The sequence below is a fragment of the Schistocerca cancellata genome, chromosome 6 (assembly GCF_023864275.1).
Source record: "Schistocerca cancellata isolate TAMUIC-IGC-003103 chromosome 6, iqSchCanc2.1, whole genome shotgun sequence".
Lineage (NCBI taxonomy): Eukaryota > Metazoa > Arthropoda > Insecta > Orthoptera > Acrididae > Schistocerca > Schistocerca cancellata.
Window position 1 is genome coordinate 120,221,300 of NC_064631.1, and position 144,179 is coordinate 120,365,478.

Here is a 144,179-nt window from a genome sequence, read left to right on the forward strand (position 1 = left end):
TCGCTGCCTTTTTTTGAACAAGCCTCAATTTCCACGCGCAACTGTTCCTTAGTGTCATGACACTGCGCGGCAACAGCTCTAATTTGTTCACTAAGCTGTCTCGAATTGTCGTCTAATTTTTCATTTAACTGTCTGGAATTGTCGTCTAATTTTTCATTCTGTTGTCTGACCTGTTCACTAAGTTGTTTGAGATTTTCGTCATTATTGTCAAGTTTTTCATTTAAGTGTTTGTTATCTTCCCTCTGTTGTTTGGAATTGCTATCAAATTTTTCATTAAACTGCTTAGTCATTTGTAGCAACAATGCCATAATTGGATCCGATTCAAAATTAGCATTTCTATTCTCTGTGCTATTCAATGGTCGATCTGGAATTGTCTCGTTTTGCGTAACCATTTGGTCATTCTGTATTTTACAAAAAGGTTTGCCAGTTAAACATACACTGTCAGTCCCTATTTCGGAATTAAATAAATCCGTCGTACTTTCAGTATCCTGTTCATTTTCATTAGAAAAATTCGTCTGTACATCACTTGAATTCTCCGAACCGGATGCGTTAAGCTGGGCAGCGCTCATTACAATAGAGCGCTCCGCGTCATCAATTGTCGTCAAATTCACAGAGGAGACAATTGAGTTGGCTTGTTCATCATTAAGATACAAGTCATCACTAGTGGTTGGAATGTACTGATTGTTAGTGAACGCAGGATTGTCATCATTACACTGCGTGTCACAATTACTTTTGGTTAAGTTGTTTGAGTCAGTAATTTCATTCACAATACCTCGCGATACACTATTCACACTCTTTCGCGGCATTTTTACAATAGTCATTAATATTCACAAAACAAATAATCACAAATGCAAAAGCAACACACAAATACAACAGAGCAACGCGCACTAAGTACAAAATATATCAGACAAAGACAAAATGTGAGTACAAAACATAGTAGCAAATCAGAAAAATGTATATACAAATTATTTGACAGATAACAAAGTGCACAGGCACTGAAAAAATTCTTTAGCATATTCAGAACAAATAAACAGACTGGCAAAAAATATTATGTTGACAAGTGACATGAGTGCACATGCACTGCAGTTGAGAACATATCAGTAAATGATGAAATGTATATACAATTAGTAACAAATGACATAAGTGCATACGCATTGAAGTATTGAATATACAGAATAGTACAAATCATATTGAAAAATGAGAAAAGTGCACAGGCACTGGAGTTCAGTAGAAAACATATTAACACACAACATAAGTGCACATGCACTGTAGTTCAGAACATATCATTAAAATAAAATACTAAAAAATTGTATATACAATATAAAAGACAAGAGTGCACATACTGTACTTGAGAACAAATCGAAAAAATGTCTTAGGTATTTTTGCAATAAATAAACATAATGGCAAAAATCATATCGACAAGTGACATAACTGTACTCGTACTGGAGTTCAGCGAATCAAAAAAAAATGTATAGTCATGAACATAAATAATGTTAGCAAAAAATTATTTTCACTATGTGACAAGAATTAGGATAGGAAAGGGAAGGATTGCATCATGGTTGTAGCACTTTAGATTGCACACAGCTGTTCTGAAAGTCCATATCTTTCCACAGAAGTACAACACCAAGTGACACAATTTGCAGTTCTTTTCCCATCAGAATCCATCAGTGTAGCCAAGACACTGAACTCTCGTAGTAATATTTCATGTTCTCATTTTGGCAGTACATTAGGTACACCAAACAGTGGAACCATAATAACGTCTTCATCGCTCATGGTGGTGGACAGCATGTCGTGTCAACACCACGCTTTTACAAGACACACCAACGTAGAAGTAGTGCAAACCCAAAGGTAGTGCTCCATGATCACTAGGATAGATAGGACAAATGGACATTGCAGTAATTCAGGGTAGTTGGCTCATGAGGTGAAGGACATTAAGTCACATAATATTGACAATTACAGTTTTCATTTGGGGCATTCATAGCACAGTGTTGAACATTTCTGTACCATGAATGTAGTATTACAGAAAAATGTTCACAAAATTAAATTATTGGCATCATGGGTAATCGTATTACAATAAACAGTGGCAGTCCTTGGACGGTTACAAAGCCTATTTAGTATGACAGAATAATGTTAATTATTGGCACTCAGTGGCCAGCAAGTATTGAATAGTACAGAACATTACACTAATTCTTGGCAGTCAGTGGCCAGCAAGTACTGAATAGTACAAAACATTACACTCATCATTGGCACTCAGTGGCCCAGCAAATATTGAATAGTATAAAACATTGTTCCTCATTCAGTATTATTCAGATCATTAAGAAGTAATAACAATCCATTGAGTCACATTCAGATCATTATGAAGTCATTATTAAAAATCAGCTAATTACAGTCATAGCATTAATAATCATGGGCATTATAAGTAGTCTCATTACAATAAACAGTGGCAGTTATTAGCCAGTTACAAGGCATTATTTTATATATATATATTTTTTGTGTCATTACGAAGTCATTACTGAAGTGACATACTATTCAGAGTTGATCAGTATTATTCAGAATTTTCTCAAACTGGTATCACTATTTGGGACTGGTAATACATTTTTTTGTTAGCAATGCATTGCGTTTGGTAATTATAAGAGAAAGCAAGAAGAGAAAAAGAGAGAAAAAAAATAATTGGTAGTGGGTTGTTCCTGTAAATCAAAAATGTGTAACGTCATTCGTCATGAGTCAGCTGTAGCAAGGTTATGTAACAAGGCAGTATATGTGATCACATTTATAAATGATAAACACAAATGGGTTAAAAAAATGTAAGTGCTAGTACAGGTATAATAAGTAACAGTTTTAGTATGTATCATGAAAAACTTCTCCTGGAAAAAATACAAAATGGATTATTGACCTGAAAGAAGAAACGCACACTATGCTGAAAAGTAGTGAACTTCGAATTAACAAGTAGTGAACTGTGTATAAACATGTTTTCCATAGCTGTCCTTTCCAAAACTTTCCGTCATCCTACTATGCAATATAACACCTGCTGTCAAAAGAAACTGCAACAAATACTTAAATAACTACGTAGCATAAATACATAACTTCAACATTATCCTCATCTGTAAAGAAAAAACTTCATTATTCATAACAGCATTATCCATATTATCATAACTTCATTATTATCATCACCTGTAAAGAAAAACTTCATTATTCATAACAGCATATCCTTCATCATTATTCATCAGTATTCATTATCATCTGCAAAAATATCACTTCATTACTCATTATACAACTATTCCTTATCTCTAGCATATTTCATCACTAAAACTAAGATGTGTAGTTCTGTCTGACAGCCTGCATCAATCACCTTGTATTCTGAAAGAAAAATTAGTTAAGACTGCTATTCTACGATGAGTATAGTATATTCTTGTTAATGCTTGTTAATCCTGATCCATTTACTCTTCCTCATAAAGTTATTGCATCTATCGTCTATTCCGTAGGTGAAATTCCCATTTCTGTTTAATTTATTTCGCTTACACGTTATTTCTCTCTGAAAATGATGAACAAAGATTAATGTCTTGCATTTACATTATATACCCACTAAGTAATTACTGATTAACGGTAACAGAATCAAGCATACAGCATAACGTGACAGAAAACGTAATATGTCAAAAGCATAGACAGTGTTCAAAGGCAAAAAATGTACACGGAATATCACAATGCAGCAGCAAAAAATTAAAGTAGTCACGATGTTGAGATATCACAAAGCAAAATGTCAAAGTCAACTGGTGTTTGCTATATCTTAACTATTTCACAGTGCATATAGACAAACTGGAATACAATCGTACATAAAAAGTGGAAAATGTGCATGCTCTGATGTGTAACGACAAGAAAAGCGACCTGCTAACCTTACCTTGCCGAGCAGGTGAAATAATTGCATTAGTAAATGGCATCATAGCATGTTACATTATAAAGTGATTTCATTCAATAAACGGTTTAATGTTTGAGATATGGTGATTGCCTTTCGATTTTCTGGTTCTCAAAGTTTCGACGTGTACAACATTGGGGTGCGGGATGCTGCGAATCCGATATGGACCTGCGTATAGAAGTTCAAATTTACTGCACTTACCTTTTAATTTGCTGGATAAATAGTGTGTACGTACTAATATTTTCTGTCCAACGTGAAAGTCGCGGCGTGTACAAACCTGTTTTTGCTGTCTTCTCCGGCGCTCTGCGGCACGTTTGATGTTGTTCAGCGCAATGTCAATTATTTCGTGGTGTCGTAAGCGACGAGATGTAGGAAAATTTACAAATTCTTTAATTTTATGTGGTGGTTCAACGTTTTTCAGTATAACAGACGGAGATAGCATAGTGGATTCATTTGGAATGGAATTAATTACATCTTGGAATGAGAGTATGTGTGTATCCCAATCAATATGTCTTTTGTGGCAGTATATTCGGCACAGCTTACCAATTTCTTTCATTAACCGTTCACAGGGGTTCGAAGAAGCGTGGTACTTGGATATATAGATCGGAGAAATGTTTCTGGCTCGTAACATGCGTGTCCATATGCTACTACGAAATTGAGATCCATTGTCAGAAATTACTTTCATCACATGCCCTACATGAAATAGAAAATGTTTTACAAATGCTTTCGAAACAGTTTTAGCAGTAGCTTTGCGTAACGGAGTGAAGGTAACAAATTTTGAAGTGAGCTCAACAGCGACAAAGATGTAGCAAAAACCTCTGTTAGTTCTCGGAATCGGACCAAAAATATCTACTGCGGCCATGTGTCTTAATTTAACAGGTACAATGGGATATAAAGGAGTAATATGTGAAGTGGTGTCTGACTTAGCTTTCTGGCAAATTTTACATGACGCTAAAACTCGTCGTATACGTTTCTCCATGTTGTTAAAATAACAGTTCTGTCTCAATATAAGAAAACATTTTCTTGCTCCGTAATGTGCGTAACTTAAATGAGTGTACCAGATTAATTTGTTAACAAGTTCGTCAGGGATGCATAATAACCAATTGTTGCTGTCAGGGTGAGAGCGGCGAAACAAAATGTCATTGCGTACAGTGTAATGGTTCCTAATCGTAACATTATTCCTATCTTGCCAAAGGTGTTTAATTTCTTTCCACACATTGTCTTTATTTTGTTCTTGTGCTATGCCCTGTAATGACGATGAAATAAAATTTTCAAATGCAACTTGCTGAATGTACATGACACTGAAATTTGTTTTGCAGAAGTTGGTTGCTACGTCTTGCTGATTGTTGCCGAGAGAACGCGATAGTGCGTCTGCTATAACATTTTGCGTACCGGGAATGTGAACTATTGTAAAATTAAATTCCTGTAAATAAAGTTTCCATCTGCTTAATCTGTCGTGCGTGAATTTAGCTGAAAGTAAAAATTGTATCGCTCTGTGGTCTGTGTAAACTGTAGTGTGTCTTCCATAAAGAAAGTGCCGAAATCTCGTAAAAGCCCAAACAACACATAATGTTTCAAGTTCAGTAACGGAATAATTTCGTTCAGCAGGTGATAGAATGCGGCTTGCAAATGCGATGTTTTTAATTACTATCGAACCATCTTCTTCAATTTCCTGGAAAATGTGTACGCCTAAAGCGGTGTTAGAACTGTCGGTAGCAATGGAAAAATTTCTAGTAAGATCTGGGTGCGATAAAAGTGGAGCATTCAACAAAGCGTATTTCAAATAACATTTTCGTGGACAAGATTCTGCGTATCTAAGGTATTGCTTGCGTTACTGAAATATGCAACCTGTACTGTATTTTAATCAAATTCTATCTGACGTGTTACTATTTTCAGGGGGACACTGTGGAATTTTGACTATTTGAACTATTCTGTTATTTCTTCCAGACGTGTTACGCTATAGATGACACCTATTGTCTAGTTCCTTCATGATAATATGTTGTTGCTGAAGTTCTTGCTGCTGAAAAGATCGACTGTTATTAAATGTACACTGAAAATTGTGCTCATTAATTTTACGTCTGTCGTGATAGTCACTTGTATACGTCGCATTGCTATATGGATTGAAATATTGTGTTCTTTGTACGTAGTCATTTCCTCGTGGCTATGCGTTACTATTTGTTGTAGCTGGGACTATACGTGCACGCGGCGAAACATTAAAGCTTGGTTGACCTTGTAGACTGCATTGTTGGTTAGGAATGCTAAGCGGCTGACTTTCATGCTGTTGTGGTGAAAAATGTCTATTGTTACCAAAATGCGTTTACTGTTACTGATAATTTTACACGTACTGATGATTAAATTTTGTCAGTTATTAAAATTACGCTGGTAGTTGTGGAGTGCCTAATAAAAATTGTCACTTTCGGTAAAAACTTGTCTTATCGGGTTTTCTTTACATATTCTTAATTCTAAATAGAGCAATAGTTAAAGAGCGGTTCTGATAGATATAAAGGATAGTAGAAGAGAAGGCAGCAGTGCAGAAAACTAAAGATGAAACAGCACTACTACAGCTCGGGGCCCTATGCTCGCTACGGCACATATTCATTAAAGTGTAATGAATCCCCTGAGGTTGATTACGCACTGCAAATACTTTTCAGCTTTTGCCTTACAGGCAATGCCGGTAAAAATTCAGAAATAAATTGCTGTATCCATACTAATTCAAGTTTTTGCATTACACTAAATGTTGGTAAAAATTTAAGAACAAATTGTCGTATCCAGTTCAAAGCTAGTTTCTGCGTTACAGGTAATAGCGGTGAAAGTACAAAAATAAATCGTCGTATACAGTCCAAATCGTGTATCTGTGCTGTGTCATTATTAAATTCCTTAGTTTTTCTTACGGATAAAAACTGCTCGTAATCAACGTTATCGTCTCTGAATTTGTGAACACGTTCAGGTTTGTGCGAGAATCGGTTTGTCTGTGTCAGTTCGGAATCTACGTTGTGTACTCTCTGTTGATTACCTAAATTACACGCACTGCGTGAGTCTGGCAAATGTTCGAAAAGTGGCGCCTGCTGTGATGTGTTATTAACTGAAATATTTTTAATCTCTGTTACTTCTTGCTGTAAACTTGACAGTTTTCTACGCAACGTGTTGTTAGACGAGTCAATCTCATTAATTGTCTGCTGTAAATTTTGAAATTCAGGTGTTTGGTTAAATGAAATCGGTGCAGTATCGTCTGATTTATTATCATTACTACTTTCAATAGCATCAATACGACTGGCTAATTCATCATATTTTTCAGTCAGTATTTTTGCCTGATCATCGGTTTTAGAATCGGACGCATTAATCTGTTTTTGCAACTTACGCGTAGTTTCGCTCAGTTTTTTAACATCAGCTTTGATGATATCGCAATCCTGCGTTAGTTCTAATTGTTCGAATCTGTCTGTTACTGTTTGAATATCTACTGTGTGTGTATCTGTTTTTGATTTAAGATCAGAAATTTCATTCCGTAATTCCGCGTTCAACTGTTCTATGGTATTAATTTTGTCGGACACTGTAGTAATATTATTGTCTACATACGTCTTCGCTTTCGCGAACATTTTACGTTTGTCTTCTTGTCTTTGTGCAGTGATTGTTTCCATGACCTGACGTTTGACTTTATTTTGATCCTGAATAAATTTGCGGAAACGCGTATTACTGTTTTCTATGTGCTGATTAAAGCGCTCGTTAATCTGAGTGTTCTGCTGTTCGAATTTCGCGTCTATCTTTTCATCCATTGTGCGCGAAAGTTCTGCTGTCATTGCTTTAAACTCGTCGCGTAATTGTGTAGCTTTTTCAGAGCATTGTTTAGCGACTCCGCTAATTTCGTCTCTGAGTGTTTCTGTTGCGGCTGTTTGCATTTCCCTTAATTCTTGCGCAACAGACTTAATCTCTTCGCTATTTTTACGTGAACAAGCCTCAATTTCCACGCGCAACTGTTCCTTAGTGTCATGACACTGCGCGGCAACGGCTCTAATTTGTTCACTAAGCTGTCTGGAATTGTCGTCTAATTTTTCATTTAGCTGTTCGTTCTGTTCCCTAAGTTGTTTAAAATCTTCGCTTTGTTTGTCTAATTTTTCATTCTGTTGTTTGAAATTCTCTTTAAATTGTTTGTTATCTTCGCTATTTTTGTCTAATTTTTCATTAAACTGCTTAGTCATTTGTAGCAACAATGCCATAATTGGATTCGACCCAAAGTCAGCATTTCTATTCTCTCCACTGTTTAGTGGTGTACCTGCAATTGTCTCGTTTTGCGTGACCATTTGGTCATTCTGTAATTTACAAAAAGGATTATCATTCGGATGTACACTGTCAGACACTATTTCGGAATTAAATAAATCCGTCGTACTTTCACTACACTGACCATTTTCATTAGACAAATTTGTCTGTACGTTACTTGAATTTTCCAAATCGGGTGCGTTAAGCTGGGCAGCGCTCATTACTATAGACCGCTCCGCGTCATCAATTGTCGTCAAATTCACAGAGGAGACAATTGAGTTGGCTTGTTCATCATTAAGAAAAAAGTCATCATTAATGGTTGGAGTGCACTGATTGTTAGTGAACGCAGGATTGTCATCATTACACTGCGTGTCACAATTACTTTCGGTTAAGTTGTTTGAGTCAGTAATTTCGTTCACAATACCTCGCGATACACTATTCACAGTCTTTCGCGGCATTTTTACATTAGTCACAAATATTCACAAAACAAATAAGAACAAATGCAAAAACAACACACAAATACAACAGAGCAACGAATTGCCGTTGACCTGTAGAAAGAAAGTCACAAGATTAGTAAAAGCGTAGCGCCAAATCCTAATTATATCTAAGCAAATAAGAGCAGATATCTGACTGTTTTTCGGAAGACTCCCAACGAAATACGATCCTGGCAGGGTCGCCAAGTGTAACCTCCCCACAAAAATTTTTAAAAGAAAATGACAATATTTAATACAAATGGGAGCCAAGTGTAACCTCCCGTAATGAAATTTACTGACAATGACAATTAAACAAAAATTAGCAATCTGACTCACAAATAAAAAATGAAAAACAATTCAGTGGTAATGAAAATCAGTGACAGTGAAAATTCAATTAAACCGAAATATCGGTCTTTGGCCCTGTGCATAAATCAGAATTAAACTCTTACCTCATTGTAACTGCTAGTCACATTTCTGCTCTTATTGTTCCGCACTGCTTGGAGGAACTGCATTGCAAATAATAATATTCCTTTTTTTTTTTGTAATTTAACTGAAATTTGTCTTTAAGGGAAGTGGAATGAATTTTTTTTTGTAAAATGCTTTCAAATCAAAATTATTATTGGGGCGCTTGTTGGAAATTAATTACAATAATTAAACTTTACATTATCTGATGATTACCTTAATTAGCAATGTACCTCATTCAGCATCTTGACCAGTGTTGCCGACAGACCACATCACACAACCGCACTGGGCTGCTACTACTGACCGACTGCTCTGCATGACGACTACTCCATAACTGCTCTCAACGACAACTAACTGAGTACTGCTCTCAACTAGACAGAGCTACAGACTCGCAACGACTGACCGACAGACTGAGAACCGCTCGCAACACTCGCGCGGTCAAACGCATACTCTCTGGTCACAGATGCTACAATGCCTCGCCATCGCTGCTATGTTACATACGTGTTTCATAACCCTCCATTGGGGGGGCAAAAATTTGGCAGCGATGGTGAGTCATTTGGACTTGCCAAGCGCGGCAAAATTTTTCTTTAATTAACAAACTTCTACAACTTACAGTATATTTAGATGTAGTACATGAATTAAATGTTGTGCACACGCACTAAGTACAAAATATATCAGACAAAGACAAAATGTGAGTACAAAACATAGTAGCAAATCAGAAAAATGTATATACAAATTATTTGACAGATAACAAAGTGCACAGGCACTGAAAAAATTCTTTAGCATATTCAGAACAAATAAACAGACTGGCAAAAAATATTTTGTTGACAAGTGACATGAGTGCTCATGCACTGCAGTTGAGAACATATCAGTAAATGATGAAATGTATATACAATTAGTAACAAATGACATAAGTGCATACGCATTGAAGTATTGAATATACAGAATAGTACAAATCATATTGAAAAATGAGAAAAGTGCACAGGCACTGGAGTTCAGTAGAAAACATATTAATACACAACATAAGTGCACATGCACTGTAGTTCAGAACATATCATTAAAATAAAATTCTAAAAAATTGTATATACAATATAAAAGACAAGAGTGCACATACTGTACTTGAGAACAAATCGAAAAAATGTCTTAGGTATTTTTGCAATAAATAAACATAATGGCAAAAATCATATCGACAAGTGACATAAGTGTACTCGCACTGGAGTTCAGCGAATCAAAAAAAATGTATAACCCATGAACATAAATAATGTTAGCAAAAAAATGATTTTCACTGTGTGACAAGAATTAGGATAGGAAAGGGAAGGATTGCATCATGGTTGTAGCACTTTAGATTGCACACAGCTGTTCTGAAAGTCCATATCTTTCCACAGAAGTACAACACCAAGTGACACAATTTGAAGTTCTTTTCCCATCAGAATTCATCAGTGTAGCCAAGACACTGAACTTTCGTAGTAATATTTCATGTTCTCATTTTGGCAGTACATTAGGTACACCAAACAGTGGGATCATAATAACGTCTTCATCGCTCATGGTGGTGGACAGCACGTCGTGTCAACACCACACTTTTACAAGGCACACCAACGTAGAATTAGTGCAAACCCAAAGGTAGTGCTCCATGATCACTAGGATAGACAGGACAAATGGACATTGCAGTAATTCAGGGTAGTTAGCTCATGAGGTGAAGGACATTAAGTCACATAATATTGACAATTACAGTTTTCATTTGGGGCATTCATAGCCCAGTGTTGAACATTTCTGTACCATGAATGTAGTATTACAGAAAAATGTTCACAAAATTAAATTATTGGCATCATGGGTAATCGTATTACAATAAACAGTGGCAGTCCTTGGCCAGTTACAAAGCCTATTTAGTATGACAGAATAATGTTCATCATTGGCACTCAGTGGCCAGCAAGTATTGAATATTACAGAACATTACACTCATTCTTGGCACTCAGTGGCCAGCAAGTACTGAATAGTACAAAACATTACACTCATCATTGGCACTCAGTGGCCCAGCAAATATCGAATAGTATAAAACATTGTTCCTCATTCAGTATTATTCAGATCATTAAGAAGTAATAACAATTCATTGAGTGACATTCAGATCATTACGAAGTCATTATTAAAAATCAGCTAATTACAGTCATAGCATTAATAATCATACACATTATAAGTAGTCTCATTACAATAAACAGTGGCAGTTATTAGCCAGTTACAAAGCATTATTTTATACATTTATTTTTTTTGTATCTTTACGAAGTCATTACTGAAGTGACATACTATTCAGAGTTGATCAGTATTATTCAGAACTTTCTCAAACTGGTATCACTATTTGGGACTGGTAATACATTTTTTTGTTAGCAATGCATTGCGTTTGGTAATTATAAGAGAAAGCCAGAAGAGAAAAAGAGAGAAAAAAATTGGTAGTGGGTTGTTCCTGTAAATGAAAAATGTGTAACGTCATTCGTCATGAGTCAGCTGTAGCAAGGTTATGTAACAAAGCAGTATATGTGATCACATTTGTAAATGATAAACAAATGGGTTAAAAAATGCAAGTACTAGAACAGGTATAATAAGTAACAGGTTTAGTATGTATCATGAAAAACTTCTCCTGGAAAAAATACAAAATGGATTATTGACCTGAAAGAAGAAACGCACACTATGCTGAAAAGTAGTGAACTTCAAATTAACAAGTAGTGAAATGTGTATAAACATGTGTTCCATAGCTGTCCTTTCCAAAACTTTCCGTCATCCTACTAAGCAACAAAATACCTGCTGTCAAAACAAACTGCAACAAATACTTAAATAACTACGTAGCATAAATACATAACTTCAACATTATCCTCATCTGTAAATAAAAAGACTTCATTATTCATCACTTCATTATCATAATTCCATCATTATCATCACCTGTAAAGAAAAACTTCATTATCCATAGTAGCACACTCTTCATCATTATTCATCATCACTCATTATCATCTGCAAAAAATCACTTCATTACTCATTACACAACTATTCCTTATCTCTAACATATTTCATCACTAAAACTAAGATGTGTAGTTCTGTCTGACAGCCTGCATCAATCACCTTGTATTCTGAAAGAAAAAATTAGTTAAGACTGCTATTCTACGATGAGTATAGTATATTCTTGTTAATGCTTGTTAATCCTGATCCATTTACTCTTTCTCATAAAGTTATTGCATCTATCGTCTATTCCGTAGGTGAAATTCCTATTTCTGTTGAATTTATTTCTTACACGCATCATTTCTTTCTGAAATTGATGAATAGAGAATAACGTCTTGCATTTAAATCATATACCCACTAAGTAATTACTGATTAACGGTAATATAATTAAGCATAAAGCATAACATGACAGAAAACGTAATATGTCGAAAGCATAGGCAGTGTTCAAAGGCAAAAATGTACACGGAATATCACAATGCAGCAGCAAAAAAAAAATGTAAAAGTCACGATGTTGAGATGTCATAAGGCCAAAAAAAAAAAAAAAATTGTCAAAGTCGACTGGTGTGTTTTATATCTTAACTATTTCACAGTGCATATAGACAAAACTGGAATACAATCGTACATAAAAAAGTGGAAAATGTGCATGGTCTGATGTGTAACGACAAGAAAAGCGACCTGCTAACCTTACCTTGCCGGGCACTTGCCAAGAAAAAATACGATAATCATCAGTAAGTATTCATGAGAGTATAATTGCATACGTGATCATAAAATTAGTAAATGGCATTATAGCTTGTTAAATCATAAAGTGATTTCATTCAATAAACGGTTTAATGTTTGAGACATGGTGATTGCCTTTCGATTTTCTGGTTCTCAAAGTTTCGACGTGTACAACATTGGGGTGAGGGATGCTGCGAATCCGATATGGACCTGCGTATAGAAGTTCAAATTTACTGCACTTACCTTTTAATTTGCTGGATAAATAGTGTGTACGTACTAATATTTTCTGTCCAACGTGAAAGTCTCGGCGTGTACAAACCTGTTTTTGCTGTCTTCTCCGGCGCTCTGCGGCACGTTTGATGTTGTTCAGCGCAATGTCAATTATTTCGTGGTGTCTTAGTCGACGACAGGTAGGGAAGTTGACTAATTCTTTAATTTTGTTTGGTGGTTCAACGTTTTTCAGTATAACAAACGGAGATAGCATAGTGGATTCATTTGGAATGGAATTAATTACATCTTGGAATGAGAGTATGTATGTATCCCAATCAATATGTCTTTTGTGGCAGTATATTCGGCACAGCTTACCAATTTCTTTCATTAACCGTTCACAGGGGTTCGAAGAAGCGTGGTACTTGGATATATAGATCGGAGAAATGTTTCTGGCTCGTAACATGCGTGTCCATATGCTACTACGAAATTGAGATCCATTGTCAGAAATTACTTTCATCACATGCCCTACATGAAATAGAAAATGTTTTACAAATGCTTTCGAAACAGTTTTAGCAGTAGCTTTGCGTAACGGAGTGAAGGTAACAAATTTTGAAGTGAGCTCAACAGCGACAAAGATGTAGCAAAAACCTCTGTTAGTTCTCGGAATCGGACCAAAAATATCTACTGCGGCCATGTGTCTTAATTTAACAGGTACAATGGGATATAAAGGAGGAATATGTGAAGTGGTGTCTGACTTAGCTTTCTGGCAAATTTTACATGACGCTAAAACTCGTCGTATACGTTTCTCCATGTTGTTAAAATAACAGTTCTGTCTCAATATAAGAAAACATTTTCTTGCTCCGTAATGTGCGTAACTTAAATGAGTGTACCAGATTAATTTGTTAACAAGTTCGTCAGGGATGCATAATAACCAATTGTTGCTGTCAGGGTGAGAGCGGCGAAACAAAATGTCATTGCGTACAGTGTAATGGTTCCTAATCGTAACATTATTCCTATCTTGCCAAAGGTGTTTAATTTCTTTCCACACATTGTCTTTATTTTGTTCTTGTGCTATGCCCTGTAATGACGATGAAATAAAATTTTCAAATGCAACTTGCTGAATGTACATGACACTGAAATTTGTTTTGCAGAAGTTGGTTGCTACGTCTTGCTGATTGTTGCCGAGAGAACGCGATAGTGCGTCTGCTATAACATTTTGCGTACCGGGAATGTGAACTATTGTAAAATTAAATTCCTGTAAATAAAGTTTCCATCTGCTTAATCTGTCGTGCGTGAATTTAGCTGAAAGTAAAAATTGTATCGCTCTGTGGTCTGTGTAAACTATAGTGTGTCTTCCATAAAGAAAGTGCCGAAATCTCGTAAAAGCCCAAACAACACATAATGTTTCAAGTTCAGTAACGGAATAATTTCGTTCAGCAGGTGATAGAATGCGGCTTGCAAATGCGATGTTTTTAATTACTATCGAACCATCTTCTTCAATTTCCTGGAAAATGTGTACGCCTAAAGCGGTGTTAGAACTGTCGGTAGCAATGGAAAAATTTCTAGTAAGATCTGGGTGCGATAAAAGTGGAGCATTCAACAAAGCGTATTTCAAATAACATTTTCGTGGACAAGATTCTGCGTATCTAAGGTATTGCTTGCGTTACTGAAATATGCAACCTGTACTGTATTTTAATCAAATTCTATCTGACGTGTTACTATTTTCAGGGGGACACTGTGGAATTTTGACTATTTGAACTATTCTGTTATTTCTTCCAGACGTGTTACGCTATAGATGACACCTATTGTCTAGTTCCTTCATGATAATATATTGTTGCTGAAGTTCTTGCTGCTGAAAAGATCGACTGTTATTAAATGTACACTGAAAATTGTGCTCATTAATTTTACGTCTGTCGTGATAGTCACTTGTATACGTCGCATTGCTATATGGATTGAAATATTGTGTTCTTTGTACGTAGTCTTTTCCTCGTGGCTATGCGTTACTATTTGTTGTAGCTGGGACTATACGTGCACGCGGCGAAACATTAAAGCTTGGTTGACCTTGTAGACTGCATTGTTGGTTAGGAATGCTAAGCGGCTGACTTTCATGCTGTTGTGGTGAAAAATGTCTATTGTTACCAAAATGCGTTTACTGTTACTGATAATTTTACACGTACTGATGATTAAATTTTGTCAGTTATTAAAATTACGCTGGTAGTTGTGGAGTGCCTAATAAAAATTGTCACTTTCGGTAAAAACTTGTCTTATCGGGTTTTCTTTACATATTCTTAATTCTAAATAGAGCAATAGTTAAAGAGCGGTTCTGATAGATATAAAGGATAGTAGAAGAGAAGGCAGCAGTGCAGAAAACTAAAGATGAAACAGCACTACTACAGCTCGGGGCCCTATGCTCGCTACGGCACATATTCATTAAAGTGTAATGAATCCCCTGAGGTTGATTACGCACTGCAAATACTTTTCAGCTTTTGCCTTACAGGCAATGCCGGTAAAAATTCAGAAATAAATTGCTGTATCCATACTAATTCAAGTTTTTGCATTACACTAAATGTTGGTAAAAATTTAAGAACAAATTGTCGTATCCAGTTCAAAGCTAGTTTCTGCGTTACAGGTAATAGCGGTGAAAGTACAAAAATAAATCGTCGTATACAGTCCAAATCGTGTATCTGTGCTGTGTCATTATTAAATTCCTTAGTTTTTCTTACGGATAAAAACTGCTCGTAATCAACGTTATCGTCTCTGAATTTGTGAACACGTTCAGGTTTGTGCGAGAATCGGTTTGTCTGTGTCAGTTCGGAATCTACGTTGTGTACTCTCTGTTGATTACCTAAATTACACGCACTGCGTGAGTCTGGCAAATGTTCGAAAAGTGGCGCCTGCTGTGATGTGTTATTAACTGAAATATTTTTAATCTCTGTTACTTCTTGCTGTAAACTTGACAGTTTTCTACGCAACGTGTTGTTAGACGAGTCAATCTCATTAATTGTCTGCTGTAAATTTTGAAATTCAGGTGTTTGGTTAAATGAAATCGGTGCAGTATCGTCTGATTTATTATCATTACTACTTTCAATAGCATCAATACGACTGGCTAATTCATCATATTTTTCAGTCAGTATTTTTGCCTGATCATCGGTTTTAGAATCGGACGCATTAATCTGTTTTTGCAACTTACGCGTAGTTTCGCTCAGTTTTTTAACATCAGCTTTGATGATATCGCAATCCTGCGTTAGTTCTAATTGTTCGAATCTGTCTGTTACTGTTTGAATATCTACTGTGTGTGTATCTGTTTTTGATTTAAGATCAGAAATTTCATTCCGTAATTCCGCGTTCAACTGTTCTATGGTATTAATTTTGTCGGACACTGTAGTAATATTATTGTCTACATACGTCTTCGCTTTCGCGAACATTTTACGTTTGTCTTCTTGTCTTTGTGCAGTGATTGTTTCCATGACCTGACGTTTGACTTTATTTTGATCCTGAATAAATTTGCGGAAACGCGTATTACTGTTTTCTATGTGCTGATTAAAGCGCTCGTTAATCTGAGTGTTCTGCTGTTCGAATTTCGCGTCTATCTTTTCATCCATTGTGCGCGAAAGTTCTGCTGTCATTGCTTTAAACTCGTCGCGTAATTGTGTAGCTTTTTCAGAGCATTGTTTAGCGACTCCGCTAATTTCGTCTCTGAGTGTTTCTGTTGCGGCTGTTTGCATTTCCCTTAATTCTTGCGCAACAGACTTAATCTCTTCGCTATTTTTACGTGAACAAGCCTCAATTTCCACGCGCAACTGTTCCTTAGTGTCATGACACTGCGCGGCAACGGCTCTAATTTGTTCACTAAGCTGTCTGGAATTGTCGTCTAATTTTTCATTTAGCTGTTCGTTCTGTTCCCTAAGTTGTTTAAAATCTTCGCTTTGTTTGTCTAATTTTTCATTCTGTTGTTTGAAATTCTCTTTAAATTGTTTGTTATCTTCGCTATTTTTGTCTAATTTTTCATTAAACTGCTTAGTCATTTGTAGCAACAATGCCATAATTGGATTCGACCCAAAGTCAGCATTTCTATTCTCTCCACTGTTTAGTGGTGTACCTGCAATTGTCTCGTTTTGCGTGACCATTTGGTCATTCTGTAATTTACAAAAAGGATTATCATTCGGATGTACACTGTCAGACACTATTTCGGAATTAAATAAATCCGTCGTACTTTCACTACACTGACCATTTTCATTAGACAAATTTGTCTGTACGTTACTTGAATTTTCCAAATCGGGTGCGTTAAGCTGGGCAGCGCTCATTACTATAGACCGCTCCGCGTCATCAATTGTCGTCAAATTCACAGAGGAGACAATTGAGTTGGCTTGTTCATCATTAAGAAAAAAGTCATCATTAATGGTTGGAGTGCACTGATTGTTAGTGAACGCAGGATTGTCATCATTACACTGCGTGTCACAATTACTTTCGGTTAAGTTGTTTGAGTCAGTAATTTCGTTCACAATACCTCGCGATACACTATTCACAGTCTTTCGCGGCATTTTTACAATAGTCACAAATATTCACAAAACAAATAAGAACAAATGCAAAAACAACACACAAATACAACAGAGCAACGAATTGCCGTTGACCTGTAGAAAGAAAGTCACAAGATTAGTAAAAGCGTAGCGCCAAATCCTAATTATATCTAAGCAAATAAGAGCAGATATCTGACTGTTTTTCGGAAGACTCCCAACGAAATACGATCCTGGCAGGGTCGCCAAGTGTAACCTCCCCACAAAAATTTTTAAAAGAAAATGACAATATTTAATACAAATGGGAGCCAAGTGTAACCTCCCGTAATGAAATTTACTGACAATGACAATTAAACAAAAATTAGCAATCTGACTCACAAATAAAAAATGAAAAACAATTCAGTGGTAATGAAAATCAGTGACAGTGAAAATTCAATTAAACCGAAATATCGGTCTTTGGCCCTGTGCATAAATCAGAATTAAACTCTTACCTCATTGTAACTGCTAGTCACATTTCTGCTCTTATTGTTCCGCACTGCTTGGAGGAACTGCATTGCAAATAATAATATTCCTTTTTTTTTTTTGTAATTTAACTGAAATTTGTCTTTAAGGGAAGTGGAATGAATTTTTTTTTGTAAAATGCTTTCAAATCAAAATTATTATTGGGGCGCTTGTTGGAAATTAATTACAATAATTAAACTTTACATTATCTGATGATTACCTTAATTAGCAATGTACCTCATTCAGCATCTTGACCAGTGTTGCCGACAGACCACATCACACAACCGCACTGGGCTGCTACTACTGACCGACTGCTCTGCATGACGACTACTCCATAACTGCTCTCAACGACAACTAACTGAGTACTGCTCTCAACTAGACAGAGCTACAGACTCGCAACGACTGACCGACAGACTGAGAACCGCTCGCAACACTCGCGCGGTCAAACGCATACTCTCTGGTCACAGATGCTACAATGCCTCGCCATCGCTGCTATGTTACATACGTGTTTCAACCTCTCACAGAGTACGTTGAGTTCACGGGTAGTGTATGATCGAGTATTATCCTGTTGGAACAACGCGTCACCTTCCTGTTGGAAGAACAGCAAGCAAACCGTCTTAGAATATTTTGCACATACCGAGTGCTAGTTAGCGTCCCCACCAGAAACGCTAAAGGTGAACAAAACCAGGAAGCCTGGTATAGGGCCTGTCGCTACGTTGCACGCACGAACGACCAGCACTTGCGTGCACACAGAGTATGCTTTCATCGCTGAATACCACGCCGTTCCAACATGCAAGTGAACCTCTGACGGCACCAGTCGAATCGTGCACCTCAATGTTGCGGCGTGAGTGGAAGGCGGGATAAAGGTCCGCATGCCCTTAGTCCCACTGCTAATAACCGGGTCGCAAAAGTTCGCGTTGGTACGTGCTCTTATCTGTGCTGTGGTCACTGAACGATCTGGCGCAGGTGCTTTTACAAAACGACAATCTGGGCGGCCGTCTGTGCTGCGGGGACGTCCAGAACCTCGACTACGGGTGTGAGAATGCTCACGTGACCATAGACAGCGCATCGCTATGCAACTGACGCAGCACGTCCAACTCGTGTGGCAGTTCTCCGAAAGGACCATCCCACCTCTCGGAAGGCCACAATTTGACCCGTTTCCATCTCTCTCAGTTGGCTATTCGAAACACGAGTGCTTTTATGTGACACGATTGCTGGCTTACTATACGCGTTTGAACCACTCTGAGCTTTTAGCTGTGAGCATTCCCTATTGAAAACTAGACACAGATGGCGCGGTCTGCTAGCTGTGCCACTGCATTATCGTTGGCGGACGATGCCGAAATCTCATCAGTACATCTTCTATCCAACAGACGGCAAATGCCCTCATCAGATCAAAATAGATGTCCTCTCTACTAATTTTTCATTTTTTCCGGCAGTATATTTTTGTCGATTTTCCGGACTTTAGAAACCACTGTTGCCTTGATGTGAATGGCTGTATACTTGCGTAGCATTTAACTCTTGTTTTTCAACTTTCTTTTCAGCCTTCCTGCTTCTTGTGTTATTTTCTGGAGTTAATTTGTGTGTGGCAATTTTATGTCCATGTGTCGTCCCTGGTAACTGCGTCTCTTGCTAGTCGATCTGCTTTGACAGGTATAAGTAGGCTAGAGTAGCAAGGGAAAAATTCGGTCATACCTTACCTCTCTGAAAGTGAGCTCACGGGGTCGTGGATGACAGGACACGACTATCAGCGTCAACACGTCAAAATGTAATAGCTTCTGAAGAAATTACAGGCTATTGAGTTGTGTATCCCATGGTATTCCATACCATCAAGAGAGTTGGCCTATACGACTTTTGTTTAGGCAACGTTCGTTCTCGCTGTGTATGGGATGTGACAATCCTAGTGCTGTACTCAGAATCGAGACTCTGCAGAAAATATGACAGAAAACATAGCAACCGTACTCGGTCTCGTTCACTACCTATTTTTTTTACATGTGGTTCATCTGCAGAGGGGGTTGTTAGTGAACGGTTGCATTTGCGCCCCTAGTACTGTATGTTCGCTAGCCTTTGAGCAGCAAAGAATTGAATACGCAACTGTTCATACCACAACTTTGCGAAAATGAGGTACACTATACAGGTTCAGATTGGAACATATTTATTTAAAAAAGAAACGCTTCTGACTTTGTGGCCATGCGTATTAAAGTTCACAAATAAATCCGATCTGGATAAATAATAATCGGTGCAATTCGTACACGTGGTTCATTGTCTCGTACTTACACACTTTCACATTGTTCCTTCACAGTTTATTCACATACACTGGCGTCCATGCTTACATGCCGTGACACTCACGGGAACCGCGTACCTGCGAGTAGCATGTAGCAGGTTGTATGTAGCAGTCAACCTGTAAAAAGATAGATGAGTTAACAAGTACTAATTAGGAATGCTCTCTACCGATTGTCAGGATGTAGAAGTAAGGGGAGAGATCAAATTATTTTTACAGTATGTCGATAATATTTATTTTGGAACCGTCTAATTACAATTGAATGAAACATAAATTTCGGGCACAAAAATTTTGTACTATTCAATAGTAATTAGACGGTCCCAAAATAGAAATTAACATTCTGTAATATTATACGTAGTTGAAGTCGACTGGACCACAAAAGTTGAAAATCACGCTATTATCCTGATGGTCAAAGTGTAAAACCATATTCTGTCCGCATGTAGACAAAGGACATGTAATTATGAAGGGTCGAAAATAGTGCCGGGTGTATTGTACGATACACGGTAGTGCGGTTCACATTACAAGGTATCTGGTTTGGTCTTTCCAGTCTACTGAATTATTTGTATCTCGAGCATAGATCACTTAACATAATGAATCTCGAATCACGACAAACCAAGTACACGAAGAAGCCATAGATATATGGTATGTCAGAACAGATCAAATATGTTTTCATTTACTTATTTACTTCAAATGTTTACATGTCAGGTTCCATGGGACTGTGCAAGCCAGAGTTACTTGGTAACTGAAGGAATCACTAAATAATTTTCGAAACGATGTTCTGAAAATTTAGAAGTGAATGTGATAAAGAGTTAATAAAAGCAGACAGAATACTAAGAGAGCGTATGAATACGTCATTACAGAGAGAACTTAACTTCAGCGAGGAACTTCTCTATAAAACAGGTGTTCACCGCTAGGAAACCTATTAACTTGGATTTAACTATACGAGAGTTTCTCATCACAATATTTGAAAATTAAACCTGCTGGAACGTGTACACGTTTCTGTACAATGCCTATGGAAGTGTTACACTAGTTCATTTCGTTCACGGAATGAATATTGAAGTTTCTCCTGAATGAGTCAGTATTGTCTACAACAAATCCCATGAAAAAATCCACCTGAACAACGACATACACGAAATTTGGTAACTGATACCAAAGCTCAGTATGGCTACCTTTTTCTAAACTAAGAATCTTCTTGGTGAGTCCGAAGATGGTAGCATTAAGATCTTGAATGTGATACTTACAAGGTTACACTCTGATAGTAACATTCCTGCCATTTATTTATTTATTACTTTCCAGTGTTGCAGAGTAGTGTGATATCAGAATTAAATTGGTGGTGTGATAGATTGAGCTTGCGTCATACATTATGTAAAATGTTTATTGAAACTTTTATTAAATTTAACATTAACCCACTTCGACAGGCCAATTCCAACTTACCTGAAATCACAGCACAAAGAAATATAAATTTAAAATAAAGCCAAAGTTACTTAAATCCTCAAACCTTCTCGTATGTCAATTACCTAAGGAAACAGTTTAATAAATAATCCGTCATCAAGACAAGACAGCTTTAGCCGAAATGTTTTCAGTTACTGAAACAGGACTGAAAGTACAGTAAATTCAGAAAAAAACTTATAATGTCAGAAAAAACAAGGTTGACACGTTACACAAAGGTCAAAAATTATTATGTGAAGAAATAATTAATGGTTTAGATATCAATCAGCTGACAAGTAATGGTTAAGTGTGCGGTAGAAACACAATGACCTTTGCTTACGACAGGCCAGCGAGTCTGCTGGTTGTAAAAGATTAAATTGAAACTCAGGCTATACACACGTACAACCATAACCGCCAAAAGCAGCTCTTGATCATACGGTTTTCCCCGATATATTACGCGACATACGGAATAAAGCTAATAGTTAATCAACTGAGTGAAACTCGGATTCAGAAATTAGCAAGCAGAGTTGCCGGTGCCCAAAGAAACACTGTCTGTCGTTGGGCTCCATACAGCTCACTGCCATCCAAGACGATGTACAGTCTTTGAAAACATAAACTTATGGACATACGCCAGACCAGCTGAGGACGTTTATTTACGAGGAACGCCATTAAAACTGTTCTGTTCCTCGTCTCGCTTCGTACTGTCTCTCTCCCCATCCTTTTGCTGGCCCCAGGGAAATACTTTCTTGTAGCGATCTCGTATATCGCAGACGGTGAAAGTATTGCCAACTTAGATCATAGTTTGGAACAGTGCCAACCACGACGCAGCAGTTAAGAGTTCATTTGATCTCAGAAAATCAAGTGATGATGCTACTGACCATCCTATCAGATATAGCACTACACCATCTACATTACAATGCGGGCCTTTAAAAATAACTCTGGAAAGAAACATATTTATGAATCATCTGTATGGTTACTGACAGATCATTCTTGTTGTTGTGGTCTTCAGTTCGAACACTGGTTTGATGCAGTTCACAAAGCTATTCTACAGTATGGAAGCCTGTTCATTTCCCATTTACTACTGTAACTGACAGCCTTCTGAATCTGCTTACTGTATTCATCTCTTGGTCTCCCTCTACAATTCTTAATCCCCTCACTTCCTCCCAGTACTAAATTGGTGGTCTTTCGATATCTCAGACTATGTCTTATCAACCCGTACCTCCTTCTAATTAGGATCTGCCAAAAATATCTTATCTCCCTAGTTCTGTTTAGTACCTCCTCTTCAGATAGTTGATCTATCCAACTAACATTCATCTTTCTTCTGTAGCACCACATCTCAAAGCTTCTGTTCGAATAAAATAGAATAGAATAGAATAAATGATCCTGAAATCTGTGCTCCTCCTCCCATTTTACATGACCCCAGTCCATTGCGAATTGCTTCCCAGTTTCTTGGTATTCAAGGACCACATCTCCTTCCTACTGTCCAGATATGTAGTCAACCATTGATGACCATTTCCCTAATCCATTAATGTTCCCACTCATACAAAGTATTGTGTGGAGCACATAATTAAATGCTTTTGTTAATTCAAAGATAATGCCTACTTCGGGTTTAGGCCTTAGAGTATCTCACAAACAAAATAAAAATTTAATGTTGGAGTTCTTCTTTGGCGCTTGCTAGGAAAACTGGAGTGAAATTCTGTCTTGCGGAAGACACTTCTGTTGTTTACATTTCACCCAAACATCCTTCAGCACATTATTGTCAATTATTTCTAATATTGGTTTGCAGAATATTTCAGAGCACTGAAAAGCAATAGCTCATACTCAACATTTGCAGATGACCTAACAGCACACAGTTACCACCCAACCAGCATAAAAACCAACTTAAAAATTCTTAAAACTAGTAACAGCTTATACCAAATATTAACAGTAGAAGAAAACCCCACGTTCAAATTAAATATCCATATGTAATAAACTACTTAATCAATACACATCACTGTGCAATAAAACCCTCTTTTCCTCCATAAATAACACCCACCCCAAAACTGCATATTTCCAGCCTCTACTCAGTCTATATGACTTCCCCCTTCCCCTTCCTCCCTCCTTCTCTCTCTCTCTCTCTCTCTCTCTCTCTCTCTCTCTCTCTCTCTCTCACACACACACACTCTCTTTCTCTTGCTCTCTCTGTCATTTTTCCCTTGTCCCAGAAATACACACACACACACACACACACACACAACAACACGTAATGGTAGCGAAGACTCTGTGCTTGGCTAATAAATCGTAAAAATGAATGAGAGAGACAAAAGCACCAGAATCAAGCGTGTTACCACGACACAAACAAAGTAAAACACAACAACATCAAAAATGTCAAACAATATGATACAATACCGCTTTCCGCTCGGAAATGCACAGTAAACAGAAAAATAAATAACATTTTGCAGTTTGCGGATGACAAGCTGTAGGCTGCGTGGTAGATCCTAAGCTACTAGTACCCAACAAATGGCTCAAATGGCTCTGAGCACTATGGGACTTAACTTCTGAGGTCATCAGTCCCCTAGAACTTAGAACTACTTAAACCTAACTAACCTAAGGACATCACACACATCCATGCCCGAAGCAGGATTCGAACCTGCGGCCGTAGCGGTCAAGCGGTTCCAAACTGAAGTGCTTAGAACCGCACGGTCACACCGGCCGGCTAGTACCCAACAGCTTCATGTGAATTATGTAAACAAATGCATACATCCACTATATTTCCAAATGTGGTATATAACTAGAAACTTCAGACGCATGGGAAATAAACAACACAGACTGCTTTAACTCAGTGATACATGTCGCAACCGTGTATTGTACATAAAACAATGCAAAATAAATTTCACAATAATAGCTCATTTTAAAATGTAAATATTTTGTACGAAAGTTTCTTCACAGGTTAAAATGTAACAATTCTCCAGAGAAAGTAGACAAATAGGCTCGCTGAAGATAGCACAAAAACTGCTGAAACATTTCTGGGTAAAAACGTGACAACAAAAATGTTTTGTTCAGGTGGGAATTCTTCTCCAGCTCAAATAAAATATTGTATTTCTCGTGCATACTCTTTCCCGAAGCCAACCGCAAGCCTGCAGCAAATTGTATGTAGTGAACTGTGCCTGTACTGTTTCCTACATTGGACACGCGTCGGGTGTTGTCACAGAAACGAAAGAAATAACTACTTAGTTGATTATAAATGCTTTTGGAACAAATTTTTTCACGTTTCTGAAAGTAAACAGCTGCTTGCGAAAGGCAGAAGCTTCATGTTCTAGTTCCTATCGTGATGTTCAGTTGCTACAAGACTCAATATTAGGAGATACGATGTAGTAATAAATTGGTTTTTAAGCTATTACATTTAAGTATTAGTTTTTCCCACCTCGATAAAAGTAGTTTTGGTGTGTATGGGTAAACTAAAAAGATTCCGTTCGAAAGCCTTACAGCCTAGAATCAATAAGCCGTGATCATTGTGGTAATCATCTCTCCTACGCAAGAGATTGAAGATACTCGTTTGGTAAAACAACTTGTCCTGCCTGAAGAAATCCGTAAATGCCTCCTGCACATCCTCGTCCGACAGGAATCGTCGACCCTTTAAGGCGGTTTTGAATGATACTAAGGTTTGATAATCCCCGCGGCATGGGTAGAGAGATCAGGACTACATGGCGAGTGCTCGATTGTCTCTTACTTTGTCCATAATGGAGGGGCTGGCCTCCTAGATCGACCAGTATCTTGTGTTGAATCGCGACTAACAATGAATTTGGCGCGCCATTGCTAACAGTGGTTTTCGGCAGACACGATGCCCTATACACTGCGTTGTATATGCTCTGAAGCAGCACTCGAGGACGGAAACTTTTTGATCATCCCTTGCAGTTCGGATAAAATTCTCGTAAAAGATCTTTTAACTGCGTTTACATTCAGGAAAGCGTGCCCATGAAAGGAAGCACGTTTCCTGAAACAAAGAAACAAATACTGAAAATGTGTTATAGATATCAGTTCTTCACTTGGCTACATTTCTAAAAGAGAACGCGATTGTATGCAGTTGTGCACACGCCGCACCAATATCGTCGATGTGCGTTGCGAAGAATGCGGGCGGGACGTAATTGTGGAGAGTGATAATGATTGTTTGTTCCAGCGCGTGTGGCCTCGTTTCGCGTTGCGTACATCCGTTCGCACACAGAAAGACAAACGTGTAACACAGTGGACAGAAAGAGAGAGAGAGAGACTAAAACGCGCTTCCGAAATGGTACAGAAAGCAAATCTCACGCCAAAAACAGCAAAACAGAAAAAGCTAAAATAAAAAACTGAAAAAGTCACCCGGTCGAGGTAGCGGAGCGAACGTGCCTGACGGGGGAAGGGTGCTGTTCCGCGCGCAGCGGTATCTCGCCCTCCCATCCTTCCCGCCACCAGGCACGGGGGTTCCCCCATTCGTGGAACGAGCCCTCTGCACCCACACACAGCGCACAATCCTTTCCCACCCCACCACCCGCACCAGACTCCCCACCCCCTCCCCCCACCAGACTGCCGCGCTGACCCTCGCAGGAACGCCGGAGCCCGCTCCGCAGCCAGCAGCAGTATTAGCCCGACTCAAAACTCGCGCCTGGCGCCGCGTTACTATGTAATGCAATTACCGCGGGATCCGCTTCTGCACCGCCCCAGGAACACGGCTGGCCGCGGCGCCCAAACATGGGCACATACCAGCCGGGGTGCAGCCACGGGCCACTGCGCTCGTATCCGGAACCCCGATGCCGTTGCCGCTGCTGCCGCCGCCGCTCTGTATCGGATTGCCAGAGGTCGCGTTTGCTGGTGGCCGTTTACTGATACGATATCTCGCGGCAGTTATTTTTATCTTTTAATTGGATATTTGGCGAGAATATGTCGTGCAGGTTCGCAAACAGAAAAAAGTAAGGTCCCACACCTAACTGTCCCGCACTCCGACATTTCTTTTATGTTGGCAGTTGCAAATGTATACTACTTGCCATTAAAATTGCTACATCAAGAAGAAATGCAGATGATAAACGGGTATTCATTCGACAAATATATTATACTAGAACTGACATGTGATTACATTTTCACGCAATTTGGGTGCTTAGATCCTGAGAAATCAGTACCCAGAACAACCACCTCTGGTCGTAATAACGGCCTTGATACGCCTGGGCATTGAGTCAAACAGAGCTTGGATGGCTTCTACAGGCACAGCTGCCCATGCAGCTTCAAGACGATACCACAGTTCATCAAGAGTAGAGACTGGCGTATTGTGACGAGCCAGTTGCTCGACCACCATTGACCAGATGTTTCCAGTTCTACATCTACATCTACATCCATACTCCGCAAGCCACCTGACGGTGTGTGGCGGAGGGTACCTTCAGTACCTCTATCGGTTCTCCCTTCTATTCCAGTCTCGTATTGTTCGTGGAAAGAAGGATTGTCGGTATGCCTCTGTGTGGGCTCTAATCTCTCTGATTTTATCCTCATGGTCTCTTCGCGAGATATACGTAGGAGGGAGCAATATACTGCTTGACTCTTCGGTGAAGGTATGTTCTCGAAACTTTGACAAAAGCCCATACCGAGCTACTGAGCGTCTCTCCTGCAGAGTCTTCCACTGGAGTTTATCTATCATCTCCGTAACGCTTTCGCGATTACTAAATGATCCTGTAACGAAGCGCGCTGCTCTCCGTTGGATCTTCTCTATGTCTTGTATCAACCCTATCTGGTACGGATCCCACACTGCTGAGCAGTATTCAAGCAGTGGGCGAACAAGCGTACTGTAACCTACTTCCTTTGTTTTCGGATTGCATTTCCTTAGGATTCTTCCAATGAATCTCAGTCTGGCATCTGCTTTACCGACAATCAACATTATATGATCATTCCATTTTAAATCACTCCTAATGCGTACTCCCAGATAATTTATGGTATTAACTGCTTCCAGTTGCTGACCTGCTATTTTGTAGCTAAATGATAAAGGATCTATCTTTCTGTGTATTCGCAGCACATTACACTTGTCTACACTGAGATTCAGTTGCCATTCCCTGCACCATGCGTCAATTCGCTGCAGATCCTCCTGCATTTCAGTACAATTTTCCATTGTTACAACCTCTCGATACACCACAGCATCATCTGCAAAAAGCCTCAGTGAACTTCCGATGTCATCCACCAGGTCATTTATGTATATTGTGAATAGCAACGGTCCTATGACACTCCCCTGCGGCACACCTGAAATTACTCTTACTTCGGAAGACTTCTCTCCATTGAGAATAACATGCTGCGTCCTGTTATCTAGGAACTCCTCAATCCAATCACACAATTGGTCTGTTAGTCCATATGCTCTTGCTTTGTTCAATAAACGACTGTGGGGAACTGTATCGAACGCCTTGCGGAAGTCAAGAAACACGGCATCTACCTGTGAACCCGTGTCTATGGCCCTCTGAGTCTCGTGGACGAATAGCGCGAGCTGGGTTTCACATGACCGTCTTTTTCGAAACCCATGCTGATTCCTACAGAGTAGATTTCTAGTCTCCAGAAAAGTCATTATACTCGAACACAATACGTGTTCCAAAATTCTACAACTGATCGACGTTAGAGATATAGGTCTATAGTTGGCGAGATATCTGGAGAATGTGCTGGCCAGGGCAGCAGTGGAACATTTTCTTTATCCAGAGAGGCCCGTACAGGATCTGCAACATGCAGTCGTGCATTATCCTGCTGAAATGTAGGCATTCGCGGGGATCCAATGAAGTGTAGAGCCACAGGTCGTAACACATCTGAAATGTAACGTCCACTGTTCAAAGTGCCGTCAATGCGAACAAGAGGTGACCGAGTCGTGTAACTAATGGCACCCCACACTATCACGCCGGGTGATGCGGCAGTATCGCGATGATGAATACACACACGCTTTCAATGTTCGTTCACCGCGATGTCGCCAAACACGGATGTGACCATAATTATGCTGTAAACAGAACCTGGATTCATCCGAAAAAATGCCATTCGTGCATCCAGGTTCGTCGTTGAGTACACCGTCGCATGCGCTCCTGTCTGTGATGCTGCGTCAAGGGTAACTGCAGCCCTGGTGTCCGAGCTGATAATCCATACTGCTGCAAACGTCGTCGAACTGTTCGTGCAGATGGTTGTTGTCTTGCAAACGTCCTCATCCGTTGACTCAGGGATCGAGACGTGGCTGCACGATCCGTTACAGCCATGCGGATAAAATGCCTGTCATCTCGGCTGCTAGTGATACAAGGCCGTTGGGTTCCCGCACGGCGCTCCGTATTACCCTCCTGAACCCACCGATTCCATATTCTGCTAACAGTTATTGGATTTCGACCAACGCGAGCAGCAATGACGCGATACGATAAACCGGAGTCGCGATAGGCTACAATCCGACCTTTATCAAAGTCGGAAACGTGATGGTACGCATTTGTCCACCTTACACGACGCATCACAACAACGTTTCACCATGCAACGCCGATCAACTGCTGTTTGTGTGTGAGAAACCGGTTGGTAACTTTCCTCCTGTCAGCACGTCGTAGGTGTCGCCACCGGCGCCAACATTATGTGAATGCTCTGAAAAGCTAATCATCTGCATATCACAGAATCTTCTTCCTGTCGGTTAAATTTGGCATCTGTAGCATGTCACCTTCTTGGTGTAGCAATTTTAATTGCCAGTAGTGTAATATCTTCCTCTAACGTAAGTGATCTAAAATTACTTCTATCATTGCTCTACATTTCTTTGTCAACTACCTCCTTACTTGATTGTTAAAAAATATGTACTGACCAGCTTAGTGCCCGCTGGTTCGCACCTTTTACTGTATGGTCTGCACATATTTTTTATGTTGTTCACAAATTGCTACACCTTCTAAACTTTGCAGGCTTAATAAGGCCATAGAAGTACAGTTGGTTCAAATGGCTCTGAGCACTATGGGACTTAACATCTCAGGTCATCAGTCCCCTAGAACTTAGAAATACTTAACCCTAACTAACCTAAGGACATCACACACATCCATGCCCGAGGCAGGATTCGAACCTGCGACCGTAGCTTTCGCGCGGTTCCAGACTGATCCGCCTAGAACCGCTCGACCACCAACGGCCGGCCTAGAAGCACAGTCTTTTCCGAATTTCAGGTTCAGGCTGCTAGAGTCGAAATCTTTCTTAATCGTGCCTTTTGAGTACTTGTGGTCATATTTCCATATAAACATTTATCCCCTAACACATTTAATTGTAAAGCAATGAACTGGTAGCCAAGATCGCAGTAATTCTCTTAGTTCCATGATTACAGGTTTCGGCGTAACTAAAGCCGCCATCATCTGATTTAGGGAGGACAGAAAACACCATAAAAGGGGGCTTGGATTCCACATATACAGTGTGTTACAAAAAGCTACGGCCAAACTTTCAGGAAATATTCCTCACGCACAAAGAACGAAAATATGTTATGTGGACATGCGTCCGGAAACGCTTACTTTCCATGTTAGAGCTCACTTTATTACTTCTCTTCAAATTACATTAATCATGGAATGGGAACACACAGCAACAGAATGTACCAGCGGGACTTCAAACACTTTGTTACAGGAAATGTTCAAAATGTCCTCCGTTAGCGAGGATACATGCATCCACCCTCCGTCGCATGGAATCCCTGATGCGCTGAAGCAGCCCTGGAGAATGGTGTATTGTATCACAGCCGTCCACAATACGAGCACGAAGAGTCTCTGTATTTGGTACCGGGGTTGCGTAGACAAGAACTTTCAAATGCCCCCATAAATGAAAGTCAAGAGGGTTGAGGTCAGGAGAGTGTGGAGGCCATGGAATTGGTCCGCCTCTACCAATCCATCGGTCACCGAATCTACTGTTGAGAAGCGTACGAACACTTCGACTGAAATGTGCTGGAGCTCCATCGTGCATGAACCACATGTTGTGTCGTACTTGTAAAGGCACATGTTCTAGCAGCACAAGTAGAGTATTCCGTATGAAATCAAGATAACGTGCTCCATTGGGCGCAGGTGGAAGAAGATGGGGCCCAATCAAGACATCACCAACAATGCCTGCCCAAACGTTCACAGAAAATCGGTGTCGATGACGTGATTTCACAATTGCGTGCGGATTCTCGTCAGCCCACACGTGTTGATTGTGAAAATTTACAATTTGATCACGTTGGAATGAAACCTCATCCGTAAAGAGAACATTTGCACTGAAATGAGGATTGACACATTGTTGGATGAACCATTTGCAGAAGTGTACCCGTGGAATCCAATCAGCTGCTGATAGTGCCTTCACACGCTGTACATGGTACGGAAACAACTGGTTCTCCCGTAGCACTCTCCATACAGTGACGTGGTCAACGTTACCTTGTACAGCAGCAACTTTTCTGACGCTGGCATTAGGGTTATCGTCAACTGCACGAAGAATTGCCTCGACCATTGCAGGTGTTCTCGTCGTTATAGGTCTTCCCCAGTCGCGAGTCATAGGCTGGAATGTTTCGTGCTCCCTAAGACGCCGATCAATTGCTTCGAACGTCTTCCTGTCGGGACACCTTCGTTCTGGAAATCTGTCTCGATGCAAACATACCGCGCTACGGCTATTGCCCCGTGCAAATCCATACATCAAATGGGCATCTGCCAACCCCGCATTTGTAAACATTGCACTGACTGCAAAACCACGTTCATGATGAACACTAACCTGTTGATGGTACGTACTGATGTGCATGATGCTAGTACTGTAAAGCAAAGAGTCGCATGTCAACACAAGCACCGAAGTCAACATTACCTTTCTTCAATTGGGCCAACTGGCGGTGAATCGAGGAAGTACAGTACATATTGACGAAACTAAAATGAGCTCTAACATGGAAATGAAGCGCTTCCGGACACATGTCCACATAACATCTTTTCTTTATTTGTGTGTGAGGAATGTTTCCTGAAAGATTGGCCGTACCTTTTTGTAACACCCTGTATATCATAGTACAGTTGTGCAGATATCGGACGTTACGTTTCAACACTATTCGACATACAATGGTGTGAAAAACTGAAGGTCGAATGTAACTTTCGCATGATGTGTCACTGCCATGTAACATCGGTATATGAAACTTGGACCACACACAAAAAGAACTGGTATATTTACTGAAGCAGGTAATTGAAATAAATATGTAGTGAAACGAACGGAAATGGCACTTCTATTAAGAGGCATTAAGTACACTAAAATTAGTCCAGCATTAGACTCTCCTGACAAGAAACAAATTACTGAGGATCTTTCTCGTAAAGGATACCCACAGTCAAAGTCAATAACACTAGGGGGTATGTATATGTTTTGGGACAACTCAATGTTGTACTCCGATTACCCTATCCTACACCTACTTTTAGACTATTGACCTGGGTCATAAACGACTATGATGCAATCCAAGATCACAAACAGCCTAAGATTCATAAGACAGTCCAAGTTAATACGACATCAGAAGATTACCCTGTGGCCAAAAATGTTTGGGGTCGTTAGGCATAGGACTCGACACCGGCATGAGTAATTTTCTTAAAGTATGATTATTTTCAACAAATTTCAACACACTTATCGTTGAAACTACTACAACAGCAGCCCTACTTTACATTCCAGCCAATTGCTAAACAGATTTCAGTTATAAGGTTTTGGATTCAAGTCCCATCACGTGAAAATTCACTATTCCTCATTTGAAAGGTAGCTTCTACCACTGCTGGATTAAAATGAAGTCAATTTTGACTCGTATCTCAACTGTAGAGTAATGAGCTATGTGTGTAATATACTACCTGATTATCTGGTATGTATTTATTCCAATAATGTATTACTCAGTTTCCAGCTTCCCTTTCTCTCTGTGTTCTCCGTCCTCTCCCAACCCATCAACTCTACCCCCTCTCTCTGTCTATCTCCTTCTGTCGCTTCTCCATCCATCTCCTCTTATCCCTTCTCCCGGTACAATTCCTCCTCCCCGTTTATCTCCTTCTCGCTCCTATGTGTGTCCCTCCTCTCCCTCCCCTTCGCTGTCTGTACAGCTGTTCCTCCCACACCGAGCGAGGTGGCGCAGTGGTTAGCACACTGGACTCGCATTCAGGAGGACGGAGGACGGTTCAAACCCGCATCCGGCCACCCACATTTTGGTTTTCTGTGATTTCCCTAAATCGCTTCAGGCAATGCCAGGATGTTTCCTTTGAAAGAGGCATGATCGACCTTTCCCATCCTTCCCTAATACGATTGAACCGATGACCTCGCTGTTTGGTCCCCTCCCCCAAATCAACCAACCAACTGATCTTCTCTCCCCCCCCCCCCCTCTCTTTCCATTTTATCACACACATCTCAATAGCAGGTAGGTGATTTTTACCCCAACAGCATTCCTTTCCATTTTATAGAATAGAAATCCACCTCAGGTTTCAATAATGGTCTTATTTATTAAACTTCACATTCAGGTGCCACCAAATAATTATAGCAACATAAATATGGTGGTCGCTCCAGTCAGCCATTGGGTGGGGGGGTCACACCCATGTCAAACAAACATATGAGAGCGTAGGACCAGCAACCGCAGTGCCTGCCAGGAGAGCACTACACATAAGTGACTGGTGCAGCCAGCCCAGGCGCCAGCTGGCCATTGAGGCGGAAGCGGATTTTTATTCTTAAATACACTCCTGGAAATTAAAATAAGAACACCGTGAATTCATTGTCCCAGGAAGGGGAAACTTTATTGACACATTCCTGGGGTCGGATACATCACATGATCACACTGACAGAACCACAGGCACATAGACACAGGCAACAGAGCATGCACAATGTCGGCACTAGTACAGTGTATATCCACCTTTCGCAGCAATGCAGGCTGCTATTCTCCCATGGAGACGATCGTAGAGATGCTGGATGTAGTCCTGTGGAACGGCTTGCCATGCCATTTCCACCTGGCGCCTCAGTTGGACCAGCGTTCCTGCTGGACGTGCAGACCGCCTGAGACGACGCTTCATCCAGTCCCAAACATGCTCAATGGGGGACAGATCCGGAGATCTTGCTGGCCAGGGTAGTTGACTTACACCTTCTAGAGCACGTTGGGTGGCACGGGACACATGCGGACGTGCATTGTCCTGTTGGAACAGCAAGTGCCCTTGCCGGTCTAGGAATGGTAGAACGATGGGTTCGATGACGGTTTGGATGTACCGTGCACTATTCAGTGTCCCCTCGACGATCACCAGTGGTGTACGGCCAGTGTAGGAGATCGCTCCCCACACCATGATGCCGAGGGGTTGGCCTGTCGCGACACCACTGGAGGCGGGCTGCACGATGTTTGGGCGTGAGCGGAAGACGGCCTAACGGTGTGCGGGACCGTAGCCCAGCTTCATGGAGACGGTTGCGAATGGTCCTCGCCGATACGCCAGGAGCAACAGTGTCCCTAATTTGCTGCGAAGTGGCGGTGCGGTCCCCTACGGCACTGCGTAGGATCCTACGGTCTTGGCGTGCATCCGTGTGTCGCTGCGGTCCGGTCCCAGGTCGACGGGCACGTGCACCTTCCGCCGACCACTGGCGACAACATCGATGTACTGTGGAGACCTCACACCCCACGTGTTGAGCAATTCGGCGGTACGTCCACCCGGCCTCCCGCATGCCCACTATACGCCCTCGCTCAAAGTCCGTCAACTGCACATACGGTTCACGTCCACGCTGTCGCGGCATGCTACCAGTGTTAAAGACTGCGATGGAGCTCCGTATGCCACGGCAAACTGGCTGACACTGACGGCGGCGGTGCACAAATGCTGCGCAGCTAGCGCCATTCGACGGCCAACACCGCGGTTCCTGGTGTGTCCGCTGTGCCGTGCGTGTGATCATTGCTTGTACAGCCCTCTCGCAGTGTCCGGAGCAAGTATGGTGGGTCTGACACACCGGTGTCAATGTGTTCTTTTTTCCATTTCCAGGAGTGTATGATCCTCAGTTTCAGATGTACACCTGATCAAGAATTCTTTCCAGTTTGTAACTAATGTGCTTGTCAAATCTGGCTAAAATCGTTCCAGGGGTTTTGGATGAGCTACACTTATCAGCCAGAACATTATGACCTCTTACCCAATTGCCGCTACCTCCACCTTTGGCAAGGGTAACAGCGGCGACGTGTCGTTGGAGAGAAGCAATGGGGCACTGGTAAGACGCTGGAGGGAGATGGCACCACATCTGCACACGTCGAGTAAATGTAGTGGATGTAGTGATGGCTCTCGCATCACAGATCGGATTTACATATGGCGATTGGGGGGCCTAGCACATCAATCAGAACCTGCAACTGTATTCCTCGAACCACTCCATAAAATTCCTGGCCTTACGACATGGCGCGTTCACTAGACGAAAATGCCGTTTTCGTATGGAAAAATGATCGTCATGAATGGGTGCACGTGGTCTGCAAGCAGTGTGTGTTCTCCTAGGCCGTCATGGTGCCTTGCACTAGCTCCACTGGACTCACAGATGCCATTGTAAACATACCGGAACCGCTGCCAGGTTGACTCCGTTCCGCAGTTCAGGTGACAAGGAGCTATTCCCCTGGAAGACGACGGATTCACGCCCTCCCATCGGCATAACGAAGAAAGTATCGGGATTCGACAGCACCAACGTCCAGTGCCGACGGTCACCTGAGCATCTCAGTCGTAGTTGCCAATGTCGTGGTGTTAACGTTGGCACATGCATGGATGGTCGGTTTCAGAGACCCATCGTTAGAAGTGTTCGGTGCACTGTGCATTCAGACACACTAGTTCTGTGCCCAGCATTACCTTCGAGTGTTAGTTCCGCCGCAATTCACCCTATGTTTATAAGTCTGCCCAGCCTAAGACACATGGCATCTGTAATGAGTGGTGGGCGCCTAACCCCATGTCTGGACGTAGTTTCACCTTGGTTTCGCCACGTGTTGAAGACACTCACCACAGCACTCCTCGAACATCCGACAAGTCGTGCAGTTTTCGAAATGCTCGAGCCGAGGTCACAGGTTCTCACAAACTCGGTCCAACTCACATAGATCGCGCACCTTCACAATTCTACACACCGACAGCACGCTCATAGATACTACATGCATCGTAATGATTAGCAGTTGTTTCTCGACAGTGACGTTGCTACCGCTCGCAAATGTTTATATCGATAGTACGTCGTTATCATAATGTTCTGGCTGGTCAGTGTATTTCATCCTAGGTTTCCCTGCGTACCCACATGTCAAATGTATTTAACATACACATAGCATATTTCACAAGTATTTGTGCACATATTTCACTAGCATCCCTACGGAATTTCGCGCTGCAGTTTCGTTCTCACACAGTTCAATGTTTATTACGTCGTATCTCCTGAACTGTGTGCTGTGCGACTATAGAATTTTGCAGGTGCATCCAGTGGTATTTGTGGCTAATGTCTGTGAAATGTGTTAGAGACAGAGTCAGTAGTAAAATAGCAATAAATTACAGTGCTACGCATGATGCGGAAGTTTTGAAGGCATGCTTGTATTTGACGTCATATCTCCTGAATTTTGTGTCGTACGATGTATTTTGGTAGGTAAAAACCACCGGCAGATGAAAGTGTTGTGAACAGAGTTAGTACCGACGAAATAATACATTTAAACGTCTAGCGTAATCAGACGATTTTTTATGCATATCAATATTTATGACTTCATAGCTCCTGAACTATTTGTAGTACCATGACATACTTTTTATGGTACATTCAGTGCTATTATGTGAATATTGTCTGCAAAATATGTCGCGATTACAATTGGTAATAAAGAAGTTATAAATTAAAATGTCATACTTCGTGCGGTAGCTTTACTGTGAATGAACAGCGGAAATGTAATAACCGATAAACATTTTTACTTTCAACATTTTGTGGAGTTCATAAGCGAGGAAAAGTATCTTAAAGGTTTGAAATGATGTATAATATTGGTTACAACTCTCTAAAATCTCTCAGTCTGAAATACTAGACGAGTAACGTAAGGGTTTTTGAGTGTCATGGTTTATTAACTTGTTTTATTTATTTTGTAGTGATATATATCAGTAAATGGAGAAATGTGAATTGGATTCTTTTAGATGCTCTTTATTTTTAGTATATCTTTTTTATTATTTATGAATCAGCGTCAAGCGTCTAAAAGTATGCCACGTAACTACGTACGTAAAAATATTACAAATAGAACTTTTATCTCAGGGATTTATCACAGATGAAAAGCAAGAGATATTAATTATCGAGGAGTCGCGTTGTGAATATTGCATACCACTGTTAATAATTTATTTGCTTAGTATTCTTTCCTTTCAATTCGTCAAAAGCTATTAATAAAACATCGGCCGAGAAGCAGCTTAAATAAATCGCTGAACTGTAGTCCTGGTTGAATTTCTTAGTATTTTTAAAACAGTTGTTATTGCTATATTTGGAATTCATTTGCAGAGTACGTAAATGTCGTACTCGCAGCCACATCTCATGCAGGAATCTATAAAGAAACTTTCATATCACAGATTTGGTTTCGCATTTTTTCGACGATTGAATTGTAGAATGTCTCTTTCTATTAAAATTATTACTGGTAGGAATTACCTTTAAGCCAAGAGTCTTTTAATGACTGACATTCCTAAAGCACATGGTGTAGTGGGTGGGTACACTCTCTTTCACCCCCATCCCTTTGATTAGATAGGTAGGTGGTTTTCTACTCCCAGAACAATGAAAATTACAGACAGTGAGTGATATGTGCACCAATTAAGGTTGGAATGAATGAACGTCATGCGACTAGGGCATCCCGTCGGGTAGACCGTTCGCCGGGTGCAAGTCTTTCGATTAGACGCCACTTCGGCGACTTGTGCAAGTCTTTCGATTAGACGCCACTTCGGCGACTTGCCCGTCGATGGGGATGAAATGATGATGATTAGGACAACACAACACCCAGTCCCTAAGCAGTGAAAATCTCCGACCTAGCCGGGAATCGAACCCGGGCCCTTAGGATTGACATTCAGTCACGCTGACCACTCAGCTACCGGGGTCGGGCAGGGTTGAAATAGGTCAAGTGGTTTAGAAGGTGATAGGGAGCGTACACGTGTACATACACTGAATAGCCAAAACATTATGGCCAGCTGCATAATAGCTTGCTTGTCCCTCTTTGTTACGAAATAAGATACTAATTCTGCGTATCAGGCATTCGACAGTTTGTTTAGAGGTTCTTGGAAGTATGCGGCATTAAATGTCCAAGCACAGGTCATGTAATGCACGTAAATAAGGGACGCTGATCTTCGTACGCGGTGGTAGCACTCGATAGTGACCCAGATGGGTTCCATTGGAGACATGCACGAGACATGGACTGTCTTTTACGAGGAGATGAATGTCACCAACTGAAATGGGGGTGGAGTTCACAGACAAAGTGTTAAACGAAACAATCAGAAACAGATTACCGAATTCCATATTGAGATCTCGTGTTATGTGCACCATTTCCCGATGACACCACACCGAAGGCTACAGAGCTTTGCTTGGAGTTGAGCCAGAGACGACTTGGATAGCGACTAGTGTCGCTTCTGGTCTTGGTGTTCATGCCGTTACCAACGTGTGTCCAGTGATCCAGACAAAAGGCCGCAGGAAGCAGGGATTTTCGAAACTTAAGTTTGTCTTTTGATCGTGGTGTGAGAGCTGATTCAACAATTGTTGCAGGAGGACTGAACAGTTGCCAGTATGCGAAAAGAACAACAAACTCGGCTATCATACCATTTTTACCGGATTACCAAATGGTACTTTCTAGTAAGATATTCCAATTCACCCCATAGTGTGCTTGAGCTATGTTTACAGCCTTGACTGCTCTACCGAGCTCCCTAATTTGTCATTGTCTCAGATGTGAAGGGGCGATGTATGTTAGCCTTACCAGCTCGCACCGATACGGATTTCCCTTCGATCAGTTTCTGTAGTGGTAGACTAGCAACTGATCCAGTGGCACCACATTAGAACACACGACCAGTACGCCTGCGAGCTAACAGAAAGCTCACGGCGCAGACTCCCTCTCATTCTGTTCTGGTGTTTTGCTGCTGCAACTAGAAGAGTTGCCTGCCGAGCGCCGTAGGCCGTATGATCTGCAGACTAACAAGTTGAAGGCAACGCTCTAACCAGAGGGCATTTTGGGAAGACATTTTGTTTTCCTAGAGCTCCAGTTAGTGTTAAACAGAGGTCGAACGGTCTAAGAAACTTGCTGTTTGTAACTTCAGCCCCATGCGCCCACAGCTGTCCGCAAGGACAATAGATTTGGTAAAAGAGTTTTGCACGTTTGCCTTCAGCTTTTCAGTGTTCTACATCCAGTGACTGGTGTTCTGTTAAGACTGAGTTTGGCTAGAATTATTTGGATGCCAATCTCAATCACCTTCCGCAACGATAGTGAGGTGTAATATAGTTTTACTACTGTTTCCAATACTGCTACCAACTTATGAGGCCCTGCCTTTGCATTTGTTTCTGGAGACGACAAAGACCATTGACAATGGATCTGATTAATGTGTTGTGATGATTAGTAGTCTTATTAGAGAATGAGATTTTCACTCTGCAGCGGAGTGTGCGCTGATGTGAAACTTCCTGGATGATTAAAACTGTGTGCCGGACCGAGACTCGAACTCGGGACCTTTGCCTTTCGCGGGCAAGTGCTCTCGGTCCTGCACACAGTTTTAATCTTCCAGGAATCTTCACAATAGTCTTATTAATTTACCAGTTTTGCCTTTATAGTTTCCCGAAGTTCATAGCGTTATTATTATCAGTAAATATTGCTGTGAATTTGAAGGTTAATAACCTTTTCAAGTTTATAAATTTCGCCTCTATATTTTTCTACGATTGATTGTTTTTTTTTCTTATTTTATTAATTATTGGTCTGTACTTCATTGAAGGATGAAATGAAATGAAATGTCTTGTAGCTATGGCCTCCCGTCGGGTAGACCGGTAGCCTGGTGCAAGTCTTTTGAGCTGACACCACTGCGGCGATTCGCGTCTCGATGGGGATGACATGGTAATGATGAAGACAACACAACATCCTGTCTCTGCGGGTAGAAAATCTACGACCCAGCTGGGAATCGAACCCAGGCCTCTTGCATGGCAGTCCATCGCGCTGACCACTCACCTATCAAGGCAGACATTGAAGAATAATAGCCGTTCTAGTGTTTTGCAAATTAATGAGAATGCGTTCAGAGTTCTGATACTTCTGGTGTTAACGTTTTTACGAAATTATCTGCTTCGGAATATTACACTTCGTAAGCTTGTTAATGCTAGGTTTGAATAATTTATCTGAAAGTTATAGTATGGCCAGTTACTGGGTGAACCTATTTAGTGAATCAGGCAGAGTGCACGACCAGTTACGGTGACAGACGCCAGCTCCTGGTTCTGATGCCTGAACTCAAGCTGTTGTAAATTTCGCAAGAGGCAGCTTGATACGAAGTTTACTTTATCTTAAGTCCCTCGGCTATTAGTTTAATGTAGTTTTATCTCTTACTCCCTTTCTGGTTCGTGCAAATAAAGTAACTGTGTTTTTAAACAAATATTGGGTAGGACTGGCAGTGCTCCTACCAACAGTTATTCGCACCGTCCTTGAGCCAGCTATCAACTGTTTCAGGCCTGGTAGTAAGGTCCAGAAGCTAGCAAACGGAGGCTCTTGTTTCCCCGCCACAATGAACATATTAAAGTGTCACTTCTCAATAATTCTTTGGTAAGAAAGACGTTTATTTTGCTCTATAAGTTTTCATTACTCAGTGAGATTTATCAGAAGGATTTTCAATTCCTTGTAACTGTTCCTCAAAACAGCCTCTGGCAACATCTTGATAAGGCAAATTGTGGAACCAAATCTTAATCTGACATAATAATAATAAAGGATGGATCTGATGAAGACTACAAGTAGATTTCTGGGAGACTGTACTTCTTACCTGTTGTGGAATCTGGAAGCAGACGTTTCATGATTTTTATGGCAAATAATTAGAGTGATGCTCTAAGATACTGAAGTTTTAAACCGATGAGATGCTCCCACAACTGTAAATTCAACATTGAGCGAGCCGTAGTAAAGGATGGACGTTCGAAGTTGTGAGACACTGTTATTAAATTAATTTGACAAAAATATTTCTTTAAGGGTCACTGTGATCTTGGAAGACACACCGTGAAATTATTCTGTCGCCTAGTGTGAAGTACATTTATGCGAAAATGGCTCACAGGAACGACACTTTACTAACAGAAGTTGATGTGCGGGAAGCATTGTCAGAAAAACTCAATCGTAAGTGACGTAAGAGACGTACGTGATCAAAGTGATTCCGAAGCTGATGATCTTTCTGCATTTGTGGACAATCTATCTCTTACTGTTAAATATACTTAAATGTGAACGTCTTACATACCTAAATGACCACTTTGTTTCGTCCATGACAAAAATAAAGCCAACAGAAAATAATTGTGAATACCATTACATCGCCCGTATCCAATGGGGTACAAAAAACACAACAGGTAGCCTACACTACATTCCACGTAATCCTTCACACAATAACTAAATTCTGTACGTTTGACGTCCAGGCGTATTTTCCTACCAAGTGGAACATTTAAGAAAGCTAAGTATTGGAAACTGATCGTCTGTGGGATTTCAGGCAGTGATGAGTAAAGTCGTGCAAGGTAAGACAGGTCATAGCAGGAAAACAGCTGTTCATAATACATGAGGCCTACCAGTAGCCTGTAAGATTATTGTCCCTATTTCAACAGTGTTGAAGTAATGGGCGAATCGATTTATAAATAACTCGTTCAAATTGCTCTGAGCACTATGCGACTTAACTTCTGAGGTCATCAGTCGCCTAGAACTTAGAACTAATTAAACTTAATTAACCTAAGGACATCACACACATCCATGCCCGAGGCAGGATTCGAACCTGCGACCGTAGCGGTCACGCGGTTCCAGCCTGAAGCGCCTAGAACCGCACGGCCACAACGGCCGGCTATAAATAAATGGTAACAAGTCAACGTATTTGTGTAAATGTACATTTTATTAAACAAATACCGTCTTCAACTAAATAAACTGATAATAAAGTCTTCAGATTCGGATCAGTTTCAGATTTCATCACTGAAAAGCTTCAATGGCTGTTAGTCTCGAATTCTGGATGTATTAATACTAATATACGTTCAATAAATACATGACAGAAATGAAATACACTATGTTCAGTGTGTGAGCCCAATTTCATGATATAATATTCCATATTCAGGCAATATTCTATATTCAGGCAACGTTTCGTGCGAATAATTGTGGGTAACATCGACCCTAGCGTAAAGTTCTTGTGACTGTTTCAGAGTTGTACTCTAATAGGCTTAAGATCAATTACTTCCGCAGGTCGAGACTGTGTCTCTAACTGAAACGTGGTGAATTTCCATTGTTGTGAGTCTCTTCTGAAAAAGGTCTCATAATGAATGGGTGACACATCATAACTAAGTTGTCGGTGGATATCAGGTCCGAATGGAATGAAAGTTAAGATGGCCAGTTTTTATGTGATATATTTGGCCAGTTTTGTCTTACATCATAAGTAACCAATTTTATCAGTAATCTGGTGTATTTTACTGTAAAGAAAATTTCATGGACTATAACGAGGGAAGAAAAGCATACTTCAATGTATTTTATTTTTGTATGTTTTATAAATGAAATGTAGCCTCGACATTTCATTGTATCCGAAGCTTGTGCTTTATTGAATCCATTGTAACCTCCCCGCAAAAATATTAGTAAATAATAATAATAAATGGAAATGGAGCCAAGTGTAACCTCCCCACAGAATAGTAAAAAGACAATGATAACGAAAATGTGCCAGAAAGTTAACTCGCCACAAAATATCGTTAAGGAATGAAGATTGAACATTAAACCCACAATAATATTAATTAAATAATGAATCATGAACTGAATGTAACATCTGAACAGAAATAATTAAACCTGATAAATTTTATAAGGGCAGCGGCGCTGACCTTCGGCCCTGTATTCAGAATAAAAAAAGCAAAAGATTCTTACTTCAATAAAAAAAACTGCATCTATATTTGCTCTTAATTGTAGATTCTACTACACAGCTTTGTGCAATGCTGGCTTATATTTAATTTTGATTCTTGGAGGAAATGCATAGGAAATATTCTTTAAATTGCAATGAATGTTTGTCTTCAAGAAAAGTTACTTTATAAAAAATTATTATTGGGGCATTTTTTGAACAAATTAACTACAATTAACATACATTATTAGATTTGCGCAATGCTGCTTCATTACCTTCTATATCAATATACATCGTCCCGAACCGTGACCAGAGTTCTTGTAAGGTACACCAACGTAGAATTAGTGCACAAACCATATATAGTCCTCCATGATTAAGAGGATATACAGGACAAACGGATATTGCAGTAATTCCAGGTAATTAGGTCAGATGGTGAAGGACACTAAGTCACATACTAATCTTCATTGAGAATTACACTAGTAGTTGGTGGCACTCATTGCCTAGTTATTGAACATTTCTGTACCATGTATGTAGTATTACAGAATAATGTTCAGTCGTTTTACAGAGAACTTTGGCACTCATTGCCTAATTATAAACCATCAAAAGTCATCATTGTAAACAGGAGCTAATAAATGACATAGTATTACAGAATAATGTTCAGGGGTTGTTTTTACAGAGAATATTGACACTCATTGCCTAATTATAAGCCATCAGATGTCATCATTATAAACAGGAGCTAATAAATGACATAGTATTACAGAATAATGTTCAGGAATTGTTTTTACAGAGAACATTGGCACTCATTGCCTAATCACAAACCATCAGAAGTCATCATTGAAAACAGGAGGTAATAAATGACATAGTATTACAAAATAATGTTCATGAATTGTTTTTACAGAGAACATTGGCACTCATTGCCTAATTATAAATCATCAAAAGTCATTATTGAAAATAGCAGCTAATAAAATACATAGCATTACATAATAATATTCATGAATTGTTTTTACAGAGAATAAACCATCAAAAGTCATCATTGAAAACAGGAGCTAATTAATGACATAGTATTACAGAATAATGTTCAGGAATTGTTTTTACAGAGAATATTGGCACTCAATGACCAGTTACAAAGTATTTTCTTTTTCTTTTTTTTTTTTTTTTTTTTTTTTTTTTTTGCTAGCAATGCATTGCGTTGGGTAATTACTGGAGAATGAAAATATTTGCTTTTGAGTTGTTGCTGCAAATAATGATGTGAAACGTCATTCGTCGTGAGTCAGCTGGAGCAAGATTATGAAACAAGTAGAGTATATGTAATCACATTCATAAATGACATAGGTTTAATGAACAAATGCTTATGGCACATTAATTTCATAAATAATTTCTCCTGCAAAATATACAAAAATGGATTATTAAGATGAAAGAAGAAACGCATATTATGCTGAAAAGTAGTGAACTTCGAATTAACAGTTAGTGAAATGTGTACAAAAAAAATGTGTTCCCTAGCTGTCCTTTCCAAAACCTTCAGTCATCATACTATGCAATATAACACATACTGTCAAAACGAACTGCAACAAATACTAAAATAACTACTTAGCATGAATACATGACTTTCAACATTATCCTCATCTGTAAAGAAAAAACTTCATTATTCATATTATCATAACTCCATTATTATCATCACCTGTAAAGAAAAACTTCATTATCCATATCCTCATCTGCAAAGAAAAACTTTACTATCCATATTATCATATTCTTCATCATTATTCATCACCATTCATCATCATCTGCAAAAAAGTCACTTCATTACTCATTATACAACTATTCCTTATTTTTAGCATATTTCATCACTAAAACTAAGATGTGTAGTTCTGTTTGACAGCCTGCATCAGTCGCCTTGTATTCTGAAAGAAAAAATTAGTTAAGACTGCTATTCTACGATGTGTACAGTATATTCTTGTTAATGCTCGTTAATCCTGATCCATTTACTCTTCCTCATAAGGTTTTTGCATCTTCTTTCGTTCATTCCGAAGGTGAAATTCCCATTTCTGTTTAATTTATTTCTTTTACACGTCATTTCTTTCTGAAATTGATGAACAAAGATTAATGTCTTGCATTTAAATCATATACTCACTAAATAAAAATTGGTGTATAGTAACATAATTGAGCATACAGAATAGCATGACAGAAAACGTAATATGTGAAAAACATACATAGTGTTCAGAGGCAAAAATGTACCCAGTGTATCACAATGTAGCAGCAAAAAAAGGTAAAATAGTAACGATGTAGATATATCATAAGGCAAATGTCAAAGTCAACTGGTGTTTGCTGTATCTTAACTATTTCATAGTGCATACAAACAAAACAGGAAAACAATCGTACAAAAAAAAATGATGACAAGAAATGTGACCGTCTTTGTGTGTTTAGCTTGTATGTTGTGTAGTTAATAGAGGCGAGTATTAAAGACTTTAATGGAGAGAGAATTTAACAAAATTAATATGTCACTAGATAAAATTGCATAATTATTCATAAGATACGTAAGTTTATCTGAAAATATGTGCACGGTCTGATGTGTAACAACAAGAAAAGCGACCTGCTAACCTTACCTTGCCAGGCACTTGCCAAGAAAAAATACGACAATCATCAGTAAGTGTTCATGTGAATATAATTTCATAAGTGGTCATAAAAATTTAGCAAATGGCATTACAGCATGTTAAATCATAAAGTATCTTCATTCAATAAAAGGTTTGATATTCGATAAATGGTGGTTTCCTTAGGATTTTCTGGTTCTCAAAGTTGCGACGTGTACAACATTGGGGTGAGGAATGCTGCGAATCCGATATGGACCTGCGAATAGAAGTTCAAATTTATTGCACCTACCTTTTGCTCTGTTGGATAAACAGTGTGTACGTACTAACATCTTCTGTCCAATGTAAAAGTCACGGCGTGTACAAACCTGTTTTTGCTGTCTTCTCCGGCGCTCTGCGGCACGTTTGATGTTGTTCAGCGCAATGTCAATTATTTTATGGTGTCGTAGTCGGCGAGATGTAGGAAAGTTTACTAATTCTTTAATTTTGTTAGGTGGTTCAACATTTTTCAGTATAGCAGACGGAGATAGCATAGTGGATTCATTTGGTATGGAATTAATTACATCTTGGAATGAGAGTATGTGTGTGTCCCAATCAATATGTCTTTTATGGCAGTATATTCTACACAGTTTACCAATTTCTTCCATTAATCGTTCACAAGGGTTCAAAGAAGCATGGTACCTGGATATATAGTTCGGAGAAATGTTTCTAGCTCGTAACATACGTGTCTATATAGCAGATCGAAACTGTGATCCATTGTTGGAAATTACTTTCAATACATGCCCCACATGAAATAGAAAATGTTTCAAAAATGGCTCTGAGCACTATGGGACTTAACAGCTATGGTCATCAGTCCCCTAGAACTTAGAACTACTTAAACCTAACTAACCTAAGGACATCACAGAACACCCAGGCATCACGAGGCAGAGAAAATCCCCGACCCCGCCGGGAATCGAACCCGGTAACCCGGGCGTGGGGAGCGAGACCGCTACCGCACGATCACGAGCTGCGGCCAGGGAAATGTTTTACAAATGCTTTCGTAACAGTTTTAGCAGTAGCTTTGCGTAACGGAGTGAAGGTAACAAATTTTGAAGTGAGTTCAACAGCGACAAAGATGTAGCAAAAACCTCTATTAGTTCTGGGAATCGGATCAAAAATGTCTACAGCGGCCATATGTCTCATTTTAACAGGTACAATGGGATGTAATGGAGGAATATGTGAAGTTGTGTCCGACTTAGCTTTCTGGCAGATTTTACATGACGCTAAAACTCGTCGTATACGTTTCTCCATGTTGGTAAAATAACAGTTCTGTCTCAGTATAAGAAAACATTTTCTGTCTCCATAATGTGCGTAACTTAAATGAGTATACCAGATTAATTTGTTAACAAGTTCGTCAGGAATGCATAATAACCAATTGTTGCTGTCAGGATGAGAGCGGCGAAACAGAATGTCATTGCGTACAGTGTAATGGTTTTTAATCGTAACATTTATCCTATCTTGCCAAAGGTGTTTAATCTCTTTCCATACGTAGTCTTTACTTTGCTCTTGTGCTATGTCCTGTAATGACGATGAAATGAAATTTTCAAATGCAACTTGTTCAATGTACATGACGCTTAAATTTGCTTTGCAGAAGTTGGTTGCGATGTCTTGCTGATTGTTGCTGAGAGAACGGGATAGTGCGTCTGCTACAATATTTTGTGTTCCGGGAATGTGAACAATTGTGAAATTAAATTCCTGCAAGTAAAGTTTCCATCTGCTTAATCTGTCGTGAGTAAATTTAGCCGAAAGTAAAAATGTAAAGCTCTGTGGTCTGTGTAAACGGTGATATGTCTTCCATAAAGAAAGTGCCGAAATCTCGTGAAAGCCCAAACAACACATAATGTTTCCAGTTCTGTAACAGAATAATTTCGTTCAGCAGGTGACAGAATACGACTTGCAAATGCGATGTTTTTAATTACTGTAGAGCCATCTTCTTCAATTTCCTGAAAAATATGTACGCCTAAATCGGTGTTAGAACTGTCGGTGGCAATGGAAAAATTTCTAGTAATATCTGGGTGCGATAAAAGTGGTGCATTCAACAAATCATGTTTCAAATAACATTTTCGTGAACAAGATTCTGTGTGTCAAAAATATTGCTTACGTTACTGGAAAATGCAACCTGTACTGTATCTAGTCAAATTCTATCAGACGTGTTATTATTTTCAGGACGATGCTGTGGCATTTCGACTATTTGAACTGTTCTATTATTTCTTCCTGACGTATTACGCTCTGGATGATACCTACTGTCTGGTTCATTCATGAGAATTTGTTGTTGCTGATCATTTTGCTGCTGGTAAAACCGACTGTTATTAAACGTATGTTGATAATTGTGCTCATTGTTTTTACGTCTGTCGTGATAGTCATTTCTATACGACGCATTGCGATAGGAATTGTAATACTGTGTTTTCTGTACGCAGTTATTTCCTTGCTGCCGTGCGTTACTATTTGTTGGAGCTGAGACTATACGTGCACGCGGCGAAACATTAAAGCTTGGTTGACCTTGTACACTGCATTGTTGGTTAGGTATGCTGACCGGCTGGCTTTGATGCTGTTGCGGAGAAAAACCTGTATCTTTGCCAAAATGCGTTTGCTATTGCTGATAATTTTACACATACTGATGATTACGATTTTATCTGATATTATAATTACGCTAGTAGTTCTGGAGTGCCTAATGAAAATTGTCACTTTCGGTAAAATTTGTCATATCCAGTTTTCTTTAGTCATTCTTAATTATAGATAGAGCAATAGTTGAAGAGCTGTTGTGATAGATATAAAGGATAGTAGAAGAGAAGGCAGCAGTGCAGAAAACTAAAGATGAAACAGCACTACTACGGCTCGGGGCCCTGTGCACACTGCGGCACATATTCATTAAAGCGTAATGAATCCCCTGAGGTTTATTACGCGCTGCAAATAAATTTTAGCTTCTGCGTTACAGGCAATACCGGTGAAAATTCAAAAACAAATTGCTGTATCCATGCTAATTCTAGTTTATGCATTACAGGTAATGCTGATGAAAGTACAAAAATAAATCGACGTATCCAGTTCAAAACGTGTACCTGTGCTCTGTCATTATTAAATTCCTTAGATTTTCTTACGGATAAAAATTACTCATAATCGTTATCGTCTCTGAATTTGAGAACACGTTCAGGTTTGTGTGAGAATCTGTTTGACTGTGTCATTTAGGATTTCAAGTTGCGTAGCTTTTCAGATTTTAAGTCGCGTAGTCTCTGTAAATTGCTTAACTTACACTGGCTGTGTGAGTGTGACAAATGCTCGCAACGTGGCGTATTCTGTGACGTGTTATTAACTGAAATATTTTTTATTTCTGTCACTTTATTACGTTCGTCAATTTGGTTGTTCTGTTGTTCACATTTACTATCGACTTCCGTGTTCAGAGTGTGTGAAACTTCTGGTGACTTTAAATTAAACTCGTCGCGTATCTGTACTGCGTTTTTAGGACATTGTTCAGTGACTGCATTAATTTCATCTTTAAGTGATTCTGTTGTGCCTACACGTGTACTACTCAATTCTTGTACAACAAATGTAATTTCTTCATTACTGTTCCTAGCATGAGCCTTACTTTCTTCACATGATTGTTCTTTCGTGTCGTGACGTTGCACGGTAACAGCTGTAATCTGTTCACTAACTTGTTTGTTCTGTTCGTTAAGGTTGTCTTGTTTTTCGTTCGTCAGTTTGAAACTTTCATCAATCGTTTCGCTAAGTTGTTTGAAATGGTTTTCGAAACTTTCATTAAGTTGCTTGTAATGGTTGTCGAAACTTTCATTAAGTTGTTTGTAATGGTTATCTAGCATTTCATTCCGCTGTTTGAAACTTTCACTAAGTTGTTCATTAAGTTGTTTGCAATGGTTGTCGAAATTTTCATTGATTTGTAGTAATAATGCGATAACTTGATCCCAGTCAATATTACCTACTCTATTCTCTGTGCTGTTTGATGGCGTACCTGCAATTGTTACGTTTTGTGTATCCATTTGGATATTCTGTGATTCTTGAAAAGGTTTGGGAGATGAATATGCACTGTTGGTCACTAAATCGGAATTAAATAAATCTGACCAACTTTGAGTATCCTGTTCATTTTCGTTAGAAATAATCGTCTGTTCATTACGTAAATTATACAAACCGGGAGTTTCAAGCTGGGCAGCGCTCATTGCAACAGAACGCCCTGCGTCATCAATTGTCGTCAAATTAACAGAGGACGCAATTCAATTCGTTTGTTCATCGTTAAGATAAAAATCATCATTAGTGGCCGGTACGCGCTGATTGTCCGTAAATGGGGGTTGTCATCATTACACTGCATGTCACAAGTACTATCGTTTAAGTTGTTTAAGTCGACTATTTCACTCATTATACCTCGCGATGTACTATTGACAGTTTCTCGCGGCATTTTTACACAAATCAGAATTATTCACAAATGAAACAAAGACAATGCAAAAAGCAACAAACACAAATACAACAAAGAGCAACAAATTGCCGATGATCTGTGGAAGAAAGATTGACAAATTAGAAAATTCGTTGCGCCAAATGCTAATTATATTAAGTAAATAAGAGCAGATATATGACTACTTCTCAGAAGATTCTCAAAGAAATACGATCCTGGTCCGGATGTCGCCAAGTGTAACCTCCCCGCAAAAATATTACTAAATAATAATAATAAATGGAAATGGAAATGGAGCCAAGTGTAACCTCCCCGCAGAAATAGTAAAAAGACAATGATAACGAAAATGTGCCAGAAAGTTAACTCGCCACAAAATATCGTTAAGGAATGAAGATTGAACATTAAACCCACAACAATATTAATTAAATAATGAATCATGAACTGTATGTAACATCTGAACAGAAATAATTAAACCTGATAAATTTTATAAGGGCAGCGGCGCTGACCTTCGGCCCTGTATACAGAACAAAAAAAGCAAAAGATTCTTACCTCAATAAAAGAAACTGCATCTATATCCGCTCTTAATTGTAGATTCTACTACACAGCTTTGTGCAATGCTGGCTTATATTTAATTTTGATTCTTGGAGGAAATGCATAGGAAATATTCTTTAAATTGCAACGAACGTTTGTCTTTAAAAAAAAAGTTACTTTATAAAAAATTATTATTGGGGCATTTTTGAACAAATTAATTACAATTAACAAACATTATTAGATTTTCGCAATGCTGCTTCATTACCTTCTATATCAATATACATCGTCCCAAACCATGACCAGAGTCGCGTGAAGAGCACGCCGCTGACGCATTCCGACGCCCGCTCAGTACAATCGTCCACTCGCTACTACAGTCGACTGATTACTACCTCTCCCGACTCGCTACATATAACAACTGTTCCTGCCGACTCGCTACGTGCTACGGTTCCTGCCGACTCACTACACGCTACTACTGTCGTCTCGCGCGGTCAAGCGCAGACTAGCAACGATAAATAACTCTCTGGTCAGAGATTCTGTCTTGCCTCGCCATCGCTGGTAATGAATACATACGTGTTTCACGGTCTACTTCAACAGTAATTCATAGAATTGTACAGTTATTTTAGACACCTACCGAAAACATTATAAACAATTTCGATGGAATAGTATATATATTTCCTTAGTCCTGTTTGCTATAATAGAGCCTGGTTGATAGATGCATCAAGTATTTGTTCTGAGGCATTGTAATGTTTTGTCAGAATTTGTAGTGCTGCACAGTGAAATAGATTGCTGGCGAGCGTTTTATGTTATTTATATTAGTAAAATTTATACACATACAAAGTATTATATATATCAGAGCTCTGTCTTCATCTCATTTATGAGCACTTAAGTCAATGTGAGAGCTTATTAACAGATACATGTATTATCCCCAATTATATTATAAATAAATATTCCCATCCTATCCTACTAGCCTTTACAATCATACCACTATTTAGTAAGCTGTATGATGTCGACAGATGAAAAGACTTTACGATATTAAGCTTATAAGTTGTATCCTTGGTGTGCACTATCTTTGCTATGTGCACAGGCAGTATGTCAGTGCACTTCTAACAATACCACGACTAGCAAAGTAGATTTGAAATCAGATTAATAAAGTTGCTCGCGCAGCATATGTTCGCTTTATCGGGCAGCAACAAAACTAATGAATGCGGATGGTATCGTCAGAATCGAAATAATGAGGTCACTGTAAATAAGTCATTGATTTGGCACTTATCTTGAATGGATTCCCACGTAGATTTCGACGAAGTCGTTATGAGGAGGAGGAGGAGGAGGAGATTAGTGTTTAACGTCCCGTCGACAACAAGGTCATTAGAGACGGAGCGCAAGCTCGAGTGAGGGAAGGATGGGGAAGTAAATCGGCCGTGCCCTTTCAAAGGAACCATCCCGGCATTTGCCTGAAACTATTTAGGGAAATCACAAGTCGTCATGGCTCATCTTATTGATTCCAGGGTGATTCCACTTTGGCTGCTAGAGAGTCCGGACTGTATTTTAGCAATATTTGAAAACCTAACAAATGCCTTTTTCAGGAAATTCTTAATGATCAAACAATCCCAGATAGGAACAATGGCATGATAGAAATAATTTTTTACTTGGTCTTCACGGTCCACATTTTTAATAAACTTCTTGTAAATTCACATATACTTCTTCTTAATTGTCACATCATCAAGAAAAGAACTTTGTTTCAATCTTCACATATTTAATTTCCACTTTAACCAAACACAAGACTTGAATGTTCTTTTACAAAGCGAAATAACATTATAACTTCTGCAAAGTGAAACAAAGACTGCTCTGTGCGAATTTACACCAAAACGGTTACAAGTAAGTCAATGATTATGACAGCCTCACAGAAATGCATACACACAAGAACCATGTCACTGTAATATATCGATACATCGGAGTACCTATAGATTAATAAAACAAATGTGAATATTGTCCAAAAATATGTCTGTTACTTCGCAGAAAAGTAGTTCGATATTACTGGTATCGAGAACTGGGGTTGGAGTGCCGTAATGGTCACGTAAATAAAGAACCATTATAACCTGAACTTGTATGTGTGATAGATTATCAGAACGATGGTAACATCGACAGTTCGGTATATATTTAACAACATATTACGATGTAATAAGTATTGTACTCATCGGATCCTGTGGGACTCTCATAGTCAAAAGGCTGCATTTTGATGACGACATGTACTCGTGTTCGATAGCCTTATATTCTGACAGAATGTGAGTAATGTACATTTATCTCCAATTTTTATAATTGAGCTGCTTTCTTCATGAAATGTTTGCTTAATTATGTATATACACCCTGTACTTTACTTTTGTATTTTTGTGTTTAGGTAACTTGGCAGTGTTTCTCGAAAATGGCCATAAGGCCGAAATTGCAATAGTAACAATAAATATTTTATACAGTCAACTGCGACTATGATGTCTTTCAAGAAAGTTAAATCGTCCTACATCAGTAATGTGACGAATGTCTCCGCAAAGTTTGATAAATATCAGACTTGCGCTTCATGAGTAGCAATTATCGTTTCCGCCGGTGTTTTCCAAGCCGTACGGAAGGACAGAGGATAGCAGTGTTATACACAGAGTGTACATTCCGGTCTGGCGCGTGTAGGCGCCGCCGCCGACCGCAGCGGGCCACCTGTCGGCGGGCCGAGCCCATCAGCTGACACGCGCCGGTGATGACGGCGGCGGTGGCGCCACCGACGCCTGCGGCCGCTGCGGTCGCCGGCCGAGTGCCGACCCGTGTTCTGCGGACCCGCACTGTAGTGGCGCCACCGCCCCCGCGCCACTAGCTGTAGCGCCAGTAGCTGTAGCGGCAGGCGTCTCGCCGCCAGCCGGAGTCGCCGGCTATAGACATGTCGGGGTGGTGGCCAGCAGCCGCTGCACGTCATCTGTCTAGCGTTTGAGCAGCTACTACATCAGGCGACTGTCCGTGACTCTCCGCCATGACGTGACGGCGTTGGCTTGAGGTCAGGCACGTCCTAAGCTTGTACCGCCAGAGTGTAAGCCTATTTGTTACATCACACGTTAGTGTCCGAGTAGTTTCCTGACCTATGTCAATCCGTGTCTGGTTTCTGGCGTACATACAGGATGAAAAGTATTTAAACCGACAAACTCTGGGAGGTTGTAGTGGACATCAAAACAAATATTTTTTCCTAATGTAATTTTTTCCTATCAGGATGATTCAAACTGGTGGAGGTCGTATGACGCTCTTCAGTTGTTAGAGGCTGTATTACGATCTTCAGTTGTTAGAGGGCGTATTACCTTCTTCAGTTGTAGGCAACTTCTGTCCACCAGTGTAGTAGTGCATTGTCTCTGTTTACTAATGGAGCGATACACCTGGCGTGAGTACAGTGATACGGTTGGTGCGTACTACGGAGCGCACCACAACGGACGAGCTGCACAGCGGCTTTATCAACAACAATATCCTAATCGCCGTATCCCGCATCATACGACCTTTGCTGCTGTGTACCATAGTCTGAGAGAGACCGAGTCATTTAGCAGATTACCTGGACAGGGACGCTGTCGCTCGGTAAGAACGCTGCAATTTGAGGAAGCTGTCTTGCAGCATGTGGAGCGGGATCCTTCAATCAGCACTCGTGCAATTGCACGTAACATGAGTTCGAATCAAACAAATATAAGAACAGTCATTCGAGAAAAATTGTTACGTTCATTTCACTTACAGCGCGTCCACAACCTGGAACCAGTTTATTATCGACGCAGAGCACAGTTTTCCCAGTGGTATCTGGAACAGTGTGAAGTGCATCCTACGTTTCCATCCTCTGTGTTGTCTGCCGATGAAGCAACGTTTGGGCGTGATGGAGTCTTCAACATGCACAATTTCCATGTTGGGAGTGAGGATCATCCACATGCCACAGTTACTAGCGCTCATCAAGAGCGGTTCTTCGTTAATGTGTGGGTTGGTGTTGATCGGGACTGTTTAATTGGGCCATATCTGCTACCTAGGCAATTAAATGGCAGGCACTATTACAATTTTATCGCCAGAGCATTGCCAGAATTGCTGGAAGACGTCCCGCCCCCTACAAGACAAAGCATGCCGTTCCAACATGACGGGGCGCCGGCACATTTCAGTCGTCGTGTGCGTCGATTCCTTGATCGACGGTTCCCAGAAATGTGGATTGGCAGAGGTGTTCCTGTACCATGGCCAGCTCGAAACCTTGTTTACGCAACTCCTGTTGCATCAGAAGAGGATCTGGTTGCCCGGATAGTAGCAGCAGCAGGAACAATTCAGGATACTCCTGGGGTTCTTGCCCGTGTCAGACAGAACATGATCTGACGGTGTAACCTCTGTTTACGTGTCAATGGAGGAATTTTTGAAAATCTACTGTAATAGAAATTGGGTTGTGTTAATGTGTTGTCTCTTGGTCATAAAAAATGGAATAGTGTTTGTTGGTTTAATTAATTTGCCGCCAGAGAAACCTTCCTCCACCGCTTTAAATTCACCTCACAGGAAAAAATCACATTAGGAAAAAATATTTGTTTTGATGTCCCTTACAACCTCCCAGAGTTTGTTTAAATACTTTTCACCCTGTATTTATGTATTCGGCTGGCGTAACGGATATACCTCGCATGAGTAAACTAGAAAGGTTTAACAAGAGGTGTCCCTCGAGCATTATGCAGGGTGAAGTTAAAATGCCGCACTTGGTGGTCGGCATGCGTTTCCTCATCCGAGTTCAAGAGAAGAGTGTATCTAGAATTACCAGCTCCCGCCTATAGGCTATAGAGAAAGATTTAAAAAAAACGAGGCTCTGACAAGGCTGTAACAGCGTGCAGTGTGGTCAACAGCAGGTAGTATGAACTCTGCCCTGTGCCGAAAATGTCACATTAGCTCAATGAAACGAGAAGATGCTGTGGGGAGCAGACATGCAGAATCGCCGCTGCTCGCGCCCTACGAGGTGCATTCAAGTTCTAAGGCCTCCGATTTTTTTTCTCCTGGCTGGAAAGAGATAGAAACATGCGCATTATTTTAAAATGAAGCCGCGTTTGTTGTCAATACGTCCCAGAGATGGCAGCACCGTATGGCAGATGGAATTTTACCGCCAGCGGCGAGAATGAGAACTGCTTTAAATACTTAAAATGGCGACGTTTTCCTTACTTGAACAGCGTGCTATCATTCGTTTTCTGAATTTGCGTGGTGTGAAACCAATTGAAATTCATCCACAGTTGAAGGAGACATGTGGTGATGGAGTTATGGATGTGTCGAAAGTGCGTTCGTGGGTGCGACAGTTTAATGTAGGCAGAACATCGTGTGACAACAAACCGAAACAACCTCGGGCTCGCACAAGCCGGTCTGACGAAATGATCGAGAAAGTGGAGAGAATTGTTTTGGGGGATCGCCGAATGACTGTTGAACAGATCGCCTTCAGAGTTGGCATTTCTGTGGGTTCTGTGCACACAATCCTGCATGACGAACTGAAAATGCGAAAAGTGTCATCCAGGTGGGTGCCACGAATGCTGACGGACGACCACATGTCCGCGTGTGTGGCATGTTGCCTAGCATTGTTAACACGCAACGAGAGCATGAATGGCACTTTCTTTTCGTCGGTTGTGACAATGGATGAGACGTGGATACCATTTTTCAATTCAGAAACAAAGCGCCAGTCAGCTCAATGGAAGCACACAGATTCACTGCCACCAAAAAAATTTCGGGTAACCGCCAGTGCTGAGAAAATGATGGTGTCCATGTTCTGGACAGCGAGGGCGTAATCCTTACCCATTGCTTTCCAAAGAGCACTACGGTAACAGGTGCATCCTACGATAATGTTTTGAAGAACAAATTCCTTCTTGCACTGCAACAAAACGTCCGGGAAGGGCTGCGAGTGTGCTGTTTCACCGAAACAACGCACCCGCACATCGAGCTAACGTTACGCAACAGTTTTTTCGTGATAACAACTTTGAAGTGATTCATCGTGCTCCCTACTCACCTGAACAGGCTCCTAGTGACTTTTGGCTTTTTACAACAATGAAAGACACTCTCCGTGGCCGCACATTCACCAACCGTGCTGCTATTGCCTCAGCGGTTTTCCAGTGGTGAAAACAGACTCCTAAAGAAGCCTTCGCCGCTGCCATGGAATCATGGCGTCGGCGTTGTGAAAAATGCGTACGTCTGCAGGGCGATTACGTCGAGAAGTAACGCCAGTTTCATCGATTTCGGGTGAGTAGTTAATCAGAAAAAAAATCGGAGGCCTTAGAACTTGAATGCACCTCGTACTTCTATTTCTCTCATTTAAAGCATTCAAATTAATGCAGTTTACAACACCACAATGTGGTAACTTATTTCTTTCTTTCATCTGCATCTACATTTATACTCCGCAAGCCACCCAACGGTGTGTGGCGGAGGGCACTTTACGTGCCACTGCCATTACCTCCCTTTCCAGATCCAGTCGCGTATGGATCACGGGAAGAACGAATGCCGGAAAGCCTCCGCGCGCGCTCGACTCTAATTTTACATTAGTGATTTCCTCGGGTGGTATAAGTAGGGGGAAGCAATATATTCGATACCTCATCCAGAAAAGCACGCTTCTCTTGCAGAGTCTGCCACTTGAGTTTGCTAAACATCTCCGTAACGCTATGACGCTTTCCAAATAACCCTGTGACGTAACGCGCCGCTCTTCTTTGGATCTCCTCTGTCAACCCGACCTGGTACGGATCCCACACTGAAGAGCAATACTCAAGTATAGGTTGAACGAGTGTCTTGTAAGCCACCTCCTTTGTTGATGGACTACATTTTCTAAGGACTCTCCCAAAGAATCTCAACCTGGCACCCGCCTTACCAACAACTAGTTTTATATGACCATTCCACTTCAAATCGTTCCGTACTCCTACTCCCACATATTTTACAGAAATTACTGCTTCCAGTGTTTGTTCAGCTATCGTATAATCATACAATAAAGCATCCTTCTTTCTATGTATTCGCAATACACTGCATTTGTCTATGTAAAGGGTCAGTTGCCACTCCCTGCACCAAGTGCCTATCCGCTGCAGATCTTCCTGCATTTCGCTGCAATTTTCTAATGCTGCAACTTCTATGTATAACACAGCATCATCCGCGAAAAGCCGCATGGATTGGTTCAAATGGCTCTGAGCACTATGGGACTCAACTGCTGTGGTCATCAGTCCCCTAGAACTTAGAACTACTTAAACCTAACTAACCTAAGGACATCACACACACCCATGCCCGAGGCAGGATTCGAACCTGCGACCGTAGCAGTCGCGCGGTTCCGGACTGCGCGCCTAGAACCGCGAAACCACCGCGGCCGGCAAGCCGCATGGAACTTTCGACACTATCTACTAGGTCATTTATATATATTGTGAAACTGTTACCTTTATTTAAACATTAACACTTATCATGAACTTATTACAAACATAAATGACCACTTTGTTTCGTCGATGACACAAATAAAATGGATACGGTAATATCGTTTCCTTTTGTTTTCACCAAACCTTGGACAAAAGTCCGAAAACTTACCAGAGGCCGTACTAAAAATCCTGTCTACAAATTCCATTGATATTATTGACTGTGAAGGTCAGTCATATGACAACACAAGCAATATGTCAGGAACCTACATTGGTTTGCAGGCACGCATTAAAGAACGAAATCCAAAATCGCATTTGTGCCTTGTGCAGCACATTCTTTGAATTTAGTCGGCACTAGTGATGCAAACTGTTGTCGGGAAGCATGTTCATCGTTCAATGTGTTGCAAAACCTTTATAATTTTTTCTTTGCTTCTATATAGCGCTGGGATAAACTTCTTTCTTACATGAAACCAGGAAGCAATACGATAAAAAGTTTATCAAAAACACGTTGGTCAGCAAGAGGAGAAGCGTGTGTAAGTCTATATGAAAACTGGGAAGACGTTATCAATACTCTCACACATATTGCCAATAATACGTTTGACATACCACTTGTGCGAAATGGGGCTTCAACGTAATTGAACCAACTTAGCAGACTACAAACAGTACTCATGATGATAGCTTGGAGGGACATACTCCAGAGATTTAATTGTGTAAATCTGAAATTGAAAAGTGTAAATATTGATACTAAAATAGTGCATGAATCATATGAATTAGTTGTAGGATTTATTGCATCTTCTCGTGGCATGTTTGACTATTATGAAAAGATTTCTACTGAGGTTCTGACTAATATAGACTATAAACACACCTATAAAATATTACGAAAACGTAAACTTCATGATGACGAAGAAGCGGAGTCTGATGAAGTTTTTCTGATTGGAAGGGAAAAATTTTGAGTCAAAACATTTCTCCCAGTACTCGACAATTAGTACGCCGAATTAGTGAGGAGGAAGGACAGCTATAGAACACTGTTGGACCCTTTCAAAGTTTTCAGTAACCCCAAGAACAGTTCACCTGACGATATTGCTCAACGTGCAGCAAAACTCCAAGCATCATATGACACAGATTTAGAGCCTTCCTTCCATAGTGGATGTGGATATTTCGGGGAACTTTTACAATCTTCTGAGATTAGTGATATACCAGTCGAAATAAGTAAATTTTTACGAAAAGTGAGGTTACAGTCTGTGTTTCCGAATGTTGACATTGCTCTAAGACTATTTCTATGCATGACACGTAGAAATTATTCAGCACAACGCTCGTTTTCAGCTGTTAAAGAACTGAAATATTTCCTACGTTCTACGTTGTCTGAGGATAGATTGAACGCCTTGTCCATTCTTCACATCGAAGCCGACCCCCTAACTGATTATCATCTGAAATACGAAGATATGATCAACGAGTTTTCTGCCTTCAAAGACAGACGCAAACTTTGTTGACTGGTTAGTTTGTTTATTTATTCATATTAGTTTTAAAAATTTAAGATTATAATGTGATTTTTATTATAATGTAGAGCACATCCACTGGATTTCAAACTACGTATTACCTGTTAGTTTTACAGTTGCCGATGGCAGAACGCGGAACTAAACCTCGTTTACGTGCAGACGTGACCGAAGGCGCCCGACAATGCTAAACAATACCCGAATGACGAAGGCCACTCGGCGCTTTGCAGTCAAGTCATACTTATAATACTGTAGTATATTACAACTGATGTGTATTCTTGGCATCTGTTGAACTGTATAGTTATCCGGGAAACATACGTTATCGGAGAGTCCGTTCAGATTAAACAGTGTTTATATATAACGTAGTTCAGTTCTGTCGATAAATACGTAAAACCTTTGCTAATACCGTTAAAAAGAGCTAAGAGCTATGGCGAGAGTAGTAGCTGCAGTGCGAAACCGTTCAGCTCTTACATGGATAAAAAGGTATTGTGTCCACATATTATGCAGCACCTAGCTACACAGACCCTAATGCTTTACTCGTTAACTATTAGAATATAAAACAAGTTAGATTTTTCCACACTAGTCCCTAAAATTATGTAGCAGAAAATCCAGTTCTGTGTTTGATCGTCTGTATTTAGTTATTAGTTCGTGCACCGAAATATTATTTGATTTTCATTTCTTACGCTTTCCTATACATTCACGTATTAATACTGAACGTGTTTTTTATCTTCTACATATTCAAGTTATCAGATAGTAAAACAACAGTTTAAGTTTTATTTTGAACGCATCTCTGTAAAAGTACGTATTAATTTCTAATGTATGACACGTTCGCTTCAATTTTTAGATCGTAGCACAACTTTCTTATTTTCATTATCAACGGTTCCGTGTAAAAGAACATATTAAAAGTGAATTTGTAACAAAAATTGTTGTCTCTTACACTCTGTGCTGAATGTTTAGGCAATAAAAGAAAAGTAAATTTTCTCGTGTTCGTTTCTGCTATCTTTCGACAGAAGAATGTGTAACACAATGCTGTTTTAAGTTTGTTTTATCCACTGCCGTACACCAAGTACAGTTCAGGAACCACATTCCATTAAGATTGAGCCCGACTAGACCGCTGACGCGTCCTTTAGAACAAGGAAAATCAGAGTTTGGAAACAGCTCACAGCTCTCCCACCCAAAACGGCAGTTTTGAAGTGATCGGGTAGTAGTTATTATTTACAACATGGATTTTTTTGAGAGGGGGTTCATATAATGTGGTGTGCCTAGGGATATAAAATTTTTAAATCCCCCACTGGAGTCTTGGATCCTGATTTTAACAGTTTACCGGACCTAAGATTTACCAATGTCTCTTGGTAAAAATGCGAAATCTATGCATATAATGAGAAATTTTGAACTTTTACCACATCGTGATGGTAAATCTTAGGTTTCACCAGTTAATTCTAGGTTTTACCAATTATCTCACTTTTACAGTAACATGTGTATTCGCAGTACAGTATATTTGTGTATGTCGAAGGACAGTTGCTGGTCTCTACACCAAGCATCGATTCTCCACTGGCCTTCATGCATTTCATTTCACTACAGTTTTGTAGCGTTGTCACTGCCTAATCATACAACAACGGGTCTTTCCGTCTATGTATTCGCAGTACAATACATTAATTATGTTGAGGGGTAATTGCCAGTCCACAGGTCTTCCTGCATTTCACAACAGTCTTGTAGCATCCGCGGAATGCCTCATACAGATTCCCACATCTTCTATAGGGTCTTTTATATTGTATATATCGTGGAAGTTAATGGTCCTCTAACACTCCACTGGGGCAGGCACCTAGTTACTTTTACGTATGAAAACTCGTCTGTGTACTCTTCAGTCCAATCACGTACTTACGTTACCCTACCGCCAGATTTAATTTCATTATCAATTTACATGTTGTGTGCCACTATGGCCCATGTGGTGGCTTTGTTTTCGAAGTTATTTTGCATTATTATTAATATTAATCACAAAGCTCCCAGAGTGCAAGACGCTAAGTAAAGATGGTTCATTTTCCGTTATTCTTTTATTATTGTGCATTGTATTTATTTCTTATTTATGTAATGGGTTTCTCCACTCCCTCTCTCCCACCCACTTAAGCTCCCCCCATTTATGTCCTAGTAACCATATGCTTCATTTATATAATTGATCCACACCTCCCCTTCGCACCCCTTTTCGAATAAATGTTTCTGGTTTTATACATATTCAAATTTTGATGTAGACTGTTATTCCCTGCATTCACGCCAAAAGCATTTGTAAGTTATTGTGTTTCCTTGTATTTAGATTACAGTTATCCGTTTTATTGACCCACTACGCATATACGATGTGCTATATTAGTGGATTGGGTTGTAGTTTACCAATCATGGTTATTTTACATTACATTCAGGCCATCTTTATGTAACAGTTTCTCCACCCACCTTCCCCGAATACATCTGCCTACCTCCCCCCCCCCCACCCCTCCCCACCCCTCCCCACCTCTTCCACCTTCTTCTTTAATTATGATACCGGCTGTTATTCGCCTTATTAGCAGGCACCGTACTCATGAGTTGCTTTGTTCACTCACCTTACAAAGAAATGTCCCACGATAAATCACGTTACCTTACGGTACCCTTATACTATATGACTTCGTTTTTACCTTGAGTCTCCACAGATGCATTACTTCGGATCTTAATACCATATACTGTATCTATGTAACGGATCTCCCATCCCGTTTTTCCGGTTTTGATGCAAGCTGTTGTCCCTATATTCGCACCCACCGAAGTTAGTTGTCCTGCTTTAGCTTATTTGCATTTGTCGTTCTCAGTGCAGTAACCTATTTCGGGTTGTGTCTAATAATCCTGATACACGAACGCCCAGGCAACCCGAGTTTCTTTCTAATTTTCCTATTGTGTGCTAAGTGCAACATAGATTCGGGCAATTCTCATGCCGCATACTCCCGTCTTCAGGTAGTAGGTGTATTACGAACATTTCATCTTATGCCCCTGGAATACAGGCCTTATTCAGGTACCTTGAAAGGTTTCTAATGAGCTCCGACATATAGCCCACTTTATTTCCTAATTCTTCGAGTAGTCAGTCCTTGATTTTCTAATCATCATCATCATCTTGGGCAGTTTCCAGCCACTGGCTGGGTCTGTCGGGAACACAAGCCTCTTCATCGTGTTCTGTCTTTCCACCATTCCCCCTCTTCCACCTTCGTCCAGTTCTCTCCTCTTCTCGTCACACATTCCTTCACTCCCTTCACCCATCTATCTCTTGGTCTTCCTCTGGGCCTCTTCCCCTCCAGTTGCAGATCAAACATCCTCTTAGGAATTCTTCCCTCATCCATTCTCTTCATGTGTCCGTACCACTGCAGTCTTGATTTTTCTATCCTGTCCTGTACTGGTTCCTCCTTTAGTCTTTCCCTCACATACTCATTTCGCAATCTGTCTCGTCTTGTTACACCCAACCTGCTCCTCTGGAACTTCATTTCGCTAGCCTGTATTCTACTTTTGTCGCTTTTGTGCATTACCCATGTCTCACTTCCGTATGCCAATATGGGGACAAAGTAGGTTCGGTATATAATTCCCTTGGATTTCTGTGGCACCTCCTTGCTCCAAATAAGCCCCCTAATGCATTTGTAGAACTGCCCTGCTTTTCTGCACCTTTCATTTATTTCCATTGCGTTTCCCCCCTTACTTTCAATCACGCTTCCCAGGTACTTGAAGTTCTCTACCACTTGTAGTTTTTCCCCTCCACAAGTTATATCCACATTTGGCCTATTCGTCTTCCTTGTTGTGACAATTATTTTACTTTTCTTTGCAGAGAAATGCATTCCATATTGTGCTGCCGTTGCCTCCCATGCATCTAACTGCTCTTGCACCTCCTTCTCGCAATTTCCCCATAACATCAGGTCATCGGCAAAAAGCACTGCTTTCATTTTATGATCTCCAATTGCATCTGACACTTGCTGTAGGATTTCATCCATAACAATAATAAACAATAAAGGCGAAAGTGCACTTCCCTGTCGCAGCCCATTTTCCAGCTTGAACCATGCAGTACATTCCCTCCCCACTTTCACACAACTCTCACTTCCCTCATACATTTTTCTGACTTTTCGTGTTATCTCTTCATCTATCCCTTTTGCGTTCAGCACATCCCAGAGCTTGTCCCTACAGATACTGTCATACGCCTTCTCAATATCTAAAAAGGCCATGATTAAGTCCTTCCCGTACTCATAGTGCCTTTCCTGCAGTTGCCTTACCGCAAATATGAGGTCCGTTGTTGATCTTCCCGGTCTGAAACCATACTGCTCCTCTTGCAGTCTACTTTCAATACTGCTTCTTATTCTCTTCTCCAGGATCTTTTCATAGATTTTTCCACAGTGGCATAGCAGGGTGATTCCTCTGTAGTTCTCACATCTCCTTTTATCCCCTTTCTTGAAGATCGGGACTATAATTCCTTTCTTCCAATCCTCAGGAATTCTGTTCTCCTTCCACACCACCCTCAGCACTCTGTATAGCCACTGGGTTCCTACTTCTCCTGCTGCTCGTATCATATCCACTGTTACTTCGTCCCAACCTGGTGCCTTGCCCCCTTTCATCCTCTTTATGGCTTCTTCCACTTCATTCCAAGTTAGATCATCAATTTCCCCACTATTATCATCGTCTGCTGCCTTAGGCTCTCCATCGCTGTTAGTTACCCGCTTGGCGGCATTCAACAGATCTTCAAAGTACTCCTTCCAAATCTTTTTGAGCTCATGCATTTCCTCCACAACTCTTCCATTATTATCCATGATCCTCAGGCACTCGCTTCTGTCCTTCCTCTTATTTCTTACCATGGTGTAAAGTACTTTTTTGTTCCCTTCACTGTCCTCTTCTAACATTCTTGTCCATTTTTCCATCCACTTCTTCTTCTCCGCCCTTACTATGGTCTGTGCCGCTTTCTTGCTTTCCTTATATTTTACCCTAGCTTCCTCTGTTCGGGTCTGGAACCATTCTCTGAAGGCTTTGTTCTTTCGAAGTACTGCCTCTTTACATATGTTGTTCCACCATGGGGTTTCCTTACTTCTCCTCTTTGTGCTAGTTCTTCCGCACACAATCTCAGCTGCCTCAACTAGGGCCCTCTTAAAATCTCCCCATTCTTCTTCCACTGTTCTCTGATCTTCCTTTGGCAGCTTCTTCCTGATCAGTGTCTGGTACTGGGTCCTCCGTTCATCCTCTTTCAGCATCCATGTCTTCAACCTTTTCTCCTGTATATCTGTTGCCCTCCTATCTTTTTTCTCTCTCAGGGTGGCTACCAACAGCCGATGGTCACTGTCTAAGGCCTCAGATGGAACGACCTTAACATCTGTGAGGCTGCTCATCATCTGCCTATCCACTAGTACATAGTCTACTACTGAAGTTTGGGACCAGTCCCCACTGTACCAAGTTATTTTGTGACTACTTCTCTTCTTGTACCAGGAATTTGCGATCGTCAGCCCATTCCTCTCCCATAAGTCCAACCCCTCGTCCAAGTCGTGGGAGATGGGCAACGGCACAAAGTAGGGGACTGCCTATAGGGGCGATGTACAGCGGGGACTTCGTGTGCCCCAGGACCGCTACGGTAGCTGAGAAGGCTCTATGGGAACCCTGAAACGTGACGGCTAACGGGGCTCTGGTGAAGCTGCGATAGGCCTAGCAAGCCAGTAGTGGATAAATCAACTGCTTTTAAAAAGGGAACATGCCTCGGATCACGGAACGGATCTAAAGGAAACCGACCAAGCAATGGAAAAGGATTACGAGATGGTTTACGACTGGGCACCTTAAACGTAAGGACTCTAACTGGGAAGTTAGAAGAAATTGTAGAAATGATGGAAAGGAGGAAATTGGACATCTTGGGACTTGCTGAGACTAGGTGGAGAGGAGTTGGTGAAAAACCACTAAGTAAAGGATGTAAACTGTACTGGATAGGGAATGAGAGGGGAAGAAATGGAGTGGCAATAGTGGTCAGAGAGGGTCTGCAGGAGGAGGTGGAAGGTATCAATGATCGAATGATAAAAGCCAGAGTACGAGTGAAAGGAAAAAGCCTTGATTTTCTAATATGTCTACAAATTAGTGATGCGATTCCGCTGTACGGCCATTTTGCACTGTTGATGTTTTAAGTACTTAATATGTCAAACCAACATTGATACGCTTATCTTTCTTGGTATATTTTAGATGAACCTTACGACTATAGTTGCCTTGTTTACATATTATGTAACCACCCTCTTTTTTATTGTTTTAACTAATCAGACCCAATTCTACTTTGTGACTGTATATTTCGTACACTCATACGTGTTTCCATTAATGTATATTAATGTGGACTTTCACAATGTAGGAATCATACGTTACTGTACTTCAGTATTGTTGAAGGTTTAGTAATTTGGTCATGCCTACGTGAATCATTTACACCTCATTCCCAACTGAATGACAGTTCTGATACAGATTCATTTCCATTAATTGACCTATGCTCCTTATTTTATCTTCATCCAAGCTTCTTTAGACTTATGACTGGTTTTGTCCTCTGTATTTGCTTAAGTTTTAGGGGATTTACTTTAGCTTGTATACTGTATATGGAAACGTGTTTCATCGTTATTGCTCGTTCCGACAAAGGCCAGCTGTACTTCATACCATTACATTATGTTTGTAATTATGTTACACGCGCGATCATGCCAAGATCAGTGGATATTTATTTGCGTGATGTCATTAACGACATGTTTTTAATTTTGTCGTTTATTCTGCAATATAGTAGTTTCCATTGCTTTAGCTTTGCAAGTATGTACATTACTGGTTCTGTAATGCGTCTGAATTGTCTACAGGGACTCAGTTCGATTTTCAAGTTACATTGTTTGTACAGTGACTGAATTTTTTTATGGGTGACCGCGCGCATAGCAGTACTGACAAGAGTACAACATGATGATTACACCTCAATATGTATATTTCTTGTATTACAGTATTTTACATTACACTTACTAAGGTAGTGTATAGGTCGTTTTTAAACAACAGAATAACTACGTGATACATATTTTAATACAGGTGCAATATTCCTTCTGACGTTGGTTCAAATGGCTCTGAGCACTATGGGACTCAACATCTTAGGTCATAAGTTCCCTAGAACTTAGAACTACTTAAACCTAACTAACCTAAGGACATCACACACACCCATGTCCGAGGCAGGATTCGAACCTGCGACCGTAGCAGTCCCGCGGTTCCGGACTGCAGCGCCAGAACCGCACGGCCACCGCGGCCGGCCCTTCTGATGTCATGCAGTTGTTAATGTATCTGTTTTCATATAAAATTTAGGGTCTCATGATGAGGAAGTGTATCGCCGAAACCGGTGGCCAATAAATTGATAATGAACTATTGGATACCGTAATATTCCTATCGGCTGTGGCCTTCTCCACCTATTTAAAAGGAACGGAAATGCCGAAATGAAATAGTTGGAATGGTATTCGGTACGCTCGTATTTTGTTCACTAGGCGGCAGTGGGAATGGTATCGAATGCCTCCCGGAAGTCAAGGAAATTACAGCTACCCGTATGCCTGTATCTCTGGAGTCATGTAGGTTTCTACGGTGAAGAATTTCGGCCTCCGAAAATGTCATAATGAGCGAGCTTAAAACATGTTGCAAAACTCTACAATTGACCGATGTTAGAGATATTATGCGACTGTTCAAAGAGCCTTCTTGAAGACAAGAATGGACTGTGCTTTTTTTCCAGTCATCAGGATAACATCGCCCTTACTGTGCTGCTAGTACAAATGGGGTGAGTTCTTTTGTATTCTTTATGAATGTACTGGTAGAATCATCTTGTTATCCCGTCAAGTCCAATGGCCTTCCCTCTGTTAATAGATTTCAGTTTCTTTTCTACCACATAGTCACTTAGTTCGATATCAGCCATTTTGTCGTTCGTGCAACGATTTAAAAGAGACGCTACAGTGTGATATTTGTGTCTGAAATAATTTTGGAAAAACGTTTAGCCTCTTCTGTGTCGTCCTCCATTTTAGTGCCATTATTGTTAGAGAGTGTCTGGTTCAAAAATGGTTCAAATGGCTCTGAGTACTATGGGACTTAACTGCTGAGGTCATCAGTCCCCTAGAACTTAGAACTACTTAAACCTAACTAACCTAAGGACATCACACACATCCATGCCCGATGCAGGATTCGAAACTGCGACCGTAACGGTCGCGCGGTTCCAGACTGTAGCGCATAGAACCGCTCGGCCACTCCGGCCTGCTAGAGTGCCTAGACAGACGGCTTCGATGCGTTTAAGGATGTAACATTTGATCAAAATTCTTAGGATTTTCTGTCAAGTCGGTAGACAGAATTTTTCTTTCGAATTCGGTTAACACTACGCGCATGCCTCTCCTTGCGCTAATTTGGACATCGTTTAACTTTTCTTTGGCTGTGACATTTTGGCTACATATAAATTTGCAATGGAGCTCTCTCTGCTTTCGTAGCAGTTTTGTAACAAGGCTTCCGAGCCATGGTGGGTCACTTTCATCTAGAACAGTTGACAAAATATTGATATATCGATATACGATATTTTTTTACACGTGTCGATATCCTGTGTGATATTGCTATTACCGGTATATCGAAATCAAAATCACAATATCGAGTACCAATATTTTTATTGAGTATTATACACTCCTGGAAATTGAAATAAGAACACCGTGAAATTATTGTCCCAGGAAGGGGAAACTTTATTGACACATTCCTGGGGTCAGATACATCACATGATCACACTCACAGAACCACAGGCACATAGACACAGGCAACAGAGCATGCACAATGTCGGCACTAGTACAGTGTATATCCACCTTTCGCAGCAATGCAGGCTGCTATTCTCCCATGGAGACGATCGTAGAGATTCTGGATGAAGTCCTGTGGAACGGCTTGCCATGCCATTTCCACCTGGCGCCCCAGTTGGACCAGCGTTCGTGCTGGACGTGCAGACCGCGTGAGACGACGCTTCATCCAGTCCCAAACATGCTCAATGGGGGACAGATCCGGAGATCTTGCTGGCCAGGGTAGTTGACTTACACCTTCTACAGCACGTTGGGTGGCACGGGATACATGCGGACGTGCATTGTCCTGTTGGAACAGCAAGTTCCCTTGCCGGTCTAGGAATGGTAGAACGATGGGTTCGATAACGGTTTGGATGTACCGTGCACTATTCAGTGTCCCCTCGACGATCACCAGTGGTGTACGGCCAGTGTAGGAGATCGCTCCCCACACCATGATGCCGGGTGTTGGCCCTGTGTGCCTCGGTCGTATGCAGTCCTGATTTTGGCGCTCACCTGCACGGCGCCAAACACGCATACGACCATCATTGGCACCAAGGCAGAAGCGACTGTCATCGCTGAAGACGACACGTCTCCATTCGTCCCTCCATTCACGCCTGTCGCGACACCACTGGAGGCGGGCTGCACGATGTTGGGGCGTGAGCGGAAGACGGCCTAACGGTGTGCGGGACCGTAGCCCAGCTACATGGAGACGGTTGCGAATGGTCCTCGCCGATACCCCAGGAGCAACAGTGTCCCTAATTTGCTGGGAAGTGGCGGTGCGGTCCCCTACGGCACTGCGTAGGATCCTACGGTCTTGGCGTGCATCCGTGCGTCGCTGCGGTCCGGTCCCAGGTCGACGGGCACGTGCACCTTCCGCCGACCACTGGCGACAACATCGATGTACTGTGGAGACCTCCCGCCCCACGTGTTGAGCAATTCGGCGGTACGTCCACCCGGCCTCCCGCATGCCCACTATACGCCCTCGCTCAAAGTCCGTCAACTGCACATACAGTTCACGTCCACGCTGTCGCGGCATGGTATCAGTGTTAAAGACTGCGATGGAGCTCCGTATGCCACGGCAAACTGGCTGACACTGACGGCGGCGGTGCACAAATGCTGCGCAGCTAGAGCCATTCGACGGCCAACACCGCGGTTCCTGGTGTGTCCGCTGTGCCGTGCGTGTGATCATTGCTTGTACAGCCCTTACGCAGTGTCCGGAGCAAGTATGGTGAGTCTGACACACCGGTGTCAATGTGTTCTTTTTTCCATTTCCAGGAGTGTATTATTTTATCAATTTTCGGAAAATATTTGAAGTAGTTCTTTTGTAATTGTAGTAGGACACAATTTTACGTTCACTGTTTGAAGGAGTCTTACTACTTTTTCAGCTTTCATCACGTCCAGTCTTTTTGTTTGACTGTGTGAATCAAGTATACGTGGCCCAAAAGAAGAACACTGATTGCAGAGGTGGGCAGCGATTTTAATGGAGTAACAAGATTTCCATTGCGAAGAAACAGCACACCAGTTGTGTTAAAAAAATATTTTTTCCCATCGACATTCCTCCAAAACAGTTGCTTAAAATGATGAACAAACATGTAAATGACGAGATTGGTCGTTTAGGTCGTCGGAGCCGTGTGGGGGGAAATTCTGACGTAATCGGCGCCACCAACAGTAACTGCAACGTTTAGCTTCCTTACGCAATTGTGACACTAGAGCTCCTATGTCACTGGCGTTGGCAGGGAAAAAAAAAAAACAGGGATGTCGGCATGAAGTGTTCCGGACTAATCCGATATATGACGAATGGAACTATCAGGCACCTTTGCGCCACTTGCAAGCAGTTACCATTTATAGCAAACTTGTTATCGCCAAGCTGAATATGCATTGTTTCCCTTTTAACTTTTGCTCTAAGGAAGATAAGTAGGCTGCTAGCTCGTGGATTTACAGAATATCTAATAATAAATTAATACTTAAATATACTCAGAAACATGTTTACGATGTTCAGCAGACATTTAATAGGTAGGTACTTTTTCCGCCCATATATCTATACTTTTTCTCTATACAAAGAGGGCCTATAATGATATTTTTTTAAAACGTCGACGTATCGGATGCACAGTACTTTTAAAAATATCAACAGTCGTATTCCATCCCTGACATCTTTCCCCGGCACATACGTCAATGTCTGGGATTACACGGGAACGGTGCAACAGCGCATAGTGCTGGTGAGCGTCGGGCCGTTGACGCACAGCTGCTTCGCGCCTGGGAGTAATTCACGGATATATGCAAATATTTTAATATGTTGTTCTGCATGTAAAACTAAAAGATTTAGCTACTTCGCTAATATGAAGCCCTCAAAAACTGTACGAGGTTTAAAGTAAAGCACGATTTCCATTTATTTTCTTTTTACTGATCTGGTCAATCTAATAAAACAAGTCCCAGACGTGTATCCGCAGTAGTTTTCCAGAACATCCAGAGAAGTGAAGAAGTAATTTCGTAAAATTTTTAATGTATGAACTACTTGGCCAAATTTGTTTTTTAAATTCCAGACAATTACATCAAGATTTCAACAGAAGTTACATAGAATCTAATTTTTTAAAAGTTATGGTAACAACGTCAAAGGAAACCGTGTGAATGTATCAGATAATCTGCTTTTATTAATACCATAGCGCATGTGAATTCTTGCATTACTTTCTCGCATTATGAATGTAATAGCCGAAATTAAGAACCACCCTCTGAGACTGAAACGAGCAACAAAATCTGTTGATACACTTTCAACTAAATGCGTTGAACTCGGTGGAGACATTTTTGAACTTTTGCTGATTTATTTATTTCGAAATTTTATGTGCACTGTACAACTTTCTTAATATTGAGCATAATTTTTTCCGGTTTAACATGAAATCACGTGTGCTACAATATTAATAAAAGAAGATTATCTGGCACATTCATACAGTTTCAGCCAAAGTTATTACCATCATTTTGCCAAAAGTAAATTCTCTACAGCTTCTGTTGAAATCTTGGTGTAATTGTCGGGAATTTAAAGAAAACAAAATGGGCCAAGTATTTAATAAATCAGAAATTTCATGAAATTGGTTCTTTGCTTCACTGGATGTTCTGGAAAACTACTGCAGATACACGTCCGGGACACGTTTTATTAGATTCACCAGATGAATAACAACAAAATAAATTGAAATCGTGTTTTACTTTAACCTCGTACAGTTTTACGATGGCTTCATATTAGCGAAGTGACTAAATTTCAAGTAAAATATTTTATGAGCCGCAACTCTGTAGCTAAACATGTGCGGACCTTTGTTTATTTGAACACTTTTCTTTAGATTTCCCTGTAGAATGACGTATTAAAATATTTGTATATCTTTGTGACACTTATAATAATGAAGTCGACACCCCGTACAGTCGAGCAGAGATAGGCTCGCTACACTGTGAGGACGGCAAACGCGCAAGCCTCCCGGCTGCAGTCTTTCTCAAACGATTTGAAAGAAACTGATCCATGAAAAAAATTGAGTCTCCCACGTTTCATAACTCCACTTGTCTTCTTCATACTGAACTGCCTCCTGTTAATGATCAAAGTTATCGCAGTATTTCAAAATTTTGTAACCTACAGCAATAATTTCGAAAAGTTTGCATTGAGAAATAGCGGTCCCTATGAACTTGCCTTTGGTGCAATTTAGGCCATATATTTTTACAAATGAAACCTTAGCCAACATACTGAATTAATCTTTAAACTTGGAAATATATCGCTATCTGCCATCACTCTCGAGAAAAGCGCTTCGTCCCGAACTCGCGCCAGAGCGAAAAAGCAAGAACGAAATACTTGTAAGTTTCTCATTTTTCGTAAATGGCATGAGACATCGAAACAAAATTTCGGCAAATCATATTACGCAAAGTAATTGACTTTACTTCCATAGCTAGCCGATGTTCAAGCAAATACAGGTTTTAGAAAGAAATAATGTCATTTTTAATGGCCATCTATTTTGATCAAACGAGAATTGTTGCATGCTTTGACATTAACAATAGGAATCGCAGCCGTTATAAGTATTTTGGACTCAAGTACCAAAATGTTGTAGGATTGCTTCCTGCCACACCACATGTAAGTACCTTTCTCTCAGTACTATAAATTATTTATAAAACATTCAGAACTTCCTAAATGCAGGCGGTGGTGTTGACAGAAAACACATACACTTCAATACCCAGAATATTCTGGTACAATTGTTTATAGCCATAAAAATTTTAATTTGGAAATTTGTGGTAAGTTCCAATGGGACCAAACAACTGAAGCCATTCGTCTGTATACTTACACACTACTTAATCTAACTTACGCCAAGAACAATACACACACCCCTGGCCGAGGGAGAACTCGAACCTCGGACGGGGGGAACCGCGCGAATCCTGGCAATGCGCCCAAAACCACGCAGCTACCCAGCACGGCCAAAAATTTTATTCCATCACACTATAAGCCGTTCCAGATCGTCAGAAAAAAATCATTATAATCGTCGTTGGAGAATATGGGAAGGAAGAGGAAGGTGGGAGATATTATTCTTACAGTATATTTCGCTTATTTCAAGAAGAGAAGCTTAATATACTACCAGACTATCCACTACTGAATAGAGTGAAGAGCCAAAGCAACTGGTACACCTGCTTAATATCGTGTACGGTCCTCTCGAGCACGCAGAAGTGTCTTAACACGAAGTGGCGTGGATTCAGCTAATGTGTGAAGTGGTACTGGAGGGGACTCACACCATGAATCCAGCAGCCTGTACACAGGAGGACACATCTTGCGCCACTAACAGTGCAATAAGATGGTTCAAATTCCTGTTCCAAGAGCTGGCAAGCCGTCTGGTAGTTCCGTTTGTACACACAATGACTGCAGATGGGGGCAACGTTATTTTACAAACTGCAGTCGTATCTCGGCGACGTCGACGAAGAAATATACGTTGGCATGATAGAAGATGGTGGAGCAGACCTTGGATTTTAAGACGTGACAACGGCGGTCGAGAATTGCACAGCTTATTACACGGTGAACTGAGTTTGAAGGGCAGAGAATCGTACAAATATTTTCTGAGAATGGACGAGGCGGAGTTCTTGAAACTGGTTCGTTTAGTGGGTCCAAAAATAACGAAGAAAACACAGTTATGCGAGACTGTAGCTCAGCTACAAGAAGGTGAATAGGTATCTTTATATAAGCCTAATATTACTAAGTTGGCCGGCCGAAGTGGCCGTGCGGTTAAAGGCGCTGCAGTCTGGAACCGCAAGACCGCTACGGTCGCAGGTTCGAATCCTGCCCCGGGCATGTATGATTGTGATGTCCTTAGGTTAGTTAGGTTTAACTAGTTCTAAGTTCTAGGGGACTAATGACCTCAGCAGTTGAGTCCCATAGTGCTCAGAGCCATTTGAACCATTTTACTAAGTTGCTGTACGTACAGTGCATACTTGTAAGCGGAAACTAATTCCATTATTTTCTTCAGGTTAGGTATACACTGTGGTTCCTAGCTACTGGAGAAAGCTACAGAAGCCAAATGTTTCCATTCAGGCACGATATCCTCAATTATTCCTGAAACTTGTGATGCGAATTACCAGTGCTTGAAGGATTCATATACAAAGGTACGATGATTTTGTTAAACGTCATGAGAACATGACCAAAATAAGTTAATCTGATAACACATTTAAATAAGCTGAAAAGTACAATAAAGGAACCATTTTTGTTCAGATGTGGTACACTCAGCAAGAATCATATTTCGGAGCAGGAGTGTATTCTGGGTGCCTCTGACATAACTTTTTGATGCAAATTCATCATAAATTGCAAACAATTCTTTAAAGTGGCATTCTTAAAAATTTTTAAAAATTCTTTTTTTTTTAATTTTTTTATTTATTTATTTAATTTTTGAGAAGGATGTATCTCTCATCCAACCTTCAGCTATGCCTGTGTCCAGGTATTATCACATATTACTATAGTTTGGAAATTATATTCAAAATGTACTCCCACATTGTAAAAGTTAATGTTAGGAATTGAAGCTAACAATTTATAGGCCAAAACTGTTTCTCCTCTACCTTCGGAATTTTCATACAAAATCAGTACACTTCAAAATTCATCATTTTCAGTTGTTAGGGGAAAATGTGTCTGATACGTAGTGATTCCAGATTGTAAGATCATACTTATTTTTCAGTTCATGTGTATGAAAGTGACACAGACATATTCACATCACATTTTCTGTCCTTCAGATGCCATTAGCAGAAAGTGAATGGAAACATGTTCCAAGACATGTGGAATTTCCCAATTTGTTTTGGTGCTTCAGACGGGAAGCATGCGGAATTCTGACCACCAAGGTGTATGGGATCATATTGCCACAATTACAAAGGAGGCTACAGCATTGTGTTACTAACACTTGTTGATGCACAGTATTAATTCGCAAGTGTGGATGAAGGTTGCAGTGGCAGAATTAGTCATGGAGGGAGTGTTCCAGAGCAGTCAACTCTGTGAAATTCTTAGTGGTGCTGAAAATTTAACGAACGCACCAGGGACTCAAACTGCATTGTCTTTTATAGTTGTAGTCGATGATGCTTTTCCCTTATCAGCGCATATGATAAAGCCATATAAGGGAAATCCCACACTGGAACAGAAAACATTTAATTACCGTTTGAACAGGGCAAGAAGAACTTTTGAAAATGCTTTAGGAATACTGACAAATAGGTTCAGAATTCTCCTTAAGAAAATGGAGCTACCTGTTGAAACTTCAGAGAAAATCTTACTATCTACTTGTGTGCTGCATAATATTTTACTGGAAACATATGGGAAGAGCTATGTTGGACAACTGTAAAAGAAAGAGTACACAAATTACTGTGTTATCATTCCAGGAACATGGCAGCAAAATACTCTAAGGGGGACAGAAAGATTATGTCAACACACGTAAGTTAAAGAAGGTAGGAAAATGAGGGACACACTACAGGAATATTTCAGCGCTAGTGGGTATGCACAGTGGCAGTAAGAATCTGTAAAAATTTCAGTCCTTATACAGTGCCAAATCTTGAAAATATGGATTGTAAATGACGAATGAAAGTTAATATGGTATTCAGGAGAGTGTATGTTACTCATAAGTTAAGTTAGCAGTATTAGCAATAAATTTTGTAATTTGAATTTGCTATAATTACAACCCACATTCAATATTTAGCACTGCATTCATTTCATATTTTGAAGATATTAAGCAATTGCATTTTCATGAAAATAAAGAAATAGATAATCGTATTACTCAAAATAGAGAAGTAAATAGTATTGTTACTCAAAATAAAGAAATAAAGTCTTGTTACTGAAAATAGACAAATAAAAAGTCTTGTTACTCAAAATAACCGAATAAACAGTCTTGTTATTCATTATTGCCCCGTTCTTACTCTTAAACAGTACAAAGTGTGTTAAATATCGCTCTCTTAGCTTTCATCACAATAGCTTTTCTTTTTATTTGCTGTAGAGAAGCAGTCACATATGAACCAAGTACCTCAACACGAGTTGGAGCAATTTTTGGTTTATTTATGCTGGTCAGTATGTTGTCAGCTCTTTTCAAACTAGCATTTTCTTCTTCATTGTAAGCACTCCTTCTGTTTGTCCCCTTGATCATACCTCTTCCACGTGGACTGCTATATGATGATGACGAAGATGCTGTTTGAAATGGCTGGCCACTTTGTGCAACATCACATTCCTCTGTAATTAAGATATTCTCACTTACATCAATGGGTGACTCTGTGATCTCACTGACAGGACAGTCATCCTGAAAAGTAATGATAAAATTGTACACGGCTTGCAGTGTGCGTTTTGTACTTTTTGTGATTGGCTATTTAGGACCAGTAGGAGACACTGTGCAAGATCATGGGCGACGAACTCAGCTTCACAATGTATTTAATTATAAGTTACAAAGAAAAGGAAAATATAGACACTAGTGGGGTTCAAACCCACAATCTTCGAACTGTAAACAAAACGCAGCAGACAACTGAGCTTTTCTTACACATTGCATATTTGTTAGTATAACTTATCTTGTGAAGTTCGCCAAGACAAACCAGTTATCAGCTTAGTTTCTTTCACTTACTGTACTAACTACAGAGGAAGCTGAAGAGACAAAATTACTTAACGTGACGTTACGGTTTTTACTGTCGCGCTTTCCTGTGCGAATTCTGCTCTGCAAGTTCCTTTCCTTGCCTGTGCATGATCTGGCAAAAACATAAGTTTCTTAAAATAGTAACATAAGTTTCTTAAAATAGCAACATAAGTTTCTTAAAATAGTATACCATGGTTTCATAAACGTCAGCAGATCCCATACCACTCTTTCTCGAACTTTTAATTTATTAAGTTCTGACGCAAACTTTTCATCTTCACTACAATTCCAGCAGACGAAATTCTAGCCGGCCGGTGTGGCCGTGCGGTTCTAAGCGCTTAAGTTTGGAACCGCATGACCGCTACGGTCGCAGGTTCGAATCCTGCCTCGGGCATGGATGTGTGTGATGTCCTTAGGTTAGTTAGGTTTAAGTAGTTCTAAGTTCTAGGGGACTGATGACCTCAGTAGTTAAGTCCCAAAGTGCTCAGAGCCGTTTGAACCATTTGAACGAAATTCTAACCTCCTTCAATAAATCAACTATTCTGTCGAGTGAGTGTTTCCTAGCGTGTTTGTTACGGTATGTGGGTGATTTTGTGTCATAAAGATATGTTCCGTATCTGTACGCCTCAGCAAGAATTTCTGTAGCTTCCTTAGATTAGACCACTCCATTGTTTCACGGTGCAATACCGATAGCAAAGACACAAGTACACACTCAGATAGCAGCCATATGGCAAGCAATATAACTTCGTTTGGTTGCATGCCATTTATTAGCAATGCGGTGGCACACAAAGTAACCGTTCAAATTAAGCAATTTACTCGCTACGCCACTTAGGGCGCAAGAAATGTCTCCGTCTGTATAGGGCTTAAGAGTACAGGGGTTCAAGATTTCTCCAGAACAGCGCATTGCAAGGCATCGCAGATATCGTTCATGTCTGGGGAGTTTGGTGGCCAACGGAAGCGTTTAAGCTCAGAAGAGTGTTCCTGGAGCCACTCTGCAGCAATTCTGGGAGTGAGAGGCGTTGCATTGTCCTGCAGGAATTGCCCAAATCAGTCGGAATTCGCAATGTACATAAATGGATGCAGGTGACCAGGAAGGATGCTTACGTACGTGTCACTTGTTAGAGTCGTATCTAGACATATCAGGGGTCCCGTATCACTTCAACTGCACACACACTCCATGCTTTCATGAGGTTGTCTCCATGCCCGTACACGTCCATCTGCTCGATATAAATGGGAACGATAGTCGTCCTACCAGGCAACAAGTTCCAAGTCATCAATAAATCAATGTCGGTGTTGACGGGCCCAGGCGAGGCGTAAAGCTTTGTGTCGTGCAGTCATGTAGGGTACACGAGTGAGTCTTTGGCTGCGAAAGCGCAAATCTACAATGTTTCGTTGAATGGCTCGCTCGCTGACACTTGTCGATGGCCCAACATTTAAACGGCAGCAATCTGAGGAAGGGTTGCACTTCTGTCACGTTGTCTAAGATCCAATGGGACCACACTGCTGAGGTCATCGGTCCCTAACCTTACACACTACTTAATCTTATTTAAACTAATTTACGCAAAGGACAACACACACACACCCATGCCGGAGGGAGGATTCTAGCCTCCGACGGGGAGGAGGCGCGCGAACCGTGACAAGGCGCCTCTGACGACACGGGTGTTTCTGTCACGTTGAACGATTGTGTTCTGCCAGTGTTGGCTCGTTCTTGCAGGATTCTTTTTCCGGCCGCAGCGATGTCGGAAATGTGATGTTCTGCCGGATTCCTGATATTCAACGTACACTCTTGAAATGGTCGTACGGGAAAATCTCCACTTCGTCGCTACCTCGGAGACGCTGTGTCCCATCGCTCGTGTGTCGACTGCAACACCACGTTCAAACTCACTTAAAGCTTGGTAACCTCCCATTGTAGAAGCAGTAACCGACCTGACAACTGCACCAGAAACTTGTCGTCTCATACAGGCATGGTCGATCGCAGCGCCCTATTCTACCTGTTTACGTATCTCTATATTTGAATACGCATACCTATACCAGTTTCTTTAGTGCTTCTGTATACGTCAGTTGCATTGTCTTTTGTGTTTGCTGGATATTAGGCATAAGCATTGTTGACGCATTTTATCAGATAATACAGTAAGTGGGTTCTCGGTACATGGAATGAGAACCGCAACGAATGCTTTTACAGACCACAACGATTAACAGAATGTGCTTTCGGAATAATAAGCCTATTTTGGAAATCAGAAATAGCTGACGATAATGTGAAATGTTTATGTTCTCCACAGCCCTGCCTTCGACCTACAAGCAACCCTGGTGTCAATGGGCAAGGCACAGTAAATATGGAGAGTTCTATGCAAGGCATAATAGAACATGTTTTTAAGGTATTTCTCAGCTACGCTACTTCAGCTTTGTTACCGCCTCCCATTTTAAGACAATGAAAGAAATAAGATATAATGAATTACTTTATCACTTCATTACCTTACTTACTCAATATCAATCATTTGTGATGACAGCTGTGACGGTGGTCCCATTAAGGACGTCAGGTATAAACAGCTGCTGTCAAAGCTTCTGCTGATACCAAAAAGAAAGACAAGTGGCAGCGACGCAGCAACCGAATGCTGCCGGAAACACTCGAACGCACTGGTCGCCGTGCTCAGACACGAACATGCTTGATTCGCTCAGTGTCGCTCTAGCAGCCCTGTTCCGTACCGCCCTGCTTGCAGGCTGACTAGTCACGCGCTCTGACCACAAGTGGTTTGTTTCACCACGCTGCTCTGATCGTGCCGCTCCACCATAACCGCAACCTTAAAGCGTATTGTACAGGGCTTTTGAACTTTTTCCTTTGATACTCACCCTTAGTAGAGCTGGAGATGAAACGTTCGTCCGAACCGTTCAGGTAAACCGAAATCCATTTCTTGCTACACTAGCTAAGCAGTAAGATCTTTTTGCCTTTCTTCATATTAGGCCTTCTATTTACAGTTCTATTCGCTTATACTGTAATGGCCTTAAGATCCCGGTTCTACTGTATTTGAAACGAAAAGTTCGGACCTGTGCGTTACTAGCAGGTCCAAAACTTTATCCTCACGAGTCGGCTCTTTGATTAACTGCTCAAAGTAATTTTCATATAGAGCACTTCGAGTCTATAGCTGATAAGTTAAAATCTGCACCTAACATTGTGGCAGTACCACAATATTTACGCGGAATATTCCCAAAGTTTCCACTCAGCTCTTCCACCCTTACTGTCACTGAGTCAATGAGTCTATAAAAGTAGCCGATGACCGTGTTTGGTCCACAATTAATACTTGTCACCATGACCACTTCTCATTCTCAATCTGTACTAATCTCGCTAGATATTATCGCATTTTTTAAGTTATAAACACGCTTCTACTAGTACTGTGCAAACCCATTTTTGCAATATACTTTTCAACCGGAATTTAGAATTCACGGTCGTGTTATTGCTCTGAGCGTAACATTTAATGTATTTTAATGTGGTGTTCCTCTGACAGTGATGTTTTCGGGTATTTTGTTTAAAATTTCTGATATGTTTTCTTTGTATGCTTGGTTTCCCGCCCCGTGGTCGGTTGGAGCCACCGCCACATTAGTAAAGTGCAGTTTTGTTCCAAAAATGTACAGTAGCTTCACTACAGTTTCGTGTAGCTCAAATTCTAAAATAGTAAAGTTGAATGGAGAATAAGAACTCTGAATCATGAAATGTGCACGTATGAGCTTTGGCGCGAAACTGTGTCAACGCTCTTTAATAGGAGGGTGGGCCAGATCATTTGGTACAAGGTACGAGTAAATTATTATACGGTAGACCGTGAGTGTGACATAGGGAAGAAATAATCTTGTGTGTCAGAATTTCTATTGGTTATCCCAACTTGGCCACGTGTGTCAACTAGTATCAAGGTGATAATTAGTATATGTTTCTTGTGCATCCTCCCCCCCACCCATAACTATTTGATTTGCTTATAATGAAGTGTATTACATAAGATATACGGGTTAAACTCTTTTATCTATGAAACGTTCTGATTTTAATGCCTAATTTTCGCGCCATACGATAGTAAATGTCCTTGCGCCAATACTGTGCAAACCCATTTTTGCAATATACTTTCAAACCGGAATTTAGAATTCACGGTCGTCTTATTGCTCTGAGCGTAACAGAAGTTAACTCATTTAACTCGTTTATCTATGAAACGTTCAGATTTTAATGCCTAATTTTCGCGCCACACGATAGTAAATGTGATGTTGTTTAGGAACGCAGGTTTAACCCACAAATGGCAATCATAATCAAGTGGGCCACTTGCTACCCCTTTTCGGCGCACTTTTTAATGAAATTTTAAATTTTTAGGGATATACTCTTCCGCCCTGACCGAGTTCGCTTGTAGTATCTTTTGCGGAACTTGTCCTGTGTGACCTATGGCAATTAAATATAATATCAATAGAAGGCATGGCTTTAGGTATAATTGTGTGCCTGCACGAAATTACACTGAAGCCAGGTCAGCGCTTCCCTCTCCCTTTCCATAATTACGTGGTGAAAGTAAATCCTGTTGACTAGAGAGACCATTTGTCATGATGTATAATATGAGAGACCCTGATGTTGCACAAGAATAGGCAGTAACTATTCCAATAAATACACTGCTAACTCTTCAAATGCTATAGGTAGTCAATAAATATCAATTAATCTAGATCCTCTACAGATTATTTCGTCACTTTATCATTAATAACTTAAAGAGTTGGTGAAATCTAAAGTATCGAAACCTCCCTCTAAAATGGAGAATAGGACTGATAAAATATGCCTTGCAGATGACAGGCAAACTCACACAAATTAGTCCTACATCAGTCGCTTGCTGCATCAACAAATAAAAACAATTAAAAGCTCTATGCTCCCTATTAAGCCCTGCATAGCTGCCTTCGATAGTGGTTATAAAGATTGCGTTATCCGTTGCCTTCAAATATTTACGGGTAAGTTAAACCCACCAACTAAAAGTTATTGATACCCCAGCAGTAAATCGCAGGGACCTGTAATTTCGTGCAGCACACGTGTTCTGTAAACCAATACTATAGAGGGTAACTTGCAGAAGCAGTTGGACACGATAAGCGACTGTAAACATCCTACCCGGTCGAATTTTACCAGTGCCATCAGTAGGATGGTTACGTAGCGCTATGAGCTCAACAGCTGCCTAAGCATTCATCTCAGACCCCCAACGCCATCGCAGCCCAGGCCAGCAGCCTCAAACCTCGCTATTGTAGCCAACACAGTATCCAGTCGCAGACAGACAGTGACCAATTTCCTCTTCATCCATACACTACAGTTCTTAGCCATCTTTAACCAATTTCTGTCTGAACCACAGGTAATGTAACATTAACGCCAGAAACAGAAATCACTCAACACAAACAATCGGAAACAACTACTGTTTGCTACTACTGAGAATTAAATTTAAGCAACTCTACATAAAAAAGGGAATGTCAGAGTGGCTGACTGATTGACTCACAATTGCCCAGACCAAACAGATAAGAATAGAAACTTGAATTAGGAGAAGGTGTGGCTTTTATAGTGTAGGCGTTGTTTAAGCTGGATTTTTTTTGAAATTCCAGCCCCAAGGGGGCAATAGGGAATGATGGGTTTTTGTTTTTGAAAAATGTCGCTATTGAGGCACATTTTAACACTAGACCTACGAAAATTGGTATTTGGTTTCTTGGTCAGAATAAAGAAATGCGAGCTCCCGTATTTTTGGAAATTTAACCCTATCGGGGTGAAATAGTGCATGAAAGCCTTCTTTGAAACTATGTCGTTATTAAAGAACTACTACAGTATTTTTAAAGCTGCATCTATGGAGAGTGGTATTTGACTTCCTGGTTACAAAAAAAATCGTGTTTCAGTGTTTTTGGAAATTGGATCCCTAAGGAGCTGAAATAGGAAGAGAGTTTTCTTATGAACATATTTTGTTACGAAAGCATTTTTAAAGTTAAATTTATTAAAATTTAAATTTGGTTTCTCAGTTAGAAACCAGAAATACCGGTTTCAGTGATTTAGGAAATTCGTCCCCTATGGTGGGTGAAATGGGGGATGAAGGATTTTATGAAAACATCCCAACATCTTTGTAGCTAAATCTATGAAAATTTGTATTTTGTTCCTCTACTGGAAATAAAACAGATGCATGTCACTGTTTTTGGAAATTAAACTCCTTCGTAGGTGAAATAGTGGGTGGAATGGTTAATGAAAATATTTCATTGCGGAAGCATGTTTAAAGCTAAGCCTTTGGTAACTGATGTTTGGCTTCGCGGATGGAGATGAAAACATACGCGTTTCACAGTTTTTGGAAGTTCAATCCCTAAGGGAGTGAAACAGGGTCACAGTGATTCACTGTCTCATTATCGCCCAGCTCAAACCACTAAGGTTACAGATTTGAAATTTGGAGAGAGCCTGTTCCTATGCCGTAGGCGCATTTTAAGTGGGGATTGTCTGAAATTCCACTCGAATATGGGGAAATAGGGGACGAAAGGCTTTGGAAAATATATCGCTATTAAGAAAATCTGGAAGGCAGAAATACGAAAAGAGGTATTTGGTTTTACAGCCAGAAAATAAAAGAATACCTCTTACAGCAATTTTGGAAATTCAACCAACAAGGGGGTAAAATAGTGGCTGAAAGTGTTTTTGAAAATAAATAATTGCTAAAGACTTACTAAGAGATTTTTAAGGCTACATCTACGACAATTGGTATTTGACTTCTCCGTTAAAAACAAAAAAAAAAAAGTGTTTCAGTGTTTCTGGAGTTCAACTCCTAAGGAAGTGCAATAGGCGATGCTAATATTTTACGAAATATTTCGTTGCATTAAATAAATTTTCAAGTTGAAATGATGAAAACTGCTATTTTACTTCGTGCTTAAATATAAAGAAAAATTTGTTATGGGACGGGAGCTGCTATGGAAATATCTCCACAAGAACACAAAAGGCATGATTAACTAAAACTTTTGACTTCAGCTATCAGAATGTCTATTTGGTCATAACTACATTTAGAAAAGACCATGCTTATAAGACCTTAATTAGCGTGAAATCCTAGAACGTGCTGCAATTTGTGAACAACATAAAAATTCAAATAAATCAAAGCAAAACAATATAAAAAGAACAGTTCAGAAGACCATGCAGTCGATGCATGCGAAGCAGCGTGTGCCAAGCTAGTCACTGTACAAAACTATGTAGACAATCTGTGTACAATCGATACGCTGCTGATGCTCTAACTGCTGTTGCTGGCTCCACTATTCTATGAGTCTTGCGCTCGACTGGTGACTAAAGGTCAGGGTTAATAATTTAGAATATTGGAGCTCGTCGCTTACACTGTAGTTCTCTGAGATGTCAATAGACTTCGGTGTACGGATTAAATAGGGTCTTGTATACATGTAATTCCATAAATATTGACAAATGTCTGCACATCATGTAGCCGCGGCAATTTCAAATCCACCCTACCCACGTGGCAGTGATGGCCGAGCAGCTCGATGGCAGCGACGACGTGTGGAGATCAGAAGAAGCGGACGTGGAGTCTCTGCCCACGCAGGGCATAGGTCCCGAGTGTCCGTCCTGCACACAGTTTTAATCTGCCAGGAAGTTTCATATCAGTACACACTCCACTGGAGAATGAAAGTTTCATTCTGAAATAAATTTATTTTTCATTTATGATATTATATGAGAGATTTCTCAGACTTTATTTCTTATCTAAATTCTCTGCATTACGTATTGAATTACAGCATGCGTATTGGCACTACAGACAAAAAAATCTTTACCTTAAGCGGCACTCTTACGAGTTAAATAAGTACACTACTGGCCATTAAAATTGTTACACCACGAAGATGACGTGCTACAGACGCGAAATTTTACCGACAGGAAGAAGATGCTGTGATATGCAAATGATTACCTTTTCAGGGCATTCACACAAGGTTGGCTCCGGTGGCGGCACCTACAACGTGCTGACATAAGGGAAGTTTCCAACCGATTTCTCATACACAAACAGCAGTTGGCCGGCGTTACCTGGTGAAACGTTGTTGTGATGCCTCATGTAAGAAGGAGAAATGCGTACCATCACGTTTGCGACTTTGATAAAGGTCAGATTGTAGCCTATTGCGATTGCGGTTTATCGTATCGCAACATTGCAGCTCGCGTTGGTCGAGATCCAATGACTGTTAGCAGAATATGGAATCGGTGGGTTCAGGGGGGTAATACGGAACGCCGTGCTGGATTCCAACGGCCTCGTATCACTAGCAGTCGAGATGACAGGCATCTTATCCGCATGGCTGTAACGGATCGCGCAGCCACGTCTCCATCCCTGAGTCAACAGATGCGGACGTTTGCAAGACAACAACCATCTGCATGAGCAGTTCGACGACGTTTGCAGCAGCATGGACTATCAGCTCGGATACCATAGCTGCGGTTACCCTTGACGCTGTATCACAGACAGGAGCGCCTCCGATGGTGTACTCAACGACGAACCTGGGTGCACAAAAGGCAAAACGTCATTTTTTCGGATGAATCCAGGTTCTGGTTACAGTATCATGATGGTCGCATCTGTGTTTGGCGACATCGTGGTGAATGCATCTTGGAAGCGCGTATTCGTCATTCGTATCACCCGGCGTGATAGTATGGGGTGCCATTGGTTACATGTCTCGGTCACCTCTTGTTCGCAATGACGGCACTTTGAACAGTGGACGTTATATTTCAGATGTGTTACGCCCCTTGGCTCTACCCTTCATTCGATCCCTGCGAAACGCTACATGTCAGCAGGATAATGCGCAACCGCATGTTGCAGGTCCTGTACGGGCCTATCTGGATACAGAAAATGTTCGACTGCTGCCCTGGCCAGCGCATTCTCGAGATCTATCACCAATTGAAAACGTCTGGTCAATGGTGGCCGAGCAACTGAGTCGTCACAATACGCCACTCACTACTCTTTTTGAGCTGTGGTATCGTGTTGGAGCTGCATTGGCAGCTAGCTGTACCTGTACACGCCATCAAAGCTCTGTTTGACTCAATGCCCAGGCGTATTAAGGCCGTTATTACAGCCAGAGGTGGTTGTTCTGGGTACTGATTTGTCAGGATCTATGCACCCAAATTACGTGAAAATGTAGTCACATGTGAGTTCTAGTACAATATATTTGTCCAATGAATACCCGTTTATCATCTGCATTTCTTCTTGGTGTAGCAATTTTAATGGCCAGTAGTGTATGTTATACTAAGTCTGGTAGTATAAAAAAAGAGTGACACTCTTTCAACAACTGCGAATCATTTTTCAAAGCTAAAAATATGAAAAAATTATATTAATTTCCATTTCATGTGTCAAACCTATTCGTTGATACTAAATTTATATGACACAAGTGCTCGTACTATAGCTAAAGCAGAATCCTGAAACACAGCTCGTCAGGAATGGGATGGTGCACATTTAATGCACACAGCGATGTGTCTGCTCGAAAGGCGTAACACTGCCATCTCTTCTTAGAAGCAAACATCATGCAGACAGACGAGTACTATCAAAAGCCCTTGCTGACACATGTCCAGCTGACTAAGCTCTTGCTGATTTCGGGTTAACAAACGTTACAGCTGCCCGATGATTTGTAGGAATTGAATATTATCTGCATCATTCACTGTAATTACCACGTCTTTGTTCTGACATGTAGTATTTGTGAAACGATTGCCCTTTATAGATGTGATCAGCCGGGTCTCATAGAACTATATTGCAGGAAGTCCCAATGCAAGAAATGTAAGCAGTGTGTTGTATACGACATTACACAAGGCAGCTGGGAACATGTGTTAAGGTTACATGACATCTTCGCTCGGTAATGAATGTAAAGGAAAATTTCTTCTGGTATTTTAAAGTGCAGCACTTGATGGTGATTAACTCACACATAAAGGTTGCTCTTCCTACAAAATCAAGAACCGTTGACCGAATCTGAATTAGTGACGCAAGCTCGGTTCAGTGCTAACAGTTGCCAGTTCAGTCCTTAAATCGATCGAGACGAAAAGGCACATGCTATGTTTAAAGTGGCGTTTTGTTGTCATGACACAGTGTCATCCACCCGGGAATAACATTTTCGCTTGCTGTTAACTTCCTTACTCAATGACATTAATAATTTCGATCTTCTTTAATCATTGATACCAAATACTCCACAGTAATACGTTGAAAAAGAGGAACACCAATATCCGAAATAAGCCTACCCCGACCCCAAAAACTGTGTTCCGACCTTAATTTCAATCATTCTACTATAAAATAATAGTAACTCTCTAATTATTGCTCAATTAATATGAAACTGTCCCCTGTTTCGTTTACACATTCTGAACTCAACCTTGTAATCAAAATGAAAGAGCGTCTTAGAACACAGCTTCAAGAAACAAAAACGACTTTGATTGCAAACCGTTAACTACTCACTGCACGACTGTGACGGCTCGACAGGACGCACTAATCCTCCAACTTAAATAACTCGGTGACTGAATTTTCAGCGGCCAGCCGCAGTTTTTTCTCGGGCTCCGCGTGGTCACTGCGTTCCCTGTTTTGAGAGTATGTGGCTTGCTGCGCGCCACCGTCGTGACCACCGCCACTGCAGTAGGTCAATAAGAAAGTTATTTTAGTCAGTGTGTGACTGAAAAATAGACCTTGTAAGCGCCAAAATTGCGGCAGTGATCGAAATATTGTAATAAATAAAAAGGATGTCTGAAGCAAGCTAGTCTGTGTTATTCGCAAAAATACACAATAATCCTACTTTCATTAAGCGAACTTATTTCCTATAGTGGTACACTTCTAATAAGCATTCCTTTCTTCCTCCTTCAAAGGTGATGCTGTCGCGAGCTTTCGGAAGACTGCGAGGGCTAACTGGCAAATCGGTCTTCAATTTACCAGGCGGGTTCGATGTTCGTGGGCGCGTTCGATATACGCCTCGCAATGTAGATTTCAGGGAAAAACCCGTAGCTAACTTGTGTGAATGTTTCCAGAATTTTTAAAACATTTCCATTAACTGCGCCAATGTGCATATATCTTCCCTCGCAGAGCCGGCTTTTGGCTGCGAAGGAGCTCGGGAATGGAAGCGTAAACTGTCTCCGGGAGCAATTTCACGCTGCTCCCTCCTCACGCAGTTATTTTTCAACATATTCAATTTAAAGTGCGGTCTGCACTTCGCTGACTTGGCAGCTGTAACCCCTGCAGAGCAATGAGCTTACCGAGGGCAGACACTACATTCCGCTCGGCGAAATGCGGCCGCATTTATGGAGACGCAAGAAGTTCGCCAATAGAAGGCTGTGACGCACATTACTTGCAGAGGAGAAGTTCGACAGGTCTTAATTCAAGTTTTCGAAGTCGACGGGTTTCTTGAGAAATGTTGATAGCATACGTATCATAGTCAACGCCGTGTCCGTTGATGAAACAGGAAGCCTAATACGTTACAAATGAGGCACACGATTCCATGCTAATAACAGACATTCAGCGTCAATAAGAGTAGCATTTCCATACTCTACGTTGTTGGTACTACGTTCGTTAGGAATGCCTGACATTTTTCGTAGTCTCGCAACGATAGTGCCACAAGAGGAAAATGAACGCTCTCTCAGTAATGACGGAAAACCGTTTAATGACATACACCGTATGTCCTGTAATATTTCCTATTTCAGAATACACGGCGTCTTCTGCAACTTTTTCGTACTGCCTAAACCCTATGAAGCACCAGGATCTTTACCGTTAATCCATCTTGGGAGATGATGGGCAACAGATCTTAAGCTCTCTCTATTAAGTAGTGTTGTGTTCCTCCATAGAAATCCTATAGATGGAAACCAGGAGTTGCATCCGAGGTGGCAGCATCCAGAATGGCTGCTACGGTGCTAGCCGAGGCGATTGGAGTAAGGGGACGTGGCGTTACGTGCGCTGACAGTCATTGGGTGAAGCTGGAGCGCGTAGCAGTCCGCCATCCTAGAGGGTTTTATTTGTTACATTTAATTAATTAGCAAAGCCCTAAATTCATTAGAAATAGAAACATATTCTTTAAAATGGCAGTCTTAAAAAATTCCTATATATGTATTTTTTATTTATTTATTTATTTATTTATTTTTTATTATATTTATTTATTTTTTTTTTTTTTGAGAATGATGTATCTCTCATCCAACCTTCAGCTACGCCTGTGTACAGGTATTATCACATATTTTTATACTTTGGAAATTATATTCAAAACGAATCCCCACATTGTAAAAGTTAATGTTGGGAAATGAAGCTAACAATTTTTAGGCCAAAACTGTTTCTCCCCTATCTGCGGAATTCATCATTTTCAGTTGTTAGGGGAAAATGTGTCTGATACTTAGTGATTCGAGATTGTAAGATCATACTTATTTTTCAGTTCATGTGTATGAAAGTGAGACTGACATATTCACATCATATTTTCTGTCTTTCAGATGCCATCAATAGAAAGTGAATGGAAACATATATCATAACACTTCCAAGACATGTCGAATTTCCCGAATTGTCTTGGCACTTTAGACGAGATGTATGTGGAATTCTGACCACCTGGATGTATGGGATCGTATAACCACAATTACAAAGGAGGTAACAGCATTGTGTTAGCGACACTTGATGATGCACAGTATAAATTGGCATGTGTGGATGTTGGTTGCAATGGCAGCATAAGTGATGAAGGAGTGCTCCAGAGCAGTCCACTCTGTGAAATTCTGTTAAGACTCTGTTTGAATATTGCCCCCTCTACTTACAGTCAATGAAGTGACAGTCACTGCTGTTTATAAAGGTGGTTACGACGTACATTCTTGGAAAATCCCTACTAATCAAACAGTTGACAACCTAAATTGTACAAGAGGCGTTCAATAGGTAATGCAACACATTTATTTTCTGAAAGCAGTTTGGTTTTATTCAGGATTCAAATACACCATATTATTACCCAGTCTTTTCGCTAAAAAAACCTGTAACTCAACACAATCTGCTTTCAGTGCGACTGCCTTACGCCACCTTACTTGGAGGGACTGTATGCACGCCTGGTACCACTGTAATGGTCAACATCGAAGCCAACGACTTGCTGCATTAATAACCTCCCCATCATCCACGTACTGCACCCCGCGGAGTGCGTCCTTCATTGGTCCAAACAAACGGAAACCAGAAGGTGCGAGATCCGAGCTGTAGAGTGGATGAGGAAGGACAGGCCAATGAAGTTTTGTGAGCTCTTATGCGGTGCGCAGACTTGTGTGAGGCCTTGCGTTGTCATGGAGAGAGGTTTTTTGCATTTTTTTTTAGACGCTGAGCTCTGTAGGACCAAACTGAGGGGAAAATTTCCAAGGTAATGGAACGTGTCAGTACATTAAATTACAACATAAAAGTAGTAACAGATAAAATAAAACGTTTATGAACCCAAAAAAGACGAGCCGCACGTTTAAGTAAGCCCAGTCAACAATATAATACAGGAATCAGCTTCATATTTCAAGGAACTCCTCGAGGGCTGTAACTGGAAAGGAAATAATGGTTCAACTTGTGAAGCAATATTTTGTGATCAACACAATCAGAAGTCCTAGTTAAATCAAAAAAGATTCCTAGCGTTGGAAACCTTTTGTTCAATCCATCCAGTACCTCATAGAGAAAAGAAAATATAGAATTTTCAGTTGTTAAATCAGCTCTATAACCGAATAGTACATCGGACAACAAATTATGTGAAATAAAATCAGCAATTGCTGTTACACACACAGCCTTTTCAAAACCTTTAGCAAACTTTGATAGCATACAGGTAGGTCTAAAACTGTCTACATCATCGCTTTCTAACTTTTTAAAAACCGGCTTTAGCACTGAGTACTTTAATCGTACAGTAAACTGACCGTTCTTAAAGGAAAAGTTACACATTTGGCTAACTGCGGGGATAACATGTGCGTCACAGTACTTTAAGATTCTGCTAATATTCCATCATATCCATGAGGATGCTTAGGCTTCTGTGATTTAATTATTGCCTTAATCTCCCCCTAATCAGTATTACAGAGGAGTATTTCAGACATCAGTCTCGGAAAGGCGTTTTAAAAGAGAGTTCTATGATTCCCTGCAGAAACTGAGTTTTTATTTAATTTACCAGCAATATTCAGAAAGTGATTGTTAAATACTGTACATATGTCTAAGCTATCGGTAACACAAATATTTTTACTATGAACTGACTTTAAATCGCCGACCTTGTGATGCTTATCAGACACTTCCTTCAAGACTCCCGTATGGTTACAATTTTATCCTGTGAATTAGCTATACAATTTTCGTACCACATATTCTTTGCCTTCTAATAACATTTTTAAGCACGTTATAATACTGTTTGTAAGTGCTATTATAGTTCGATTGTGACTACTTCCAACATTCTGATATAATTCCCACATTCTACAAGATATTCTTATCCAATTGTCAGCCTCCCAGGCTGTCCTTTACTGCTAGCACCCTCTTTAGAATGTTGTAGTGGAAAGCAGCTTTCAAAGAGCATAGTGCGTTAAGGTTAGCGTTATATCTTTCGTCTATATTACGGGCACTATAAACATCCTGGCAGTCTTGTTTCGTGACGAGGTTTAAAAAACTCTCTCTTTCCGATGGATTAGCTTTTATACGTAGTTTGTTATTATATAAACATTTGCTTCAGTACAAAAACCTTCTATTGTTAATAGTTGGGCATCATGGTCTGAAAGGCAATTCACCTTTTTACTAACAGAATGCCCATCTAGTAGTGAAATGTGAATAAAAATATTTTCTATGGCTGTGCTACTGTTACCCTGCTCTCTGGTTGGAAATAAACACGTATGCGTCTGAATTTAGGAGATCTTTCAACATTCTTTTCCTTGCACAGCCACATACAAAATTAATACTGAAATCACCACATGTAACTAATTTTCGGTATTCTTATAAAGAGAACCAATAACCCTCCCTAGATTGAACGGAAATGCTCTGAAGTCAGAGTTAGGAGACCTATAAATAAAAACAATTAGAAGTTTTGTTTCACTAAATTCAACTGCCGCTGCACAACATTAAAATACGTTTCAGTGTAGTGTCATAATACGTGTATGGACTCAAACGGAATACTGTTTTTAAGGTACATGTCCACTTCCCCACTCCGCAAAGAACTCCTTAAAAAACAGCCAACTAATATGTATCCTAGTGAAGGAAGCCTCTGAATTGTCAAATTATTCAAGTGGTGCTCCGATATACCAATAACGTCAGAGTCAACATTTACTACGAATAAGCAGTTCATGAACTTTATCTCATATTTTGATGACATTTGCTAATTTCCTCCCTACTTGGATACCTGACCTTTGTTAGAGGGCTTCATTTAAGCAGGGATACCTATCAGCTGAGTTCCTAAAGAAGGTGCAGCACTAACAGAAGTTACTACAGTAATTTTCCCATGAATGATCCCACTACCGCTCACTACACTGTCACCTTTGAGCTTTGCCAGCCTCCCCTTCCCGTACCTATTTATGCGCAAGCCATGCCCAGTGATTGACTCAATTGTCACCACTGCAGAAGTGAGCCATGTCCTCCGACATCAGCACCTTCTCCAGCCTCATGTTAACACGCCGAACAGCAGCATTAAGATGAGGCCAATCATGACGTTGAGACAGCTGCACGAAGTGCTCATTAGTGCTACCAGTTTGAGTAGTTAAATTTACCTGACCACCACTTACATCACACTCACTGCCCGCAATCAACACTCTTCCTAGCTCCACCTACAATCGCAACCTGATCCTCTTTCGTAAAATTCCTACATAACTCCCCTATGTTAATAGTCACCTGAGCCAACCCTGCACTAGGCTTCACAATGCAGGTGACCTGGTACTCACTCCCCAAAATTTCTTGCAACTGCTGGCACACAACTCGGCCAGGTGAACTTATTAGCTGCAGAACCTTCTTCTTTCTCTTAGAATGTGCAAGTGACTTAGGCTCCCTAACTGCTGAACTGTCGCCAGACACTTTGCTGCCTAAGAAACAGAAACTGACTTAATTCCACTACCCATGTTTTACTTTTTGTGCTGCTAGAGGGAGTGGTAGGACTGGCCTGCGCTGTGAGTGGTTTTTGTCCCTTGTTACGGTAATGTTTATTTTATTTATACATAGTGTATATTTTAGTAAATTTTAAGACAGTTACACTCGCGAGAAGGAGAACTAGTTCACCATTGAATCAAAAATCACTGTTGAACAGATTAATAGAACATTCTAAACAGTTCACCAGATATGAAGGAATAATTTAAAACCTGTACAACAGACGGTAAATATAGCTCCAATGGTACTTCGCTCGTAATAGCCAATTAAATTACGTCTACTGTAACAAATAACTCAGTATTTCATTTCAAGCTTGACAGATTAATTTCCAAGTGATAATTCAAGGACCATAATTTAATTTGTGTAGTATCCCTCTGTGTTGTGGGTACTACACAAATTAAATACTGTGTTCTTCTGTATGGCGCTGAAACATGGACTTGAGGAAGAAGGACAGAGAAAGGCTGGAGGCTTTTGAGATGTGGACATGGCGGAGGATGGAAAGAATAAGCTGGATGCACAGAGTAAAAAATGAGGAGGCACTGAGAAGAGTAGGAGAGATGTAATAAAAAGAACTTGGATTGGGCATATATTAAGAAAGAATGACGAACTGATAAACACCGTTTTAGCTTATATACAAGGAAAAAGGAAGCGAGGAAGGATTTCAGATACTGTATGACATGATGGACGACACAACATAAAGCAGCCTTCTACACCTACATCCGTATTCTGCAGGCCACCTGACGGTGTGAGGTGGAGGGTACCTCGAGTACCTCTATCGGTTCTCCCTTCTATTCCAGTCTCGTATTGTTCGTGGAAAGAAAGATTGTCGGTATGCCTCCGTGTGGGCTCTAATCTCTCTGATTTTACCCTCATGGTCTCTTCGCGACATGTACGTAGGAGGGAGCCATATACTGTTTGACTCCTCGGTGAAGGTATGTTCTCGAAACTTCAACAAAAGCCCGTACCGAGCTACTGAGTCTCTCTTGCAGAGTCTGCCACTGGAGTTTATCTATCATCTCCGTAACCCTTTCGCGGATACTGAATGATCCTGTAAAGAAGCGCGCTGCTCTCCATTGGATCTTCTCTATCTCTTCTATCAACCCTATATGGTACGGATCCCACACCGGTGAGCAGTATTCAAGCAGTGGGCGAACAAGTGTACTGTAACCTACTTCCTATGTTTTCGAACTGCACTTCCTTACGATTCTTCCAATGACTCTCGGTCTGGCATCTGCTTTACCGACGATTAATTTTGTATGATCATTCCATTTTAAATCAGTCCTAACGCCTACTCCCAGATAATTTATGGAATTAACTGCTTCCAGTTGCAGACCTGCTATATTGTAAAAGCGCTCCATCTTCAGGCCACGAGTGGCCTACGGGGACCACCCGACCGCTGTGTCATCCTCAGTGGAGGATGCGGTTAGGAGGGGCGCGGGGTCAGCACACCGCTGATAGTATTCTTGACCGAAGCCGCTACTATTCGGTCGAGTAGCTCCTCAATTGGCATCACAAGGCTGAGTGCACCCCGAAAAATTGCAACAGCGCATGGCGGCCTGGATGGTCACCCATCCACGTGCCGACCACGCCCGACAGCACTTAACTTCGGTGATCTCACGGGAACCGGTGTATCCACTGCGGCAAGGCCGTTGCCTGCTATACTGTAGCTAAATGGTAAAGGATCTTTCTTTCTATGTATTCGCAGCCCATTACACTTGTCTGCATTGAGATTCAATTGCCATTCACTGCGCCATGCGTCAATTCGTTGCAAAAAATGGTTCAAATGGCTATGAGCACTATGGGACTTAACATCTATGGTCATCAGTCCCCTAGAACTTAGAACTACTTAAACCTAACTAACCTAAGGACAACCCACAACACCCAGCCATCACGAGGCAGAGAAAATCCCTGTCCCCGCCGGGAATCGAACCCGGGAACCCGGGCGTGGGAAGCGAGAACGCTACCGCACGACAATTCGTTGCAGATCCTAATGCATTTCAGTACAATTTTCCATTGTTACAACCTCTCGATACACTATATCATCCACAAAGAGCCTCAGTGAACTTCCGATGTTATCCACAGGGTTCTTTATATATATCGTGAGTAGCAATGGTCCTGTGACAGTCCTTTACGTCACACCTGAAATCACTCTTACTTCGAAAGCCTTCTTTCCATGGAGAATGACACGCTACGTTCTGATGACAAGGGAAACAATGATCCGCTTGAAACAGAGAGATAAAGGACCTGCAACTTACGTAGTATATTGGAGATAATAATAAAAATCCCCATTTAATTCAAACAAACGTAAATCAAGGAACACTATTTCCCAAGCAAGTTATTTATACGTCTCAAAGACTCTTTCGACTGCGAGAGCAAGATTATCTCTGACTTGCGATATAAAACACCGTGGAGGTAATGTGAAACATTACGTGTGCAAGGAAGTTACTGACCTGTGATTGAGAACTGGGGAGAGTAGGATGACAGTGGAATTGCAATTATCGGTGTTGTTGTAAGTTTCCATTATGAATACCGAATGCAATTTGATGAATTATGATAACATTTCATATCAAACTTTAGGATGATGTACATTGAAATGTAGCTAGGAAGATCATTTATGGAAAAATACTATTTCATGAATGGAACAGACACCTTCAATTCTTTTTTGGTGTGACGTAGCTCATTGGGAACTTTGTACCCTGGGAAATCAGTAGAGCCTGCAATGAACTACGGTCGTTTATGCTCTATTTTAAGAGATTCAATTCTGGACTTTATTGAAACTGATACACGACATGGACTTCGATTCCCATGGTGCAGAGTGAGTACGCTGTAACACCCAAGGCGGCTTCCCTACGGCTTACGATTATGCCTCTGATTAGCCTAATTGAAGAATTTTCAGAGTCGACGATCGCCGGAATTCTGCAGAACCACAGATTATGATTATGAACTGTAACTTCTAATCATTTTGTTTTATACACTTGAGAATTCAAAACGGTAACAAAATTTTTGTCCGTAAGTGTGACAGTTAATTGTGTAAGAACATTGAGAAAGCGACTTCTCCAAAAATGGTTCAAATGGCTCTGAGCACTATGGGACTCAACATCTTAGGTCATAAGTCCCCTAGAACTTAGAACTACTTAGCCGGCCGGGGTGGCCGAGCAGTTCTAGGCGATGCAGTCTGGAACCGCGCGACCGCTACGGTCGCAGGTTCGAATCCTGCCTCGGGCATGGATGTGTGTGATGTCCTTAGGTTAGTTAGGTTTAAGTAGATCTAAGTTCTAAGGGACTGATGACCTCAGCAGTTAAGTCCCGTAGTGCTCAGAGCCATTTGAACCATTAGAACTACTTAAACCTAACTAACCTAAGGACATCACACACACCCATGCCCGAGGCAGGATTCGAACCTGCGACCGTAGCAGCCTCGCGGTTCCGGACTGCAGCGCCAGAACCGCACGGCCACCGCGGCCGGCTAAAGCGACTTCTCCCGCCCAAAAGTTTCCATTAAAGCAACTAGATATTATCCAGCTATAATAATTTAACTTCAATTTAATGGGGTGGGAAGATAAATCTGTGTGCGTGAGGAATTTACAAACGTGTTCCAACACAACGAAAACAAGTATAACCGAACACGAAACGGTTAAATATTCCGTAATAACGCGTTCGCAAATGTGTCAGTAATTCACAACAGATACGGAAGCAACTGTGCAAGTAGGAAATTCTATTTAAAGTTTTGAAATGAAGGGCATAATAATGGGAAATACACAATAATCTAGATAAACAATACCTGCCCACCCAGGAGCGAATGGAAACCAGGGGAAAATGTGCAAGACGTCAGAACGTTTATTATCACAGCCGGTGAGCTAGAAAATTCAGCTGAAAACCGGCAGTTTAGAGCAAGTGGGTGACAGAAAACATGAGCGAAAGCCATAACCACACCAAACTGAAAGGGGAACAAACGACTCGGCAACTGACAAACTTGCTCATTGTATCTGGTCAGTTCAGACACGCGGACGCTACTCAGACCACGAATGCTTTAAAAATAAAATGTTCTTGTGTGGCTGAATTGTACTTCCTACATGCAACAGCCACCAAACTGTCTATTATAACATCAGCTGATATCCAACCAGTAGAGAACATCCCCGTCTTACAAGACACTCACACAGGTAAATTCCCTGTCTTCAGGTTCTGTTTGTGGAAAAGACCAACTAGCCAGCCCTAACTCAAACTGCGCCCAGCCTTGCCATATAGTAAGTGTTCGGCTATCTCTCTCCTTCTTGTTGCAGCTGTCGGACCACGGCAGCCACGGCGACCTCTATTGGTCGCCTGACAGCTATTTATTCACGCAACGGCTCTACCATCTTTTTTTTAGTATTTTAACCGAACGGATTGTCGATAACGTTGCGAAAAAAAGTAAATGGTACGGTACGAAGGAGTTTTGTACATGGCTCGCCCACTTTTTCTCTGTGTTAGATAATGACAAAGCAAATAAAAAGTTTCTGGTGTTCTAAAATAAATGACGGATTTCTTGAAAATGTAAATAAGTATACTTTCTCAATATCAGGTTTATTTTCAGATCATGTATCATTCTAATTTATTTATTTTATATAATTGTTGAGATCACTTAGGACACCCTCTAGGCGAAAAAAATTATGTGTTATTACCATAAATATCAAACAAAGGAAAAGGAGAACTATAGAGATTAAAGAAACCGCCCTCTAGGCAGAGCAGACATAATGGCTCCGCGTCCCACCAACTTGTGGGTAGACGCACCCAGAAACTCAATGGAGTCAGGCATGTTCCAGGCACGTCTTCACGAAGAATATTGGATTTGCCGGTACATTGGACTGAGTCCTGGTATTACATAATCTCACTGAAATCACCTTCTCATACCTGGCTGCAGGGGGGGATCGAAGAAGGCACTACAGAAAACGTTGGCTTAGTACTGACGGTATCGCGGTTGGGGCACGAGAAAAGTAAAGCGATCTTGCAGGAACGTCCAAAAATCAGGTACACTCTTATCACCCTCATGGGACAAATAAGAGATCGAGAGGCCTTTTATCCAGATCACAGCGTTGGTCTTCGTACGTGGGAAATATGTCTCATTTGGGAACAGAAGAGATTTCGGTGTAATGGCATGGGGAGCCGTACGTAGAAGAAAGGCAAGCATCTTCTGAATCAATTGCCACGCCTCTGCAGAAGATCCACACATCAGTCGATGTTTCCCGTATGAAGCGTGTGGCAAAGAGGACACAGCGGCGAATCTGTCATTTTTATGGCATGTAGACGAAGTTGTTTCATGTATATCCCATTAACGACCAGGCACCAGACCGCCCGAGCGCTCGTGTCGAGGAGTATATGGTGCACAGAATGCCGAACCACGGGCCATGCGGTCGTAGGATATAGGCTTTCCACAACATTCGGAGTACGATTTCTCATCATTAGGCGGTAAACATCGCGTGCCATAGGGCTTCTGGTACTAGGCAAGTCGGCGTGGACATACTGTATTCGATGAAAGAGGTCCTGACATGTGAGAGAGAGGAAGAAATATGGGCTACTACAACGGGTGCCACTCGAGAGGGAGGGGCCAGTTTATCAATCAGGCTTCCGGATAATCCAGATCGGCGGCGGGTCCTCGATTTAACCATCGCTCTTACATAAAGGCAGCTGCTCTTGCTTGGACATTGACAAGACCGAGGCCGCCATCTCGAGAAGGAAGTGTCAGCGTGTCGTAGCGGACTCTGAGGATAAGACCCGCGCTTACAAAGTAGCCGAATTCCGCTTGAAGTCTGTTTGCCATTGCCTTTTGGCATCGGTAAATTCTTTGCTAAATGGGGTAATCTCGAGACTAGATGAGCGTTAATAAAATCCACCCGTTGTAACATGTCCAATGCTCTCAGGAGGTTGCCACGAACGTTACATTAAGCAACATTTGTAAGAGATACACCAGTGTGTTATATCTAAATTTGGTAGTATAGAAAACGAATGACGTTCTTTTAACAACAATGAATTACTTTTCACAGTTAACAAAGTACAAAAATTTGTATTGATTATCCATTTTATATGTCGACACTGTTCGTTGACACTAAGTTTATAATGGCAGAAGTGCTATTGCTAAGGCTAAAGCAGAATTCTCACTGACAGTACACGAGGAAAGGGATGGTGCACTTTTAATGCAAACAGCGATGGGTCTGCTCGGAAGGAATAGGACTCCCATTTCCCCTTGAAAGCAAACTTCACAGAGGCGAGTACCGTCAAGAGCCCTCGCTGTCTTTTGCTGACCAGATGGCGAAGCTTTTGTTGCTGTTGGCTAACAATCGTTACAGTTTCCTGATGATTTGAAGGAATTTAATATTATCTTCATCGTTCAAGCCGGCCGTGGTGGCCGTACGGTTCTAGGCGCTCCAGTCTGGAACCGCGCGACCGCTACGGTCGCAGGTTCGAATCCTGCCTCGGGCATGGATGTGTGTGGTGTCCTTAGGTTAGTTAGGTTTAAGTAGTTCTAAGTTGCAGGGGACTTATGACCTCAGAAGTTAAGTCCCATAGTGCTCAGAGCCATTTGAACGATTCATCGTTCACTGCAATTAACACGTCCTTGTTCTGACATGTAGTATATACAAAACGTTTACCCTCCGCAAAAGTCGGAAACATACACTTAGGAAACCATAGAGCACATTTAAATTGTGGATGGACGATTCTTCACAATGTTTCAAGCCCACAGCACACTGAAACACATGTTGTACCGGTATCCACCTTCACAGAGTTTGTCTGGATACTGCTCAGTAGCTGATGACCAATCGTTGAAGGATTCTATATTTCGTTCATCGTAAGAATAATCCTGATGCAAACAAACACAAACGCAATGATTAGTTAGCAGCTGTAGCACACGTACACTGGTGTTTTCCGCTCGTGAAAGTAGGTCCTACTTGTGTATTACATACCTTGTTACTTTGTTATTGTCGCTTACTGTTAAAGTAGCTGACGCTGCTTCCTGCTCCGTTGTGACACAAGCGCGTAGGACACCGTTAAAAAAGGTCGTTCGTAATGTTTTCCACAAGTTTACAGAGAAAATCGGCTTTGAAGTTTTCCAAGCAAAGTAGTTTTACTGTGCTAACGTGTTGTTCCTATTGAGACGCGTTATGTATTCGGTAGCGTTATGTGAATAGCAGGTGCGAATCTCCGTGTGCTTTATTTTCGATTCTTTTTCGTTTAGTTCGAAACGTACGTCAATTAAATATTAAATTCTTCAAATGTGAGCTAGTTAACAAATATATTTATAAATTTATGTAAAAGTATATATTCTTGCTTTTAATTACAGTTCGCACGCAAAATTCCAGTTTTATTGCAAATAAAAGTTCTTAATTTTCGATATTTCCTTAAAGATTGTTCATGAAGATTATTTACATTAAGAAAACGCCACAAATTACATTTTTACCACAAAAATGAAAAATCAAATACTTTTTATTTGGACGATACCCACTGTTTTGTCATAAAGACGTGGTCTCACATGAACAAGAGAGATAAGCATCGTAAAAACACGAGAAATTATAATTTTTCTCGGCAATGTACACACCTTTAAAATGCTGCATTTTTGTAGTTGCTACCGTGCCACTGGAATCCGGAACAAATTGAACTGATATGGTATCAAGTTGAGGAATTTGTCGCGAAAAGTAACAAGACATTTAAGCTGCCATACGTACTGGAGCAAAGGCACGTCACTGCCGTACTCTGGTGGGATGTAAAAACGCGCTTCATACAAAAAGAGGAGAAAATGTGACGCCTAGTTGGCTTCGCGGACTCTGTTGTTCACACTTCGTTATCAACGTAGCAGATGGCAATTTCAGTACTGATACGTATCCCTCGGATTCGGACATGGAAGGGTGTCAGAGATTACGAGACGGACTGACTGTAATACCTTCAGTGACTTACGTATTTTACTATAATGTGAAATGCCTGCAACAAGCTTTTAGGTCACACAGCTCAAGCAGAAATATTTCGCTGCATGTAAGTTACGTATTTTCATCGCTCCGGTTTTTAATTACAGTAGTACGTTATCTGAGAACTAATGCGAAAGCGTGTTATGTTTCTTGTCTGGTTCTCTAGGAACAGCATTGCGTGCGGTAGCGTTCTTGCTTCCCACGTCCGGGTTCCCGGGTTCGATTCCTGGCGGGGTCAGGGATTTTCCCTGCATCGTGATGACTGGGTGTTGTGTGATGTCCTTAGGTTAGTTAGGTTTAAGTAGTTCTAAGTTCTAGGGGACTGATGACCATAGATGGTAAGTCCCATAGTGCTCAGAGACATTTGAACCATTTTGAACAGCATTGCCTAAATTTTGCCGTATAGTATTTCGTTCTATTTAAAAATTAAATGACATTCGAAGCTACAGTGCTTCTCTGTTCTTCTCTCTTCACATCTTAACTGCAGCTGTTTCCGTAACAGCAGACCATTTGGACCAGGTGGCGGGCCAATGCTGTCGAACTAAATGCGCCAGTAAAACTGTTATCCCGTATTATCGGTGTACCGATGTGCGCGTAACTCCCAGCATAAAACGTATCCTTATTATCGTACATGACTGCACTCAAAACAGCTGCCCGCATCTCGTGGTCGTGCGGTAGCGTTCTCGCTTCCCACGCCCGGGTTCCCGGGTTCGATTCCCGGCGGGGTCAGGGATTTTCTCTGCCTCGTGATGGCTGGGTGTTGTGTGCTGTCCTTAGGTTAGTTAGGTTTAAGTAGTTCTAAGTTCTAGGGGACTTATGACCACAGCAGTTGAGTCCCATAGTGCTCAGAGCCATTTGAACCATTTTTTCAAAACAGCTTGGCTAATCGCTTCAAGTGAAACGAACTAGAGTGAGACTCCAGAAAACGCGGTAGAACACACGATGTAATGTTTACATGAGGTTTATTCTTAGGAGGAATGTAGTCTCCCCTTATATGCCTTGTACTTAGGATGAACTAACTTTATGTTTCGAACATCAGGCATTGAACAGCAAAATGGTTAACGTCCAGGAAATGTAAGGGGGCATATCTCCACTCTGGTTGAAGATGACTCCCACGTCATGCGTTGAGCAGCACAACGAAGGGATGAATCCAACATTTTATATATACAGTGAATACTCTTTACGGATTTATAAGCTTTTGCAAAGTAAACATAACAATTTTCTCAGTTACCGACGCAGTTTAGAATATTGTGGCATCTGACAAATATCATAGATGAGGTGAAATAATTAATTTGAGCCCTACTACGTTTTGTAAATTACCTGGACTACGTCCTAAACATCTCCAGTAATTGCTATCGACTACATTTTTGTAGCGACACACAATCTTCACTCTCACCTTTCGTGACACATACTTCAGATTTGATAATCATGTTAGAAAGACTGATACGTGTGGACAATAACATCATGAAAATACTGTGCTAATCGACATAAACATCACACTCTCTGCCTTGCCGAAGTATTTTGCAGACATTTTAGAATATTGTGGCATTTGAAAATTATGATAGCTGAGGAAAATAATTAACGTAAGGCTCTGTTGTGTCTCTAACCAAGTGTGGTCCAAGTGTTGTGGTGAAAGTATTTACCAGTGCATACACTTGTTGATGACAGTGGGAGCAGCTCGCGGTACAGAGATTGAACATGTGACGCTTTTTAATGGTGGACCCACCTGTTGGTGACAGTAAGCACGATGCTTGTAAGACAGCTCTTGGTTTTATTACGCGTTTGCAGGTTTTACGGAATATATTAGAAATATAACTCATGTTTGACAACTATATATTAATTCGTTATCTATACAGAGTGTCCCAAGAAACACCAACAACACTTAGTATGTTGTACGGAGAGGCAAACTGAACGGTTTTAAAGAAGGAATCTGCATCCAAAACCACACGCTCTAGAGCGTCGACGTTTGAGAACGGTTGTGACCCTTTGTTCTGATTCGTTTTGGTGTCTGACTACGAAAGGTTTGCTATCCTTTAGCTATCTGTGTACTGGGGAGCCTGACCGTAATAACATTGGTGGACATGCACTACATTTTTATACACAGGCCCTGTACGCATCGTACTGCGCACTGCGTGTACGTTGTTGACATCAGTGTAACATGTACCAGTACACAGCTGTGGAAATGGCCGACATGATGCTTGCATACGGCAAAGCGGATTGCAATGGGAGAGCAGCTGCAAGTTCATATGCGGAACGTTTTCCAAACCGGAATGTTACACGAAGGTATTTTCTGACTGAGATGTGTCCTTTGTACGGTAAATCTGTAGCACTTTCTGCTTACACCCAAACCTCCAGGTGACACTCAAATCAGTACCAAACTTTGTGTGTCGATAGAGTATCAACCAAAACACTTACTTAGCTCGTGCTGTGTGCTGTCGTCCTGTAGAAGGTGCGTAAACGTAATTAAAAGTAACATTAGAACGACGGACTACAGGGAAATCGTTTCTGTAAGTTGCGAATCTGACGGTGCGTGGCAATTGAGGTTGTAGAACATTACCTTGCCGTACTAAACGTTCCGAGATCGAAACCCACGGTTTTTTTTTTTTTTACTTGTGAAATTGTTGAATGGGAGAACATTTTTCTGAAATGTGAAAAGACGTTTCAGATTTTGCAACAATGTTGTTTTGCCAGAGCCGCGCGGGATTAGCCGAGCGCCCCGCTTCTCGTGGTCGTGCGGTAGCGTTCTCGCTTCCCACGCCCGGGTTCCCGGGTTCGATTCCCGGCGGGGTCAGGGATTTTCTCTGCCTCGTGATGGCTGGGTGTTGTGTGCTGTCCTTAGGTTAGTTAGGTTTAAGTAGTTCTAAGTTCTAGGGGAGTGATGACCATAGATGTTAAGTCCCATAGTGCTCAGAGCCATTTTTGATTAGCCGAGCGGTCTGGGGCGCTGCAGTCATGGACTATGCGGCTGGTCCCGCCCGAGGTTCGAATCCTCCCTCGGGCATGGGTGTGTGTGTTTGTCCTTAGGATAATTTAGGTTAAGTATGGTGTAAAGTTAGGGACTGATGACCTTAGCAGTTAAGTCCCATAAGATTTCACACACATTTGAACATTTTTTGTTTTGTTTTGGCTGTCTGCTTTCGCTTCGTTAGTTGAAAATAGCAGACCTATAGCGCACATTTGTATAGACGACAACACGCCTGTCTATACAAATGTGCTCTATAGGTTTGCTACTTTCAACTAACGAAAATTAAAGCATACTGCCAAAAGAACGTTGCTACAAACTTCGAAACGTCTTTTACATGTCATAAAAATGTTCTCCCATATAACAGCATCATGCTTAAACTGTTAACAGAATCGTTATTAGCAGGTTTCGAACTCGGTAACTGTAATACGACGATTTGATGCCTTACCAACCTACCTACCACAAATCTTCGCATCCGCACCTCACAGATACGGTTTTCCTATACTACGTATTTCTGGCGTTAATTTTAAGTACCGTTTACGCATCTTCTATTAGACCACAGCACACAGCACGGACAAAATCGGTGTATTCGTTGATACTCTATCGACACACAGCCACCGTAACTCGGCAGGTGTCACAGGCACTGCAGATGGGTAAAAGTGCTGCGTGGCGTGTAGTCTATGGACACTGGCTCCATGCACACCATTTGCAGAAAGTCCAGGCTTTATGGAGGGACTGCCTACGACATGCACAGTTTGGGCAGTAGTATTTACAACAATACATAACCCAACCGCAGTTCACGAGGTTGGTGCTATTCACGGACGAATGCACGTTTGCTAGACACGTCATATTAAATTTTCACAACGTGCATGTTTGGATGGACGAAAACTCGCGTGTGAAAGTGATTCAGAAGCACCAACACAGCGTCGGTATTGACATCTGGACCAAGATGGGTGATGACCGTGTCACTGGGCCATATCTACTTTCAAACAGACTAACAAGACCGATCTAGTTCACATTAATTAGAGACGTTATGTTACCCTGTTAGGGTTCCCGGGTTCGATTCCCGGCGGGGTCAGGGATTTTCTCTGCCTCGTGATGACTTGGTGTTGTGTGCTGTCCTTAGGTTAGTTAGGTTTAAGTAGTTGTAAGTTCTAGGGGACTAATGATCATAGATGTTAAGTCCCATAGTGCTCAGAGCCATTTGAACCATTTTGTTTTGTTACTCTGTTAGATGAAGAGCCGAATGGACATGTGGCTGCAAGACGACGCAGCTCCAGCAAATTTTGATGATGTATGGAATCACTTCAACGTCACATACCCCAATCGATGGATTGGTAGAGTTGGATCAATCCCATAGCCAGCACAGTCGTCAGATCTCACTCCTTTCCACTATTTTCTGTGGGCAGTATGAAGAGTATGGCGTATGGCGCGCACATGTAAGGCACACACTTGTAACGTCAGGAGAGGACCTGATTGCTCAAGTCAACGGAGCGATTGGAATACTTCAAAGACAACTAGAGGTATTGGCTAACGTGGCTGAAGTTCAGCAGCGCTGATCTAAGCTCTTCATTGACGAGTCAGGTTCGTAGTTCGAAGCCCGTTTGTAATGCAGGCAGCGCGATGTGTTATTGATGCTCGGTTTATTCAGGAAGCGTGAAATGTACACCCATCTTAGACTCCGCCACACACTAGCGTCCAAGCCGTGCGTGTACGGATATCGGTTCCTTCATGAAAACCGATCAGTGTGCCTTCCTGCATAACATACTAAACGTGGTAGGTGATATTCGGGACACACTGCTCTTATACTATAATCAAATGTTAGTTTACAATTATTTATTGAGAATATGTCATATACTCGTTCCAGTACTGCATTGCGAATGAGACATAGCTTCGAATGAAATTTATCAATGTGACCATTGGCCCAGTCTACAAAAATTTTTTGGAAAGTCAGTAATGAAAATATAGCTGACACCATTTTAGGAAGTTTAGGCAATTCAGATACTTTGATGTATGTTTTGATAAATATTTCAGATATTTTTTTCCCAAAGTCCTAATGGGTCTAATCTGTAACAGAAATGGTTCTGATTGGAGGAGAGGTAAAAAAAATGTACTGCTATATTATTTACAGGAAAACTGGAGTGTTTTGAATTAATGCCGGTTATTTAAATTTCGAGCCGAGAGTCATCACGGATTTTAGAACTTCTCGACATAAGCGATTGCAACTCCGCGACAGTGGTGTCCTCTAGCAGCTGAAACTGGAACTACGTGCCCAGTAATACAAACCCACACCACTCACATTGTTGTGTCACCGCCAGACACCACGCTTGCTAGGTGGTAGCTTTTAAATCGGCCGCGGTCCGCTAGTATACGACGGACCCGCGTGTCGCAACTATCAGTAATTGCAGACCGAGCGCCACCACACGGCAGGTCTAGAGAGACGTATTAGCACTCGTCCCCAGTTGTACAGCCGACGTTGCTAGCCATGGTTCACTGAGAATTACGCTCTCATTTGCCGAGACGGTAGTAGCATAGCCTTCAGCTACATTTGCTACGACCTAGCAAGGCGCCATTACCAGTATAGATATTGAGATTCTATTAATGTATCATCAAGAGCGATGTTCTACAAATGTGGATTAAAGTTAAGTATTCCAGAAGCTACGTACTTTTCTTTATAGCATTCATTACGTATCCTGTTTCAGACTTCATGCCAGCCTGCTTGAGTTTAAGCGCGTGCCTTTCGGCTTCCTCGCATTGTGTCTAGGCTGTCTTGTCTAGACACAACACACATCACCTATACTTTTGTGTCAATTGCTAATTTCAGTCGAGCCATGGTTACAGTTGCTCGTTATTGCAAGTGTCTAATATGGTGTCACCGCCAGACACCACACTTGCTAGGTGGTAGCCTTTAAATCAGCCGCGGTCCGTTAGTATTCGTCGGACCCGCGTGTCCCCACTATCAGTGATTGCAGACCGAGCGCCGACATTGCAGGTCTAGAGAGACTTCCTAGCATTCGCCCCAGTTGTACAACCGACATTGCTAGCGATGGTTCACTGACAAAGTACGCTCTCATTTGCCGAGACGATAGTTAGCATAGCCTTCAGCTACGTCATTTGCTACGACCTAGCAAGGCGCCATTACCAGTTAATATTGATACTGAATCATGTACCGTCAAGAGCGACGTTCACCATTAATGGATTAAAGTTAAGTATTCCACCAGCTACGTCCGTTTTTTCTAAATTCTAATTTCCTTGTCCTGTTCCAGACCTCACGCCAGCCTGCGTGAGCTAAAACGCGTGCCTTTCGGCTTCCTCTAGTAACACGGTGTTGGCTCTCCTGCCAACCACAACTTCTAATTTTGCAGCTTTGTATACATTAAAAGAAAAAGAAACAAGAAAAAGAAAACTGAGTCATTATTGGGATGGTGCTTGCATCCGGAAGAGGTGGGATTTGACTCATCTCTACGCTCATGCTTTTTTTTCATTTTTGTTTTCTTTTATGCTGATGAGTGTAGTTCACACTTTAGGTATCTGTAACAGCCACTTCAAAAACAAAATGAAATTACTTATGATTTAATTGACAATACTTTAGGTCATTAACTTCATTTAACAATTGTTATAAGCTGTAAAAAAAAGCCTTAGACTATGAAGCTCCTTACGTAACTTAACATCATCTCCCGTAACATCGTCACTTTCTCATGTAACTCAGTGTTATTCACTCAATTTTGAACAACATTAAGCAAGTGCTGGGTTGTTGCTCAAGGTGATTCTATATTGCTCTCAGTAGTTGACGCAATTTCGATTACTATTACTACCACAGGCGTACAGTACACCCCAGAAGAGAAGAAAATTAAAGGCAGGAAAGAATCGTACAGGCCAAATAAAAACAGACAAAGTTGGCGCTTACCTTCCCGTTATCACAGAGCGCACTGCCATTGTTATTATTATCATTCCTGTTTTCAGCAGACGTAAAGCTTTTATACTGTGTGTGTCGAGTGATTCTCTGATGGAGGTGGAGTGTAGGTGCAGAACATGAAAGCAGCCAGTGTGACAAATAATTTATTGTCTCCTAAGTTAGACAGGTGTAGATGCTGCATCTCCAAGAGGCTGGCGGTTGCAGCAGTCAACGACCCAGCCTGAGACGAATGGGTGACGCTGTGCCAATGTTGGAGTTCTCGTAAATACGTCTCGGCAGTGACCTTGTTAACTGCACATCGTTCAGCCTCGGAACTGTGTTGCGGGGCAACGCCTCTGTTCAAGAATGGTGGTTGGAATGTGCCAATATTTAATTCATTGGTCGGTGGTTGCATTGCCTGGGGTCTAATCCCAATCCAGTTGCTCGATGGCAATGACTCATACAGGCAAGAGAGTCTGGTCAGCCAAGCATCAACCAGCGGTGCCGAATCCTACGGCTTTGGTGGTGGCTGCATCGTAAGTAGGATGTAGGCTTCATGCCTGCGTCCGACACTGTTTAAAAACTGCTGTCGGTCGCTGACCAACCCGAAGATGCCTCATTTCAACCTCTGGCAGAAGCGTCTCGAACAGCGGTAAGTGTCCGCGGTCGAGCGTTACCACACGGCAGCGGAACGAACCAAAGAAATTTCGATATGTATGGCCAGTGTTCCAGAAATGGCCGTTGTCTCACAGAAGTTTGGAATATAGGTGCCGTGTCTTGCTGTTGCTGGGGTTTCTGAGCAGGCAGGTCACTGACTACGACTGTTTGCAGTGGTGAGGCCCTGGTTACCATTGTAGACTCTCGCTGTGTTCTGTACAGTTACTCGTGAAAATCTGTTAATGGTTTACAGTCAACCAATTTTTTGCCCTTTACGTTTGTCTAGGGCTTTTGGAAAATTCATTCAACATTTTTTTGCAGATATACAATACATTTTAACTTTCAAAGTTCTCTACCTTAAAACACTATTGTTTCTGTCTGTTTCGCTTCTTTCACTTTTTATTCATTCACTTTCAGTTCTTTCACGTTCACATCTCTCACTTTAACTCTCCACCCGCAAGATACCTGATGCATCTACAGTATAAAGTCACAGTCATTTCGAATATTCTCAGAACGCCTTCACTTTTCCTTCGCCTACAGTATTTTCATACTTTATGGACACTTCCGTAAATGGTATTAATGGGACGTAATGGGTACCCAAAGGTCATGGGGCCTGTAACTGAAAAAGAGTCATGATGATCTCTCCATTGGCAAAAGATTCAAGGATAGTTCCCCCTTCAGATCTTCGGAAGCGGACTGCCAAGGGGGAGGCGTTGATGAGAAAAAAATTCAAAAACCAGCGTTCTACGAGTCGGGGCACGGAATGTCAAAAGTTTGAACCTGGTAGGAAGCTATAAAATCTGAAAAGGGAAACACAAACGCTCACCTGGATACAGTGAGAGTCCGTGAAGTGAAATGAAAAGAAGACAAGAATTTCTGGTCAGATGATTACAGGGTAACGCTATTTTGTCGAAAGTCGACATGTTAAGAAACGTGGCTGTTGTACTTAAGGTTTATAATTTATATAAAAAACAGCTACCAGCCACATGTATGGTTAGAAAGGTTTATTATCTTCAGACCATGACCGGTTTCGGATTTATCTTTACAAATCCATCTTCAGATGGCAGATTACAAGCGTTCTTAGTTGGACCTAGTTTTGTTTATGTTATTCATTTGCTGCACTGGGAAAGAAAAGAAATATTTTTGTTGTCATATCGGTAATGGTATTTTTACGAAAGATTTACTTCTTTTACAAGATCTAATTGCTCAGAGATGGTTTTTATAAACATTAGTAAACTTGCAGGTTTACAGTTTACTGATGTTTATAAAAACCATCTCTGAGCAATTAGATCTTGTAAAAGAAGTAAATCTTTCGTAAAAATACCATTACCGATATAACAAAAATATTTCTTTTCTTTCCCAGTGCAGCAAATGAATAACATAAACAAAACTAGGTCCAACTAAGAACGCTTGTAATCTGCCATCTGAAGATGGATTTGTAAAGATAAATCCGAAACCGGTCATGGTCTGAAGATAATAAACCTTTTTAAACCATACATGTGGCTGGTAGCTGTTTTTTATATAAATTATAAACCTCGATTACAGGGTAATATCAACAGCAGCAGAGAATTGTGTAACGGGAGTAGAATTCGTTACGAATAGGAAGGTTCGGCAGAGAGTGAATCACTGTGAACAGTTCATTGATGGGCTTGTTCTCATCAAAATCGACAGCAAACGAACACGACAACGATAGTCCAGGTATACATGTCGACGTCGCAGGTTGAGGATGAAGAGACAGAGAAAGTATATGAAGATATTGAACGCGTAATTCAGTACGTAAACGGAGGTGAAAATCTTATAGTCATGGGCGTCTGGAATGCGATTGTAGGGGGTAAAGTAGAAGAAAGGGTTATGACAGAATAAGGACTTAGTACTAGAAACAAAAGAGCAGAAAGACTAACTGAGTTCTCTAATAAATTGCAGCTAGTAGTAGCCAATAATCTGTACAAGAATCACAAGAGAATGAACTATACTGGGAAAAGGCCGGAGATACGGGAAGATTTCAGCCAGATTACATCATGGTCCGGCAGAGATTCCAAAATCAGATACTGGATCGTAAGGCATATCAGGAGCAGAAAAAAACTCAGAACACAATTTAGTTGTGATGAAGAGTAGGCTCAAGTTTAGGGGCTAGTCAGGAAGAATCAGTGCAATATGAAGTTGTATACGAAGAGATACCCCTAAAGTTCTCCATCGCTATTGCGACAGCGATAAGGAACAGCTCAGTAGACAGTTCAGGTGAAGGGGACATCTCTGAAAAGGTCAGTCGCAGGAGATGGAAAGAGAAACATAGGTATAAAGAAGGTAACTGCGAAGAAACCATGGGAAAGGGAAGAAATACTTCAGTTGATAAATGTAAGAAGTAAGTACAAAATTGATGAGGGAAATTCAGGGATACAGAAGTACAAGTCGCTTAGGAATGAAATAAATAGGAAGAGCATGGACACTAAGCCGAAACGGCTGCACGAAAAATGTGAAGAAATCGAAAAGGAAGTGATTGTCGGAAGGACTCAGACAGCATGCAGAAAAGTCAAAACAACGTTCGGTAAAATTAAAAGCAAAGATGGTAATATTAAATTTGCAGTGGGAATTCCACATTTGCAATGAGAGGAGAGGGCAGATAGAGTGCACTGAAAGCCTTTATTTCTGAAGTGATGACGAAGAAACAGGAACCGATGTAGAAGGGATATAATTTTAAAGAGATAGGAAGATTTGAGAGTAAATAAGACAGAAGCGAGAGATAAATTCTTTCACATTTCTGAAATCATGTTGCGAAGCGGCAACAAAACGACTATGTACATTGGTGAGTAGGATGTATGAGTGTGATATACCACCTGAAGTTTGGAAAAATATCATTCACACATTTCCGAAGACTGTTAGATCTGATAAGTGCTAGAATCATCGCACAATCAGCTTAACGGCTAATGCATCCAAGTTGTTTACAAGAATAATATACAGAAGAATCGATAATTGAGGATGTGTTAGATAACGATCACTTTGGCTTTATGAAAAGTGAGGGCACTGGAGGGGCAGTTCTGACGTTGCCGATGATCATGGAATAAAGACTAAAGAAAGATCCAGACAAGCATTTGTCGACTTGGACAAAGCGTTTGACAATGCCAAATGGTGCAAATTTTTTTGATTTCTGAGGAAAATAGGGCCAAACTGTAGGGAGAGACAGGTAAAACAGAATAAGTACAAGCGCCTAGATGGAATAAGAAGAATGGCAGATCAAGAACGAAGTACTCGGATTACAAAGGGTGTAAGGCCTGGATGTAGACTTTCGCTCCTACTATTCAATTTATACATCGTAGGAGGAGTGACGGAAATAAAAGAAAGGTACGTGAGTGGAATTAATGTTCAAGGTGAAAGGATATCAAACATAAGATTTTATGATGACACAGCTATCCTCACTAAAGCCGAGAAGAATTACAGCATATGCTGAATGGAGTAAACAGTCTAATGAATACAGAATAAGGGCTGATAGTAAATCGAAGAAAGGTGAAAGTAATGAATAGCAGAAGAAATGAGGAAGAACTTACTATCAGATTGATGGTGACGAAGTAGATGAATTAAGGAATTCTGCCACCTAGGCAGCAAAATAACCCATGACGGTCGGAGCAAGGCGAACATCAAAAACAGACTACCACTAGCATAAAGGACATCCCTGGCCAAGAGAAGTCTACCGGTATCAAACGTAGGCCTTAATATGAGAAAGAAATATCTGAGAATGTACGTTTGGAGCACAGCATTCTATGGTAATGAAACATGGACTATGAAAAAACCGTAACAGGGGAGAATCTAAGCATTTGAGATGTGTTGCTACAGAAGAATGTTAAAAATTAGGTTTATGATAAGGTAAGGAATGAGGAGTTCTACACAGAATCGGAGAGGAAAGGAATACATGGAAAATGCTGACAAGGAGAAGGTCAGAATGATAGGACACGTGTTAAGACTTCACGGAATAACTTCCGTGGTCCTAAAGGGAGTTGTAGATGGTAACAACTGTAGAGAAAGAAGGAATTGGAATACAATCAGCAAATAATTGAGGACGTGAGTTGCAAGTGTTAGTCTGACATGAAAAGATTGTCACAGAAGAGGAATTCGTGGCGGGCCGGATAAAACTGATGACAAAAAAAAAGAAAAAAAATAACGTAAATGGCCCTCAAAGGGGTAAATCCCAAATTTCAAATTTCTCTATTCTACGTAAATTGAATTATATAAAAACAGAAGACGATACAGTTTTGTTTTGATATGTATTATTCGTAGATTATAAAATAGTTAACTTCTCGCTTTTATGTAAATTTGTTGGCGTCGGTGTTTCCTCTCATCTGGTAACAAGTAAGCTGCACTACTGCTCTGTTTAGGGAAATATAAGCGTGGTTCTGTATTCCCATCGAACATTTATTGGACACAATCTATTCTACAGGTCTGTTCGTGCACAAAATCCTGCCCAGATAGCTCTTTCGCAGTCATGGGCGGCTGGAGAGGCAACATCGCTCAATATTTCTACAAGGAACTTCCTAAAACTTTTTAACTCCATGGCTAGGCTGGGAAAAGATGACCGACACCATATTAGTTGATATCCCATGACTTTTGTCACCTCAGTGTAAGTTAATGATTCTACTCCAACCATGAGAAATTTCGATGATGATGATGATGATGTTTGGTTTTGTGGGGCGCTCAACTGCGCGGTTATCAGCGCCCGTACTATTACCCAATCTTTTTGCTCAGTCCAATTTCGCCACTTTCCTGGATGATGATGAAATGATGAGCACAACACAAACACCCAGTCATCTCGAGGCAGGTGAAAATCCCTGACCCCGCCGGGAATCGAACCCGGGACCCCGTGCTCGGGAAGCGAGAACGCTACCGCGAGACCACGAGCGGCGGACAGAAATTTCGAGGGCTTCATTTTTGCTAAGGAATGATTCATGTCGAGAGATATGGGTGGCTCAATCATTCGTTCAAACTGTCCAGACTGTTCTTCAAACCATTCTCTAAGAAATGTGGCTTGGTTAAAAGTCGCATTATCGTCCATAAAAATATCATCGTTGTTTGAGAACGTGAAGTCAATGAATGCCAGTCTCGAATTATCCGAACTTATAACCACCTTCAGTTTCACCAGAGGACCCAGTCAATTCCATTTAAACACAGTCCACACCATTACGGAGCCACTAGCGGCTTGCACAACGCCTCGTAGACCACTTGGGTCCATGGCTTCGTTGGTTCTGCGCCACATTCGAGCACTACCAGCGGCTCCTACCAACTGAAATTGGGACTCGTGTGAACAGGCCACGGTTTTCCAGTCGTCTAGAGTCCGTTTGGAATGGTCTCGAGCTATAGAAAGGGCTGCAGGAGACGTCGTGCTGCCGCCATAGTCTATTTACGCATAATTTCGCCGCGCTGCCCTCACAGATATGTTCGTCTTAAATCCCAAATCGCTTTCTGCAGTTATTTCACGCAGTGTTTCTTCTCTGCTAGCACTCTTAGAAACCGCCGCTGCCCTCGGTCGTTACGTGACGCCCTTTGGTCACTGCATTCTCTGTGGTGAGAGCTACTGCCTGAAATGTGGTATTCTCGGCACACACTTGACACTGGAGGTCTCGGGATATTGTATTCCATGAAGATTTCCCAAATGGAATCTCCCGTTCATCTAGCTGCAACTAACATTCCGCGTTTAAGGTCCGTTGATTCCCGTTGTGCGGCCATAATCACGTCGGAAACCTTTTCACATGAATCAACTCAGTACAAATGCCAGCTCCGCCAATGCACTGTCCGTTTAAATCTTTTTAACGCGATAGTACCGCCATCTGTGTATGTGCATATCAGCATAAGGTAACTTTTGTCACCTCGTTGTACTGCTTGAGTTTCGCAATACAGAGAAAGGCGGATGGGCGGAAATTATTTGTCACTGATTTGCTTACTTTAATTCAAAGATATATCTTAGATCTGTAAGTAGCGATGGCAACTTTTAACCTATCTTACCAGATGTAAGTAACGTGCTTCAGGTAGTAAAACGTCTTCATGGTCATACATCAGACGCGAATCAAGGTTTCAGTCATATAATCTAGAAGCGGGTATCAAAATATAATTTTGAGTGATTGAGTACCTTGAAGATTCCAGTATCGGACTGTGTTACACCTTTCAGTGCGCTGCAGCGAACGGGTTTAGAATTATTGAGCATCTAGAGATGGAAGTTATTGTGACAAGGAGGATATTGCCAATTTAAAGACGTTTACTCTTCAGATGATGAAAGAAACTAGAACTAAGGGCAACCAGATAAAATAAGAAACGAAAATTAGGTGTCTCACAGGGAAGTTAGTGTAAATTGCGATCGAAAATGAGGTTGAGGTGTAATTTGTATGAGTATGTTTGAAGTGCATAAAGGTAGAAACTAAGTTTCATCGCCAGTTACACTGTAAGCTCCACAACTGCGATATTCCGCTCACACTGGACCATACCTAACAGAATGTCATAACTTTAATAACTGTAGTCATTGTAAATAGTGTTACTCTAGGTACTGTAGTTGTTCGCAGTGAATGCAATGGTCGAAAGACGCCACGCAGTTCCGAAGGTCACCTGACGAAGTGTCCGATGCGACATCTAGGGCAACCAGACGAACATTGTGCATAAGAGCAGGGAAACCAGTGTTGTGGTGGTACCGATTTCGTAGCAAGTCATGTTATTCTCACTGTCAATATAAGCGTGTGGTAATGAATCCTGCTAATATAGTGTTGACTGTTAGCCATTACAAACACAAAAGAAGATTTACAGACAGTACTGTAAAGAAGAGAAATTCAGCTGCTTTCGTAATCAGTGTGAGAGAAGAAGCAGTGGCAGCTACTGAAATACAACAGACTATATTGACGAATACGGGCACTCAGAAGAAGACACGTCTGGTTGTGAAAAACTTGTGGATGATCCAGAACCTAATAATGATGAACAGTTGTTACGAAGCGATGAAAGCCAGTAGTCTGCTTATCAGCCAAAGAGGAAGAAGTGAGACGATACTTCTCTTGAAACGGCAAAGGTGGTAACTCTGAAGGACGGAAAACTGAAGATTTCATCGACATTACGTTATAAATACGTACCGTATTCCTTTACCTTTATTAAGGGGAGTTGTACCGCCCAAAATGACAAAATTGGACGTTTTTACTTTTATGCAAATTAGTAAAATACGGATGTTTATGCTTAACTTGGTGTTGGTTTTATTGAAATATCCGATTATTTACTATTTTAAATAAATATTTGAATATAATCCTGCGCCGACATTTCAGAGGATATTGTTTTCGATCATTTCGCATTTTGGCAATTTTCTCTGGAACTATATAGTCTAGACGGCTGTGGTTTCTTTTGTTTTGTAGAGAACTGTCCGTTTAATATGTTGCATACACTGGCGGTACTTCGCAGTAAACTCTTTGAACTGTACATATGTTTGTGTTTGACAGCAACAGTTATCCACTAGCCGCGTTTTAGTTTCTGTGTTTCCTGTGATAGTTTTCGTCACGACTAAACCAAAAGGAGTGTTTCAAAAAATACGAAACAAAGGAAACAGATACTACAGAACAAATATAGCAGCAGTAAAAAGAGTGATTAGCGCCGAAGGGCGTGATACTTTGGTTGTAAATAGTGACAGTCGTTCCACTCCTCCGACTGCTTCCAGGAAAAAACTGCTGGGTAATGTAAAATACAACGCAGCTTCAGACAGTGAAACAAACTGCAATATCATTATTAATCTCCAAGTGCTTATTTCAGCTTTGTGCGAAACAGTGCGTTGTCGTGTATGTGGACGGGAAATTGAAACTTCTGAAAAGCTATCTCAACGCAATGGTCTGGTGTGCACTTTACAAATAATGTGTTTGAACTGTAAAAGCCAAAAGACTTTCAAGACTTCAGAAGTAAGTGTAAATAATGGACTTTTTGGCACTAATCTAAGATATTCATGAGTAGGAGGAAGACGTCCTTGTAACATGCATAATTGAACGAACTTAAAATTTTTGCAATCGCAGATATGGATTATTGTGTTAGTAATGTAGTAAAGTACCTATCTGTTCCTTGTCTTGAATCTCCGCCAACCTTAGTTACTTGTAACTGTTTCATTTTCGGGTACTAATTTATCAGTCAATAGAATGTTACTACACATGTTCGTGTTGTACTTCACTGCAACTACTGCACTTGATTTATGTGAGAATAGTAACAATAGAACTTGGTAACTTCGACTTTCATTACATATATATCTCACCTGGTGACAAAATTAAAATACATTGTCTCTATTCCACCACCCTTTTTCTAGGCTATAGGGCTGTATCTTAGTGTTAATAATGTATCCTTTCATAACAAATAATACTCTACAGTCTTCACTGGGCAACGGCATACTGATACAGGTTAAATGCCTAAAGGCATAGGTAGTGGGATAGTAAACTGCATTCCAGGTTTCTGGGAAAACTAAAAGATTAAGCTTCAGTACACTACAGAAACGATATCGCATGGTGCAAGACATACATCACCTACGTTATTTGCCTAACTCGGTAGAAAAATGGGAGGAACGCCAGCGCTCAAGACTTCATGTGCTCTACTCTTAAATGTGCTCTAGTCTTATTTAGCTGATAAAAACTGGTTGGCGAGAGATGTTGTAGGAACTTATGTTGACGAGAGGGTTATTCGTGCTTGGGGTTTAGAAAAGATGCGAGAAGCAGGACTCACAGACAGTAGCAAAATGTGTAACCACTAAAGCCTGGAATACAGATAGTGACATGAATGGAACATATGACGAGTTTTACAAGGAGTTTATGTCCATAATGAACACCATGGAAAGTATACAGATATATGATACAGATCAAAGAGGTATACGGAAAAACGTTTACTCATGGCGAACTCTGAAGGGTGAGGTCAGTAAGAAGTTCGGTGCGAAGTGATCATTCAACTACTCATTTTTATACTATACAGCCTGTTATGTTGGCAATTGGATACGTGTTTCCGAAGATGCTCGTAATTTTCGAGAAATCTAGTGATCAGTTTGGGGTGCGAGTAGTGCAACACACGCTGAAACCAAAAATGCTTATTAAATTGACTCGAAGTCCGGTCTAATCACGAAACAAATCCTGAATCGTATCTTTCAAGATATCTACTTTCCATGTACAGCGAAGCAGTATCTTGTTATGGTTCATTCGTTCGGGATGATACCCGGCAGCAAACATGGTGCATACAGACAAGACCATCTCTCCAGGGTCACTTGATGTGCTGTTCTTCCTACAGCTTAAGGCGCTGCTGAAGCGAACTCAAGATCTCCATGTCCTCAACGATTATCAGTTCATATAATCGTCGAGGGATTCAATTTCGTTGCTGATGTGTGTTCCACACAATCGATTCTATTCTCCAGTCTTTGCAGGCTTTGATCGGTTCTCTTATACTGCAGCAGGATATGATGTCTTCAGACCAGAGAGTTTTCAGACATCGCCCGAACCATTTCTTATGTTCAATCACAGCGTGACTCGGAAAACTGCTTCGTGCAAGCTTTCATGAAGTTGAAACTTCCTGGCAGATTAAAACTGTGTGCTGGACCGAGACTCGAACTCGGGACCTATGCCTTTCGCGGGCAAGTGCTCTACCAACTGAGCTACCCAAGCACGACTCACGCCCCGTCCTCACAGCTTTACTTCTGCCAGTACCTCGTCTCCTACCTTCCAAACTTTATAGAAACTCTCCTGCGAACCTTGCAGAACTGGAAACATCCCCCAGGCTGTGGCTAAGCCATGTCTCCGCAATATCCTTTCTCTCAGGAGTGCTAGTTCTGCTAGGTTCGCAGGAGAGCTTCTATAAAGTTTGGAAGGTAGGAGACGAGGTATGGCAGAAGTAAAGCTGTGAGGACGGGGCGTGAGTCGTGCTTGGGTAGCTCAGTTGGTAGAGCACTTGCCCGAGAAAGGCAAAGGTCCCGAGTTCGAGTCCCGGTCCAGCACACAGTTTTAATCTGCCAGGAAGTTTCATATCAGCGCACACTCCGCTGCAGAGTGAAATTCTCATTCTTTCATGACGTTGTCTATCTGTGATGAGGAACTCTGTTTCCGGCACTTTGTACTATGGGGTCACGTTCATCGTCATGGTATTTTGCCAAGAGTTACCAACGAACCATTTTTTCAACTCGGTTGCTGAACATGTGGATGATTTGTCCGGTAGAGCGTACTTACCGATGGCAAATATTGTGCGCGTATTTGTAGTGTACATGTAAAACTCTTAGATGAAAACCGAAATTTTGTTGCAATTTTGATCCCGACTTGCGTTAATTCCCTTGTCAGGAAAAGAAGCCTATGGTGCTGGCCTGTATTGACGCTGTATGAGTTATTTGAACTCTTGTGTGTAATTTCTTTTTAGGTTCTCATAATTTTCATTTTCAGTGCTCTACATGAAGTTTGTTCTGGAACGATTTGTGAACTAATACAGAAATTTCTGTTCTATTTTATCCTCGTACCTATCTCAAACACTGAAAAAATAATTGACTGACGTCCACATTTTTTTTTCGATGTTTTATACAGAGGGGTCCAAAAAATGTATCCACTGTTTAAAAGTCCATAAGTGGCAGACTAGTTGACGATCTTGTCTCATCTTTGGTACTGTAATAGTTTGTAATTCCGGCAATCGCCACACAAGCGTTGTAATGCATTGTTTTGTTTTGTCAAATGACAGTCGCCAGATAGTCACTGTTTTGTTCTTAGTTGCACCTAGTTACTCGAGTAACACGGCTGGCGCAAGGCTTACATTCGATGAAAGGAAGTCAGTTTTGAAGTGGTATCTTAAGTACGAAAACATTAATGAGGTTCAACGGCAATGGCGAAATGAGTATCAAACAGAGCCACCGACATGTTTAACGATTCGTCGCATTTGAGACATATTTGAAGCCGAAGGCTGTGTTAAGGATGTACACAAACAACGATCTGGACGACCTGTAACAGTAACAAGTCCAGTTAACTCCCGTCGTGTGTTACAACAATTCACTCGTTCACCGCTGTCTGTGAGACAGCGTACTCGTGAAACGGGAGTGAGTCGCTCAAGTGTTCGGTGAATTTTGAAGACAGCAAAGTGGAAGTGCTACATCCCACGATTGCTACACGCAATGAAGGAGGACGACCGAGATCGTAGACTGGAGTACTGCGAGTGGTTTACATAATGCACAACGATGAAGAGTTTGCAGAGATGATTGTGTGGTCTGATGAGGCACAGTTCAAACTCAATGGTACAGTAATTCTCCACAATTGCATGTACTGGGCCGCTAAAAATCTGAACGTCCATGTAGGCAAAGCCGTGAATTTGACAGGAGTAAATGTGTGGTGTGGGTTGTCTTACCGGGTCTTGATTGGGCCAATCTTCTTTGACGGCACATTTACCGGTGAGTTGTACTTTCAAAACCTTCAGACATCAATTTTACCTGCCATCCGAGACTTATATGGAGACGGAAGAGTTTACTTTCAACAAGATGGTGCCCCAGCCCACTACCAAATCGTGTTAGAGTGTATCTCGACGAAAATCTAGCAGGAAGATGGATAGGCCGTAGAGGTGCTGTGGAGTATCAACCACCTTCCCCAGACCTAACTCCTCTGGACCTTTACCTGTGGGGAATACTAAAGGCAATCATGTGCAAATATCCAACTGAACACGTTGCAGTCAGTAGTTCGTGCTGCAGTTCGGCGGCATCGTTTGTGTGTGGTTGCTAATGGTGACTATTTCGAACACCCACAGTGATATCTTTAAGTTGGACTTTAAGGTACACTTTCACCAAAAATGAGACCACTCCGTCAATTAGTTTGAAATTTATGGACTTTTAAAGAGTGTATACATTTTTTTGGCCCCTCTGTATATTGCATTTTTCTGTCACGTTTGTCATTGCGGGGAAACTTAATTATGAGCTCATCACTTTCGTTATAATGTTTTTATTACCTTGTGAGTGTTGATATACGAAAAGACTTTCTTCTTTAAAGTGTACGTAGTTACTGTAGCAGCAATAATTAATAGTTTCGTTCGTAGCTAGGCCTGTTGGCTCACTGACTGAAGACAATTTAAGTGGCGCCGTGTCTCATTGTTTCTGCCACATCCTAACACTTTGTATGACGTTTTATGTAAAACATTAGCCTCCTACTTGAATAGAAAGAATAAAAGGGTAATTATCTCCCATAACTGGCGACCTACATTACCCGGTACACGTCTATGTACATGTTTTTTTGTTTTGGTGACAAGTCATTAATTATAATGTATTTGGCCAAAACATTAGTCAGTGCTACAACGTATCTATCTTAGAGAGCTTGCAACGTCGTCTTTAACATGTATTAGTCTGGGTAGTGGCCTTCACTCTGATATTCCTTGAGAGCCTGAGTCAACCGGTGGGACACGTGCAGCAACCTAATTACATTAACGGAGACCTACTGTGCCTTCGGAGGCTCGGAACCATTTAATAACACAGGGGAGCAAATAAAGTTGGCGGAAATATCATTTAATTATCGCAGTGACAAGCCGTGCGCGTGGATTTTATGGTTGTCGGTCGTTGGTGGCAGTAAATATCGCGTAGCTCGCGGCCATAATCAGCTAATTAGAACAGAAACGGGGTCAGGCGCAAACATGGGACTGTCAGTGGCGCGGTACAGCGATTTCAGCTGGTTCTCGTCTTGTGCTATTCCAACATCACAAAAACGGATTTGAGTCAGTAAATTTTTTTGTGTCTCCATTCTAGAGAACACGTTGTGAATTCTTCAGATTACCATGAGGGGTGTTCGTTCTATTTCATAACTAAATAGTTACGTAGAATATAATCTTTAATTATAATCTGTGATCATAAAAAATTTCGCCAAGTTGTCGATTTCGGTCGATAGCGCCTATTTTCAGGACTATCAGGAGGAAGGGAAACCAAATTCAACTAACGGACAATCTAAGTCTTTAGAGAAAAAATCATAAGCTAAGGCACTAATTCATAAATAAAGATAGAACAGATAATCTAAAAACACATCGTGATGTAGTAAAGTCAATATCAAACATCGTTAAGAAATTGGACCATCTGAGGTACTTGATGTCCTATGTTAATTACTTTCTCTCTTACTTATTATTTGATACCACTTAGCTGATATGAGCGGTGGGTTGGTAGTGGTGGGTGAAGGTTCTCTCAGCTGTACCATCTACTCACTCTTCCGTCAATGGGTATGTATACTACTGGCCATTAAAATTGCTACACCACGAAGATGATGTGCTACAGACGCGAAATTTAACCGACAGGAAGAAGATGCTGTGATGTGCAAATGATGAGCTTTTCAGAGCATTCACACAAGGTTGGCGCCGGTGGCGACACTTACATCGTGCTGACATGAGGTGTACTCAACGACGAACCTGGGTGCACGAATGGCAAAACGTCATTTTTTCGGATGAATACAGGTTCTGTTGACAGCATAATGATTGCCATATCCGTATTTGGCGAAATCGTGTTGAACGCACGTTGGAAGCGTGTGTTCGTCATCGCCATACTGGCGTATCACCCGGCGTGATGGTATGGGGTGCCATTGGTTACACGTCTCGGTCACCTCTTGTTCGCGTTGACGGCACTTTGAACAGTGGACGTTACATTTCAGATGTGTTACAACTCGTGGCTCTAGCCTTCATTCGATGCCTGCGAAACCCTACATTTCAGCCGGATAATGCACGACCGTATGTTGCAGGTCCTGTATAAGGGCGTTTCTGGATACAGAAAATGTTGGACTGCTGCGCTGGCCAGCACATTCTCCAGATGTCTCACCAATTGGACACGTCTGATCAATGGTGGCCGAACAACTGGCTCGTCACAATACGCCACTCACTACACTTGATGAACTGTGGTACCTTTTAGAAGCTGCATGGGCAGCTGTACCTGTGCACGCCATCCAAGCTCTGTTTGACTCAATGCCAAGGCGTATCAAGGCCGTTATTACGGGCAGATGTGGTTGTACTGGGTACTGATTTGTCAGGATCTATGCACCCAAATTGCGTGAAAATGTAATGACATGTCAGTTCTAGTATACTATATTTGTCCAATGAATACCTGTTTATCATCTGCATTTCTTCTTGGTGTAGCAATTTTAATGGCCAGTAGTGTAGTACACACGAAGGCGACGAAAAAACAGTCAGTTTTTAGAAATGTGATATTTACAAGAGATTTGAAACTTTGTTGAATTTAAATTAATAAAAATCTTATAAAAACGAACTTCTGTAGAATACGTTCAAAGTACTTAAAACACGATGTGGATAATTGTTGTCTTAATAAACAAATCCAAAACTGTCACTAAACGTCTGTTACTGGAGAGGAAAAAGGCGTTTTCTGCAGTAGAAATGAGTGTGTAAATTGTGGACGATTGACGCCTAGTAGTGAGGAGAAGGAGTTGATGTTGTGGAGACCAGAAAAAGAGTAGTAGTTTACGGTGTCACTTAGGCCATAATATGAAAGTAAAGGAATTGTACCCAGAAATGAGAGAGGAGCAGAAAAAGGCTAGGGAAATTTGGAGAGGGAAGGAAAGGGGACTCTGATGGGTTGGGACTTGTGGAGTGGAGATGCAGTTGGTAGGGTGAATAAATCTCTTTGTCTGGGAGAGGGAGACGGATGAAATTTCGCAGGAAGATGGCCGCCGACTCGGTTACAGTGTGATGTGGCCCCGCATAAAGATGCAGTGTTTATCGGTAAAAATTTGATTATGAACAATGATATTTAATTCTCGGGCACCGGGAGTGTTACCGTATATAGTCCGTTCTCGTGCAAATTAAACAGAGAGTGTGATTATAGTACTTCCAGTGTGTTCGTCGTGTGCAACGCGTCAACGGAGAGGCGGTCGCCCTCCCGCTGGCCGAGCGCGTGTCGGTTTCGCCAGTCAGCCGCGCCGGTTCTCACGTGTCAGCACTCCGCGGCGCGCGCTGCGACACCTCACCAGCCGCAGAGGAATCCGACGCGTCGACAGCGGCCACCGGCGGCCCCGCGCCCCGCCGTCGACGTCAGCAGTAGCGGCCACCAGCAGGACTCCATGCTCTCGATAAACAACGGCCTGCCTACGCTCGGCCCCGGATTTCAGCCGACGAAGCTGCAACACCACCACACCAGAGACCGACGGAAGCAGAAGGAAAGCATGGGGTAAGACACCAGCTCGAGCCATCAACGACACACCCAGATTGGAACACACGGAGGAAGGACTTGTGCCTGTGTCTCCTTGTCAAAAAATAGCAGACATAGGCAAAATACTGAGCGAAATGGGAGCAGAGTAAAAGGCTAAGCATGTTTCGTCTTCTCTGTTAACCGTCATTAGAGACAAACTGTTTCCCTTAGCTTTCCAAATAACTAGTGCATGGGGGATTAATTATTATGCTATAATTTTAGTAGCTGTGCGTCCAGTTACGACGTCTCGTAACCGGTTGGCCCTGACTAGTATTAGTATGCAATCTGACTGCATAAAATAACAGTAAAGAATGAAAGGAAATTTCCGTTAACACAATTGATTAATTAAGTCCCCTGAAACTATAAAAGCTACGAAACAACAAAGCACAAGTGTAACTGTTCTGTGTGTGGTAGTGTGATTCAACGTACATGTATCTGGCACGGTTCTTCCTCAATACGACAAGATATTCTATACACCATTTACAATGAACTAATTGAAAAACCAGAAATACTATAAGTGCACATAGAAACCAGAATTACAAGTCTAATACATGAACACGAGCCAGATGCTTTGTTGACTGAACCTGTGACCAAGAGACATCGTCATTAAGGAAATGTGAAATAAAAGTTTTTTGTTACCTCCATATATATTGACGAAAAATACACTGTGATCATTGCAGCATCTATACATTACACCAACCGAACAGTATCTACTCTCTCGCCAAACAGAACAACAACTGCACACGACATCCTCTGAACTAGTACTGCTCTCGACGTTCTCTCATAAAGTACTGCCCACGGCAACCTCTGAACTACCACTGCCCCAGTGGTGGCGGCGGAATAATAATCTTTGGCGCAATCTCTGGCGCTGTGACTCAGTGTAGCCACCTTTCACTAGCCTTGAAACTAAACTGTCCTGCCTAAACGATGAAAACAGGCGACTAAAACTTGAACTACAGAGATCCTCGAATCCAGTCAAAGACTTGCATATACAAACTTTGCAAGAGAAAGCTGAGAAATTAGAGGACGAAAATAGGGAATTGAGTGAAGCGAACCAAGACTTTCAACAACAAATAAGAGAACTGACTAATAAAATCACACAATTAGCGCAAGCACAAGCACAAACACGGACTTATGCTGCCGCCTTAACAATTGAATCCAAAACCAAAGAGGCTCGAAGAATAGAACAGGCTAAGACAGAATAGGCCACAAAACTACACTCCTGGAAATTGAAATAAGAACACCGTGAATTCATTGTCCCAGGAAGGGGAAACTTTATTGTCACATTCCTGGGGTCAGATACATCACATGATCACACTGACAGAACCACAGGCACATAGACACAGGCAACAGAGCATGCACAATGTCGGCACTAGTACAGTGTATATCCACCTTTCGCAGCAATGCAGGCTGCTATTCTCCCATGGAGACGATCGTAGAGATGCTGGATGTAGTCCTGTGGAACGGCTTGCCATGCCATTTCCACCTGGCGCCTCAGTTGGACCAGCGTTCGTGCTGGACGTGCAGACCGCGTGAGACGACGCTTCATCCAGTCCCAAACATGCTCAATGGGGGACAGATCCGGAGATCTTGCTGGCCAGGGTAGTTGACTTACACCTTCTAGAGCACGTTGGGTGGCACGGGATACATGCGGACGTGCATTGTCCTGTTGGAACAGCAAGTTCCCTTGCCGGTCTAGGAATGGTAGAGCGATGGGTTCGATGACGGTTTGGATGTACCGTGCACTATTCAGTGTCCCCTCGACGATCACCAGTGGTGTACGGCCAGTGTAGGAGATCGCTCCCCACACCACGATGCCGGGTGTTGGCCCTGTGTGCCTCGGTCGTACGTAGTCCTGATTGTGGCGCTCACCTGCACGGCGCCAAACACGCATACGACCATCATTGGCACCAAGGCAGAAGCGACTCTCATCGCTGAAGACGACACGTCTCCATTCGTCCCTCCATTCACGCCTGTCGCGACACCACTGGAGGCGGGCTGCACGATATTGGGGCGTGAGCGGAAGACGGCCTAACGGTGTGCGAGACCGTAGCCCAGCTTCATGGAGACGGTTGCGAATGGTCCTCGCCGATACCCAAGGAGCAACAGTGTCCCTAATTTGCTGGCAAGTGGCGGTGCGGTCCTCTACGGCACTGCGTAGGATCCTACGGTCTTGGCGTGCATCCGTGCGTCGCTGCGGTCCGGTCCCAGGTCGACGGGCACGTGCACCTTCCGCCGACCACTGGCGACAACATCGATGTACTGTGGAGACCTCACGTCCCACGTGTTGAGCAATTCGGCGGTACGTCCACCCGGCCTCCCGCATGCCCACTATACGCCCTCGCTCAAAGTCCGTCAACTGCACATACGGTTCACGTCCACGCTGTCGTGGCATGCTACCAGTGTTAAAGACTGCGATGGAGCTCCGTATGCCACGGCAAACTGGCTGACACTGACGGCGGCGGTGCACAAATGCTGCGCAGCTAGCGCCATTCGACGGCCAACACCGCGGTTCCTGGTGTGTCCGCTGTGCCGTGCGTGTGATCATTGCTTGTACAGCCCTCTCGCAGTGTCCGGAGCAAGTATGGTGGGTCTGACACACCGGTGTCAATGTGTTCTTTTTTCCATTTCCAGGAGTGTATATATCAAATTGACAGCAAATCAAGACGCCAAAGCTGTTCGACAGACAATCACCAAGAACATAAATCCCAGGAAAGAGAATATGCATATCAAATCTATCAGAACCACACAGACTGCAGTTATAGTAGAAACGGAAACACAGGACGATTGTCGAAAGCCGCGCGAGATTAGCCGAGCGGTCTTAGGCGCTGCAGTCATGGACTGTGGTGCTGGTCCCGGCGGAGGTTCGAGTCCTCACTCGGGCATGGGGGTGTGTGTTTGTCCTTAGGATAATTTAGGTTAAGTAGTGTGTAAGCTTAGGGACTGATAACCTTAGCAGTTAAGTCCCATAGGATTTCACACAAATTTGAACATTTGACTGTCGAAAAATAATAGAAAAGACTGAAGACCTGCACACCATTGTCTGTGAAGGACCGCGAAAACGCAAGCCGCTCGTGGCAGTATATCACGTGCCATATACACTTACGGACGTCCAGTTTCTAGAAAGCCTTTACGAGCAGACTCTAAGCGGTGACACCACGAAATAAAACTTCGAGAGAGAAGTCAAGAGAAGGTTTAAAGCGGGGCCTAAGAGAAGGCGTTTTAGTCACCAGATACTGGAGGTCAGCCCACACCTGTACAGAGTCCTTACACGAAGACAGAGAGTCTACAGAGACTTTGAATCACTCTCTGTGAAAGACTATACAGTTGTAAACCAGTTTTTTAAGTGTTGAGAGCTAGGACATATGACTAAAACCTGCAGAAAGGCCGACGTTACGTGCGACAAGTGCGGCAAGCTCACCGAGTGCACGTCCGAGGCTCGCGTCTGCATCCCCTGCCAATACAGAGGCCGTGTTTGCAATAAATCAAAATGAGGTGATCGTCAGACCTATAAAGAATTGCATAACCGGCTCCTGGACAGTACAGACTATGGCAGCTAAAATAAACACAGACACAAGAAACAGGAACACCCAAAGCCAATCACCCAAAACACGTAAATACATATCACCGTCAACAATACAGAGAGTCTACGAAAGAGAAATTTTCTGGAGAAGGCAAATAAATCTTCTGCCGGAGAATTACGACGATAATGAACTCATCCCGCCCCAGACACACTCAACGACGTTACATCATAGCTGTATTAATATGACAGAACATATAGATGGCATGACAATCGGTGGCTCCATCCACCACCAGCTGGAAAGACAAATTAAAAGACAATTACACCACTGGATAAACTTCCGAATAAAATCAACGCAGGGGATAGACGAGTTGGAAGATGAGCTTACATATTCTGCGCACAAGAAAATGTACAAACAAAACCGATATACTCATTCATAATTTCTCCCAACCGAAGTACATCACATCACACATAAAGAAGATGATCACAAACCGGAATCATCATCATCATATGGAAAACCCTACGACACAGGTAAATGTGAACAGTACATCAAACCAGTCAAATTTGTCTCGGGTGGCACTCTTCAACCCGGGCAAAAAGATCAAGGAACGGACAGGCACGTAGACCTTGAATCAATACACACCGAAACAATCAGGCCACAGACCAATGCAAAACTCGGAACTACCGGACCCAAAATTATAAAAGTGGACAAATTAGATGAGGACAAATCAGAGGGAGACACATGTGACATTTGCAATGATGTCAACTTACGTCTAGAAACAACCACCACTCCTAACATCAACAAAGACAACATAACACATATAGTCAGTCGTACACAAATCACCACCATCGCCGACACGAGATCAGCGATCACCATCAACGTCAGTGAAAAACGTGTGAAGGCAAAAAGCATTGAAGAAGCGTGTGACAAAACGAAGTATAACCATGTGACGTTCCAAAGAGATCTTAAAAAGTCCCCCAGTCAGCGACCAACACCAAGCCACAATCCGTCTAGCACCACCCCAGAAACAGCAACACAAAACAGCACCAAAAGCAAGCCAGCTACATCTAATTGTGATAATTTAGAATTAAGTTACTCTTAAGTAGGGTAGAGAAAAAAAGAGTTACTGCAGACAGCGCAGCGGATACTACTTAGATTGTGCCATCGAAGACAGAATCATCCTAAGGACAGAAAATATTCCTACATCAGCAGAGCCGCTGCTCGACCTCATGCTCCATGTCTGCCTGCGCAGGCCAGAATCATTCTGCTTGGGCAAAATGTATATATAGATCATGTACGAGCACACGGACGAACATATTTCGATTACTCACAGACAGGCAGTAATTATTTTGTACACGTAAGACACCCAGAACACATACACAAAAAATGAATATCTTACAACATAATACAAAAAGCAGTACCACAGTCAGGGCGGAAATTCCTAAAATAGCGCAAGACATGCAGACAGACATTACAATAGAAATGTACAACTAATATGTCTACCAAAACATGCTACCACAATAACAGATAGCAATGTCTGTGAGGCTGCAATAGTAATTTTAAATAGAACTTATAACATAATTAAGGTAAGAGAGTTGTGCAATCAACACTTAATTACAATAGAGATTACTAATGGGAACGTTACATGAGTGATTGCATCCATATACGCCCAATACAGCCATCAAATACGCCGTACCCAGACTACATTAGAGACCTAGTAATGTATGTCAGGGGCAAAAAATTAAGTGATAAGTGCTGACATTAATTTCAGATGTACCCTCTGAAATTCAGACAGAACAGATGACACAGGACGCGTAATCACCGACCTAATACGAGAAACACAATTTCATGTAATGAACACGGAGGGACCTGTACCAACATATGCAGGGTTCGATGGTACCTGCAGTAATATTGACTTTTCGCTAGCAAATAATACAGCAATAGCACACGTAACAAACTGGACTGTACACTACAACATAACCAGTAGTGATCACAATGTCATAACATACACACTAACTCACACTCAGAAGACGACGATCAAATCACACACCAGACACTTATTGATGCACAAAGCAGACTGGAAGAAATTAACGGTAATTATCCAACAACATGATCTAGAAAACATCAATGGAGGTATCCATTATAGAGCACAGAAGCTAACATAGGTAATACAACATGTACAAAACACAACAATACCCACAGCAAAGAACACAAAACGCTCACCATTACCGTGGACCAACGACGTCACGACACTCAAGCATGATGCAAGACACGAACGAAAATTATATCAAAATGCAATAGATTGGTTGGTTCGTGGGGGTTGAAGGGACCAGATTAAAAAGGCCAAAATGCTATAGCAGATACTTAAAGACGCATAAGACTTGACACATATAGGCATTCACAAGACTTACACAGACAGACCCAATACAACACGTGTAGACTAAAATGGGAGCTATTTATAAAAACACAAACAGAGCAAATTATATGGGGGGAACCGTACAAAATACTGACAGTGAACGTAAAATGGTTGAAATGGCTCTGAGCACTATGGGACTTTACGTCAGTGGTCATCAGTCCCGTAGAACTTAGAACTACTTAAACCTAACTAACCTAAGGACGTCACACACATCCATGCCCGAGGCAGGATTCGAACCTGCGACCGTAGCGGTCACGCGATTCCAGACTGAGACAGAGAAGATAAAAACCCTACTAGTTTTGGGAACGCTAAGGCAGGATGACGGCACGATGACGAGAGGATGGAGAAATACAGCGGAGTTTCTGCTGTATAAACTGCTCCCTGACGACGTTATTGATACAGACACACAATATCATACAACACTAGGAGAAAACCTACACACACCATACTAAACTGCAATTGTCATCTGTCTTTTTGCGCAAGAAGAGTTTGCGCCAACAATCTCAGAGCTCACAAACAAGAAAGCACCTGGACCAGATGGTATCCAAACGGACACACTGAAAAAACTAGCACTGCACATCACCTCGTTCCTAACAACGTTACTGAACTATGCCCTACGGCTGGGTAGGGTACCTACAGTATAGAAAACCTCCAAAGAGGTCCTTATTAAGAAATCAGCGGATAGGGATCCTTCAGATCGAAAGTTTTACAGGCCAATATGCCTAATAATCACCCTAGCAAAGATTCAGGAGAAGTTACTGTGTAAGCGCTTGCAATCACACAGAGCTCTCAGGGGTATGAGTTTCAGAGCTGGCAGATCAATAGATGATGCAATCAACCAGGCTCTACACATAATTAATACTACAACACAGAAATACGACATGGCAATAATGATTGACATTGCCGGAGCATTCGATAATCTCTGGTGGCTCGCAGTGTTTCAGAGGTTAAGACATCTGGAGGTACTGCAGTCACTGTAGAACAGCTTTCTAGACTACTGTAACGACCGAGTACTCGAAAGGCAGATGGACAACCGGAAAGTAATTAAAAGAATTACCAAAGCCTGTCCTCAAGAGTCGATCTGCGGCTCCATCCTCTGGGACATAACAATCGAACCCCTCCTACAACTTCTGGATGGGGATGACAGGTCAGAGGGAATTGTCACCTACGCAGATGACCTGTTAGTTGTAGTCACTGCAAACAACAGAGCCAAGTTAGAAGAGAAAGCCAGTGGAACACTACAAACAATTACACAATAGTGTCACAACAATAAACTCAGATTAGCTGAAAACAAAACAACACACACATTACTGAAAGGATCACTCCAAAAGAACCCTTCTGTTAAAATTGGGGTCACAAACATCAAACGAGCAAACGTTATGCGCTATCTTGGGGTACATATAGATGAAAAATTGAATTTCCACGAACACATAAGGCTAACAACAGAAAGCAGAAAAAAATACCACACTGACTGGTACCGCTAAATTCAATACAGTACACCATAGTCAGTCATGCGGATATACCACTGTGCGCTCTTCGATTCAGTACTCAGCTTCGCAGCTAGCACGTGGACACACAGACTGAGCCTGGTCACCAACAAAGCATCCGTCAGTAGAGGGCAGAGAAGTGTCCTATTTAGGCGATGTGGAGCCTTCGGCACCACCTCAGCGGATGCACTGTATGTGGTGCTCGGAATATGCCCCATAGATATCACGATCAAATACAGAGCCGCAAGGTACTTATTAAAGATGGAGAGATTAGATAAGGTACACACAATAATTGGTTTACCAGTAGAGACGATAATTCACCTTAAAAGTTGGTGTTTTGATACATGGCAAGGTGAGTGGGATGAAAGTAATAAGGGACGTAGACTGAGAGACTTCCTCCCTGACATAAGGGAGCGGTTGAGAATGAAACATATCGATCCCAGCCGAGGAATGGTACATTTCTTAACCGGACAGGATCCCACGCACTTAAACCGCGTGAGTCCGAGTCAGAAACCTACATGCATATGCGTGGAAGAAGGTTCACCAGGACACACTGTCTTTTTCTGCGGGCAATACACGAACAATAAACACTACACTTAGACTACTCAGCAACAGACGTAGATATAGACACAGCAATAAGAGACGAAGAATAAAGGGCACAATTAAACATACTGACTAACAGTATTTCAAAAACAACACATGAAAAGTACATGCGGACAGGACATAACAGACATGTCTATATGCCTATGTGCAACGTAACAATAATCTCCAGAGGGTGTACAGCGATACCTACAGTGACAGCGAAAGCAGTTAAAACAACAGGTAAAAGTTCTATAATTTGGCAATAAATAAATAAATGTGGAGAGTGTGCTTATACAGGTTTGATGGAATGTGTCGATAAAGGATCTGCAGCGTGTTAGGAAATTAAACTATAGAGAATAGTATTATTGGAGTCGAGTTTATGGATGGTGTTGGTGGTTCAAATAAGTTAATTGTGCGCGAGGAGAGATGGGATATTATGAGATGGTAAAGGTTCCATACGAAGAAGGTAAACGGAATGTGAACTTTGTGGTGGAATACATCATATTCAAGGATGTGGAGGGGCTAACAGATCATAAGTGAACAGATACCCACGCAAAATTTGCTGAGGAGATGATGGATCGGGTCAAGATTCAGCAGGTATGGCGAATAATGGATGGATGTATTCTCCGTGTTTGACACTTTAGTAGCTGCAATAGTTTTAATCTACTGTGGAATATCTCTTAGGTCATTGGAAGGTTAGTATAAATTATTTTAGTGTATTAGCTGGCTGGATATGAAAGCTGTATATGGTGAGACAGAAATCAAAGGAGGCGGAAGCTGCAGGTAGTTCACCCTTTAATTATTCGTGTAACTGCGATTTTGGAAAGATTGATCTTGATGTCACGTTGGTAATGCCAGGAGATAAACGACTGAGCAGAATTTGGAGAGATCGTCGGTGTTTCTGGAGGGTAGGGTAGAGACAACGAAAGGAGGATGGATGGTGGAGATGATATTCGCATTTTGGCAGTGTATAGGAAACAAACGGGTGGAGACAGGACGGAGCCTTAGGGCACGCCTGCAATGCGATGGAAGGTGCTGATATTGGTACTGGCGTTGTGTAGGTGATTAGAGAGGAATAATGCAGTGAGCTTTCATTGGAAGCTCATACATATTAAAATAAGGACGGTTTTGAAAGGAAGGAGGTGATGTTGGTTCGGGTGTTGAAAGAAGAGTCAGAAGAGGATATGTTCAAAAACCTTGCTTAATGCCGAGGTGATTATGCGCTCAAGAGGTGTAAGACGAGATGCAAGAGTTTGAAAATTGTCGTTAGTTCAGGATAGTAGCCTGCAAGGAAGACCGTGTTATAAGGGGTTGCGAGTTTGACTAGAAGTGAGGGAGAGCTGCCATTTATGTATCGCTAGCTAAGTCGCGTTAATCACCAGGGGAATTGTTGCTTTCTTACATCTACATCTACATCTACATCCATACTCCGCAAGCCACCTGACGGTGTGTGGCGGAGGGTACCTTGAGTACCTCTATCGGTTCTTCCTTCTATTCCAGTCTCGTATTGTTCGTGGAAAGAAGGATTGTCGGTATGCCTCTGTGTGGGCTCTAATCTCTCTGATTTTATCCTCATGGTCTCTTCGCGAGATATACGTAGGAGGGAGCAATATACTGCTTGACTCTTCGGTGAAGGTATGTTCTCGAAACTTTGACAAAAGCCCGTACCGAGCTACTGAGCGTCTCTCCTGCAGAGTCTTCCACTGGATTTTATCTATTATCTCCGTAACGCTTTCGCGATTACTAAATGATCCTGTAACGAAGCGCGCTGCTCTCCGTTGGATCTTCTCTATATCTTCTATCAACCCTATCTGGTACGGATCCCACACTGCAAGCAGTGGGCGAACAAGCGTACTGTAACCTACTTCCTTTGTTTTCGGATTGCATTTCCTTAGGATTCTTCCAATGAATCTGTCTGGCATCTGCTTTACCGACGATCAACATTATATGATCATTCCATTTTAAATCACTCCTAATGCGTACTCCCAGATAATTTATGGTATTAACTGCTTCCAGTTGCTGACCTGCTATATTGTAGCTAAATGATAAAGGATCTATCTTTCTGTGTATTCGCAGCACATTACACTTGTCTACATTGAGATTCAATTGCCATTCCCTGCACCATGCGTCAATTCGCTATACATCCTCCTGCATTTCAGTACAATTTTCCATTGTTACAACCTCTCGATACACCACAGCATCATCTGCAAAATGCCTCAGTGAACTTCCGATGTCATCCACCAGGTCATTTATGTATATTGTGAATAGCAACGGTCCTATGACACTCCCCTGCGGCACACCTGAAATCACTCTTACTTCGGAAGACTTCTCTCCATTGAGAATGACATGCTGCGTCCTGTTATCTAGGAACTCCTCAATCCAATCACACAATTGGTCTGATAGTCCATATGCTCTTACTTTGTTCATTAAACGACTGTGGGGAACTGTATCGAACGCCTTGCGGAAGTCAAGAAACACGGCATCTACCTGTGAACCCGTGTCTATGGCCCTCTGAGTCTCGTGGACGAATAGCGTGAGCTGGGTTTCACATGACCGTCTTTTTCGAAACCCATGGTGATTCCTACAGAGTAGATTTCTAGTCTCCAGAAAAGTCATTATACTCGAACACAATACGTGTTTTAAAATTCTACAACTGATCGACGTTAGAGATATAGGTCTATAGTTCTGCACATCTGTTCGACGTCCCTTCTTGAAAACGGGGATGACCTGTGCCCTTTTCCAATCCTTTGGAACGCTACGCTCTTCTAGAGACCTACGGTACACCGCTGCAAGAAGGGGGGCAAGTTCCATCGCGTACTCGGTGTAAAATTGAACTGGTATCCCATCAGGTCCAGAGGCCTTTCCTCTTTTGAGCGATTTAATTGTTTCTCTATCCATCTGTCGTCTATTTCGATATCTACCATTTTGTCATCTGTGCGACAAGCTAGAGAAGGAACTACAGTGCAATCATCCTCTGTGAAACTACTTTGGAAAAAGACACTTAGTATTTCGGCCTTTAGTCTGTCATCCTCTGTTTCAGTACCATTTTGGTCACAGAGTGTCTGGACATTTTGTTTTGATCCACCTACCGCTTTGACATAAGTCCAAAATTTCTTAGGATTTTCTGCCAAGTCAGTACATAGAACTTTACTTTCAAATTCATTGAACGCCTCTGGGAGAGCCCTCCTCACACTACATTTCGCTTCGCGTAATTTTTGTTTCTCTGCGAGGCTTTGGCTATGTTTATGTTTGCTGTGAAGTTGCCTTTGATTCCGCAGCAGTTTTCTAACTCGGTTGTTGTACCACGGTGGCTCTTTTCCATCTCTTACGATCTTGCTTGGCACATACTCATCTAACGCATTATGTACGACGGTTTTGAACTTTGTCCACTGATCCTCAACACCATTTGTACTTGAGACAAAACTTTTGTGTTGAGCCAACAGGTACTCTGAAATCTGCTTTTTGTCACTTTTTCTAAACAGAAAAATCTTCCTACCCTTTTTAATATTCCTATTTGCGGCTGAAATCATCGATGCCGTAACCGCTTTATGATCGCTGATTCCCTGTTCTGCGTTAACTTTTTCAAATAGTCCGGGTCTGTTTGTCACCAGAAGGTCTAATATGTTATCGCCACGAGTCGGTTCTCTGTTTAACTGCTCAAGGTAGTTTTCAGATAATGCACTTAAAAATTTCACTGGATTCTTTGTCCCTGCCACCCATTATGAACGTTTGAGTCTCCCAGTCTATATCCGGCAAATTAAAATCTCCACCCAGAACTATAACATGGTGGGGAAATCTACTCGAAATATTTTCCAAATTATCCTTCAGGTGCTCAGCCACAACAGCTGCTGAGCCAGTGGGCCTATAGAGACATCCAATTACCATGTCTGAGCCTGCTTTAACCGGGACCTTCACCCAAATCATTTCACATTTCGGATCTCTGTCAATTTCCTTCGATACTGTTGCACTTCTTATCGCTATAAACACGCCTCCCCCTTCACTGTCCAGTCTGTCTCTGCGGTATACATTCCAATCTGAGTTTAGGATTTCATTACTGTTTACGTCTGGTGTCAGCCAACTTTCTGTCCCTAGTACTATATGGGCGTTGTGACCGTTTATTAATGAGAGCAGTTCTGGGACCTTTCTGTAGATGCTTCTGCAGTTTACTATTAGCACATTAATATTGTTATTCCCTGTTGCATTTTGCCTACTCCTACCTTGCCGCGTCTCAGGAGGCGTCTTGTCGGGCCTAGGGAGGGGATTCTCTAACTTAAAAAACCCCCATGTGCCTCCACACGTACTCCGCTACCCTTGAGACCCCCCGGCAAGCAGACAGAGTGAACACTGGCCTTCTTCCCCGACCTTTATGAGGTACTTGTTCCTTTACGTCTGCGGTGATCCGTGTATTTAATTCAGTTCTGTGTATTCCATGTAATGGAAGCTGGGAGCCAACGGAGGATAATTGTTTCAAGAATTATAGCGGATAACGAGAAACCAGGGAGCACGGATGCAAACTGGTCAGCTCTACTTGTCAGGTGGGGAATGCTTGTTTTGGAGGAGCGCATTGTGTGGGAATGGATTATTGCCCATTGATGCTTCATAATTTTCCAATATTTATTCGAGTTCACAGGAAATATAGCATTGAGTCTGTTGCAGACTGGTGCCAGCCTCGTCGGTTTATGGGATTTAATAATTTTTTGAGTTGTCACTTTATTTTCTGGTGGCATGTGAGTGCCTCCCAATCACGTCTCTGTACGAAATACAGTCTGAGAGGGTACAGCTTGTTACATCTCATTATAATTAGCTCGTTCCGTCGTATTGTACTGAATACTAGAGATGTTGGAGATACCTTCATCATTTTTTCCAAATTTAAGAAGTGTATAACTCGAGTGAAGAAATGGACTACCTTTTTATTTAATTCACAATTACATAAATGCTCTTCCTTTCCCTAATCCCTCTACATTGCCGTGGGTTAATTAACTTTGAGTTTGCATTAAGAGTTCGTCTGCTAGTGGTGGCAAGGCAGAGATGTGGTGACCTGTAGGTTGATTAGTGCCAATATAAATTTGGGATAAAGGCAGCGATGATACACCTGTTTGCCAGGGGTAGTTCGGGGATGGTAACAGGTTCCCTCGCCTCCAGGGTGGAGGAGAACCACAGGGGAGGGCTGACATGACAGGAACGAACACTCTGGAGGAAGCTGTTGAACTGAAGAGGACGGAATCGAGGACGATCTCCATCATTGCCATCAAATTCTTTGTGGGAAGAGGTATAATTATTATATTGGTATTAATCCGCTGTTTTTCAGGGTTGAAGTAGTTAACATGTTGTTACGAATATTCATTTTTTCGATAAATTTTACCTGTAAAATTAAAATTTTCAGTTAGGGTTCCTTTTCCAGAGGTGAGCATGGGGGCTCACGTTATCAATTTGTAGTAATGCAATTAGTTAGTGCCTTCAGCAAACGACAGCAGCAAAAGTACCAAAAATCATATAGTTCCACTTTTAGCAGTAGTGTTTTGCGATTTTGAATTTCTTACTGGTCTTTCTAAAGTAACATGGTGCCTCACCCCGCCTAGTTAGCTTAAAACGTGGTCGCAACTGCTGATGAGAAATTTAGACGATGATTCCTTGTGAAACCTGCTAGGATATATGTGTGTTTCGTGAGAGTTACTTAAGGCTCTAAGCGTGAGACGTAATTTTTGGGAAAATTGATAAATATTGTGCACGTATCTTTTGATTCATGTCCACCCCCACTTTATAAGCAGCAACCTAGGTGCGGCTTCACGTGCTAACTAATTGGTAAATAATAGGTTGTGTGCCTGAATAATCGGATAGATTGGATACCAGAATAAACAGTGAGGTGAGTACAAAAAACATTAGCCGTTGGTATCGATCACCCATGTGGTGTCTAACTGCACCGCCAGCGAGCTACCAGTTTGTTCTTGAGAATCGTTAAGGTGAGGATGCTTGCGTGTGCCGCAAATTGTTAATTAAGAATTACCAAATTTTGATAGGATGTCTTATTTTTAAAGAAATCGTTTTCTGTGTATACGAGAGATGTTTGTGTTTGCTTCGTTACCCTCAATTTTATTTCTTCATTCCTCCACACATTATTCTTGTCAGCATCTTGGATGTACGAATTGTTAAGCTGATTGTGCGATAGTTTTCTGATTTGTCGATTCTTGTATTCTTGGCAACTGTGCGGATGACTTTTCACCGAAAATCTGATTGTACACCGCAAGACTTATATATTCTACACACCAACGTGAATAATCGTTTTCTTGTCTCCCCTCTCAATGGTTTCGGAAATTCCAATGGTATGTTATCTTCCCTTCCGCCTTATTTAATACTACGGCTTCCAAAAATCTTCTTGATCCTAATACTGGATCCCCTGCCTCGTCCCTATTGACCCTTGTTTCTTCTACCAAGTCATGAGACAAGTATCCTCCTCACAGAGGCCTTCACTGTACTCTTTCCACCTATCCGCTCTCTCCTCGAAATTTAACAACGAAATTCCCATTGCACTCTTAATGTTCCAAGTGTTGCTTTCAATATCGCCAAAGGTAGTTTTGACTTTCCTGTATCCTAATTCAGTTTTTCCAAAATTCTTGTCTCTTTCGATTTCTTACGTCTTAGTTTCCCTGTACTTCGTATTTATTTCAGTCCTAAATGACTTGTATTTCTGTTTTTCTGAATTTCTATGAACATTTCTGTGCATCCTTCTGTCATCTATCTTCTGGTACCCACGGTTTCCTCGCAGATACCTTGTAACTGGGCACATCTTACATTCCAGTATCTGATTTCGGAAACTCAGCCTGAACATGACGTAATGTAATTGAAATATTCCTGTACCTTCCGGTATTTTCCAAGTATTTATTGTATAGCTCATTTAATGACTCTCCTCTCTCAGTATTACTACCAGCACGTATTCTCGTGTAACAATTTCGTCTACTCCCTCCGCTACAACTGCAATCTAATTCCCCACTACTATTAGATTTTTATCTCCCTTTAAATACTGAATTACCATTTAAGTATGTTCATATGCTTTCTTTCCCTCTTCATCTTCAGCTTGCGACATCGGCACGTATACCTAAACAGTTGTTGTCGACGTTGACTTGCCATGGATTCTGATGAGAAAAACCCTATTACTGAACTGTTGACAGTAACTCAGTTTCTGTTCTACCTTCCTATCCACAAGGAAACCTACTGCCATTATACCGAATTCCGCTCCTGTTGATATTAACAGGTGAATATGACAGCCAACAAGTTGCAATAGATGGTAGTTTTTAATTGAACCTAACCACGGTTTCGACGGATTTAAATCCGTCTTCTTCAGAACGGCAGAAGTCGGCATGTAGCCTTATCATGATCTGGTATTTTACGGGACTTATTTTACAGATGTGACAAGCCCTTGATTTTAGGGGCATTATCTTTTACAAACGGATGTACAGATCGTCGCCGACACAATGGCATGTGGGGTTGTTAGAGCGCTGTATCTGACTGTTTGCTAACTTGAAGTTTGTTTCTTGTCCCGAATAAGACGGGTTAAAATTCATAGAAACCATGGTTAACGTTAATTGCAAACCACCATTTATTGCAACTGGTTGGCTATTTTATTCACCTGCTACTCTGTAATCGTTACTGAAGTGCAGTCATATTCAAAATACTGTCGATATTATCCTATACTCCTTTGGTCAGAATTACTAGTCTGCTTTCCATTTCACGTCACTGACGCCCACTATACCTAGATTGAGCCTTTGCATTTCCCTTCTCAGAATTTCCAGCGTCCCTGCCATGTTCAAAGTAGTGGCATTCCAGGCTCCGCCTCGTAGATCGTCATCTCTTCGTTGGTTATTCAATATGTTTATCATTGTCACCTCCCCATAGGCAGTCCCTTGCTGGAAATCCGCATGGGGGGCTCGTCCGGAATTTTTGCCAATGGACTGATCATCATGACCGTTTTCAATTACAGATTACGCATCCTGGGAATACATATTACGTGTCCCTATTGCAGTGGTTACCATTGCCTTCCGCATCCTCGTGCCGTTCAACAGTGCTGATTCGTACGCATATAGGGGCAGTTTCCCACCTCAGGGGCAAGAAAATGCCGTTAATTTCTGTCCGCTGCTCCACCCTATTTCACAATGAACGAGGGGGACTTCTCATGCCGGAAGTCTTCGGCCGCCAATTCTGATTATTATTCAGAATTTAAGCAGTGGTGGGGTTCGAACCCGGGATCGATGACGTTTTGCTTACTAATCAGACGCTGTCCCTATATCACGGGTAACAGCCAAATTTTAAAAAAAGTCTACCATCACTTTATGTGACTAGTTGTAATATTTCTGAAAATCTTTAGTCACTCTAGTCGCAGCATTTCATATCTGTAATTGATAACATTTTAAATAAATAATAATGTGTAAGATCTTTTTCGAGGTTTCTTTCGTTTGGGTGTCAGTGGAGTGAGCCTAACTGGGAGCGCCAGAAGTCCTCCGGCGTGCCGCCGGCGCTGGCGCGCTATAACAGTCTCCGAGGGCGGTGGCGGCCTCTGGTTCCCGGGAGACCATTGCCACTCCACATCTGGGATCTCACTCCGACCCCCCTCCCCCTCCCCCTCCACCGCGCATCTCCCTCAAGGCACCGACTGCCACCTCCCCAGGGGCCACCTATCGGGACACATCTTTGTCACCCCATATCGAACGTAGCATATCTGTCCATCTCCACCAGTAACCATCTTACGTCCAACTTGCCGAGTACGCCATTCTTTGTCACGCTTTGCCCTTGGTACGATGGGTAATGATATGCACCAGTAACCACTGCATCCACTTCATAGATAAAGTGCCATGTTCAGCTCTTGACACTTTTATTCAGTTCAGTACGTAATTACTTTTATGTGTAACCAGCCATCACTTAGAATTTTTGTTTACATGTTTGCGCTTTTTTTCCACTTAGAGTATATTGCACTCAACTAAAAATTTAATTTATAGTTTTGATGTTAGACCATTTCTCTAAATACTTTCCAGCCAAGGAATTTCTAAGTACCATTATTTTTTTAGACGATTTATATTCAGTAGCACATGCTACATTCATGTGACGTCATTAGTACTATTTCATCATGACTTTAGGAGCTGTCACTTTGTAACCTCCCAACAGATAATTTCCGTAAACTACCAATAATACAAATATATATAGCATTCACATCTAGCGTAACCTACTAACAGGTAAATTCCGTAACCTCCAAATAATACAATGGGACTAATCTCTCAATAAAATTGTGGCTCACTTATAACCTTTCAATAATTGACTGTGAATTTAAACTGGTAAATTTTGGACCTCAGCAGTGCTGCATCATGCCACTGAAAGATCATACTGAATAAATTGAAAATTCTTACCTCAATAAGGTCGCCGATAATGCATATATATATATATATATATATATATATATATATATATATATATATATATATCTGCTCCTATAAGAAATTTTTATGGCACGTCCCAGTGCAATGCTGGGCGATAGATTTGTCATGTATAATTAGAAACAACTGATTTTTATTTACAATAATCGGGATGACCATGGATTGGAGAAATTAGTAAATTCATTAAATTGAGATGAATGACTGTCAAAAGTTAATTTTTATAAGAAAGATTATTATTAAGAGATTTTTTAAAACATTTACATGGGACTTCATATAACAATAACGCTGCTTTTACCTTATACTACATCGCTCAGGCACCGCCATCGCTCCCCACAACCGGCCCCGCCAACTCCATACACACGACTCAACGCTACTCCTCACTCATACTGCTACTTACACTGCTCTTGCTGCATAGAACACTGCTCTCTGCTCTGAGATTCTCTTATAGCTTACATATCGCAGGCAGCGCGTGAAAAATCCATCGAAATTACATCTGCTCGAGTGCTCTAGCAATAAATTCCTTAGTCATGGACCTCTTACAACAACATTGTAAGAAGGTTAATCTCCATCCAGTTTTGCTTAAAACACAAAGCTTGAAGCACAAAATCGGTAATCGGTGCATGATTTATGTTACACACACGTGCGATACACTAATAGTACCGGTAATATAAATTAGACACTTTCTTATACCTTTAGACAACTGAGAGTAAAATATTCATGAACCTTAACATCTTAGGACACTACAGAGAATAAACATTTTACATTAGAAACAAATGTTATCATATAATGGTCTTCTGGAAATCCTAATAGAAGCAATGTGCAAGTCTGTGGAAAGTAATTAAATGTATTTTCATGTAAAAATCAATTTAATAACAGTCTCAAATGGTAAACGTATACGCACTTAAGTTCATAAAATAGTTCCTATGATCAGAAACAAAGCATCGTTATAGTGAAGAGTCTTCACTTTATACTTTTAATGATGCTCTTAAGACGTACTGCGTTGGAGTAATATGCAGAAGTCCTATTTTATGATATTTTTAATAATCCACACAAGTTCTGTTAACTAATTATTTAATGGGGTAGGGGTGGACCAATAAATGCTTTTCACCACTCACTAGTTTTGTTTGTAGCTAAACGATTTAATAACCACTGGAAAGCTGATGAAATCTTCTCCGGTTATCGGTGGAGTGAAGGCGTCGTTCTGTGGCAACGTTTTAACAAGTCTTCTACCGTTTACCTTCAGGTGAAGTTACTGGAAATTTGTCTGTTTGAATAATTGGGGCATTCATCGATGAGACTGAGCAATCTTAAGAATTTATGTTCATCCTAGGACTGACTCCGTGAAGTGGGTTGTTGGTTGTATGAAAGTACGGACTACGTTTGACAAATTTCATTATCTAATAAACACATCGACAGACGGTAATTATCGGGCGAACTATTCCTTGAAAAGCCTGTGCGGAATGTACTTCATACTTCTGGTAATACCTTCAAGAGTTATATCAAACTATGATTGTAATGTATTGTATTGAACTGGGGACCTAGAAACGACGGAGAGGCTTCGTCCCCGCCGTAGCCCTCAATGGTTCACAGCCCCACAACAGGCTACAGCAGTCGACCCACCCCAGTTTGCATGGTAGAGTATGGTGGTGTGTGTGTACGTGGAGATAGTGATTGCGCAGCAATCGCCGACATAGTGTAACTGAGGTGGAATAAGGGGAACCAGCCTGCATTCACCGAGGCGGATGGAAAACCGCCTTAAAAACCATCCATAGGCTGGCCGGCATGCCTTCCCGCCCGAAAGCAGAGCGTTAGACCGCACGGCCAACTGGGCGGTCTTCGAACTATGATATCGGTCGACATATGAAATGTAAGAAAAGTATGCAGCTTCTTTTAAAATTTTAACTTACTTTATTCTTTCAGCAACTGCATTACAAGTTTGTGTGGCCTGCTCTTTCCTAATAGGCGTTTGCAATTTCACGGTGAAGATGTTACACTCATTGGACATTGTAACTTCCAACATAATTAGCAAAATATGCCTCAATCTATGAATACGTAACACTTTACATAGAATTTTTTATAATATAGCCGATGTTTTTCAATGCCAGAAACGGAATACGTCTCCTCTACGTCGGCGTCACTCACTTCAAGATTTGGAAATAATAATGTAGTTTCCATATTTTGAAAACTAAAAGCCTTGAGCTGCACACAGTCTGGAAGAATCTTTTCAGAAGGAAAACGTTATCAAAAGTATCTTTCAAGTGTTTGCTGTTTTTAGAAACTGATATTGCAGAAAGGCGACTTCATTATCATTACTGGCGGTTCACATTTGTGTTCTTTTCTGACCATACTACACCCTTCCACCTGATCTTGACGTGTCACGTTATATTTTCCTGATCAAAGAACAAGAATATACAACCACCCACCCCCTTTCCCCTGCCATCACCGTTTGCCAATTCTGCACTCCAATGTTGCACACGAAGAGTACCGATAACTGAGTAGTTCGAACACCTCTAATCTTGCTGAAGTGTTCATTTTCTGATTTGTCTCATTAGTTTTTGCTGTAATGAGGTGGGTAGCATAGTTTTCTGGAAATGAGTGTACCGTCTCCATTCATTAACTGGATAAAAATTAGTTATGGACAAAAAGAAATACATCATTCTTTTTATTCTCCTGGCAAATGAGAGATCTGGTACTTAGAACGTTTTTCATTAGCATTCTTCATTTGCTTACTAAAGGACGTAGTTCACCGCTCATCCAATAACCGTATTATCAGACTGAATACAACAAGTGAACAAGAGGATAGCACAAAATATATCACCTGAAACATGCCTTCAACACAAAATGACGGTATGTAGCCACTCTGCGTGTACTGCCTTAAACATACAAGGAAACGAGAGCATTAAAAAACACATGGTTGTAGAAGAGAAGAGTACCATTGATGCCAATTTTCATAACGCCAAAAAAACATAAGAAATCAATAATAGTTACAGAGAGCGTTACAGAAACTTCACTGACGAAAGCCACGGATACCTCCTCATATCGTGTCGGACGTCCTTTTCCTTAGTGAAGTGCAGCAATTCGATGTGATATGGACTCACCAAGTCATAGGAAGGCCGTTACAGAAATATTGCGCCATGGTGCCTCTACAGGTGTCCATAATTGCGAAAGTATTGCCGATGCAGGATTCTGTGCACGTACTGACCTCGTGAGGTCGACGGGATTCATATCGGTCGATCTGGGTTGCCAAATCATTAGCCCGAATTGTCCAGAATGTTATTCACACCATACACAAACAACAGTGTCCTGGTGAATACCTCACTGTCATCCATAAAAATTCAATCGATTTTTGGGGACACGAATCTCACGAATGTCTGCAAAGGCTTTGCAGGTAGACGAACATAACCGTTTCCAGTCAATGCTCAGATTACTTTGACCAGAGGACCCAATCCAAATGGCTCTGAGCACTATGGGACTCAACTGCTGAGGTCATTAGTCCCCTAGAACTTAGAACTAGTTAAACCTAACTAACCTAAGGACATCACAAACATCCATGCCCGAGGCAGGATTCGAACCTGCGACCGTAGCGGTCTCGCGGTTCCAGACTGCAGCGCCAAGGACCCAATCCATTGTAAATAAACAGAGCCCACACCGTTATGGCGCCACCACCAGCTTGCATAGTGCCTTGTTGACAACTGGCGTCCATGGTTGGTGGGGTCTGCGCCAAAATCGAATCCCACTGTCAGCTCTTACCACCTGAAATCGGGACTCATTTGAGCAGGCTGCGGTTTTTCAGCCGTCTGGAGTCCAGCCATTAAGCTCACGAGGTCAGGAAAGGCCCAGAATGCGATGTAGTGGTGTCAATCGTCTGTCACCATCAGTTAACGCCAGGTTTCGCAGGACTGTCCTCACAGATACCTTTGTCATTCGTACCACATTGATCTCTGCTGTTATTTCACTCAGTGTTGCATCTCTGTTAGCAGCAGAAACTCTGTGCAAAAGCCGCTGCTCTCAGTCGTTAAGTGGAGCCCATCGGCCATTGCGTTGTCCGTGGTGAGAGGTAATTCCTGATATATGGTACTCTACATCTAGGTCCATACCCCGCAAGTTACCTGACAAAGTGTGGCGGAGGGTACCTTGAGTACCTCTATCGGTTTTCCTTCTATTCCAGTCTCGTATTG